The sequence below is a fragment of the Carassius carassius genome, chromosome 34, assembly GCF_963082965.1.
Source record: "Carassius carassius chromosome 34, fCarCar2.1, whole genome shotgun sequence".
NCBI lineage: Eukaryota > Metazoa > Chordata > Actinopteri > Cypriniformes > Cyprinidae > Carassius > Carassius carassius.
Window position 1 is genome coordinate 15,175,628 of NC_081788.1, and position 144,179 is coordinate 15,319,806.

General features: G+C 38.3%; 8 protein-coding genes, 1 long non-coding RNA gene and 1 pseudogene across 15 annotated transcripts in view; 5 read left to right on the forward strand and 5 right to left on the reverse strand.

Moving 5' to 3' along the window:
• Positions 1–3,303: 3,303 nt before the first annotated feature.
• Positions 3,304–18,859, reverse strand: LOC132114481 (mitogen-activated protein kinase 4-like). The gene is made up of 6 exons (XM_059522622.1): positions 18,639–18,859; positions 8,765–9,863; positions 7,064–7,208; positions 6,535–6,696; positions 6,249–6,450; positions 3,304–4,417 (listed from the first exon to the last, which is right to left on the reverse strand). The coding sequence occupies exons 2-6, from the start codon at positions 9,305–9,307 to the stop codon at positions 3,448–3,450; spliced, it is 2,022 nt and encodes a 673-aa protein (XP_059378605.1). The 5' UTR covers positions 9,308–9,863; positions 18,639–18,859; the 3' UTR covers positions 3,304–3,447.
• Positions 18,860–20,632: 1,773 nt separating this feature from the next.
• LOC132114482 (tetraspanin-36) lies at positions 20,633–24,655 on the reverse strand. Of its 2 annotated transcripts, XR_009425328.1 has the most exons (8): positions 24,501–24,655; positions 22,527–22,718; positions 22,270–22,344; positions 22,086–22,181; positions 21,807–21,956; positions 21,291–21,374; positions 21,074–21,201; positions 20,633–21,014 (listed from the first exon to the last, which is right to left on the reverse strand). XR_009425328.1 is itself a non-coding variant. In XM_059522623.1 (7 exons), the coding sequence occupies exons 1-7, from the start codon at positions 24,558–24,560 to the stop codon at positions 21,127–21,129; spliced, it is 732 nt and encodes a 243-aa protein (XP_059378606.1). In that variant the 5' UTR covers positions 24,561–24,655; the 3' UTR covers positions 20,633–21,126. The 2 variants fall into 2 exon arrangements, 1 of the variants encoding a protein (XP_059378606.1); XM_059522623.1 differs by having other exon boundaries at positions 20,633–21,201.
• An 11,673-nt stretch (positions 24,656–36,328) lies between these two features.
• On the forward strand, positions 36,329–39,200 carry LOC132114483 (macrophage-expressed gene 1 protein-like). The gene is made up of 2 exons (XM_059522624.1): positions 36,329–36,839; positions 37,275–39,200. Exons 1-2 carry the CDS (start codon positions 36,390–36,392, stop codon positions 38,991–38,993), a joined length of 2,169 nt encoding a protein of 722 aa, XP_059378607.1. The 5' UTR covers positions 36,329–36,389; the 3' UTR covers positions 38,994–39,200.
• A 15-nt stretch (positions 39,201–39,215) lies between these two features.
• On the forward strand, positions 39,216–39,606 carry LOC132114485 (uncharacterized). The gene is made up of 2 exons (XR_009425329.1): positions 39,216–39,410; positions 39,449–39,606. It is a non-coding gene; the product is annotated as an uncharacterized LOC132114485 (long non-coding RNA).
• Positions 39,607–40,882: 1,276 nt separating this feature from the next.
• On the forward strand, positions 40,883–43,884 carry LOC132114486 (perforin-1-like). The gene is made up of 3 exons (XM_059522625.1): positions 40,883–41,146; positions 41,348–41,885; positions 42,773–43,884. Exons 1-3 carry the CDS (start codon positions 41,131–41,133, stop codon positions 43,794–43,796), a joined length of 1,578 nt encoding a protein of 525 aa, XP_059378608.1. The 5' UTR covers positions 40,883–41,130; the 3' UTR covers positions 43,797–43,884.
• A 1,450-nt stretch (positions 43,885–45,334) lies between these two features.
• Positions 45,335–47,691, forward strand: LOC132115165 (macrophage-expressed gene 1 protein-like). The gene is made up of 2 exons (XM_059523562.1): positions 45,335–45,788; positions 46,113–47,691. Exons 1-2 carry the CDS (start codon positions 45,339–45,341, stop codon positions 47,652–47,654), a joined length of 1,992 nt encoding a protein of 663 aa, XP_059379545.1. The 5' UTR covers positions 45,335–45,338; the 3' UTR covers positions 47,655–47,691.
• Positions 47,692–50,328: 2,637 nt separating this feature from the next.
• LOC132114487 (perforin-1-like) lies at positions 50,329–53,243 on the forward strand (annotated as a pseudogene).
• A 655-nt stretch (positions 53,244–53,898) lies between these two features.
• On the reverse strand, positions 53,899–69,470 carry LOC132114488 (SWI/SNF-related matrix-associated actin-dependent regulator of chromatin subfamily A containing DEAD/H box 1A-like). 3 transcript variants are annotated; one of them, XR_009425330.1, is made up of 23 exons: positions 69,417–69,461; positions 69,100–69,186; positions 68,587–68,686; positions 68,286–68,391; positions 67,984–68,050; positions 67,827–67,906; positions 62,820–62,948; positions 62,662–62,740; positions 62,077–62,552; positions 61,420–61,616; positions 61,236–61,326; positions 61,020–61,119; positions 59,346–59,405; positions 59,164–59,239; positions 58,904–59,039; positions 58,608–58,739; positions 56,668–56,763; positions 56,372–56,489; positions 56,037–56,152; positions 55,529–55,717; positions 55,320–55,438; positions 54,791–55,157; positions 53,899–54,446 (listed from the first exon to the last, which is right to left on the reverse strand). XR_009425330.1 is itself a non-coding variant. In XM_059522627.1 (23 exons), exons 1-23 carry the CDS (start codon positions 69,203–69,205, stop codon positions 54,385–54,387), a joined length of 2,931 nt encoding a protein of 976 aa, XP_059378610.1. In that variant the 5' UTR covers positions 69,206–69,470; the 3' UTR covers positions 53,899–54,384. The 3 variants fall into 3 exon arrangements, 2 of the variants coding, with proteins under 2 accessions (XP_059378610.1, XP_059378611.1); XM_059522627.1 differs by having other exon boundaries at positions 54,785–54,897; positions 54,975–55,157; positions 69,100–69,470; XM_059522628.1 differs by having other exon boundaries at positions 54,791–54,897; positions 54,975–55,157; positions 69,100–69,469.
• A 20,373-nt stretch (positions 69,471–89,843) lies between these two features.
• On the reverse strand, positions 89,844–91,576 carry LOC132115166 (transcription factor ATOH1-like). Its single transcript, XM_059523563.1, has one exon. It carries the CDS (start codon positions 91,365–91,367, stop codon positions 90,474–90,476), a length of 894 nt encoding a protein of 297 aa, XP_059379546.1. The 5' UTR covers positions 91,368–91,576; the 3' UTR covers positions 89,844–90,473.
• A 2,798-nt stretch (positions 91,577–94,374) lies between these two features.
• LOC132114489 (glutamate receptor ionotropic, delta-2-like) overlaps positions 94,375–144,179 on the reverse strand; it is a 398,065-nt gene continuing 348,260 nt past the window's right edge. The window contains exons 14-17 of one of the 4 annotated variants that reach the window (XR_009425331.1): positions 122,825–122,991; positions 103,229–103,469; positions 99,320–99,399; positions 96,588–96,725 (exon numbers count right to left, since the gene is read on the reverse strand). Coding sequence is in view for 2 of the 4 variants with exons in the window: in XM_059522629.1 (XP_059378612.1) it covers positions 96,297–96,725; positions 103,229–103,469; positions 122,825–122,991 (837 nt within the window). In the remaining 2 variants the exon portion in view is untranslated. Of the gene's footprint in view, positions 96,726–98,904; positions 99,127–99,319; positions 99,400–103,228; positions 103,470–122,824; positions 122,992–144,179 lie in introns of those variants that run through there. The other 3 variants (XM_059522630.1, XR_009425332.1, XM_059522629.1) reach the window with 3 other exon arrangements.

Genomic DNA, 144,179 nt, shown 5'->3' on the forward strand with positions numbered 1-144,179 from the left:
TTCACGTGAACCCATAAAACCAGCACAAACATATGAAAGTGAAAGTGAAAAGTGAAGTGAAAGTGAAGTGACATTCAGCCAAGTATGGTGACCCATACTCAGAATTTGTGCTCTGCATTTAACCCATCCGAAATGCACACACACACACTGTGAGCACACACCCGGAGCAGTGGGCAGCCATTTATGCTGCGGCGCCCGGGGAGCAGTTGGGGGTTCGATGCCTTGCTCAAGGGCACCTAAGTCGTGGTATTGAAGGTGGAGAGAGAACTGTACATGCACTCCCCCCACCCACAATTCCTGCCAGCCCGGGACTCGAACTCACAACCTTTCGATTGGGAGTCCGACTCTCTAACCATTAGGCCACGACTTCCCAATATCCACTGGTTGTGGATATGAATCTGTATGTGAAGTGGGTAAATCTATATGATGTATTGAGAGGCAGTGTTAGACACCGGGTCTTTCTATGGGTCAGTGTCATATCAGCATTCATATACTTGATTCAGTCTCACTGATAAAGCCTTCAGTACTGACATCACATTGAGGTTTATCAGGTCAGGATGAGATTCAGTGGCACAAATGTGTCATTTAAAGGAAGGTCAATATGTAACAAACTTTTTGTGGCCCTGAACCCACAAGAAACCAAAAAGTCTCGTGATTTAAGCCCAAAAATGTCCATGTGATATCATTTGAACTGGTCTTAGATGTTTGTCGTAATCTGCCTCGGGATAGTCACCAGATTTGGAAACTGTACAAATGTGTGGCTTTGAACCAATGCAAAGTGTTGCTCTTTCTTTCTTTCTTTCTTTCTTTCTTTTTCTGTGTATTACATTTCTTTTTATTTTTCATCAAGAACAAAGCTATGCTTATATGGCCATTTGCCTTGTAATGTTGTGCTTTACTGTTTGTTGGATACAGTAACTTCAGTACTGTGGTGTTTACATTGTAATCATATTGTAGAATAACTCATTGCAGTTGCCTAAAAATGCCAATCAACTAACTATAAATCACAAAATAAATATGAAATAACCAGGCATTGCGCAAAGGTGTTTCATGTCATTTTGTGTTTTAGCAGTGTGAATCATAATGATCCTGTGTTACATCACACTGCTATATGTAGTTCTTTACATGGTGGATATGATTAAAAAAAATAATAATGAAAGAAATGAATAGATATAAATTTAATTAAACTATATTTTTCTACATATATAAGTTGTACCTTATGGTGGTGACTTTTCACATGGAGAGTAAACTGGACTCCTGAGCAGCGATTATGTTGAAGTGCCAGTAAATATAATAAGATATTTCAGTGCTGAATACCACTGAACAATTTCTTAAAGATGGTTATATTGCAAAAAGAGTGTAAGAAGTTCAGGCAGGTGATCGTAATGTGGATTGGTTCCATATATCCATTGTTTTTTTTCTCGTCCAGGGACGTCTCTCCCTAGTGTGAGAGCGAGTGGTTGTGAGTTAAATTTTTTACAGTTTTTCATGATTACTGTAGCTTTTGAAAAGTAAGGCTGAGTGACTTTGTAATTTTGTTTCCCTGAAATGCAATATTAAGCTACCAGAATGTGGTCAATCGGACCTCCACCAGCAGTGGCGACACACCATTTAGAGTTTATGGCACGGCAAGATCCAGTACAACTTTTGTTTTACAACGGCACGCCAGCGAAATCTTCCACTTGCGCAGTTAAAAAAAAAGACAAATGCCAAAACATATTCTTTACACAAGTATGTGAACGCAGATGTTGGCGCTCAACCAACGCGCATAAGCTCTTAAATTTGATTTCACGCTAACAAACCTCACTACTTGAATTGAATTTTTAAATGTATCTGACATTAAACTTAAAGGGATTAAAAGCCAAAAACACTATGCAAGTCAATTGGGACCAGCAACTGAAGGTGAACTTTCCTTTTAATGTGTTAATATTCAGGAAAGTTGCAATTAACGTTAGAACGAGATTCTCTTTTAATTGTTGCTGCATCATGCCAGTAGTTGATCTGTAAGAAATGTACACTATTTTATAGCTGTTTCTGAGAGTTGTGTTGAAATTCGGAATCGTGTCTGCGTTCAGGTATTTGCGTAACCGAACATGAGGCTGCAGTTTGGCCACAGAGTTAGTCCTGAGTTACATATTGAAAAAAATCCAATGTTAACCACTATTGCGCTAAATAAATGTCAAAAAATCAAAGCCATTCTGTGTTTTTAGATGGATATGTTATGATTGGACAAATCCAAACAGATCACTATAGACTTACTGAAACAAAATCATTCATATCCACAACCAGTGTGTTGATAAAAGGTTTTATAACTGTTCTTGGCAGCCTAGCGACATTCTCCCGTAGTGTACTAATATCATTTTATTAAGTTTCCATGTTCTTATCTGCACTTGAAAATAGAATGTAGCCCAATCCTCTGCTGGCCTGCTGATTGCCCGCTGTGTGTCGTCTCTATTGCCATGATGTGAATGCTATGCTGTTAACTGTCTGGGACCATCTTAAGACAGGGCTTGAATTATAACGAAACCCCTTATCTGCATATGTACTGTATTGCTGTTTTCTTTCTTTTTGGAACGTTTTTGTGAAAGTTGTATGCATTTTAACTAATTAAATTATGGGAATTAAAATTACAGAGAATAACAATCTGCCGATCTCCTGTTTTAATTTGGTGATTTCGGTTTTAAAGTTGAAGGTGTTGGTTTTCCTTTGGAATGTCTTTATTTTATTTTTTACTTTTCTATAACACAGCAACCAATGGTGTGAGTTTTTGTGTTGGGGCTGTTTGGCCAACTATTGTAAGATAGAAAATCCATTTGGAAAAAAAAACTGTAGAAAAGCCCAATGCACAGATAATATGTTTTGTTTGCCAAAAATCACTTCCGTTACACTCTTCTTTTATTTAAAAAAGTTCTGACAATAAACTAAAGATCTGTTCCAGACTAAAGTTATTAAACAACAATTAAAAGACAGCCTTCTCTCTTACTCAATGCTTTGAGTAACATTAAATAAAACATTTGTTTCATATTTCCAGAGCGCCTGCAGAAATAGTTTTGGGAAAAATTAGTTTGGAGGGAAAAAATACTTGCACATTTTTATAATTTAGCTTTAAATGTATTCACCAAAAAGATTAAGAGATTTGAAATGGAATATGGAATACTTAACCAAAAAGCCGGAAATCAAATGAGAACACACAGATGTCTTGCAAAAACAACCCCCCCCCCCCCCCCCATCACCATGTGCCCTCAAGGCTCCAATCAAATCCCATCTTGAGATCTCAGATGTTTTCCTGCCAAGCAATCCACATTCTAGAGGTAAATACTTGAGATTTCTGGTGGAATACAGAATCATAGCTTCGGGTAATAAAACAACATTCTCACATTCTCAGTTTTCACATTCATTATTGCCAAACATCTTCAGTATCATTAAATAAAAAGTCAAAGATATCCTCTACCAGTGCTCTTTATGATATCCATGAGCCTTGACCATCTCCGGCGTTAGAGTTTGTGTTCTGGAGGGTCTGTGATCTGCGACGTTACGAACATGACTAATGCTTCCCGATTCAGGAGCATCTGAGTTCTCCACCAGAACCTCGCTCTGACCACAGAGCCTCAGAGCCTGAGAGATAAACACATCCAGATCAAAATGTTCTTCTCTGGAAGGATCTATCTGCGATGGCTCTGCATCGTTCTTGCAACGAATGGAGAAAGAAAGGTAATCGGATGAACTGTGATGAGGAGAGGAAGGTGAAGTGGGCAGCAGAGAAGGAGGTGCAGAGAAGAATGGGTTAGGACTCCTCCTGCTGTCGTGAGGGCTGGTCAGTTGCAAAGCCCCCGCGGTTTGCATTTGAGAATGAGGCAGCATTGTAGGAGATAGAGGTTGAGGAGGGGAACACGGGGAGGTGAGTGGTTTTTGAGGAGAACCAGGTGAGTGGAGACCAGACTGTGTGCTCTCCACCCAGTGCGAGATCTCCTGGAACAGATCTCCAGGTTCGAAGAGAGGCTTCTCCACGCTGCCCCCTCTCGGAGCAGACATGGTGTTATGCCTCCAGTGAGACAGGTCCAGTATTAGCTTGGGTTCAGAGTAGTGCTGCGGCTTACCTTCCCGCCACGCAATCTTGTCCAGGTAGGACGGAGAGCCCACTTTGTAATCGCAGGAGCGGCCACAGTCCAGCTCCGTGAACTGACCACAGATGCGCTCCAGAGACGAGTGCGACTGCTCCAGGAAGCGCTCTGCGGAGCTGCTGTGGGAGTGTTTGCGAGGGTCTACCTGAACCTCCTCGATGTGGGCCGTTGAACTCGCTCGTGGATCTCTTTGAACTTCTTCATCTTCCGCCTCTCCCAGTTCAGAGACGCTCTGCATGCAGCCACACTGCTCCTGCTGCGGCCAATAAACGTCTGACGACAAACTCCCATCAAACCTGAGAGAGAAACATGTATACGCAGTTTAACATATGAACATTTGTTTGGCATACAGAGTATAAAGTGATGCATAATGGCAGTTAGTCACTGCATTATTTAAAACGTTTTAGGTTAAAAACAATCTCTTTTTTCATTTTTTTTTTATAAATTACATGAACTTTTAAGTCAAGGTAAAACATTGCAACACCGGCATAAACAATAAAACAAAAGTAAATAATTCACACTGTTGTATTAGTTTGTCATTTTATATTAAAACATGCATTATTAAATAAGATGTGTAAACAGGTCAAAAGTTTGGGGTCATTAAGAATAAAATGAATAATTTTATGTAGCAAGGACATTTAATTAGGGGTGGGCGATATGGAAAAAATATCATATCACACTTGTTTTTTTTTTTCAGGAAATTTACGATTCTTTGCCATGGTGGTTTTACTATTTTGCACTTGTATGAACAGTACAGCCCAACTAATTTCCCTATTTTAAAAAACAAGGCCTTTCAAGCTAACAATATATTAAATAAAAAAGAATGCCATATATTTAGGCCAAACTGGGTGAAGATAAAAATCTCATTATTTTATCATTATTATTAAAAAATAAGAACAAAGATACACAATACAAAAATACATACAATTAAAACAAACTGTTTATTTGTCAGGTCGATAAGGTGTATTTAACAGTAACATTCAAGAAACTGAATGAACAAATATAAAAATAAAAATATAAAAAAAATAATATAAATATTAACATTAAAGCAATAGTTCACCCAGAAATTATAATTTTAAAATTTACTCACTTAACTCGCAAATTGTTATAAACATGAATGAGTTTCTTTCTTCTGTTGAACAAAAGTTATATTGAAAAGTTATATTCCATAGTATTATTCCCTACTATTAAAGTATAGTTTTGGCTGAACTATCCCTTTAATGACAGCATGTTTAGTACTATTTTCTGCTGTGACTTTAAGACCTGCACACATCTATTATACAGGCACGCACCTGTTTTTCTTAGTCTGTGCTATCAAATATTTCATCTTCAATCCAGACCAATGTAAGTGCATTACTTTAAGCACAAATGTTATATTTGCAAGCAAAGAAAAGAGTCAAACTAGGAAAGAAGACCATCTGTGGCATAGACATGAACTTCTCTCCGACAGCAGCATTTACACAGTTCGTCAAAATGTTTCAAAAGTTCGATTCTGTTCTTGATCTGTGGTCTCAGCTAACAAGTTTGTTCACTTCCCACTGCTGGCTCTGATCACTAATGCAAGAGCTTCTGTCAGATGTGTCTGTATGGAGTCTTCTAGGAGTACTAATTATGCAGGGGTTTAATAAGTTTCTATATTTAAACAGGATTCTACGTCACCGATAGGTCCTCTGGGTGTTTCTGTACCCATCTGTGTAAATTGCCCGTTTTTCCAGCTTTCATGTACCCACAAACGTTTAACAATCAAACTTTCATCATTAAAGAAGTATCAAAGAACGAATGCAGACTTAAATTCGCTCTCCAAAACTGAAATCCTTTTTTTCTTGGTTTCATTATACTCTACTACTCAAGTACTGCATTTTTTTGGGTTCACAAATCCCGGCTAAAAACCATGTTTGTTTTATTATTTATTAAGTTTTATTATTATTATTATTGTTATTAAATGTTCCTTTCTGGCATTTGACTCACAGAGTAACAAACCAGTTTCTTTCTTAATGTCCTGATATACATTTTAACATTTTTGAGATAACCATTTTTTTTTGCCATGGAGAGCCTCAGAAAGAAATAATACTTGAACTCTTGGTGTTGGGAAGTCGGAGTGCCTCGTGTGACATGCGAGCGCTGTACCTGTCCCAGTGGGAGCTGAGCGCATGGCCGTGCTCGGTGACCAGACTGTCCTCTAGCTCGTCCTCTATGCGAAAAGGCTGCAGGGAGACAGGCTCGTCCTGAGGACACGAGTATCTCTGCAGGTGTGGGTGAGACAAAGCCTCTTCTGCTGTCAGTCGGTCCATGGGATTAAAGGTGAGGATGCACTCCAGAAAATCAATGGCTGAAATGTGGAGACAGTGAATAATGCTGTTGAGGTATCAGAATATCAAATTTTTTAAAAATACAAAATAAATGCTCAGCTTACCTTTGTCCTCCACCTCTGGCAATAGTTTTCTGAGTGACTTCTTGACCTCCCACCCTTGACCTACAAACGAGGGCATGACCTTCAGAAGTTCCTGTCTGTCCTCCTCTCTAATAACAGGCACGGTGTCCAAAATCAGCTGCATCTGCTCCAGTTCATGAGCACCTTAGAGAAGAGAATCAAACAGACAGGTGTCGTAACTTTGTCTGGCTCCAGATTGAGACAAGTCAAGGATCTTACAAGTTTACAATGTAGAAAGACGAGAAAAATGTCTGAACCGTTTTAAAAAAGTTAAAGTAAAAAAAAGAAAAGTTAGGATTTAAAACTTTTAAATACTAAACTCGATTGATATGTCTGCCCTAGACACTTTGCCACCACTATCCACTAGAGGACGCTCTGAAATTGAGCCTGCATAATGAAGATTGACATTTTTGTTTCTCAAGTGGACCGCAAGATCTATACAAAACCAATAGAGCAACAGAAGCACTAATGATGAGCCTTTGCTCATTACTGAGCGCTGTTCTAGTCTTACCTGCAAACAGCATGCGGCCTGTGAGCATCTCAGCCAGAATGCAGCCTGCGGCCCACATATCAATTGCTTTAGTGTAGTTATTTGGAGACAGCAGCAGTCTCGGTGAACGGTACCATTTAGTGACCATTCCCTCTGACAGATATCCCTGCAGAGAAAAGTAAAGTGTCTTAAAATACAACATACACAACTATTAAATGGTGTACTTAACATACATATATATATATATATATATATATATTAAAAAAAAAACTAAAATTTCTTGCCAAAATGTTTGTGCAATAAGTGTGGCTAAAGTGTACGAACACTTTTTGAAGTCACTGCAGAGAGAGCAGCTTTGACATTTTGATAATATATGCATATTTTGATTGACGAGAGCTGCTCTCATGGAGTCTGCAATCTCAGCTATCTTACTATCTATCTTACATAGTATTTTAAACAGGGCTCCCAAAAGAGTAATCCTACTATAATTTACTGTGCTGTTTTTATTCTAGCGGTCCCTTTCATCCCAAACTGTGACTATCCCCCTTCCCTGATCATTCACCCCACCTTTCTCACACAAAGCTCTCCATTCATGTTATCCTCCCGGACTGCTAGTGTTACACAGCGAGCTCTGCTAAATAATACAGAAGCACAATGATAAAGAGCCACATTAATCTTTCAGCTCCCATAACATCAAGATAACTATCCATAATTATTGTGTAACAGAATAGTATAATGTTCGAAAACATCTATGTGCAATGCAGTATGAAGTAACTATATGACTGCAGTTGTTATTATAATAACATAAGGTCACCAGGATCAAGAAGGCGATAATGTCTGCATAAAATTATCTGCACTGTGCCCAAAAGATGTTTCTATACATTCCAATGAATCATTACTAATCAACAGGTTGAAGTTTCATTATTTGATGTACAAAACAGAAGCAAGCAAGTAATACAGCTTTGCAATGACAACATTATTTGGTTGACTACAGAGTAAATAATAACTAGCTCGATAAATAATAATAATAATAAACATCTCGATCACTTTGATAGGATCAATACTTTTTTTGACCAACGCCAGTACAAATAATTTTCATGTTTACGTGACAAATAACCAATGCAGAACTGATTTGTAATAATTGTTACATGTAAAAATTTTTATTAAATAATGTATAACTCAATTATCTTCAAACCACAATAATAAAAACATTCTATAAACTGATAAGTATTATTTTTTGGTCTTTTTTTTTTTGCAAAGTTGCTGTCTTGATCTGAAGATCTTAATTTAACTTTTTTTGGCAATGTCTAATTGTTCAACCGTTATCATGTGAATATTGTTCAAATAATTTAATAATAATGATAATTAACCCTCAAAAATAAATATTTTCTTGCAAAGTTGCTATTTCTGTCTAAGCTAATTTATATTAGTTTTGGGGAAATGTCTAATAGCTAATTATTATTTGAGAATTGGTATAAATAATATATAAATATAAGCATTTATATAATATAATAAAGTATATAAATAATGTACAACTGAATGAGCATATACATTAAAAATACACACACATACACACAAGCACACACACACATATATATACATATACAGTATATATATATATATATATATATATATGCCATATGTGTGTGTGTGTGTGTGTGTGTGTGCACGCATATATAATATATATATATATTTTTTTTTTTTGACTCTTTTGACTCTTACCTTGTGTGAGTAATGTGGGTCCACAATGCGAGCCAGACCGAAGTCTCCGATCTTCAGCAGCATTTGCTCTGTGTTGATAAAGATGTTCGCTGGCTTGAGGTCACGGTGCAGTACGTTTGCCGAGTGGATGAACTTGAGCCCACGAAGCAGCTGATAAAAGAGCAGGGTGGCGTGTTCTGCTGGCAGCGGCCCTCGCTCCAGTAATCGTGCCAGGTCAGTTTCCATACACTCTTGCACTATGTATATTGCTGACAGATGGGTAAGGTCGAGAGGTAAAGGGTGACCGGACGGGCCCATCACGTCATACACCCTGACAATGTTCTCGTGCTGCAGGTGGCGGGTGATCTTCACCTCTCTCAGAGCGTGTTTTACACTGACGGCATCTCGCATGACCAGCTTCTTAACCGCCACACACAGACCGCTGTGCCTGTCCACCGCAGACAGGACGAGGCCGGACGCTCCCGTGCCAAGAGGACGCAGATCCTGGTAATGTCCCCCCAGGTCAAAGCCATATCGAAATTGGGATGTATTCTGCCAGGCCATGGCTTAGAGAGGAGCATTTGGGCATTGCCTGTGAGAGGCTGCAGGGAGTGAGGAGAATGATAAAAGACCAAACAATGCAATATTCTATAACAAAGCTATAAAAAAAATCACCAGATTATTTTTATTACAATCTACAATTCAAACTACAGCTGCACGAAGCAAAAATGAACCCTTCTTCTTGAAGAGAGAGATCTTAAATCACATTTGCACAGTAATGGGGGCACAGTACTGGGTGGAATACAACTCAACACCCTAGAACAGGGCAAGTGTTTCCATAGCAACATCCCACAGTCAGCCAGTGCCTGCTGCATACAGCAAACACTCACAAAAACGCAGTGTCCCAGGATCCTCTACCCTAAAAACACTCCATGATACATTCAAACTCAATTACACTGCTGCACTGGAGTTGGAGGTTCTCTAATGTATGACTTTAACGTTAGCAGCAGGTGAGTTTCATTTGGATTCTAAAAGCTTTCACTTGCCGTCTCTGGCTCCAGGCTGTCCTGTACCCTCCATGCTCCTCACGCAGCTATGTGTCATGCTTCTCATGCATTCCCTTCAGTGGAGGAAAAGAAAGAGAGAGACAGAAATCAGATATACGGTTACATACTGATTACAATGAAAGCATGAATAGTTTAGAAATACCATCAAATGCACATTTTTACAGTTCATAGTTTTTCAAATGTTTCATCTTGGTGATTTTCTACATTATTAAATAAATATGCATCTAGTGTTACTCCACTAAACTTAATAGTCTCACATCACTTAAAAAGTATTTCTTGTTTACCGACTCAGTTAAAGGTCCCGTTCTTCGTGATCCCATCTTTTAAACTTTAGTTAGTGTGTAATGTTGTTGTTAGAGTATAAATAATATCTGTAAAATTCTAAAGCTCAAAGTTCAATGCCAAGCGAGATATTTTATTAAACAGAATTCGCCTACAAAAAAAGCGCTCCGACGGAGAAGAGGTTGAGCTGCGTTTGTGTTTGTCGCAATGTCGTCGAAACGCTGTTATTCTCATCTCGGGGTCCAATCACCTTTGTTTGGGCTTCCCAGGGACGCTGTACTTGGAGATTAATGGTTACAATTTATGTTTAACTCGGTTCCCGAAAATTAACACAACACAACTTGCTTGTATCAGTTTCTGACTGGTGGAGATTACTTTGCAGAATCATGGGTAATTCATGGGCAAAATAAATTAGTCTTCAATATTGCAACCACTGGAGTCACTTTATAAACAAGCATTAAAGACATTGGACCGTAAGGGTAATAGCTACCATCATTGTCACATAATCAAAAAACACAATATGTTTAGCTTTGAAAACTACAGACACTTTGCTGATGCATTTCGCTGTCTTGTCTTTAAGGTTCTTCGTGGGCTTGCTCCCCCACCACTGTGCCAGTTTATAAAACAGAAAGACAAGGTCACTAGAGTAACCAGAGCAACCACCAAAGGGGACTGCATAGTTCAATATAGACAAAGTAGGTTTGGAAACACAGCCTGTTCGGTCAGAGCTACGATTTTTTGGAATAGTCTCCTCTTTTAAAAAACAGCTTAAAGTTTGGCTTAGGGACAATTATAATTGTAACCATACACCAAATATTTAAGTCCATGAACAAACTTTTTCCTTCTCTGTTCATTCCCTTTTTTATTTATATTGTATTGACTTATACTGTAATTAAGTTGAGGGCTAGGTGAGGTGAGCAATATATTGTCTGTTTGAGGGTATGTTTATATTGTTTTAAAATTCCTGCTGTATTTATAACATTGCTATTGTATTTATTACATTTATAGTGCATTGTTATTGACTTGTATTCTTAGGGTGACAGTTAAGATCTGGCTAGGGACAACAGATGGAAACTAGCACTTGTAGCTAACTCTGGCTTGTTTACAGCAAGTAATTTGTCTGTTGATAAATGAGCATTGTCCTTATCAAATAAATAACAATAATAATAATACAACCCGAATTCCGGAAAAGTTGGGACGTTTTTTAAATTTTAATAAAATGAAAACTAAAAGACTTTCAAATCATATGAGCCAATATTTTATTCACAATAGAACATAGATAACATAGCAAATGTTTAAACTGAGAAAGTTTACAATTTTATGCACAAAATGAGCTCATTTCAATTTTGATTTCTGCTACAGGTCTCAAAATAGTTGGGACGGGGCATGTTTACCATGGTGTAGCATCTCCTTTTCTTTTCAAAACAGTTTGAAGACGTCTGGGCATTGAGGCTATGAGTTGCTGGAGTTTTGCTGTTGGAATTTGGTCCCATTCTTGCCTTATATAGATTTCCAGCTGCTGAAGAGTTCGTGGTCGTCTTTGACGTATTTTTCGTTTAATGATGCGCCAAATGTTCTCTATAGGTGAAAGATCTGGACTGCAGGCAGGCCAGGTTAGCACCCGGACTCTTCTACGACAAAGCCATGCTGTTGTTATAGCTGCAGTATGTGGTTTTGCATTGTCCTGCTGAAATAAACAAGGCCTTCCCTGAAATAGACGTTGTTTGGAGAGAAGCATATGTTGCTCTAAAACCTTTATATACCTTTCAGCATTCACAGAGCCTTCCAAAACATGCAAGCTGCCCATAGCGTATGCACTTATGCACCCCCATACCATCAGAGATGCTGGCTTTTGAACTGAACGCTGATAACATGCTGGAAGGTCTCCCTCCTCTTTAGCCCGGAGGACACGGCGTCCGTGATTTCCAACAAGAATGTCAAATTTGGACTCGTCTGACCATAAAACACTATTCCACTTTGAAATAGTCCATTTTAAATGAGCCTTGGCCCACAGGACACGACGGCGCTTCTGGACCATGTTCACATATGGCTTCCTTTTTGCATGATAGAGCTTTAGTTGGCATCTGCTGATGGCACGGCGGATTGTGTTTACCGACAGTGGTTTCTGAAAGTATTCCTGGGCCCATTTAGTAATGTCATTGACACAATCATGCCGATGAGTGATGCAGTGTCGTCTGAGAGCCCGAAGACCACGGGCATCCAATAAAGGTCTCCGGCCTTGTCCCTTACGCACAGAGATTTCTCCAGTTTCTCTGAATCGTTTGATGATGTTATGCACTGTAGATGATGAGATTTGCAAAGCCTTTGCAATTTGACGTTGAGGAACATTGTTTTTAAAGTTTTCCACAATTTTTTTACGCAGTCTTTCACAGATTGGAGAGCCTCTGCCCATCTTTACTTCTGAGAGACTCTGCTTCTCTAAGACAAAGCTTTTATAGCTAATCATGTTACAGACCTGATATCAATTAACTTAATTAATCACTAGATGTTCTCCCAGCTGAATCTTTTCAAAACTGCTTGCTTTTTTAGCCATTTGTTGCCCCCGTGCCAACTTTTTTGAGACCTGTAGCAGGCATTAAATTTTAAATGAGCTAATTAAGTGGATAAAAGTGTAACATTTCTCAGTTTAAACATTTGCTACGTTATCTATGTTCTATTGTGAATAAAATATTGGCTCATGTGATTTGAAATTCCTTTAGTTTTCATTTTATTAAAATTTAAAAAACGTCCCAACTTTTCCGGAATTCGGGTTGTAATAATAATAGTATTTTTTTTTTCATTCCGCTGTTGAACACCATTATTTAAGAAAATAAGTTACAAACAATTAAACAACTTTAAACAATAGGACTGTGTTTAAAGTTTAATAAGTTACCATTCAAATCGATTCCACTGTGGAGAAAATGAATGGAATTTTTTACTTCCGGTATTTTCTTTTTTTTTTCTTATTCTAAATTAAATTAAATTTTAAAATTAAATGTAAAAAAATTTAAATTAAATTTATGCATTTAGCAGACGCTTTTATCCAAAGCGATTTACAGTGCATTCAGGCTATCAATTTTTACCTATCATATGTGCCCGGGGAATCGAACCACCAAGCTTGCGCTTGATAGCGCAATGCTCTACCAATTATAAATGTGATATAAAGTTAACATTATTAGTATTATTATATAGTCTATAGTAACACTTTGCATATCACAACAGGTCATGTGATGTCATGTCACATGGCAGCACCCATCAGGGGATGAACTCGTTCCTGTGTAAAATAATAATAAAAAAGCTTTCCTTGCACACTTATATATATATATATATATCAGCAGCGGCTCGCCCATAGAGAGCGCTGGGGCGCCGACCTCCCTGTCAGTTTTTATTTTTATTTAATTTTTTATTTAATAATAATAAGCTTTTAATAATCTCTCGTTTTGAAAAATAATATGTGTTAATGACATGCTATTAATGGTTTTACTTTAGAATGTGTTTAGAACTCTCCAGAATGATATTTGTATTCGCTTCATGTTGGTGTAGTAGTAGCCAATAGGCTGTCTTCCCTGGGCTCCAGTTCGCTCAGCCCTACAGTGCTGGAATTTAAGCCAATGGTTCCCCTGTTGCTATGCAAAAAAGTTTATATTTTGCCAATCATCGTCGTCGAATTTTATGGTTTGGGGGCTCTGAAAATATCGCCCGTGGTACAGATTAGAGCAGTGCACCTGCTGCAGCACGGGATATTTACCTCAGAGGAGTGCGAGTGCAGTATGGAGGCGCCGATGACGTCGAGTAGCATTAATTTAGTCGTGGGAGTTGAGCTAGCCCCAAATTCAGTTAAATCTCTACACCTGTATCCCTTTGAAAGAAGAACATTAGCGGAAAAACTAATTGTAAAAGAACTCGGACCAGACAAGCCAGAAGTGAAAATAACCCAACAGGCGCGAGAAAAGGAGAAAACCTACAAGAGATCCTTTTCCCGAGGTTGGTTCAATCGAAAGCTTTGGCTTACTAGCTGTGGTTACGCCAATGCAATCTTTTGCTTCCCTTGCTTACTGTTTAAAACAAGTGCTTGTGATAGCAGACAGACAGGGGTAACAGACCTGAAACATATGTCAGAATGCATTAAGAAACATGAACGGGCAAGAGTGCATATGGACAACTCTGTGAAGCTAGCCATGCTAGGCCGAATTAGCATAGCCACACAGCTAGATGAGGGACACCGCATTGCCATAAGAAGGCACAACGAGGAGGTGGACAGGAATCGGCATATTTTGTCAAAGATCATTGATGCCGTGAAATTTTGTGGTGCCTTTGAACTTGCTTTGCGTGGTCACGATGAGAGTGACGCATCAGAAAACCCTGGCATTTTCCTGGGTCTAATTGATCTCATGGCCTCAATCGACCGTGAGTTGGAGGTGCACCTGGAGAACGCCACTGTTTTTAAAGGCACTTCGAAGACCGTGCAAAATGAACTGTTAGACTGCATGTTGTCAGTTCTCAGAGACCGCATTCTGGAAGAGGTGAAACAGTCGGACTACATTGCCATTCAGGCAGACGAGACAACCGACATCTGCACTCATTGTCAGCTTGTGCTTGTGCTACGGTACATAGATGGCCACAACAACATTCAAGAACGCTTTTTTGAGTTTATCGCGCTTCCAAATGCGAACGCTGATATGATTGCCACTGCATTATTGGAAAGGCTGAGCACCATCCTTCCAGCGGGACAAGAGGGAAAATTAATTGCCCAGGCCTATGATGGTGCCGCAGTGATGAGGGGTGCTACTGGTGGAGTGCAGCGTAAAGTGCAAGACGTCTACGGGAGTGCATACTACGTTCACTGTTATGCGCATCAGTTGAATCTCATTATGCAGCAGGCAACATCCCACATCGCAAAGATCGGCCAGTTTTTTTCAGACGTAGGGGGGTTTTCGACATTTTTTTCCAAGTCATTCAAACGAACGGCAGTGCTGGATGAAGTGGTGGCACACAGACTTCCAGGTGCTTCAACAACGCGATGGAACTTCCACAGTCGAGCTGTTAACACAAAGACGAACTGGTTAAGTGCTTCCAAACCATTCGAGACAGAGGAGACTTTGATGCCATATCGAAGAGAGAGGCCGGGGGTTGTATGAGAATGTTGGAAGATGAGGTTTTCTGTTTCATCCTGGCTTTATTCCACAAAATCATGCCACATGTAGACATGCTGTTTAACCATCTGCAGAAGAGGAACATAGACTCTGTCTTCATCGCAGGGATCACCCAGAGGTTCACTCACAGCATACAGGCCATCAGGTAGGCTATGATTTTGCATATTGGCTGAAAACATGCTTATGTAGCCTAAACAATAAAAACATAAATCCACATGGCTGTACAATAGAGTACAATAGAACCTATCATAAATATCACAATTTCGCCAACATGTTAGACTAGTGAATTTATTTGTGATGAATCTAGATAACATTGACTAGGCCCAACACAATAGCACATATTTTAATACAGTTTTATTAAAATTATTTTTATATCTCCAGCAAGTTGGTTTCTAATACAGTAATTTCAGGGTGGACAGTGACTTGTGAAACTTATTTTGGATCAGGGACTCCATTCCTTCTCTAGTTGAGGATGAGGAGTATAGGGGACCTGTACAGGAACCACCCCTGAAGAAACGGAGGGCAATGGGAGAAGAAACACAATATTTCTGTATTCTATTAGCGTATATGTATTCATGTTCGTTTGCACATTGTTGTATTTTGAATTGTCATTATTAGACATCTCTATCTACTGGAGAATGCAGAAATTATGATTTTTTTTCACATTTGTGCTTTTATTAATTATTGTGTATATGGTGTGTATGTGTGAGAGTGACACAGACAGCCAATAAAGCTTAGAGAGAGAGAGAGAGAGAGAGTGTGTGTGTGTGTGTGTGAGAGAGAGAGAGAGAGTGTGTGTGTGTGTGTGAGAGAGAGAGAGAGAGAGAGAGAGACTGAGTGGATAAGAGAATTAGGGATGGGACGATAACCGGTTTTATCGATAACCGTGATAAAATGTGCTGAAGGTTAGTAATATCGTTTAAAAATGAATTATCATTAAAACCGTGTTTGATTATCGCGGTTTTAATAACTCGCTATTAAATCATGTCCAGCCAGCAACAGTCTGACGCAAGCGCAGCGCACAATGTTTTTTTGTTTTTTTTCGAGAAGGAATGGCGAAAGTCAGTGACTTTTCTATGCTTTTCTATGCTTCTACACTTTTTATTGTAAGGAAGGAAATGCCACAGAATTTAATCTTTCTTTAAATTAAGTGCATAGAGTTGCTTGTTTTATTAGTTGTTTGTTGATTATTAAATATAAAACTTGCTGAAATGTTTTCAGTGTGAGCATCAACTATTTTTGAACACTTTCATCTTGTTTCAACAAAACCGTGATAATATTGATAATCGTGATAATTTTAGTCACTATAATCGTGATATTAAATTTTCATACCATCCCATCCCTAAAGAGAATGACAGCTAGTGTGTGTATTATAATTATAATTAATAAAACTTACTTGTTCATAACAAAATTGTAACTGCTGTGAATATGCTGATTTTATTGTATTGTTGAACTGAGAAATGTGAAAACTTAATGTTTTGTGCTTACTTTTCTACAATTATGTATCGTTGCATAGGTATGTGATACCATTATGAGCCATGCCAAGGAGAGGTTTTCTTTCACCAATCATCTCATCAGTGCCACTCTGTTGCAAGGAGACTTGTTTCCACAACACAGCAGAAAGTTCCCGGATTCAGCACTAGGAACCACGGTGGATGCCTATCCCATGTTGGACAAAGCCAGACTTAAAACAGAACTGTCCCTGATTTATGAAAATGAGGACTTCCAGGGTTGCAGTGGTGCACTGGCTCTCTTTCAGGTTGTAATGGAAAATAACCTTCAAGACACATTCACTGAAACTGTAAGTCTTCTCAAGATCCTCATCACCACACCAATGACAACAGCAGAATCGGAGAGGTGCTTCTCTACTTTAAAGAGGATAAAAACTTTCCTTAGGAACACAATGGCACAAGATCGCCTCAACGCTCTGGCTATGCTCTCTATAGAGAAAAAACTCACACGGGACATTCCAGATTTCAACACAAGGGTCATTGAGAGATTTGCCACTCAGAAAGATAGACGAGCAAAGTTCCTGTACAAATAAGAGAGTCCAATTTCTGAGTTAGTTTAACTGTAGTAATTATAGCAGTACTGGCCTTGTACGGCATAATATTTGTAACTTTCACAATGTAATCCATTTTATGATGTTATAAAGCATGTTGCAGTGCATTCTGGGCACAGAATGCACTGCAACATGCTTTATAATTGTCACCATTGTTGAGATTCACAGGCTGATTCTTGATGTCTGTGTCTCTCTTTTTTGTATAAGAGAAACTTTTTAGAAATTATTTGGATTACATTGTAAATATAGCGTATTCATTTTTATGCTGTCATTCTCTTACTCATTCAGTCTCTCTCTCACTCACAGTCACACACATCATATTTCACACACATTTGCCATTAAAATAGTGATCTCAATAGGAATGTAACAGTATGTTTGCTTTGCTTTTTTTGTTTTGAAGTTCTAGGCTGGATTACTGTGTTTCCATACTAGTTAAAATGTTAAAATCAAACAGCCCCACCTAAAATATTTTTCACCAGCCGCCACTGATATATATATATATATATATATATATATATATATATATATATATATATATATATATATATATATATATATATATTAGTGTAAGGACAAAAATTAGCGGAAAGTGGCCCAGACTGGGTGAGCCAAACTTTATTAATAATGCATAGCCTATGATTGTGGCGCTAACCGATGCAATTTATTGCTGAACGTTAAAACAAGATGTATACATTTATTACGCTGAATTAAATATTGTTCATATTTATGGACAACGTTTGGTAAGGTTAAATAAAAACGGTGAACTTGTTAGCCTGTGAATGAAGGCAATATAGCATAAAAGAAGCAGTGAGTCCAGCTGAACACACAACAGCAGCGCTGCATTCATTCGCTTTGTGTGACTACAGTATAACGCCTGTACTCCGATCTGAGATGGACAGGATACACACAGAAACCCGTGCGCATTATACAGAATAACAGCAGTTTCACTCGCAAGTCTATTCAGAAGTGACAAAAGAGCCTATACACGTATGACACATAGTATAAAATCAGATTTTGACAACACTATGTTCTTATCTTTCGGCCCATCCGCGGAGAAAACTACAAAGGCAGCGATGCTCCAGGATCTCTTTCCGTCGCCTGCCTTTGTCAGCTGCTCCACGGGTTTGCTCTATTTGTGTCGGAAAAAAAGAAAGACGAACATAGTTTTCCATTGGGAAAGTGGTGTTTTCGCAGTTAAGAGTTTGTTATTGAATCTTAGCACTGGTGCAGTCCGGTAGATGGAGATTTTAGTCTGTCTGTTTAGGTTTGCTGCTGATGCTGCCGTGAGCAATTTTCCGTGTGTGTTATCGGAGAGTAATATTAGATCTTACCCGCGATAGCGTCACCGGGAGAAACCGCGGAGAGAGCGTTCATTTGAGACACACAGCATGTGTTCGTTTCCCAGCGCCCCTCTTCCACTGTGAATCTACAAGCTTTCCTTTGGCAAAACTCGTTGGTGCCCCCTCGATGACGTAACTCTCTCCCCGTCCGTCACACGGTGATCCTGACATCTGCGCGCTCGTGCACACATCCAGAGCTCAGTTGGGCCGTGGCATCTGGTCCGCAGGTGCTCGCGACTGCTCAGGACAGCTGTTTTTGACATGTAAAGTGCTTTACTCCACTGACTTGTCTTTAAAGGTTAATATTTACTGACAAAAATAGGTAGCCTGGTATCAGGTGCGGACAAGTCATTTTTGTAGTAGCGTTTTGTAGTATATATATATACCCACACACACACACAATTGCATTACTATATGAGAAAAATATACAATTTGAATTATTTTATAACCAGTACAATTATAATTTAAAAAAGAAATGTTATACAGTGAAACTTAATTGGTTAACTTTGTTCCTTTTCTACATAGTGAATACGACATGTCAATGTATGTGTACATGTGTGCATAGCTCATACTGAAATACTGTGATCAAAAAGACTTTGATGTAACTTCCTCAAATAATGTTAAACGTTTTAACTGTTTATTTAATATTTCCTTATAAATAACTATCAACAAATATGGTAATAATTCATGCCACCATTACCTGAGAACAATCCATCTATTTATTTTCTAACTCTCCAATAAAGTAGCATGTGCTGCTTCCATTTTATACCAGAATAGCTTTCTGATCACCTAGCATCTTTTTTTTTCAAGATAAAATGAACCAAGGTGTCAGTCTGTGATCAGGTCTCCCAGAGCTCTGCTGCTTTGATTTGTGCTTGCACAGAATGCACACTGACACTCCTCTTGTCCTCATTCTGTTTATGTGCCTTCAACTCCTTAAAAATATGCCTAAAGACCTTCCACTACTAACAAAGACTACAGCGGTTCCTGGAAATAAAATGAGCACCTTGGTTCTGGCAGTGCAGAGATGAAGTATCTTTGGATTCCTCAGCAGGAGAGACAGTGTGTTTGGCTGCCCTCCAGATGCTTCATCCTGACTGAGGTCAGGTTACTGCACTGAGGAGTCAGTGGTGAGAGGAGGAACTTGCATAAATGAAGATGGAAATGTATACATTTCCTGTCCAAAAACCTGAGTTAGCACTGAGAGTGTGTGAGGGCAAAAAAAAAACAAAAAGTATACAGATACACACGAAGCAGTATGTACAATTCCAAATAAATAAAATAACAAAATCAATGTGTTCTGTTTAGTTACTTACACAGTCAACTTAAATGTTGCATAAGCTCATTACTGATCATCTATATTGTTCAATTATAATGGTGTTTTTTTTCTTAAGCTTGCAGCGACCTCTAATGGCTACAAATACAAATGACTTCGAATCAAACGCTCACAGTAGATCAAATTGTTTTACTAACTTGTATCATATCTTAAATTATATTTATAAACCAATAAACTCGGTAGGTATCAATCTTGTACGGTTTTCTCTGGTAACAAACTAACAACAAAGCAGAATCTGACTACGTTCAAATTATTGTTGAACTTATATGGTGTTAACAGATTTTTCTCTCTCTACATATTCACCAAGATCATTTTATAGTATTGTAAACACTGAATTGTTCATTGACTACATTCAATTGAATGTCTTAAAACTGCTTAACACTAAAAAGTAAGGGGCAGTTTGTTCATTTTTAAGGGTGTTGAGATGGTTTCTACAATTCAGGGATTCAGTACATTTTGTGTCTGCATTAAAAATGTGGGCCAACAGAGCATTTCTGATGATTGGAGATCAGGGCTTACTTCATATCGTCATAAATGTGTCAGCATGAGACAAATAAGAACTGAAGTCTACACCCAAGATTTATCTAAATCCAAATGTGTATTTCCTCCGAAATGGTGTTGATAAGAAAAATGTAGAAATATACTCAGACCAGTTTATTTCCATAGTTTAATATCCTTCTGTTGAGCTAAATTCTATTAATGAACATAATAAACATAAATGAGTATTAGAAAGGTATAATTTGGACAGTAGCAAAAAAAGACACTATTGTCGAAAATAAAGCCCACAGAAACATAAAATCCTTAAAAATTAAGTGCATCTATCAACTCTAAAGTTTGATCAACATTTTAAACACATTTGGTGAAGTGTTCCTATATAACATTTCCTAAAACTTTTGTGGAGTTGGAGACGCAGACATACAGTATTTGTCAAGGGCTAGCATAAACATTTGTCAGCAAAACTACTTAGTCACATGGTTTTCAGACACCTCTTTGATCATTTGATAACGTTCAGTGTTTTTCTGACCACACACCTGTCACACCTTTAAACTTCTGTTATTTATGGTGCCAGTGAGGCTGTGTTTAGCTGCACAGTATTGAGAGTGTAGAGATTGTCCCAAGAGAGTGATTCAGGAGATTTTACGATCACGCATACAGAGGCTGATAGTCATTCTTCTTGCTTCTGCAGGCAATGACACAGATGCTGAGCATCCCAAACAACTGAAAAAGAGAGAGAGAGAGAGAGAGTTGCTGAAAATTCACTGTCTGATAAACAAGGATAAAGATGAGGCTAAAATGAGCTGATGTACCTTAATGATGGCAAATGCCAGGATTACCAACATTGCATAACTAAGCACATCCTGAAGCATCTGCTCCAGTTTAGCTTCACATCCCTGTAGGAACAACAGAAATGTTTTTCCCCCTCACAAAAATGCTTTAAAAACAAATTACATAATTTTAATATGCTTTGGATTACGCTGATCTGAATAAGCATGCAACAAAAAGAAAAAAACACTGACCCTATTAAATATGTATTTTGTTATTTATTTTAGAGCTAAAAAAATACTTAGATGAAAAAATAATGAAAATAATAACTACTAAAATTCTGAAAAGTGAAAGAAAAAATAGAAATTAGTTTTAGTTAATAATTAATAGCTTTATACTTTATTTAGAAATAAACAGCAAACAAAAAATAAAAATTAAAAATTGAAAATAATGAAATACTATAATAGCATATATATATATATATATATATATATATAAAACTGTTGACTGAATAAAATAATGCACAATATCAGATGATATTGATATATCAGAAGACAAACCTGTGTGTTCAGAAGATCTAGTTGGCTGAGTTGTCCAGTGCATTGTGTAGCATTTGCTTTGCAGCAGGAATGTGGCACAGAGTTGTTATGTTGGACAAACCATGATATTGCAGTCCAGTCTGTGATGTTATTCACCCCACAGCACTCCATCTGGAAATGTAAAAGTGAAAAGTAATGCAAAAAGGATGAAGGGGGCTATAAAGAGAATGAGAATCCCTCATGCATCATTTCCTGTGCAACCAAAAAAGATTGCAATTTGAAAGAATCTTTGAGCCTTACTTGGAATTGCAAGTAATCCACTGCATGGGTTTCACTGTTCACACCGTCATACTTTTGAAAGACGCTGTTCATTGACTTTTCTAGGTCACCTTTAATCTGTATACATAATAAAAAAAAAATTTCCGATGATTCATATTTCTACATATCATACATATTGCTCATAAGTTATATGAGAATTGCTTACTCTTCCCCTGTAGATGAAGCCAAACACAAAAGCGGTCACCTCGGCTGCGAAGATTATCATGATGATGAGAAGAAACTAAATGCAAATTCAGATAAAAGTATAAAATATTAAAACCCTTATCTACACAATGATAAAACCAGTACTAGCCCAGAGGCTTTAAAGCAGAAATATAAATTACCAACATGAACCCTACATTCTATTTTCAATAAAATAAACTGAAAAAAGGCTTTGGGATTAAAAGGTACACAGACACTTACAAAGCCTAATCCGACTTTGGACTCCCTCAGAGTTGCACAGCAGCCAACGATCCCGATGACAAACATGACCACAGCCACACAGATTATAATGGCTGCCGGGATGACGGAGTACTTATTAGACACAAAGTCTTCAAAGCTGTTGTAGCTCTTTATCACATAAGAGCCAACATACGCGAGGGCCGCTCCAGCAGCCTGAAGAAAAACAGAACAAAAAACAAAGACATGATACTCAGATCTATTTATTTTTTCAAAATGTATTAAAAATAACTTTATTTAAAAGGTAAGATTAGTTCTATGAGAAGTCATGTGGGGCAACTCCCCTCAAAACTTTTTCAATTTTTATAATCTTGTAATATTTGTAAGAAAAAAAACCTGATTATGACCTGTACACTAACATCCATTTAATATAAGAACAATGTTTGTTATTACTTTTTACTTTTTTAAAGCAGTGGTGCTCAACCAGCAAACTAACTAAACACTCACTTATGTTACATTCACTCTGACTGAACATTCACTCGTGTTAAAAAAAATTAAATAAAACCCAACAACAAGGTTGAAAAGCACTGTTTTACAGTTATTAAATGTATATAATTTTCAAGAAAAGTTTGCTTTTTTGACATTCTTTTTTAAAAACCATAAACTATTCTGCAAAATAAAAATTTTAAACTTTTTTATTTTAAAGATTGGTGAAAAGAGAAAACATCACAAAGTAACATGCTGTAACATTCATCATCTCTCACATGTCATTTCATAACAAGTACACTTTGTAATTCTGACTTATGTATGACTTGCTAGTGCATGATCAGTTTCTTCAGTGATCAGTCATAACGCAGTCACGAGAGACCATGAGTAACCATCTCTTGCCCTCTAAATCTTTCCTGGAATGCTAGTCTTGTGCCTCGGCTTGAGCAGAAGCAGCACAGTAAAACTGAAACCCTTGAGGCATGAAGGTACACCTCACAATGGCAATACATCTGTTTTACCAGACAAAGATGAAACAGTAAGAACTTTCAGTTCCAGGTTTTGTTACTTACTGCACTGTTGTTACCAGAAGAAATAAAAACACACAACACAGTAAGTACATGATGTGCAGAAAGGGCCAAAACAATGGGGCACCTAAGGGCCTTAAACTTTGAAAAAGTTTATCTTGATTTTTTAATTTTAGCAACAGCTATATACATAGGAAAATATTAAATTGACTGTGCAGAAGTCATGGTTTTCTACAGAACTCCTTCTTCTGTTCAGTGAAGCATAAAATGAGTGTGCGGGACATAAGCCAAATCAGATGACTAGGCCTACATCAGAGAATCTCTACCTGGACCCCAGTCCAATTTTAAACCATCCCCTGGGACCCCCAGAACAAAATTGACTTATTTAGTATCATTCATGTCTTTGTGAGGACCTCATTGTTCTTTCATGGGAACATGTCAAAATATTCGAATATACAAAGATTCATACTTTATATGGACCCCCTGGCATTAGGTCAAGGACCACTAGGGGTCCACAGACTCCTGATTGAGAAACACTGGCCTAACGTTTCATAATGGCCATAAACAATTTTATTTTTTTCCACTGAAATCAAGAAGCTCTGACAGTTACATCAACTCTGATGTAAACAAGTGTGAATACCTTTAAAGGCTGCATTGCAAACGACAATGAAGCTCTTTCATTTGGTTTTCTTGAGTGTTAACAAAGAGCAAACAGATGGCTCACCCTAAATTAAATTACATTCATCGTGTTACTCTGACTGAACAACCATTTAGTGTCTTGAGGAGGAGAAACAACATCTGGATGAATACAAACAATTGTGGTTCCTAGGACCCTTCTTCCTACAGATACAGTAATCATCAAACAACAGCAAAACCAACATATAAGGACAGCATGGGTAAATGCATATCTTTACATCTTTCTATATTTATGAAACAAAAAAGACAACAAAAAATATGTTAAAAGAAAAGAACAACACAAACTTACCCAAAATATTAGACTGAGAAGTAAAAGAATGGATTTAGATGTTAGAATACCGCAATCCATGTCTGCCGCAGTGATGTGAGCCCAAGCTGCGAATGTTTCGGACAGTTTTGAGATGTTTTCTTTCCTCGTGTTCTTATAGTTCAGTTTGTCACTCGGTCACATGCTCCCTCGCGGTTCTGAAGCGGAAACTCCCGGGTCCTAAATACCGTAGAGCTCTGTGGTGTACAGGGTCCAACCCAGGGTCACTCACAGCCGAGTGGCGAGTGTTATGAGTGGCGCGTTCCCCAGGGAAAGTGGGACAGTATTTGTGAAAAAGCAATGAATAAAACTGTTTACTTCCTGCCTTAAGTTCGTTTTGTTTTGCTAATATTTAAAGTAGGCTAGTATTACTTTTGACACTGCATATGATTTATTTTTTTAGTTGAACTGGGACAGATATTCAGCAAAAGTGGGGACAGGTCAGCTTGAGATGGTCATGGTGGTTTTTATAACATGGTAACTGGTTTGTTCGTGGTACAAGCTGGCCTAGTTTTAATTTGTTTACACAACTGTTTTGAGGACAGAATCCCTAAATTATCACTGGGTGGGCTAGGAATTTGAAACTATAAAGATAATCAGTCTATGCTATTGAACTTTGCCAAACATGTTGTGTATGGCACTGGCTTAATGAAGAGGTGTTTTTTTTAAGACAACAAATAACATCACAGAGTTTTAATTTAAGTTGGTTACAAAACCTCTCAGAAGTTGGAGAAGCATGTTTAATTAAAAAGTATAAAATCATTTACACTTATGTAACCCTCAGACACATCTGACCAAGCAAAACAACCAAAAGGGGCTTTTTAGGTCCTTTATCATTCAGCTGACATGGCAACAAAGATAAGGTTTCAGCAGTCTTGGAGACACCTATCTGGTGCAATAACTGTAGAACAACAAACTGTAATGACGTAAAATTAAGAATTATATGAAGATGATTTCAGCACTATTTGAATTTTTTGGTCAACCACATAAATACAATGGATGTAATGAGTGACAGCTAGTATCGCCTCAGATCTCAGAGAATCCCACCTGACAGTTCTGCATCTAAGAAAAAAAAGATAATGTATTAAAAATATGTATCAGTGTTATTGCAGTTCTAATTACATTTGTTCAATGTGTCAATGTTTTTGTAAGGCCATAATTTGCTGAAAGTGGGGGGGGGGAGGGTATGTTTTAGTCAGCTAAAAATGCATTATTTGTTGAAAGATTCAGCAAAATATATTCTTAAATACATGATAGTACATACTGTACATGGCACTGTTTCATGGAACAATTGCACATAATAATAAATAAAGTTTTTAAAACCATGCAATTATACAAAGTTTCACACAGCATGGCGTGAACAGCATGGCACATTGATTCTTCACATTTGCAAATAGAAAACAGATTTTAACTGTATTAATAGAATGTTACGTACAAGTGAAATACATTAGCCAACATTTATTAAGTTTGAACACATTTTATTTACAACAGACCATTGTTCATATTGACCTAAATCCCATATAAAGCTAATGAACAATTAATAATTCTATAATATTTATTATTTTTAACATACGCAAAAAATCTAAAAAAAATAATAATAATACCAACAGATGTGTATTTAGCCTGATGCCCAGTCTCCTTAATATCTAACATAAATGTTAAGATTGGCTGGGGAGATTTTGGAGTGAAAATGGCCTGTGTAATTACACACAAGCTTTATTATTCCACTAGATGGTGTTATCGTGGTCTGCTAAGTGCTTTAGCTGCAAAATGAGTTTTTGAAGTTCAAGCAATTGTTCAAGCAAGAACATTTGAAATGTACTTACAACTTGATAAACTGAAAAAAGACATAAAAAGCTAAAATAATTTAACTGGAAACATAATTAGAAAATTATTAAAGCAGAAAAACTTAGAAAACATTTCATTTCCATGCATATTAAACTATTACAATATAAAGCACTCTTGATAACAATGAATTATGATGAAATTAAATCAATGTCTTGTCTAATGGCAGAAAACAGTTTTACTTCTCACATACAATTGTAACTGAAATTATTAAATCCCCCGGAGACTGTAATAATTTACAAATGTAAGCTTTTCTAAAGATCCAAATCTAAGATCCAGATCTAAAGATTTATTTTTTTTAAATGCATCTATTAGCTATACTGATTAATGACAAATTCAAATAAAATATGTCAATATGTAATGTAATTACATGTACATCACATATTGACATTAAAAGTTATAGGAATATAGGATGTAATGTAAAAGTTAGCTTGAGCTGTTACTCATACACAAATGTAGCCCATGCTAAAGTTAAGTAGCAAATATGGCCAAGTCAAAGGAGCTCTCACAAAAGCTGTGAGCACAAAATTGTTTTATTACAGTCTACGGCTATAACAAGAAAAGTTCCTACAGACACAACATGCAGCCTTTATAATACGTTTAAAATGTGTTGTACAAGAAAACCTTTGAGGATGTTGAAAAAGCACAATATCATAATGGAGAATAAAATGTTTCATTAGAACAACTGAGAAAAACTTGTTATTTACTGCCAAAGACTTGCAAGATGACATGATGAAAGAAGGAAAACCTTTCAATGCAGAGCATAAGAAGAAAACCAGAGAGAAAGAATGGCCTTTATGTTAGGACATCTTGCAGAATCCAATGTTTGATCTAGAAGATCAAAAAAAGCCAAGTGATAATGCTAAAATTCATTTAGGGAGACCTGTGGAGCTCTGAAAGAATGTTTTTTGGCATGATGTGACCCAACTGGGACTTTTTGGACCCACGGATCAGTGATATGTCTGCTGAAAAAAAAGGCAAAGCTATAAGCAAAAGAACACCTTCTTGATGGTCAAAAATGTAGGTTGACCTGTCTTGTTACAGGGGTGCTTTGGTTTGCAGGAAGACTTGACTGATTTTTTGAAGCATCAGGCCATTTTGGCAAAGATTGTGATGACTTCGGTGCAGAGACTGAAACTTGATGATCATTGGACTTTTCTACAATCAATCAATCAATCAATCAATCAATCAATCAATCAATCAATCAATCAATCAAGCACCATAAAAACCATGACAGTATACCAAAGTGCTATACAAGAAAATCTAAAATAATAATAACAATTAATTAAAATACATAAATAAATACCTGTAAAACTACAAATCAAACACAAATGGGTTTTAAGACGTTATTTGAACATCTGCAGAGAGGTCGAGAAATGCACAAAGAAAAGAAGATCATTCCATAGTCTAGGGGCCACAACTGAAAATGCTCGATCGCCTCATGGAACCTTGAGCATAGTCTGCAAGACACCCATCCCAAAGTATTCATCCACATATATTTTAGCTTAGTTCAGGCATGGTCATAGAATGTTATTGAGTAGCCTAGTTTTAATTTTGTAAAACAAAATTGGTGGAATTTGATGAAAGCAGTGGCACCATGAAAACCAAAGATTATCAGTGACCTGGAAGCTTTTTTCAAGAGAGGAATTGGCCATGATTGCAGTAGAGAGGTGACAGAAGCTCCTAAGCACTTACAGGCAGAATTTATTTATCATAAAAAAAGAAATAATTAAAAAAATTACATTTTCTTTCTTTCTTTCTTTCTTTACATCCTCAAAATTACTCAAATGTGCATTAATAAATTATCTAGAATAGGTTACTGATGCCTTTGTTGAATTATTTTCATAAAATTTTATTCTTGGCATCAAAATGCATCTCTCATTTAACTCAAGCCTTTTAATAAACACTGTTGTGTGGATCTTTCCTGTGTGTCTCCTGTGTGCTGACAGTAAGGTCAGTAGTAGTTATGTTTAGATTAGATTGGATAGGGTAAAGGGATCTAGAATATGGCAATGCGTAAATTCTTTATAACTACTGAACAGCCAATGTGCTAATAATATGCATGCTTTTAAGCAACTAGTTGAATAATAAATATAGTGAATAGTGTTCCAAATCTAAAGTGTTACCAAAAGTGTTCGCCAAATTGATACATATAAATTCCTAACCAAGTTAAAAATGACTTAAATAATACTTTTGAGTACCATACCTGCAGTAAGATTCAGTCCCATCTGCTTATACAATACTAATAACTGACAGTGAAAATATAAACGCAAATATGACAGTATTAAAAGCAGTAAAACAGCAGTAAAATAAGTTTTACATTAAAGGTACTATATATAGTTCAACCAAAAAAATGAAAATTTGATGTTTATCTGCTTACCCCAGGGCATCCAAGATGTAGGTGACTTTGTTTCTTCAGTAGGTCACAAAGAAAGATTTTTAACGCAAACCGTTGCAGTCTGTCAGTCATATAATGGAAATGAATGAGAATCACGGCTATGAGGGTAAAAAAAACATACACAAACAAAACCAAATTAAACCCTGAGTCTCGTGACAATATTGATGTGTAAAGACATGAAAAGATCAATAATATGTTTTGTGTCGGGCCAGATGGCCTGCCCATGGAACTGTATGTGCCAGATGTAACACCAGGGGGCGACAAGACAGAGGAACAATTAAACGTAAAACATCACCCGTTTGCACATGCAACAAATCATTTTGCAAAACATACTGCTCATCAGGCACGTGCAGAAGGGGGGGGGGGGCGTTGGGTGCTTGAGCACCTGGCCCTTTACCCCTTGGTGCCCAAAGTGCCCTTTTGTCAAAACAAATTTTCTTCAATTTTTTGTAATAACATGCCCTTTTGTGAATGCCTGCCCATGCCCAATCAAAATATTAGTAACATTTATTAATAATAATTTAGCCGTAAATAAAATGACCTTTCACCTGACAACGACGACCTCCTCCTAGCAGGACGATTCCTCTCAAGCTGCACGCGCATTTTTTAATTGCTAGAGGATATTATTAACACCGCGGCAGCTGGTAAGTGGTGTTTCATTCTCAGCGAAGTGATTTTTATTTTTATTTACTTATTATTATTTTACAACAATGATGTGATGTGAGAACATGCAGATATATTGTTTATATTGCTGTGTGTAGTCTGTAGTATAGAGTAATGCTAGCGTGCTGTTTGAGGGAGAAAAGTTTCACAGGCATCGAGGGGTATGGTCTTTTTTTATGTTATTTGACTAAACTAGTATCATATTACAGTATTTTTTTTTTTTTTAAACATAGAGTGCCTTAAAAATAATTATCACAACACTGGTAAGGCTTATTCAGATTTTCTCATTCTCTGAATTATCATTATAAAAATAAAAACAATTAAGAATTGAATTAAAATATAATTATATTTAAATGTGACACAAATATATATATATATATATATATATATATATATATATATATATATATATATATATATATATATATATATATATATATATATATATATATATATGTGTGTGTGTGTGTGTATTGACATCTGACACCTGACATCAAAGTGCAGTGTAAAGGAGACTTGTTAACACTTGTAACCTGTCATTTGTTTACATTGCAAAGGTGTACAATTTTAGACAATGACAACTGCAACAGTAATAATAATATTAATCACTATATTCCAGTGTATCAGTTGTTTAATGTTTTGTATCAATATTTAAGGTGGACTTATTGATTAGGTGCAAGAGTAGACAGTAGTGATGGTTAAAATAATAGATTAATGCTGAAATAGCAAATTATGCCTTGTTTCTAAATGGACAGAGAGTTGAAAGTAATAGAGCTGGGCTTAGCCCGTTTCACTAAGGAGGTTCAACCAACTCTGAGTTTAAACTTGAACTCTGAGTTGACTTACCCTGAGATGGGAAACTGAGTTTTCGGTTACAGAACAGCTGAATTAACATAATTTCTTAGCGATAGATCCTATTTACAGTAGGCTAAGTGCAAGTAGCTCTAGATGCTATTTACAGAAAAAAATGTACAGTGAAAATCGTGATATATTCTATTTACCATGTAAAAGTAGCAGTTCTTTGCAACAGACTAAGTGTAAATAATAATTAGATGCTAGTTATACTTTATACTGGCAGATACATTTGCACCTCAGTATTGTGATAGGCCTACATTAACAGGATGCAATAATAACATTGTAAATCATTATATTTATTACAATTATAAATAGTTGTAACATTATTAAACACCCGTTAGACACTTTACTTCCACTTTTAGAACATTTTGTTCATTTTTATTGAAAATAAATTCTAATGTGACATGTGATGGGAAAAGTGAGAAGAATGAGCTCGGCAAAAGCCTGACTCTAACCCAATCAATAGTGTTATAAGCTAGTTTCCGTGCCAAAAACATTACTGCCTAGTGCCTACACCACTGATGCCGTTATTCACATGTGTCATATATTTAACCTTATGTGTCGATGGAGGGCGGAGCTACAGTAGATTTGCACTTAGTAATAGACACTCAGAATAAGGTTTACCATTTGCATTATGATTATTTTTATTACCACACTGGCATATAATTTAGACCCCAACCTACCCCCCCCCCCACCCCAGGAAACAAGACAAAATTTCTTATATCATTTTCTTATATAGAAAATCAATCTTTATTTTATAATTTTTTTTATATTTGTATTTGGGCAAAAAAAGAAGAATAAAAAAAACACTTAGTAAGAAGAGCATTTTTCCAGCGTGCATTAATGAAGTGTTTAAAAAGGGGGAGGAGACCGAAATAAACTCTGGGTTTATCGAAGAAAACCTGCTCCCAACCAGGTTAGGTTCATAGTGTAAGTTACCATGGTAACTGACTCTGAGTGTAAGTTACCTCTCTTTCAGAAACGGGCTTGACTTACCCTGCTTTCTCAGGTTTGACAAACCTCCCATTCTGAAACAAAAAACCTAGAGTTTCCCTCATTTCAGGGTAAACATACTCAGAGTTTTTACTTAACCTCGTTTGTGAAACGGGCCCCAGATGAGGAGATGGAGACAGAGGAAGAAAAAGAGGTAAATGTAGAGGCACAAGTGACAGAAAGGGAGCAGGGAACAGCAAGCCAGGAGACAGAGGCTGGTGAGAAAGAGGAAAATGTAGAGGCACAAGCATTTTCTATAGTTTTTACTATAACAGCTGTTCTTAATTATTCTGTAGAAACAGAGGAGAAAAAGCCATCAGGTTGGGACAACTTAAGACATTTCAGTTTCTGATCCCAGAGCTATTATTAGGTGGAAAGAAAATATTTTTTTAACTTTTAAACTTAAAATTGTCTTTTCTATTTTTTCTTTTTCAAAACTGCATCAGAGCATTTGCTGCCGTATCAATACATAATCATCCATATCGATACGCGAATCAGCAAGGAATGCATCACAATATATTGCTGTATTGATATTTTGAACAGTGCCATTTAAAGCCTTGTTCCATGTGCCCCTTTTATACTTTGAGCACCTGCCCCTCCAAAGGTCTCTGCACGGCCCTGCCGTGAAAGCTTTCAGAAAATGTCCATTAACAGAAATGTCCACAACCATTTGACTAGTTTGTCCCTCCCCACCAAAGTCAGTGAGATTGTATTCCTCTCTAGGGGCATAACAAAATCCAGTCAATTTAGGCTTCCTTACCGGGCACACTGAAGCCTTGTGCCCTGGCTGCTGACATGAAAAACAAATGAGTCACTGACCAGTTGTAATTTTAAGCCCTTGTGTACCTGCTGTAATCTCTTGGGGTTGGTGGCTCAGTTCAGACCCATGACCACTAGCGTGTTGGGTGTAACGTGCTTTACCTTTAGGGAGCTGAGAACTTGAATATATAATATTGGCTCGTGCTCCTTAACCCAGGTTCGGCTGTCGAAAGGAAGAACTCGAAGTAACTGTTCCAAGATCACAAGTTCTCCAAGCTCCTCTTTGGTATGCTGATCTGGTCTTACCCGACACTTACCCTGGCCAGCCGCTCAAACCGCTGAACTGTCTCATGAGAGACAGTACATACATTTTTACAGTGTTCGAATTGAGGGGGGGCTGGGGGGGTCCGGGACCCCCCATAAGCATCAAGGGACCCCCCATAAGGCCCAAAAAAATGACCTTGGGGGGTCCCCTGGTTTTTCATTAAAACTAAAATAGAAACAATATTTGACATAGCCCTATCTATCTATTTTTTACCAAAGTATTGCGCTGCCGCTCCATAGACTGTAAAAAGTGCCGCTCCCATAAAAAGCTACTTCAAATTAGATGTGCATCTGAAAATACGCTCAAGTGCGCCACACGCTGTTTTCTGAAGGAATTTACAGACTGCGGGCGCGACGTCGCTGTGTGATTGGCTGACAGAGTGATCCTTCGTCATTATTTTACCTCACGATAACGGTAAGATAATATTTCTTTGTTTTATGATTGTTTGGTACACCTAATTTATTGCTACTGAATAAGTGTTTATCTTAGAATCAGAGAGTCACTTATAATCTTGGTCTGTCAATAGTTGTTTTTTTTTATCTTATGATGCTAGCTCACTATCGGCTTGTTAGTTGTAATTAGCCATCTAACGTAATTCTGAGAAAAATAGAATCTTGTTTGGAGCTAGCATTGCACCCATTCTGAATTAAACAAATCATTTTAAATCTAGTAACCTTAACTGCTCAAAAACAGTGTTAATTTAATTAAGGACATTATTACTGATGAAAATGTTCATCAGGTGAAGGCTTTTTTTGTGTCAACGATGATAAAGCAGGGTTGCTAACTCTCACGAATTGTGCGTGAGACACACATGCATTGATTATTACGCCGAAGACAAACATGCAGATCAACCGTTTTTGTTATGAATTGTATCCTATTTTCCATTATTATGTATAGCCTAATACAATTAGTGTAGTATTTAAGGTTAAGTGGAGAAAAGGATTTTAAATTCAATGCAAAGAGGCAAATTAAAGTCATTTTGTGGCCAGAAAAATAATAATTTCCATTTGCAATGCCATTGTTTACCCACTCTAATAAATATACATACTCTAGTTGCTCAAAAGAGTATTGCAGGTCATAACTGCTTACTTATTTTTAGGTTTTGCATTTAAATAAATATTTAGACATGATCAAACACTAGATTATACATTTTAAAAAGATACTCGTATAAGCACACACAAGTGAATATTAATTAATGCAAGAAAATACTGAGTTTAACCCAAGAAAAGTAAGTACAGTAGGCCTATTCATGTGAATTGATAGTGAATCAAGAGATCAAAATTGATTAATGGTCATCAGCATCGTAATCGTATCAAATTATTTCTATTTTTCCCTCTTGTAGAAACACTATTGTGACAAAACATATATTTAAACATATACTCTCATTCACCACTATAGAAGTTTACCCAACTATGACAACTTCTGCTTGAAAATATGAAAGGGTTATGTAACTACATTCAAGATAAATTAGTTTTTTTAATGAAATAAAATGCCTACATGTGCACTGTTCAAAGTATATCACCATTAATAACCTTAATAAGTAGCATGAATAACATGGAGTGCTTTCTTAAATATATTCACAGTAATGACAACAAATATAATATTACAACTTACATCTTACATTATTTTCTCAGATATGGACAAGGGAAAGAAGAGAAGAGCCATCTTGTTATTTCAAAGATTTTTATTTAATTTTACATAGTAAATGCTCAGCTGCAAAAACATGTTATGAAACACACAAAGTAAATTAAATTCACAAGTAAAGTAAAGTAAATTATATGAAATAAATAAATACAAATATGTATATTATTAGTTGTTTTTTTTTGGGGGGGGGGGGGGGTTGGGGGACCCCCCAAGTGCTTTGACTCAATTCGAACACTGCATTTTTACCTTTTAACATTGTGAAGTGCTCACATACTACTTTTGTCTTTCATAAACAACGGTTTTCACATAAATAACTAAAAGGAAACACATATCTAAACTCAATTGTGCATTTCAGATGCTGTCACATCCTACAACCTTATCATCTGCAGAGAGACACTGCCATTCAAACACAACAAAATACAGATAATGATTAACTTGAAAGCATCATAGAGGATTATGAAGATATTTCACTGGAGCTTGGTCTTTAATTCACTATTTTATGTTATATTTTACTTCAAGCATTTATTTATGTTCTCTGTCCATTGTCATTCATTAATGTATTCTGCTAAGAACACTGTCATTTTTGCTACAATTTCAGGTCATTCAATAAAATAAAAGTACCTAATTGACATGTTGTTGTTGTCGTTGATTTTATGTAAAACCCTAAAAGACACTTCATGATATTATAAGACAAGGCAGATAGAGAGGTAAACAAGAAGAAAATAACATATTAATAAATAATATATACAAATAATACTTAATATTAATCATATTACTATGCTAATATTAATGAAAAACTATCAATAACACCATTAATGTACTATATAGTTACAAGCCGGAGAACCCTTTTCTGGTACTGTTTAGAACCATTTTTCTTAAGTCTGATAGGACTAAAACATTCTGAAATTATAGCTTGGTTTTAATGTCACCATTAATGAATTAATTAAAAAGGATAACATTGATAGTAACATTTAATTAATATTAAAGTCTGGTTGAAGTTAGGTAGGCTACCAACTAAACAAACAATGAGGAATGACAGAATTATCACAACGTAAACTTTATTATACCAGCAAAGATGCATTTATGCCAATTATCAACAGATTTACAAACTCTCAAAGTAAAACGTTACACACAAAAAATATACAATTAAAATACTTAATGGCTGTTGGCTCTTTATGCTCCTCACGACACCCCAGGCAAATCAATTGCTGTAATAATTATACCAAACATAAAGACACAATGTACAAATGAACAACCTAAATGAACAGGTAAAAAAAAAAAAAAAATTATTGAAGCTAAAATGAAATTATAACCGAAAAAAAATTATGTGATCCGAAGAGCATTAATAATTTTGGTGGCACTTTAACCCCGAACAGGAACTTCATGAATATAAGCATATATAAATATATGCATATAAGCTCCGCACAGTGTCACAGAAAATCTCAGACATCTCAAATATTTCAGAACACCGGTGTTGTGCCCCTCGTTTAAATCGGCTCGTTACCTGATTGGGGTCCTGGGGGTCAAAAATTGGGCACAACACCGGTACTGCCATACCCAGCGGTAAAGATCAAGTCTTCACAGAAGTACTTTGGACCCCTCGACCCATAACTTAATAGTTTAGTAAAGTATGGCCTTCAATTTATATTAATTTATGGTTTGCAATGCTGTGGAAAATGATATATTGTAAATGTATATTGTATATTGTCACATTGTGAATTTAATATGATTTGTTAATTAAAATGTATTATTTGTTTTTAAAAAGAAGGCCTTAAGCATGACATCATATCCTGATATCTAGCTCATTGTATATGCATTGCTGTGTCTGCTTACTTAGGCATAAAACTGTGCCACCAAGTGATAAAAAGTGATGATGGGAAAGAAACCTGTTTTTCATCTTTTCATATACACCCACAGCAATTTTTTTCAAATGTTTCTCATGCTAAAGAGGAAAAAGAAAGTCCATACTGGTCTAAATCAAGAAGCAGCATTGAATCTCATTTCCTCTTCTTTAGAAAAATAATTCAACCCCTTTTATATCATCGGAAAAAAAAGAATATATCATGAAGACCCAGAAAATAAGAGGAAATACATAGATACATTTACCAAAGAATAGGCCATAAAGCACAACAAAAACATTTGTTTCATTCATTCCATAAAACTGTCCTTCATGTAAATGTTTATACACAGGTTGAAGGTACTTTTGTCTGTTCATGTCTCCAAGGTAGCCAATGCATGAAGAGGAAGTTTATAGTCTCATGACTTTATTTTCTGATGGATGTGAAAAACAGAAGTGGCTTTATTGAGGAACTTACCAAATTCTAAAATCTTCCAGATATAATTTAGATCACATTACTGCAAGGTAGTGTGAAACAAGCACCTGCGGATCATGGAGTCTAGAGCATATTGTCTGCTGATGCTCTGCTGTTTTATCAATGTCTGCAAGCTTCATCCTCTCATTCGTCCCAGTAATGGACTTCGTTTGTGCCGCAAAAACTCAAGTTTACCAGCGCTGGAGGTTCTGCCAGGAGGAGGCTGGGATAACCTGCGCAACATAGACATGGGCCGGGTGATGAATCTGAGCTATTCCCAGTGTCAGACCACAGAAGATGGAGTCTATCTCATTCCAGATGAAGTCTTCGTCATTCCACAGAAAGTGAGCGGAGTGGAAACAAACTCTGAGATCATCATGTCATGGCTGGAACACAAAAGCTCAACTTCAAGCTCCATCAATGCAGATGCTTCCTTTTATTCGGTGGTCAATGCGAAATTCTCCACAGAAAACCAGCGTATGAAAACCCACCAAGTGAAGGAGAGTTCTGTAACAGCACGAGTTCAAGTAAGTTCTTATTTTTAGTAGGTACTTTTACTTCCTTTTATGTAAAGCCCTTTTTTCCATTGTGTATGAAATTTGCTATATAAATAAACTTGCCTTGCCTTGCCTAAGTACAAAAGTAAAAATATAAAATGTCATAATGAGAGTTATATGTACTATATGGACAAGCAGACTGAATATATAATTTTCAAGTTTTTCTGTGTAAATAAGGAAAAATTTAATTTTGAATTACCTACACTATAGAATTATAAAAATCTAATTATCAATTCAAAAAAGAATAATAATAAATAAATAATTATGAACATCTACAAAACTACTTCTAATAATAAAAAAAACAAACAATTATAATTTAAAGCCAATGATTGAATATTGTCAGTTGCTGTAATGACTGTCAATCTTTGCTTCATTTTCTCATATTATCAAAAAATTGTTTCTCAGGTCCGTAACCATCTGTACACAGTAAAAGCGTATCCTGACTTCACTCTGGACTCCCGCTTTGCTCAACAGGCCGAGGAAATCGCAGATGCTATTGAAAACAATCAAACTCGTCAAGCAACTTACCTGTCAGAGAAACTCATACTCGATTATGGCACCCATGTCATCACAAGTGTTGATGCTGGTGCCACTTTGGTGCAAGAGGACTATTTAAAAATGTCTTATATCTCTGACAGTCAGTCAGATGCATCTTCTATAACTGCATCAGCAGGATTTAACTTTTTTGACAAGGTTAAATTTGATATTGGTGCAAGTACGTCCCAAAAAACCTCTCAAACTAGTGGTTATCAGGGTAACATCACATATTCATTAATTCAGAGCCATGGAGGGGCTTTATTCTACCCAGGCATCACTCTGCAGAAATGGCAAGAGAGTACACTCAATAATCTGGTGGCTATCGACCGCTCCGGTCTGCCGATTCACTATTTTCTGAATCCATCGACATTCCCAGACCTCCCAGTACCAACAGTAAATAAAATGGCTTCATCAGTTCGTAAGGCTGCAGCGCAATACTATAAAGTAAATACAATTCCAGGTTGTGTAAATCCAAATTCCAAAAACTTCAACTTTCAGGCAAATGTAGATGATGCATCTTGTGAGGGTCCAGTCACCAATCTTAGCTTTGGTGGCATTTACCAACGATGCACTCCACTGACATCAGATGGAAATGCTATCTGTGATGAGACAGCACAGAGAAACCCAGCTACAGGTGATTATTCTTGCCCTTTAAAGTACAATTCCACCCTATTACGCTCTGAGACAGTAGAACGAGGTTATAATCATTATGAATGCCACAGCCACTGTCATTCATGTGGTTTCTTATGGTTGTCTACTTGTTGTGACCAAACATGTGGTGATGCTTACCGAGTCCGTCGTGCAAAAGTTGAAACTTACTGGTGTTCAACAACACAGAAGACCCCTGAGTACTCTGGATACCTTTTTGGAGGACTATTTAGACCAGGCATGCAAAACCCACTGACCAAATCTAATAGTTGTCCTCCAAACTACTTTACCCAACACTTTTTGTCAAATGGCATGATGGTTTGTCTGAGCAATGATTATGAGGCCGGAACAAGATTCTCTGTGCCTTTTGCTGGTTTCTTCAGCTGTCAGTCTGGCAACCCTCTTGCAAATGGTCAGAATCGCTGTCCGCCTCAGTTCAGCCAACATCTTGCTTCCATTAGTGATGGCTGTCAGATATTGTACTGTGTCCAGTCCGGTGTTTTCACTGGTGGTCAGTTAATGCCTATCCGGCTCCCACCATTCACAAGACCACCCATGGTCAGCATGATTGCAACAAACACAGTAGCTGTAATGACAGAAGGTGATCGTTCTTGGGTGAGAGTTGGACAAACTAAGATGTGGAGACTGGCAAAGCCTGGTGAAATTAATCAAATGGCATCAATGTTTGACACATCATCTTCTAAGATGTCTGGAGGAGAAAAAGCTGGTGTGACCATTGGTGTAATGGTTCTGGTTGCTCTTGTGGTTGCAGGAATGGTATTTATAATGAAAAGGAGAAAGAGGTTTTCTGCCACCAGCTTGAGCAGAGGGTATGAAGAGATTCATGGTGAGGGTGAAAACGAGAGCAGTATAGAGATTCAGAGAGAACAACCAAATGAAAATGTTAATGAAAACCCCACTCAACCCCTACTATCATAATCTTTTTAAGATAACTGTTCAGAGATTTACAGTGAAGCGTTACCATTTTAGAATAACTATGAAATAGTTGGCAGCATCAGTAACATTCTTTAAAGGCAACTTTTTACATTTGTTTTACAGCTAACAAAAGTCTGATGAAGAGTCTGCATGCTCGAAACTTCATACGCTATGCAAAAGATTTTTAAATACATGTTTGATACTTTTGGAGCTTTTGCCAACTTTATATTTAATTTTTCTAGTTGTTTTTCAGTCGAACACCCTTTTGAGATTGATGTTTGCATTTTTTACAACTAACAATCCAAGCATCGGAATAAACCAAAAAAAATAAAATAAATATTTTTGTTAACTGAATGTCATAAAATATTAAGCAAAAGAAAAATGTATATAAAAAAAGTGTGAGGAAAGATTACCGTAAATGTTTCAGAAGTCTATTTTACAAATTGTTGTGAAATAAGAATACTCTGAAATGAAATACTTTTAGAGTTGCTGAGGAAAAATACAGGGTTGAGGGTTTTGTATTCAACATGATTTTCTACTCTTTTATTATTTTTACTGATATATGTGTATGTCTCTCTTTGTATGCTTTTGTGACTAATAAAAACTTCTTGAGAAAGACTGAGCAAATGTAATTAACTTAAGCATGCAATATGATAGCGAACCAGACTTAGATTGTGAATAAATATAAGGAAATTCTTTTATACTCGAGATGGCGCCAACTATCAGCTCTAACTTGCTTTTGCATGGCATGAATCACAATGATAGCCCTTCTATGTAAAATAAGGTTTCAGTTAAACAATGTTGCTCTGGACAACAGTCATTATTCAAGTCTTATTTCATCTCACCCCCACACAAAAAAGTAATAACAGGAATTAGGAAAGTCAATCACCTGGTCATCTAGGCTTGTCTAATATAGACCAACAGTATAGCTAAATATAACTACTTCTATTTTACAAGACACTGTACTGACTTCTAGTTTCATCTCAACTTACTTCTTGTAAGTCAAAATACAGTGAACAACAAAACCAGCAGGTAGAAATGAATGACCTATAATAGGCTACATATGACCCCAGAAAAAAAAAATTATAAAAGTTTATAAATATTATTAAAAATCAAATTATTATTATTATTATTGTTATAATAGAGTCATATATAACCCTTTATGCTTTATGTGATGTCTCTGACTTTGCTCAACACTCCAATCCCTTCCTCAATGAACCTTTTTTTGTGTGATCGACTTTTTATTTCTTTAGATTAACAAAATAACATCCATTCAAACAAACAGGGAAGGGGAGCAAAAGACATATTATCAATAATTTATAATCTGAAAGAGAAAAAGAAAGAGGCAAAAAAGAATCAGTGTTTTTGAACAAACTGATTCGTTGACTCACTCATAATAAACAAACAAACAAACAAAAAAATCACTCGATGACAACTACTGGCGTAATGATGTCACCACTGATTGAAAAATCCCTCCCAACACCTTTCTGTTTGACATGAAATTTATTTAATTAATCATTATATATATATATATATATATATATATATATATATATATATATATATATATATATATATATATGTATATTTCTATACTATAATAATAATAATAATTTTATAGAAAAATACATATATGTTGGATATATGTTTCTATATATCCGAAGTCTTCTGACCAATACTTTCATATGCAATGTGCTAATGAGTATGATTTTCATTTCATGATATCCATTGTCTCACATGCAACTGCAAGTGAACAGAAAATGTGCTACATTTTGTCATCCACATGTCCTGTTTGATTAATCTTGACCTTGCACTTCAGCCGCAATTCCCTCATACCAAGTCTCACGAGAACTCTCCCCCACTGCACAGCTGGTATTCACAAAAAAAAAAAAATATTCCTAAATCAAAACAAACCCAGTCAGCGGATGAAATCTGTCCAGCACAGATGAAAAGGCCTGAAAGGAAGACACTCCCTTTCACAAATGCCATAGACTCACACAGAGCTCCTTTTCAGCAGTAGCATTCCAGAAAGTGACTACAGCTAAAACCTTTCATGAAGAAACTGTAATTTGGAAAGAAGTACAGAGAAAAGGATTTTAGGTCGATATGGTGGTGTAACACAGCTGGAAGAGACTGTTGCATGAAAGCTACTCTCGGTGGGTAAACTGATATATTTTTAACAGAATCGATCTTTTAGCAGATTTCAGTGCCATAATTAATACACTGCACTCTGGAGTCTGGACTTTCATTATGTAATTTTACAATAATATTTTTTGCATGTATATTGCCTCATGAATGTTTTTCCATCTGAGAAATAATAAAATATTACATGTGAACCCTCTGCATTTTCCCTTTAGAAATCATCATGGAGACAAATCACTGTGTTTTCCCTGTGTTTCTCTGCATATCTCTGATCTTGACACACTGGCACAGTAGTTCAGCTTGCCACACAGCCTCTCAGGAAGAATGTGAAAAAGCCCCATTTGTGCCTGGTTACAACCTGGCGGGCGAAGGATTTGACATTGTCAGGATGCGCCGTAAAGGTGCCTTTTTGATCAATGTCAAGTCACACATGGTCAACGGCACTTGTACGGTCTGCAAGAACCGCTTTCAGGGAGGGCAGATGCAGAAACTTCCCTCAGCTGTGCGGGACTGGCGTCCATTCAGTCGCTGCAGCAAACAGCTTTCTAGTGCTCTTCATCATTCTGTTGACTCCCTAATGAAGAGTTCAACATCACTCATCAATAACAACTGGGAAATGGACCTACGCATGGATGACATAGGAAAGGCATTTATTGGAGGGAGCCATTCAGATATTGCCAAATTTGCCCAATCTCAGAATGCAATGGATAAGGCAACATTTGCCCTCCATGAAATCAGCTGCACATATTACAGGTAACTCCATGTGAGTCTATCACTCATTTTGCATTGTATTTATAATGATTTTTTTGGTTTGTTGTAACCTTTCCAAAGAATGATGACAATCTGACCCTCTCTCAGTATCTCTGAACATGCATTCATTGTTAGATGATTTAATAACTGAGAAAGCACATACAATTAAAACATAAAACATAACAAAATGCACTCTGAAACTATAATATTTTATATTTTAGAACTGGTGGGGTGGATTTTGACATACAAGCAGAACAAAAACAAAGTTATTCCACAAGATGCATGCAGTTTTCTTTTTTAGGGCTAGTGGGCCCAAAGTTAGGCCTACGTTGTGTAGCTCTATGAATGTTATTGCTTTGATAACAAAATATCAGAGTAGGTGGCAACTAAAAAGCAATTGATGTTAAACTTTTCAAAAGAATCCATTCCTTTGGGTACATTTTACATGTATTTCAAGTTCATTCTTATAGGCTCTTCAGTCACAATTTTTAAGGCTCATAAGATCCTATTGTAGTTAGGACCTCCTAATGTAAATTATCTTTAAAAGGAAGCTTCAGTGCATGTAGACAATTTAAAATCAGTGCATCTTTTCCATGTGAGACTTGAGGTTGTGTATTATGAGGAAGAGACATCATCTCAAAGATGCTTAGATTAGCATGTAATCCTCATCTGACCAAACAATTTAGTCATAAAACACTTGAAAAGTCAGCCAAATCACGATTTTATCTGAAAAACAAACCCAGAATTGGCTTTAATAAGTACTTTCTTATCACCTCCTTAAATTTACTGTCAAAAACACTGAAAAATAAAACACAAGGCAAATTACAGTTTCTATATAGAAACCACAGCCAGATTCTGCTGACAGATGACGTTTTGTTGTTCATTTGCAGTTTCAGAGTTACAGACCACCCAGAACTCAGCACTGAATTCTCAAAACATCTCCAGCGACTTCCGAAACAATATGATGAGGAATCAAAAGCCCTGTACCGAAGGACTATAGATACTTACGGCACTCACTACATACGTCAAGTTCATCTGGGAGGGCGAGTGAGGCGAGTCACAGCTTTTCGAACTTGTCTTGCAACCCTGAAGGGCTTCTCAGAGACTGATATCAAGAACTGCCTAAACATTGAGTTAAAGATGAATCTGGGGTTCCTGCCAGCTAATATCTCGCTTTCCAACAAATGCTCTCAAATCCTTAAAGATAACATGAACATGGGATTCCACCAGGGCTTCATGACACACAAGACAGAGGTGCTGGGAGGTGAGAAATACTTTCCAGACCTTGTTTTAAACCAAAGCCCAGCTGAAGCATACTCGAACTGGATGAGGAGCTTGCATGACAATCCTGAAGTCATATCATATGCAATTCTCCCTCTCCATCATCTGGTGGCTGATCCTGAGGTTAGTGACAATCTAAAAAGAGCAGTAACAGAGTATATTGAAGAGAACATGGTTTCTGTAGATCCCAAGGAGAATCAAGGATGCTCACAAACACCAAATCTGGACCACAACTGCTGTCCTATGCAAGCTGGCCGTGGCAAGTTAGCAGTGATGGTGCAGAGAGCCACAGGCCTGAAAGCAGATCTCTTCACACGTACTGACGGTTATGTGAAAGTCTGGTACAACCTCATGTATGAGGAGACTGAGGTGATTATGGACAATAATGATCCTGAATGGAACATCAGTTATGATTTTAGATCAATTGAGTTTGGTCATGACCTCATATTTGAGGTTTGGGACAGTGATGTCATTTATAATGACTTTGTGGGGCAATGTGTGGTCCGACCTGAACGTGGATCTCATTCACACAGCTGTAAATTAAAGAGAGGCATCCTGTATTTCACCTACAACGCTTCTTGTGATGCTTATCTGACTGGACCCAGGTGTAGCAGATATTCCCCAAAAGCATAAGACCTTGTATTTGTAGAGAACAATAAATACAAAAAGAATATAAAGAATATGTATAATAAAGAATATTTCTGCATATTGCTTTTTAGACAGGTATAGGGGATACATCATATCGTAAACAGAGATGTATAGAAAAAATAATCGTAAATAAAAAAAGAATTACATTAATTTGTAAAATATTTCTTGTAATGATAGTGTTCGAATGTAACTTCACATTTTGAAAATTCTTCTTTATTATTCGTAGCCTATTATTTGTATTATTTCTGTTTAGATTTTAAGACTTGATTTTAAGATTTGATACCTGCTTTTGTTCCGCTACTGCAGAAAATAGTTTTGCTTTCGGTGGTCTTATTCCTGTGCGTGATTGTGGTTATGTATTGCAAAGTGAAAAGATCTTTTCATGTTCTGCAACAGATGATTCATTAAAACAAAAACTGTCTACTGGTTCAATGAAGACCGTGCACAATGACTTTTCATTACAGAGAACATGGAATTCTGTGCTGTGTTTATCATGCCAAGGTCACTAGTTTATTTCCCAGGGAGCACACATAGTTAACACAAGATGTCTTAGGCTATAAATTGTATGCACAGAATGTTACTTTGGTGGGGGAGACAAACATATAATCTTATCTTTCTGTAAGATAGAAACTAAAAAAAATGAAACCTTTAGCATTCTACCATAAATGTTAAGGTATGACATTATTAACAGAACTGAAAAAGATGATGAATGGTTTTCATTTTATCCAGGTGAACAAACAACACACAAAAGGAGAAGACTACAAATGAATTTGGCATGATGAATAGGATGAATAGGATTAACATTATCATATAACACTGATCTCTGGTCTGACCTCAATGCTATAATGTGAGTTTGAAGGTCATTTTGAAGGATTGTCAACATTATTGTGAACTATGAAAAGCACTTTTGTTTTTTTTTTCTTTGGTAGACCTTTAAATCAATTAGAGAATTAAAGTTTTTAAAGCCCCCTGTAGTTTAACAAATATGTGAGAACAGCCATTTTTCAGCAAGAGAGCTGAATATCGACACTAATGAACAAATCAAAAACCTGCATCTTTCTCCTGCATGGAACATACAAGATGAACATTTTGAAATATATATTTTTTGCTCTAAAAAAGCTTATAGTTGCCTTTAAAATCATATCTGATTGTGGTGTGTTGTGTTTTATTTATTTATTTTGTTAAAATGGTTCCAATGTGTACAATTGAATTTCTTTTTATTTTTAATAATAAAAATAATAATTGAAGCAAATATGGATATGACATAAAAGTTATATATTTGGGTGTGTTAAAGAACAAAAGATTAGAAAATAGTTTTGCTTTCCGTAGCCTGTTTGCTATGTGTTTTTGTGGTTATATAATTACAAGTAATACAATAAGATCTTTTGTTGTTTCATATTCTAATACAGATCATTCAATAAAACACAACTGCCTATTGGTTCAGTGAAACCACAAATCCTTGCTCGACAGTATATAAAACACAATTCTGATAGAGCAATGCATTTTTACTCAGCACACCAAACCATCATGGGGTCAAAAACATTTTGTCTGCTGATGCTCTACTGCTGTATTCACATCTGTGACCTTTATCCGCTCATTCGTCCCAGTAATGGACTCAACAAGTGTCACAAAAACTCAAGTTTACCAGCGCTGGAGGTTCTGCCAGGAGGAGGCTGGGATAACCTGCGCAACATAGACATGGGCCGGGTGATGAATCTGAGCTATTCCCAGTGTCAGACCACAGAAGATGGAGTCTATCTCATTCCAGATGAAGTCTTCGTCATTCCACAGAAAGTGAGCGGAGTGGAAACAAACTCTGAGATCATCATGTCATGGCTGGAACAGACAAGTTACAGTTCAAGCTCCATCAATGCAGATGCTTCCTTTTATTCGGTGCTCAATGGAAAATTCTCGAAAGAAAACCAGCGTATGAAAACCCACCAAGTGAAGGAGAGTTCTGTAACAGCACGAGTTCAAGTCAGTCAAACAATCATCTAACAAAATTAGAAAAAGCTTGAAAAAGCATTCTGGAATTGTAAATAGTTTAAATATTGCTGCAGATTTTGATGACTCTGTAATGTGTATTTACTAATATAATAATGATGATAATATTCAATATTACATAATATTAACTTGTTTCTCACTCTTATTGTTATGAATGTACAGAAAAGATAAATTCAGAAGACCTACACTTTTTTCATTATGATTTAACTTAACACAGACCTTTGAAATAAATGTTTTTTAATTGAGTCTATCTGTCTTTCTTTTTTCTTTTACATTTCATTTATTTATTTTTTCTAGGTCCGTAACCATCTGTACACAGTAAAAGCGTATCCTGACTTCCCTTTTGACATCCGCTTTGCTCAACAGGCCGAGGAAATCGCAGATGCTATTGAAAACAATCAAACTCGTCTAGCAACTTACCTGTCAGAGAAACTCATACTCGATTATGGCACCCATGTCATCACAAGTGTTGATGCTGGTGCCACTTTGGTGCAGGAGGACTATTTAAAAATGTCTTATGTCACAAAGAATCAGTTACAAATGTCTTCTCTTTCTGCATCAGCAGGTCTTTCCTTCTTTGAAAAACTTAAATTTGATTTTGACATCAATGGATTCCAAAAAAACCCTCAAACCAGTGGTTATCAGGATAACATCACATATTCATTAATTCAGAGCCATGGAGGGGCTTTATTCTACCCAGGCATCACTCTGCAGAAATGGCAAGAGAGTACACTCAATAATCTGGTGGCTATCGACCGCTCCGGTCTGCCGATTCACTATTTTCTGAATCCATCAGCATTCCCAGACCTCCCAGTACCAACAGTAAATAAATTAGCTTTGTTAGTTTCTCAGGCTGCAGAGCAATACTATAAAATAAATACCATTCCAGGGTGTATAAGTCCAGATTCCAAAAACTTCAACTTTCAGGCAAATGTAGATGATGCATCTTGTGAGGGTCCAGTCACCGATCTTAGCTTTGGTGGTATTTACCAACAATGCACTGCACTGACCTCAGATGGAAGTACAATCTGTGATGAGACAGCACAGAGAAACCCAGCTACAGGTGATTATTCTTGCCCTTTACAGTACAGTTCCACCCTATTACGCTCTGAGACAGTAGAACGAGGTTATACTCGTTACGAATGCCAAAAGAAATGTCGTTCATGTGGTTTCTTATGGATGTCTACTTGTTGTGACCAAACATGTAATGATGTTTACTATGTCTGTCGTGCAAAGGTAGACACCTACTGGTGTTCCACCAGTCAGAAAACCCAGTTGAACTCTGGATACCTCTTTGGAGGTCTACATGGACCATCTTTGCAAAATCCATTTACCAAATCTTATAGCTGTCCTCCAAATTTCTTTATGCAAAAGTTTTTGTCTAGTGGTATGGTGGTTTGTCTGAGCAATGATTATGTCACAGCAACCAAATTCTCTGTGACATTTGGTGGCTTCTTCAGCTGCCAGTCTGGTAACCCTCTCTCAAATGGTCAATCTCACTGTCCACCTCAGTTCAGCCAAAATCTTGCTGCCATTAGTGATGGCTGTGAGATATTGTACTGTGTCCAGTCCGGTGTATTTAGTGGTGGTCAGTTAAAACCTGTCCGTCTCCCACCATTCACAAGCCCACCGCTGGTTGGCATGACGGCCACAAACTCTGTAGCTGTAATGACAGAAGGTAATGTTTTCTGGGTAAGAGTTGGACAAGCAAGAACATGGTATCCGGCAGATCCTATTGAAATAAATCAGATGTTTGGGAGGTCTGGAGGAGAAAAGGTTGGTGTAACCTATGGTCTGATAGCTTTAATTGCTCTTGTGATATCAGGATTAGTTGTTTAATGATATTAAAGGTTTTCTTACCTTGAGATTCAAAGTGTGAACAAACACAGGGGCGCTGCACAAGATCCCGGGCCCTATGCATAGGCAGTCCTAGTGCCCCCCACCCAACCCCCCCGAAAATATATATTCCAGACTTTTCAAGGGCCCTCTCTTCCTTTGGGGCCCTGGTAATCAGTACTGGTTTTACCATGAGCAAACATGACAGTGACTTAAACAGCCATGAGGAACAAAAGAAAGAAAATGCTAATTATAATACCTGTCAGAACTGTAATCAAATTACACAGTGATTGAGAAATGGTGATGGGTATAAAGGATGTTTTAGCTTAAAAAGAAAAACAAAACAGCTCCCTGATGTTTTGCACTTTTTTTCTTTTGTAATTATTATGATTATGATAAAACAAGATATAGTAGTTGTGGTGGCAGTATTAGTAGTAGTAAATAAAATAAATACCTTTTTTTCTTGTGCATTTTCTAAAGGTATCATTATTCAGATTTTTGTACTCAAGGGCTGATACAATCGCTTTAGAAATGTAAATAATAATACTAGTTATTATTGCTGTTGTAAATTATATAATGCAAGTTAGTATTTCTGTTATAAGATATGACATCTGTGCAAAATACATCTGCCTGTCAGAGTTTATTTTGTACGGAGCCCCGTACATGGCATGCAGGAAAAAATAGTAGGCTAAATCGTGTGCACAATTTGAAATCAAGTGAACGTAATAGTAAATCGAGGGAATACAATAGTAATCATGTGTACGTTTTAGTAAATTGAGGGAACGAATTAGGAAATCGTGCGCACATTAATTTATTTTTCTTGCATGTCCGTAATTTTGTTATTCTCTGGAGCGATAGAAAAATTACCCATATAACAGGTTAGCCATTTGCTGATTCAAGATATGAACAGACTCAAGATAATACATCAACTTTAGCCAATCAGTGTCCTCAAATCTAATCTGAAAGGGGCGATAGAATAATCGAAACATCTAAAGAGCCACTGCTAAAGTCAGGATTACTCTTAGGGGTTTGATAAAGCAAACCAGTGTCTCACTAGTAATGTTTTGATGGATGACCACTGCAATCAAGGTAATGATAATTACAGTGACTCAAAAGCTGTACATTAGGCATGCATGAGTCCATTATTATTGATGCCCAAACATGTATTTGCACTCTCAGTGCACTGAGCGGCAATATTGTATTTTTACATGAGCGCATTTCAGTTTTACATTTACATTTATTCATTTAGCAGACACTTTTATCCAAAGCGACTTACAAATGAGGACAGTGGAAGCAATCAAAAACAACAAAAAAAGCAATGATATATAAGTGGTAACAAGTCTCAGTTAGTTTAAAGTACACGTAGCAAGGGCTTTTAAATAATATAATAAATAAAAAGAAAACAGATAGAATACAAAAAGAATAGAGCAAGCTACTAGAGGTCTATTTATATATATATATATATATATATATATATATATATAATAAAAGAAAATAGAATACAAAAATATTAGAAAGATTTTTTTAAAGAATAGAATTAGAATAGTGAATAGTAAACTTAGAGGGTCAAATAATGGGGCAATAATCAGTTTTACAATGCTACTCACCAATGAAGCATGTATTGGAGGAGTTTGCGAGAGTGAGGGGTGTTTATGTACATACGGGCATCAGATGCTTCAAGCACAGACACAAACACTCCTTTGTTCACTGATGATGTCATCCCGTTTCTACAGTGTTTTTATTCCTATCATTTGTATTTTTCATTTTATTAAGTATTAAACAAATGCAATTTGTTCCTCAAAGTTTCATTGTGAATTATGAAAATTAAAAAGTATTTTAATTTTTAAAGACCAAAAAGAAAAGAATTAATAAATCAAAAAAGCAGTTTTGTTGGAATCATCCAACATCCAACTGCCAAAACAGTTATTTATTTAAAAAAGGTTTCAAGTCTCTCAAATCCTACTTTTTTCCTTTCTGTTAACTTTTTTCTTCTTTAATACTGTTCTGTGATGCAAAAACATTATCATGAACCAGACGTCCTTCTTTAAAGTGAACTCAATTTCCTTTTGGTTAAACTAGCCTGGTTTGCCCCATTCGATGACAGCGATCTTCTGCTTGTTTATCATTGAATGGATTGCAATCAATGTCATGCAGTATCACTGTGTTTGCAGAGGCGAGGTTGATCCCCTGCCCCACAGCCCGGGTCGACAGGAGGAACACAAAAATGTCAGGGTTTGTATTGTATTTGTCAATGAGACCTGTCTTAGAAAAGCCAAGTGGGTTGAACTAGATGCAAGATTTGTTCAGATAGGCAGCAAAACTGGCAAAAATTTCATGCCTCATCCTACTCAAATCCTTTCATAACATCACATAGCACAGTAGTGTGTACAGCAGTGTATGAATTCATACGTTTATGGTCACATACGTCTTTCACCATGAACTGAATGGTGAGGGAGTCAACATTTTTTATGCATTTGACCTACTGAAAAAAAAGAAGGCATATAATTATAAAGTCTCATGAGAAACCTCCCCCACTGCACAGCTTAAAAAAAAAAATCCAAATCCAACTAGTCATTAGATGAAAAATAGAAAGAAGAGGCCTAAAAGGAAGGCATTCCTTGCCAAATGCCACGTTTCACAAGGCGTGTCTTCTCAGCATTAGCAGAATTCCCGGAAACACAACAGCAATAAAATCTAATGAAGAAAAAGTATTATCGAGAGAAACACAGAGAAAAGGACTTCTCTGAAGTTAATCAGTATTGTGGTGTAACAGCTTTAACAGGCTCTTGCATGAAATCTACTCGGTGGGTACTAAGGTTGATGAGCTTTTTTAAACAGATTTCATATTTTAGCAGATTTCAATGCTTCCATAAATAAAAACAATTAAGTGAAGCCTTTCTTTTACAGTAATATTAAAAAAATTGTATTATGAATAAATTATTAATTATTAATCATTAATATATTTATGATTACAAAACCAAAGCTATTTGAATTCTGCATGCATATTGCTTCATTCATATTTTTCCATAGAAGAAATGAAATACTACATGTAAATGGAATTTTCCATTTAGAAATCATCATGGAGACAAATCACTGTGTTTTCCCTGTGTTTCTCTGCATATCTCTGATCTTGACACAATGGGACACAAGTTCAGCTTGCCACACAGGCTCTCAGGAAGAATGTGAGAAAGCCCCGTTTGTGCCTGGTTACAACCTGGCGGGCGAAGGATTTGACATTGTCAGGATGCGCCGTAAAGGTGCCTTTTTGATCAATGTCAAGTCACACACGGTCAACGGCACTTGTACGGTCTGCAAGAACCGCTTTCAGGGAGGGCAGATGCAGAAACTTCCCTCAGCTGTGCGGGACTGGCGTCCATTCAGTCGCTGCAGCAAACAGCTTTCTAGTGCTCTTCATCATTCTGTTGACTCCCTAATGAAGAGTTCAACATCACTCATCAATAACAACTGGGAAATGGACCTTAGCCTGGATGACATAGGAAAAGTGATTTTGGGAGGGAGTCGTTCAGAAATTGCTCAATTTGCCCAATTTCAGAATGCAGTGGATAAATCAACATTTGCCCTCCATGATATCAGCTGCACATATTACAGGTAGGTTATGAGTTCATGACTTTGATATTTGGGCTCTTTGATTTTTTGTGTTGCAGTGGGTGCATTCTTGGTATGACACCAAAAAACCTCTGGGAAATCTTTAGCAAGCTCTGTATGTGTGAGGTGCAAAACTTTAAGTGTATTTGGACACTTAAAGTTACACTTAGGAAGGTTTACATGACAACAGTGTGCTAAAAATGGAAACGTTTTTCCTTTGAGTTTTCAGTGGTCAAAGCAATCCTCGTTTACACGAATCGGCAAAAACAACTCAAAATGCTATATTATGCATACCAGGCCAGCAGTTGGCAATTATACTTTTAAAGAAACACCATGTGAATATGTAATACACATGCACATGATGAAATACCATGCACAGACCAACAAAATGCTGTTGTCTTCTAAATAAATGGCCAAAATGCTTAACACGTTTTCTGTTTTTAGTTGAAAATAGTGACGTAAATGCCCCCTCAGACATATCTAATTCAGGGGTGTCAATAAGGCAGACAGAAAACTGCTTTTTCCCTTTTGCAGCTACAGAGTTACAGACCACCCAGAACTCAGCACTGAATTCTCAAAACATCTCCAGCAGCTTCCGACAATATATGATGTCAATACAAAAGCCGTGTACCGAAGGACTATAGGTACATATGGCACTCACTACATACGTCAAGTTCATCTGGGAGGGCGAGTGAGGCGAGTCACAGCTTTTCGAACTTGTCTTGCAACCCTGAAGGGCTTCTCAGAGACTGATATCAAGAACTGCCTAAACATTGAGTTAAAGATGAATCTGGGGTTCCTGCCCAGCTAATATCTCGCTTTCCAACAAATGCTCTCAAATCCTTAAAGATAACATGAACATGGGATTCCACCAGGGCTTCATGACACACAAGACAGAGGTGCTGGGAGGTGAGAAATACTTTCCAGACCTTGTTTTAAACCAAAGCCCAGCTGAAGCATACTCGAACTGGATGAGGAGCTTGCATGACAATCCTGAAGTCATATCATATGCAATTCTCCCTCTCCATCATCTGGTGGCTGATCCTGAGGTTAGTGGCAATCTCAAAAGAGCAGTAACAGAGTATATTGAAGAGAACATGGTTTCTGTAGATCCCAAGGAGAATCAAGGATGCTCACAAACACCAAATCTGGACCACAACTGCTGTCCTATGCAAGCCGGCCGTGGCAATTTAGTAGCATATGTGCGAAGAGCCACAGGCATGAATGAAGATTATTTCTCAGCTACCGATGGTTTTGTGAAAATCTGGTACAATGGTGTGTATGAGGAAACTGAGGTTATTTTGGACAATAATAATCCAGTATGGAACACCATCTTTGATTTTGGATCAATTGAGTTTGGTCATAGACTAAAATTTGAGGTTTGGGACAGTGATGTAAATTTTAATGACTTTGTGGGGGGATGTGAGTTCAGACTTGAACATGGGATTCACTCCCATAGCTGTCAGTTACAGAGAGGCATCTTTTATTTCACCTACATGGCTTCCTGTGATGCTTACCTGACAGGACCCAGGTGTAGCAGATATTTGCCACAAACTTAAGGCCTACATTGTAAGAAATTTTTCAGCATAATGTCTGTGTGTGTAGGTTATGTTAACCTACAGTATTTACAGAATTACTACTAGCCATTTTATTATGTCATGTATTACAATGTGTAGCTGTAGAAGCTAATAAAACAATTGCAACGCGAACGTTCATGTAGGCCTATTTTTTATTTCTTTTTTTGACAAGTACCCTTGTATTGTAGTGCGAGCAGTGACAACACATCAAAAGCAAAAATATACAACTCCTTTAGAAGTTATCTTGTAATAATACATCTGTTCTTCAGGTGACTCTGCAAAATGTAATCTGTCACCAGTTTCCCACTGGAGATGTATGAGGGTTAAATTATTTATATTAACATATGTACTCTAGAGATTCTTCTTCAAATCCTACTTCTTTGACCATAATCAATTTGTAGCAGTAAATGAAACTATCATATTGATCACAAGGTCAGTACATCTCAGTACTGAGACTTTACTTTTCATCCTGTACATGCTATTAGGAGATATCATTATTACGGACTTGTGACATACACTGGAATTAAATCACACCATGTTTGTCTGTCTGGTCCCCAACTGAACCTGGTTTCTCTCAAGGTTTTTTTCTTGATTTCTGTGACCGATGGACTGTGGGTTCTTTGCCACGGATGCCGTTTTGGCTTGCTCAGATGGGGAAACTTAATAATATTAACTTGACTGCACAGTCACTGTTGGGTGAGAACTAATCTGAGCTGGATGACATGACTCCAAAGTTGCTTTATAGAGGAATTAAACATTTCATATTTGAATTTTAAAATTACTGAACAGAATCGCATCAATGATCTGATTTCTACTGAATAATAACGGTTTACTATTGTCTTTTTAGAGCTGCTTTGCAGCAGAATTGAATTCGGTTTGCATCACTGAATTATTTGTTTATGGCTGTAAAGCTGCTTTGAAACAATCTCTATTGTATAAAGTGCTATATAAATAAACGTGACTATGCTAAACCAAGGTTGATGAGTTTGAATTTAATTGGTGTGTAAATATTTTAATGGCAGTAATACTAATTAACTTAGCAATAATCAATCAAAAAATCTTAATTTTACAGAAATGACAATTATCTTTATTTAGAAAACACAATACAAAGGGATACACATTAAGCAACAAAATGATTACAGTAAAAGTCTAACAAGTTATTTGCAGCAGTGCCTTTAGTTGATAAGGTCACAAATCTGGAACCAACTCACCAGTCCTGTGTGGGCTAAACTGAGCTAGGTAGGTGAGGTAAAGTCTTTCAGATGGCACATATGACATAGATCTCCAGTGTGGAATATTAACAGGTACTTCAGGTGATCCCTGAGTAACACAACCTCCTCTACAGCCAGTACACTGGTGCAAGATTTTTGTGCAATTACTGACTTTTAATATTTGGACATTGAAAGAAAAAAAACAAAAACAAAAAAGAAACAAGTGCTAGTCTTAACCAAAACCATATCGAATCAGTTTCAAGTCGCTGTGTTTGTTCTTGGATCAGTGGAGGGAAATGCACAAGAAACTACCTCTCTGACTTTCACATTCTTCAGGTTTCAAAGGCCCAGTGAGACTTTGAGCAGATCTGCCATTTGTTCAGTTATAGCACCGTCCACATCTGAACAGAGCAAAAAAGAATTAAAGAGCATTTAATCTATAGTGAAAAAACAGATACATAAGTGATAATATAGGAAAAACCACTACAATTAATGTTTCAAACATTAATTTCACTGGATTATCCAAAATTGGAATTAAACAATTTAATATATTAATTTAATATTTAATTGGAATTTAATATATACACATTTTTCAATGATATTCTGGCACAATTAACTATTCAGTACTGTGATAAGATTTTGGTTATACCACCCGCTACTACTACTATAATGTAATGGAATATTTTGAGGTTCTTCTTGTAAATTGTGACCCTGGGTTTGACAGAGGATGTGTGCGGACACTCACCTCCATCAGTGGTCATGTCCTGTTCCAGTTTCAGCTTCTCCTGTCCCACACGGAGCATGCAGGCCTCAATTGAATCTCTGCTGACGAGCTTAATCACCTGCACTGTTCTGTGACACAAAAACATTATCATGAACCAGACGTCCTTCTTTAAAGTGAACTCAATTTCCTTTTTGATTATACTAGCCTGGTTTGCCCCATTCGATGACAGCGATCTTCTGCTTGTTTATCATTGAATGGATTGCAATCAATGTCATGCAGTATCACTGTGTTTGCAGAGGCGAGGTTGATCCCCTGCCCCCCAGCCCGGGTCGACAGGAGGAACACAAAAATGTCAGGGTTTGTATTGTATTTGTCAATGAGACCAATCCTAGAGAAGCCACAAGGGTTGAATTAGATTTGTTTAAACAGGCAGCGTCCTACTTGAATATATTTAGTGGTTCCAGATCAAATCCAAAAAACAACAATCTGAATTTAGGGCGGTTAAAAAAAACATTTCCCATGAGGAACTGAAGACCGTAATAATGCTCACCTCTCTGCCATGGGAGTAGAACCATCCAGTCGAACAAACTGATGGTCAAGGTGTTTGAGCAGAACCTCCACAATGTCCAGCATCATGGTGAACTGACTGAAAAGGACAACCTTATCACCCTTGAAGAAAAAGAAAGTTGTTTTAAACAAATCAGCAACAATAAAACAAACTAAATTCAAATGAGACTTTTAAACAGCATCCAGACAAACCTTTTCTTTGAGCCTGGAGAGTATTTTGGTTAGAAGTGCAAACTTCCCAGAGTCTAAGAGGAGCTCTTTCTTCAGCTGAAAACTGCTGATGGAGCTGTACTGCTTACATAAACTATGCAGCTCAAAATCAGACATCACCTCCATGTCCTCCTGGATCAGCGCAGGGTCAGCATCAAAATGTGTCGGCTCCTAACAAAAGCAGAACCATGTCAGCTCAACAACAGTATGAAGTAGTATAGGGGGAAGGATGGGGATCATACTAGTGAAGTCAGTGTGGACCAGAAGCTGTTTGGTTACTTGCATTCTTCATAAACTATTCTTGTGTGTTCAGCAGAGAAAAAGAAACGCATACAGGTTTGGAACAACTTAAGGATGAATACATTTCACTTTCATTTTTGGAACAAATAAATTCCCAGGACTAGATTCATTTTAAACAATTTAGTTCTTAAATGCACAATTCAGTCTTTATTATTCAGCCTCCTTTACACATTACTCTCCCAGTCCTCACCTTAAGCATGGCTTTACTCATGGCAGCCAATTTGTCACTGGTGTAGTACTGGCGGTGCAGCAATGGATGATTAGCCATCTTTCTCAACTGCATCATCACATTGCAAAGCTCCCGCTCTGAGGACAAAGAGAAGATAGGAATTGTGGGACACACGATCAGAGTAGGGAAAATGGTTTTCAACATTCCCACTTTGTTTTTCAGATCCTCCAGCTTAGAAGGAACATTTTTTTGACAGTCCCTGTATAATTTGTCAAGTCCAAATACAATATAGGCAAACAAAAAGAGTGCAATACTCCTAGACAGCACATTAGCATATAAAAATGAACAGCACATACTGTCTCCATTCGGAGTCTTCTTTAGTCTTTTGAAAAGTTTGTCATACAGCTTCTGCTGGGCGTCACTCATGGGACACATTTCAATATTCTCCACTTTTGGTGGAAGCTGTTTCAACACCTAGAATGACATTTGCAAAGGCACAATCAGGGTGGGGAAATATATACTGGACATATAGGAATTTTCAGTACAAAGGAATGAATGTAGATAAATTTACTTCGATGGATCACTATTTCTGTGAGGTTTTCTCAATAATGAATCTGATCAGATCATAATCACAGTGACAAAAAGTGTCTACCTCACTCTTGACCCGTCTCAGAATGAATGGCTTCATGATAAGTTTGGCCTGTGCAACTCTTTTCTTATGAAAACTGCTTTCTTCCTCTGATGACTTCTGAAAACAAGCATATGTACAGAAAATGAGATGGCATTTTGTCTATAATGATTCCTTGGTCCTTAAATTGAATAACATTTAGACAGATTTCTGAAAGATGCCACATGGAGTATTATAATTAGATTTAATCTGCACACTGTCTGTACAAGGGATGTCAACGGTTAATTGACGATCAATTACTTGTCGATAAAAGGTGTAAACCATTAAAGCTATTGATGGTCGATTAAGCAATTTAGTTTTGGGGGGGGGGGGGGGGGGGGGGTGCGGCTCATGCGCAAAACAAGTGCAGCAGTCGTCAAGAAGCGTCTGTGAGTGATGGTGACGGAGCTGGCTGTTTTGCGCAAATAATTCACTAATGTACAAATTACACTTTAATGCAATTCAAACTTTAACAGTTCATTAAAATAGAAACAACATGTAGTCCCTTTAACATGGAAAGGAACAGATTTAGTATCCAAGTCATGTTTCATTATAATTTCCCCCGGTTGTTGTTTCATAAGAGAGCCCATCTCTTCTCATATCTTCATGTTTTCGCCCAATATTCCAAAGCAAATAACACTGTTTGTAAATGGTCAGAAAAGCTAATTAAATATAAATATAAAATTAATTCCTACAACTTGTTTATTAGTTCCAACAACTTAATTTGTGGCCATGGCCAATATTTAATAAATTTGTTTTCTAGATACCCCTTGACCCCTTGCTTGTTGACCAATTATTTCTCTTATAAACTAAGTTTTGTACCTCTCGTGTCATAATACTCACATAAAAATGTTTCACATGTCGCAGCAGTGGGTTTTGCCGTAGCACTGCCGGTGAAAGAGGTTCACTGACTGCATGGCACAGCCCAATGCGCCGTAGTTACGTTTGGGATCATTTTATTTTAAATGGTGATAATGTCAATTGCAAACAATGCGATTGTGTTTTAAAATACAATGAGCAACATTAAACCATTCTGTGACAGGATGTATGGGGCAGTCATGGCCTCATGGTTAGAGAGTCTGACTTGTAACCTGAAGGCCGCGGGTTCGAGTCTCAAGTCTGGCAGGAATTTTTGGTAAGGGGAGTAAATAACCAGCACTCTCTTCCACCTTCAATACCACGATTGAGGTGAAACCCTTAAGCAAGTCACTGAACCCTCAAAATGCTCCTCGGGCGCTGCAGCAATATGGCTGCCCACTGCGCCGGGTGTGTGTTCACGAAGTGTGTGCACACACTTGGATGGGTTAAATGCAGAGCATACTGTATACTTAAATGCATACTTGGCCACATGTCACTTCAGTCACTCGCACAGCCAACAATAGCCTGCATTTAAAGTAAAATGATCCCAAATGTAGTTATGGCCTTTTATTTAGACTAAAAAACCCTTTCATTTGGGTGAGGAAGCTGGCTTGAGTAGCATTTGCACACCCCGTCATGCCGATGACTATATGCCACTACAATAGAGGCATTTTGCAGTATTAAAGTTAAAAATGAAAGTGACGTGACATACACCCAAGTATGGTGACCCATACACAGAATTCGTGCTCTGCATTTAACCCATACAAAGTGCACACACACAGCAGTAAACACACACCCGGAGCAGTGGGCAGCCATTTATGCTGCGGTGCCCGGGGAGCACTTGGGGGTTCGGTGCCTTGCTCCCTAGTCTGTACCGTAGAGAACATTTGGGAGATGAAGTCAAGGGCACCTAAGTCGTAGTATTGCTGGCCCGAGACTCGAACCCAAAACCTTAGGGTTAGGAGTCAAACTCTCTAACCACTAGGCCACGACTTCCCCACAAGTTAAAGATTAATTGATCACTAATTTATTTGGAATGATCGAAACAGGTCATCCCTAGTCTGTACCGTAGAGAACATTTTGGAGATCTGTGAGGTGCTGCTGGAGAACATGGAGGGCATGATGAAGTTCAGGAGGGACATGAGCTCCAGCAGGTTGTTCTGTAGAGGTGTTCCTGTCAGCAGCAATCGTTGCTCAGCCTGAAGATGACAGACACAAACGTACCACCAAGTATAAATAAGTACAACTTTACTACCCTTCCTTTCATTAAGCACTTCCCAAACTAGCCCAAAAGAGAAAAATGGCAGTGAACAGCATTTCTTTAAATCATCTTTACAATAATGTTTGACACATGTTTACTGACATTGATGGCCATGAGGTGGCGGTAGCGTAGAGAGTTCATATTTTTCAGCATGTGGCCCTCATCAAACACTGCATACTTCAGCCTCAGCTTGCGGAACAGACTGCGGTCATAGTCATTCCCTATAGTGAGATTGTATCTAATACAAAGTATGAACAGGCAAGTGTTAACACCACTGAATGAGAGTAACTTTCATTAATTCATAATCAGGGCAACAATATTAAAGTAATGTAAAACAATATGGTGAGCCATCTTATACTTACGTGGATACTATGATGTTGAAATCAACTAAGCCACTGAGGATGTCTTGTCGCAAGTATCTGCGGTCTTCCACAGACCCTACAGGTATAAATACAAAACAACTTTTAGATTCATCTTTAAAAATAACAAAATATTTATACAAATTTTAAAGCATAATGTGCTTGCCTGAACTGAACTAACTTACCATAGTAAATAAGAACTTTAAGACTGGGACACCATAGACCCAGCTCACGAACCCAGTTATCTGCAAAGACAGAAATGCATCATTTCAAGGAACTAGTGTTGTCACGGTACCAAAATTTCAGTATTCGGTACTGATACCAGTGAAAATCCACGGTTCTCGGTACCAATTTCGGTACCAAAACACAAAAATATGCTAATTAAATTTTTTAAATTAAAATTAAAAAACTTTTTAATCACTAAAAATAAAACCAATGGCATTTTTTATACTTATTTACAATTGTGTTTAAAGTTTTTCTACTAGTTATATAATTATGAAAAACAGTAAACAAGTTTCACCCAAATTTAATTTGTCTTTTAATTTATGAAATTTAAACGTTTTATTTTTGGTAAATAAATGGGATTTGCTATTAAAATTAAAACATGGAAGAAATATTTTGTGATTTATTTCTTTAAAAAATAAAGTTTTATTAATTTTTTCAACAGTAGTAGCAGTATCACATACATTTTACTAAATAATAGTAATATTTAGTAGCACAATGCCTTTATGTAAAAATGAACTTTTAATGAATGCATATTTGTCATTTTAACTGAACTTAAGACTGGTGGTGATGCTTAAGATATTTTTGGTAATTGAGGGTTTCTGTAAAAAAAAACAAAAAAAAAAAAACAAAAAAAATAGTAATAGATCATATGAATTATTATTAAAAGATAATACTGCTACTAATTCTACTACCATACTAACAATATACAATGCACTATGGATTGATGAGCTGCTGTGGTCATGAATATTAATCACGTTGTATGCGTTCGGTCAAACTGATTTGCTGAAATCAAAACAGGGACGGTACTAGATCAGCGCCAGCCAATGAAATTGCCATTTGCGCATTAGCTCCGCCCACTACTGGAAAAACCGGCATATCTTCTTCTTGTTCGAAAAATATGAATAATTCTAAATGAACTCCATTATTTTGACAGGAGAAGACAAAGAATATAGTTTACATGTAGCGTGTCGATTCAGCGTGGTAAGACTCGCGCTCTCTCTCTCTTTGCATGTGTGAGAAATAGCGCTATCAGTAAAGCGACGGTGAGTCGTGCGCCTTCACACAGAGTTTACAGAGCGTCAAATACAGGTGCGCTTGTGCGTACATTGACATGAATCGAAAAGTTCAGATCGCTTGATGGAGAGAGAACTCTGAAGCTCAGATGCTGAAATTAATGCAAGCATCACGCGCTTCAGTCTATGTAGTAAACAAACCCGCACGTCTCTGCCATTCGATCATTCACACAGAGACGCACAGAACATGCAGGATTCATATTTCAAACAACTTTTGCGGCTTAACATTTACTGATATTGGTCCATATGGAGATATGATTTGATTAATTTATGCTAACTTTGACAAATTCCGTGACTGTCCATATTTTCATAGTTTCATTTTCATGACTGGATTTTGAGATTCCGTCCTCGTTTTCTGCTTTGCGGAAGTCATACACTGTATGCGTCAAGAACCGGGTTTGAACGGGACCTCGGTACTTAAAGAAACCTGGTACCGTCACATTTACCTTTTTTTTTAGTACCGACTTGGTACCGAAGTACCGGGTCTTTTGACAACACTACAAGGAACTATATAGGGACAAGTTTATATGCTAAACTCCCACTGAAATGTGTGTCTCTTACCCAGTGTGGACGAGGGTACGGTAATAAGATGAGGGCCCTTGACTCCTTTTTCATACAAATGAGCCAGAAATGAGATGGCCTGAATAGTTTTACCCAGCCCCTGTGGAAAGACCAAATCACTAATAACCAATATCCACGATAATAGTCCTTTGCTTAAAAGGAATCAGAAACCTTCTTGGATTTCATGCCTTTGAAATCAATATGATAGTGACTCACCATTTCATCTGCCAGGATGCCACTCAGCTCGTGCTGGTGCAGAAGAATCAGCCATTTCAAGCCAATCAGCTGATATGGCTGGAGTTTAAAACTAAAAGAAGTCAAAAACAAGAAAGTTTATAAATTAAATAAAATTGCATAACCGGATATCCCAGGTGTGTATAATGAGAATAGATAAACTCACTTGCTGTTCAGGATTTTGGGTTGCTTGATGGAGCCCATGCCTGCTTCTATGACCTGAGTAACATCTTTAGTCATTTTCTGTGAAATCTTCTCACATCTTCCCATAAGGTCTTTAACCACCTGCCTCTCCTTAAGGACAACCTTGCAGCCATGTACCAGGTCTATAGACAGGCCATTATCCTTATAGAACTGCTCTTTCTGAAAGCAACAGAACAAAATTAGTGCATTTTTCACAGTGGGCCAAATGGTTAATGTAGCTAAATGTACACTTCTGTATCAATTAGGGCTTGCTAACACACTTTTTGTTTGTTTTTCCCAATTGGGAGTTGTCACGTCAGACAAAGCCTTTTCACCAGCATGGTTCACCAGTCTTTTCTACCGATAGCTAATGGCACAGAATTCAGTGCATAGAATGGTTTGGAATTTCCCCATTTTGTTACCAAAACATTTTAAAATAGTGTGACAGATTTAACCACCATTTAAACAATTAGATAAATCCTGTCAGTGGGCATGAATACAACCCTGACAAATAAGAATCTGCCTTCACAGCCAAAAGAACTAATCCTCTTTGAGCACTTCAAGTGTCATTCAACCACAATAACATAATTCATAGTGACAATTAACATTGCAGTGCAGACTGCACCCATTACTTTCTTACCACATCTTTCCAGGTGTTGAAAGGCCTCAGGGAAATGATCTTCTGGGCTTTTTTGATTGAGCAGCCAGATATTAGAGACAGCTCATCTAGGGAAGCCTCTTGGAGAAACTGAATGATCTTTTCTTGGAGATTGCCAGAGACGCTGTCCTCATCCTCTGAGTCCAGATCATCAGAGATACTCTCAACATCACTGTCAATCTCCTCTTCATCCTCAGAGGCACTGACATCATTTAACAGCCATTCATCATGCCTCTTTTGTTTAAAGGATGTGTTCTTGGTCATGCTTTTGCTGACTGATGATTTTTGTGTTTTTTGAGTAGACACACTAGAAACTTTTGGCACAGGAGACGGTACCGCTGTCAGCCATCTTGACAGACTAGATGAGCTGTCAGGCTTTTGTGAGCTCTTGTCCTTTTTTTCCTTGGAGTGAGATGATTCCGACTTTTGTTTTCTCTGATCCTCTGGTGAACTTGAATCTGAATTCAAAGTGGTAAGGCATAGATGGCTTTAAATCAGATAATTCTCATATTAAAATATATATTTGAACTAAATCTCCCATTGTAGTTGAAATGCAGTAATAATCACCTGTTGATGAAAACACAAGCAGTGAGCCCAAGGCATTCTCATAGTCCCAGTCATGCTCTCTCAGGACATCCCTCAAGACCTGTGAGTGAAATTGAAAACACAGACTCCAGAATATTTCAGTACTCTTGCATCAATATAGATTTCAAACTCTAGCCTACCTCTTTTTCAATATCAGGCAGTTTCTTTTTCAGCTTCTTCAACAGCGCCTCCTGCCTCTCTCTGCTTGGCTCTTGACTCTCCTCATCATCACAATCTTCCTCCTGCTCCCCAGATTCTGAATCTGAACGCTAATTCACAATCAACAGCAATTTAAAAAGGAGTTCACCACATTAAAGGCAGGGTAAGCGATTTAAAAAAAATGCTTAGTATGTGAGTAAAACCGTGTCTACACCAGATGCATCTGGACGTGACAAACTGATTGTTGAAAATCATTTGAAATTTGTGTCAATACATCAAAGATAGAATGCAGCAGAGTTTTCTGTCAGGGATTTGTTGTGTCATGCCGTGTGTAGACATTATTTATATATATATATATACAGTACAGACCAAAAGTTTGGACACACCTTCTCATTCAAAGTTTTTTCTTTATTTTCATGACTATGAAAATTGTAGATTCACACTGAAGGCATCAAAACTATGAATTAACACATGTGGAATTATATATGGAATTATATACATAACAAAAAAGTGTGAAACAACTAAAAATGTCATATTCTAGGTTCTTCAAAGTAGCCACCTTTTGCTTTGATTACTGCTTTGCACACTCTTGGCATTCTCTTGATGAGCTTCAAGAGGTAGTCACCTGAAATGGTCTTCCAACAGTCTTGAAGGAGTTCCCTGAGAGATGCTTAGCACTTGTTGGCCCTTTTGCCTTCTGTCTGCGGTCCAGCTCACCCCTAAACCATCTCGATTGGGTTCAGATCTGGTGACTGTGGAGGCCTTTATTTTCATGATCCTATAAATTGTTGATTTAGGTGCAATCTTAGTAGCCACAATATCCTTGCCTGTGAAGCCATTTTTATGCAATGCAATGATGGCTGCACGTGTTTCTTTGCAGGTCACTATGGTTAACAATGGAAGAACAATGATTTCAAGCATCACCCTCCTTTTAACATGTCAAGTCTGCCATTCTAACCCAATCATCCTGACATAATGATCTCCAGCCTTGTGCTCGTCAACATTCTCACCTGAGTTAACAAGACGATTACTGAAATGATCTCAGCAGGTCCTTTAATGACAGCAATGAAATGCAGTGGAAAGGTTTTTTTGGGATTAAGTTAATTTTCATGGCAAAGAAGGACTATGCATATCATCTGATCACTCTTCATAACATTCTGGAGTATATGCAAATTGCCATTATAAAAACTTAAGCAGCAACTTTTCCAATTTCCAATATTTATGTAATTCTCAAAACTTTTGGCCACGACTGTATATACAGTGGGGATCAAAAGTTTGGGCACCCCAGGTAAAAATTTTTTTATTAATGTGCATAAAGACGCCAAGAAAAGATGGAAAAATCTCCAAAACGCATCAAATGACATATTGGAGATCCTTATAATAAGTCAAAAAAAGTTAGATTTTATTGCCATCATTTACAATTTCAAAATAACAGAAAACAAAAAAATGGTGTCTGCAAAAGTTTGGGCACCCTGCAGAGTTAATACCTTGTACTGCCCCCTTTGGCAAGTATCACAGCTTGTAAACGCTTTTTGTAACTAGCCAACAGTCTTTCAATTCTTGTTTGAGGTATCTTTGCCCATTCTTCCTTACAAAAGTCTTCCAGTTCTTTGAGATTTCTCGGCTGTCTGTCACGCACTGCTCTTTTAAGGTCTATCCATAGATTTTCAATTATGTTGAGGTCAGGAGATTGTGAAGGCCATGGCAAAACCTTTAGTTTATGCCTCTTGATGTAATCCACCGTGGATTTTGAGGTGTGTTTAGGATCATTATCCATTTGTAGAAGCCATCCTCTCTTTAACTTCAGCTTTTTCACAGATGGCATCAAGTTAGCATCCAAAATTTGCTGAAATTTTATTGAATCCATTTTTCCTTCTACTCGTGAAATGTTCCCTGTGCCACTGGCTGCAATACAACCCCAAAACATGATCGATCCACCCCCATACTTAACAGCTGGACAGAGGTTCTTTTCATTAAATTCTGTGCCCTTTCTTCTCCAAACATACCTTTGCTCATTCCGGCCAAAAAGTTCTATTTTAACCTCATTGGTCCACATAACTTGTTTTCAAAATGCATCAGGCTTGTCTATATGTTCATTTGCAAACTTCAAACGCTGATTTTTGTGTTGAGGACGTAGAAGAGGTTTTCTTCTGATGTCCATATTTGTACAAGTATCTCTTTATGGGTGGAATAGTGTACCACAACTCCAGTGTCTGCCAGATCTTTCTGGAGGGATCGTGCAGTCAAACGTGGGTTTTGACTTACTTTTCTCACAATCCTGCGAGCCGTTCTGTCTGATATTTTTCTTGGTCTTCCAGATCTTGCTTTAACTTTCACTGTTCCTGATGACTGCCATTTCTTAATTACATTCCGAACAGAGGATATTGGCATCTGAAAACGCTTTGCTATCTTTTTATAGCCTTCTCCTGCTTTGTGAGTGTCAACTATTTTCAGTTTTCTAGACAACTGCTTAGAAGAACCCATGGTGCTGATTGTTGGGGCAAGGTCAGATGAGTCTGGGCATTTAAAACCTTTGAGATTGACATCACCTGGTCTATCCAGACGATGATTGAGAACAATCCATGTCATTTGATGCCTTTTGGAGATTTTTCCATCTTTTCTTGGCGTCTTTATGCACATTAATAAAAATTTTTACCTGGGTTTTGCTTGGTTTCACAGAACTAATCGTTGCCTGGGTTGTGTATGTGTGGAGCAGAGCTTTCAAAATATGCCGAGTTTCCACCGAAATTACCCGGAACATTTGTACCAGGAACTTTTTCCCCCCGAGATCTGTTGTATTCCTGCGTTTCCACCACGGTGTAAAGTACCGGGAAGATTAGGCAAATAGACTGGTGACGTAGGTCTGCGCGCGTTTCTCAATATAAAGTAGGGCTGTCACTTTTGTGAAAAAAATTATTTTCGATTTTTAAGACATAAGTGTTCATTGAATCGATTGTAAAATCGATTTTCCATGTCTAAAAAAAGACGTTTCCTTTTTCAACGTCAAATAACGGACGAACGTAAAGAGAGCGCTGGAAACGCACAAGTCAGCAATATTTCTTATTTATTTGCATGAAGTTTCTGGCAGAATAACAAACAGCAACAGGAGTGCAACATTCTCGAAAAAATACATATGCAGAGGGGACGGCTGCCATAACAAAAGAAAAACATCACTGCAGGCTTCAACCCGGCTGCATTTATGATTTAGGCATTTCAAAAATCTCCAAGATTATTTTAAATAATGATTCAATCCATTTCAAACAACTGTTCAAGGACTGTTCAAGGACTTGAGAACAGGCCGTGTGTGTTTTTTTTTTTATTGAACATAACCGACACTTAGGCTAGGCGGCACTAGGCAGGCATGAAATGCGCCAAAAGGCTAGGGCCATTACAAATTTATTGGACAGGAAAACAAGTCGATCAACATTTTCGGGGTCCAGAGCAGAGTGTTTTTTATTCACTATATGTCCAGCTGTTGAGAAGACGCGCTCCGACTGCACTGATGTCCCAGGGACACTCGGGTACAGCTGCGCAAGGTGGGGGTAATTACTGCCAATTTTTCCACCACAAAAGCCGGTCGCTCTCAGCTTGCAATGGTCCTTTTCATAACTCAGAATCTCCTGTAACTAGATGCGCGAATGAGGCGAATTCGCATCTACCGCGCCGTGACACCTCCAGACGTGCGTAAATGCGCCTTTACATTGACTTATCATTGAAATTATTCGCGCCAGACGCTCTATTCACGTTTGGTGTGAACGCAGCATAAGAGGACGCTTTCGACGTCCTGGGTCTTATAGGCGCGTAAAATTGCTGGTATTTTCTGTCTAGATTTCGCAACGCATACTGCACTTTCGGAATTCTTTATTTTCTTTTTCTGCTTGGTTGTGAGTTTTGTTACATCTATATTTTTTAATTGTTTAATTATTAAAAAATTAATAGTGTACATATTTGGTTAAAATCGATTCCCTATTTTCATTTTCGAAACTTTTTTTGGTTAGTCTGATCGATTGTGCAATCGATTTTCGAACTAAAAGTGACAGCCCTAATATAAAGTACGCCTATTTTAAACGTGCATCCTCGGTAGTTCAGACTTTGCGCATTTGACTCGGGAGTGTGATGTCCGCGACGATGCAAGTCCGGTAATTCTGCAAACAGCAGCGTACTTGATAACATCAGTCAGCTGACCATGGCTACTGCAATTTTCCTCTCTGTATATTTACAATAAAATGAAATAGGATATCAAATACCACTGCCTCCTTTCGTTTTCATTTAAACATAATAACAGCTGCAGAAATGTACTTAGTTCAGGGATGTGTGTATATATACAGCCATTACAATAAAACAAAATATTATATAAATTTGCCTTTTTTATTTTCATTTTAAACATATAGATAAATTGAATACAGACCAGAGATAACCTGTCAGATTTACCCAAAATAAATTATATGTTATGTTTAACCACTAAAGAAACATCAGAGCCAGCGGCACATATCAGAAGGTCTAGCTGAGGTGAGGCTGCTCTCGGCGCATACATGATAACTGAGCTCCCCACTGATCGCGTGGAGCTCACATCTCCGAAATCGGCGAAACACATTTTTAAATAGGCATTGTCTTTATAAATAAACCACAGATTTGAGTTTTAAACAACTACATTCTCGCCTGAAATACTTTTAAAATGACATTTCATGACAATAACAGTAATATTTTGAAAATGATCCGAATAAATGGTGGTTGAACTCATTTTTTTACCCGGAACTTTATTTAGTTCCTGGTTCCTGCGGTGGAAACACACCGAGTACCAGGCCAAAGTCCCTAGTTCCTGGGTAAAGTTCCTGCGGTGGAAACACGGCAATAGAGGCGAGGGGTGTGTTTGTTTTGGCGATTTCAGATGTCAACATTGGCTACCAGAAATCGCTTACCTTGCCTTTAAGTCCATTGGGAAAGATGTAGGGTTTAAAAAAAAAACTTTGATTCAAGGGATCACTCACCACAATTTTTCTTCTCTTCGTTGGCTGATCGTTATCAGAATCTTCACAATGTCTTGCTTTGCCTTTCTGTCTGCCTGAATCTGCATATATAAAAAGGTTGTGATTGACCTATGAGAATTGCAAATAATAGTCCATGCAAATAATAAAAACAGCTTACCGTCATCTCCATAAACCATCAAACAATGTGCTATAGCACCATCCAGCGTGCTGGTGCTTTCAAATACCTGTCACAAAGTAACACAAAAGCATGACATCTACAATGTTCACCTTAGGGGTGGGTGATATTACAAATGTATCACATCACAATCTTTTTTTCTTTTTCCTGAAAAATCACGATTCTATCAAAAGCAGACCGTGGAGATAGTTTAATCATCCATGATCAAAAATAGTTATAATCGCACACCTCTAGTTCACCTGCTTTTTTAAGTATTGAAGTTACATCCATGAGAAACTCATTACCTCCAATAGATCTTTCTTGCTCTTCTGAGGGAACATCTCCATTAGTTTGATGATTTTGTCCTCCATTTCCTTGCTTACCTGGTGCTTGGTCACTGATGTTGTATCCCTGTGAAATAAATGTATGCTTTCACTAGATACAGACTAGAGAGTGTGTCTAAAGGTGAACATTCAAAATTTGCGATGAACTCTCATTATGTTATCAGTAAGCTTTAAATCTATAGAAAATGTGTGGAGTAGCTAATGTGTCCAAAGGAAGATGTGCTGCAGATTCACTTCTGATAAAAAATAAAATCTTGCTTACTTGCCCGTCCTGACAACTTTGTCATCAGCAGAAACATTCTCTAAAGCATGTCTTGATGCCTTGCCTGAAGCACATCGACCATCTGCCTTTCTTTGGTGGGCTAAAATTCAATACTGAATCAAGACATTTTGGCACACAATATCTTGTGACTGCATCTTTGACATGACAAATACTACTAGTATGTTGTAAATAAGGTCTGATATACTGGTAAACAAAAACAGAGTAGGTTATTTCGAGAATCAGTGTCAACCCCAAAACACAGAAAAGAAGAGAAACATCTTCCCACTGGCCACACACATTTAGAACCTGCTAATGGGGTTAACATTACTGACACAGTACAATACAAACTCGCATTCCAGCTCTTATCAACACAATCACAGAGAAATACAAAAAAATGCGTTAACGGCCCCCGGCTCGCCGTGTAACGTTAGGAAGAAAGCTCACTGGGTTTGAGAATCATCCATCATGAACGCTGAACAAAGCCCCTGTTGGAAAATGGCAGTTTTTTCTTACCACGTTGATTTTCCTTATCCGAGTTTGATCCGTCCGGCGATTTACAGTGACTGTCGGCTGCGTTGTCCTTTTGGAAGCGGAACCGGTCTAGGTTGAAAAAGCTCATTTTAATAACAATATTTTCCGTTATGAGAATCCTCCGTCTCGCGAGGTCTTACATCGGCCGGCTTCTACTTCAGGACAGCCTCATAACCCTATCGATATATGATATAAATACAACACTGAACTGCGTAAGTGACTCGACTATTAATTCAATTAAATATCTTAGGTTTAAATTCTTTAGCTTTGAAGACTGCGGTCATTTCTGAATACAGCACCTAACACGTTCCCGCCACCTACTGGCAATGCGTCATTTCCGCTTTTGAGCCAGTAACAACACAGCGGCTTTTTGCCATTTAAATTGTCAGTCAGGATTTTAGAAATAATAACTTCATCATTTTACATGTACAACTATTTAAAATAGAAAGGACGAAGTATATAAAATATACTAATATACACTGTATAAAAGTTTATAAATAAGGAAAGCTAAATGCTAAATACATTTTAAAGTGTATTCTAGACAGATAGGTAGATAGAGTTTGTAAATTTGTCTTTAACAAAATTGAACTGATTCTGACTCGCCCATCGGATTACCTTGAAACAATGGCGTTAAGCGCCCTCTACAGGCTTCAAGCATAACAGCAACAAAGCATTCTTTTCCACACATAATGAACTGACAAATGAAATTGATGATGAATTTACACCAATTTATATTAGAAAATTTGTTTTAAGGCAAAAATACCATACCAAATTTTATGGGGTGTTTTTTTCCTACACATGTATACCTATTTTAAGCACATCCCTTTTTTTCAACCCACTACAAAAGCTGGGGACCTCCACAGTTTAGGTCAAACGGTGACACGAGTCCCCATGAATTGGTGTGTATTCAGGTTTAATTGTCCTCACACACACACACACACACACACACACACACGCACACACAAACACACACACTCACACACACACACACACACACACACACACACACACACACACACACACACACACACACACACACACACACACTCAGCAGTGGGTTGCAAGTTCGACTCTAGGCCACAACTGCCCCTAGATGGTGACATTTTGGCATTGCACATGGAATTCATTTTTAACGAACATAATAATCACTCACCCATCCACTAGGGGACACACTTGTATTATAAAGCTGCAGTTAAATCTCTTGCCTGTCTGTAAAGGGGCGACACTGAGTCTGTTTCTGTCCTTGAACACACTGACAACAGGTTCTCAAAACCCGTGTCACTGAGACACTTACAAAGCTTTTGTCAGATTGTTGTTCTTGTTCTTGTTCTTCTTCTTTTATTTGCTGATTTCAAATGTAGATCATATTTCATATCATGTCAGATCATATTTCATTCTGCATTTCCACAATGTAATTGGTTACTTTAACATTGGGATTTGGGTTATTGGAAACACCTGGAGAAATGTTTAGAACAGAAGTGCAGGAACAGACTATCTGTTCATTGTTAATATTTAAGATTATTAGCAAGAACTCACAGAGGGAATTATTATTTACCTTGATAAACATTGGTATTTTACAGGAAGAGTTGGCACCTATCCACACAATTCTGTAGAATCAATGTTAAAAGTACATGTAAGCAGTATGCAGTCCTGAATTGTGCTGAGTATGCCGCCACTCTGTCTCCCTTTTCCGTGTCACTATGGAGATTCCTATAACTTACACTAGTGCCATGTACACAATGGGCACACTGACATTGAGTTTGATCAGACTCCTGACCCTAAACAGCGGGGAACAGAATCAGGGACCCCAGTTAGTTTACTGCAGTCTCATGGCATAAACTACAAAGTGTGTTAAAATGTTGTGATGGTGATAATGTGCCAGTGACGTTTATGCAAACGTCCACTTTCAAAAGCTGTACAGAATGTAAGTGGTGACCAGACACCATTCGTGCTAACATGACATTAAGTGCCTGACATCCCTATGGAAGTTGAAGGAATTGAGCTCAAGGTTGACCTACCATCCTTGTGGACTTGTCACTTTGTCTGTCACTATCCACCAGTCGCCATGGCTCCCTGCTAGTACGAGACCCGACGGCGGCAGGGAGTACCTTATCACCGTGGCAACATGTCTGCGATTTGGCTCCTTCCCACCCTCTAAAACAAAATACCCGCCCTTTCCAAATGGCAAGATCATCACAAAATTAATTGCCATTGTCTCATTCCATATTCATTAGACATTATCCAAGAACTGTCAAACAAGGCTTACAATTCTAGGATGGACGAAAAGTGATGATTAATTATGTTGATTTAAGTTTGGATAACTCTCACATACAGTTGACATGATGCTGCTTGCCTTAGACATAATGTGTACGGTAGCCACCAAATTAAATGGGCAGAAAAAGGAAAAAAATTATATTACATTGCACTGATTAAGAAAGAAAATTAATTGTCTATGGAGAAGAGTTTGTGGCCAAAAGAAAAATTATAATATTTTTTTTGTTTACGCCATGAGACTGCAGTAAACTAACTGGGGTCCCTGATTCAGTTCCCTGCTGTTTAGGGTCAGGAGTCTGATCAAACTCAATGTCAGTGTGCCCATTGTGTACATGGCACTAGTGTAAATTTATAAAAAAAATTCTTCATTTTTTTGTTTAAATACTGCATGCATTTTTGGCTCATTAAATAGTTATTCTGAAAAGCTTTGATTGCACTATATATAATAGGGTCCACTAAACATCACAGTGCTTTTTGATTTTTGATAGAGTAGCAAAGTATGAAATGCCATCCTGTCAGGTCAATGCTTCATGTTTGTCAGGAATGGATTAACTTCTACTATGGGAAAGCTTGAACATGTGTGTGTGTCTACATGCAGTAAATGACAATGTCTCCCTGTGCCACAGCTAGAAGTCCCACCCTGGCGGGTGAGGTCCAGGGTGGTGCTGCTGGGTATTTTTAATTAAATAAGCCTATATTGAGGAAGATGGAAGTGGAGGGAAGTCAGAGAGGAGGGGGAGCTGGGGTTAGTGAGGGGGATCTGACCATCTCCAGGGTAAAGGCAGTGTGGGAAGAGAATGTGCTCCTCCTTGCTGTGTCTTCTCTTTGTGTCCTGCTACGTCTTATATACTGTGGGAATTCTCAAGGAATGAGAGGTGAGAGACACACACTTGATTTTATTCAAGTCATATCATATTGTTCTTTTGATGCATATAACCATATATATATATATATATATATATATATATATATATATATATATATATATATATATATATATATATATATATATATATATATATATATATATATATATTCAGTTAATAATTTTGATATTCAGATCAGCTACAGAACTATATTTGAATAACTAGACTGACCATAAACATAATTCATATGCTTCATCTTGCATACTTGTTGAAATTTGTGACAGACAGCTAGAATGCTTTCTGTTTTGACCAGAATTCAGGCAGTTTTCAATCAATATTTTGAATAATAATAATAAAATAATAATAATAATAATAATAATAAGTCATATATTATTCCATATATGCATTAGGAATTTATTTAATAAGTGTAAAGTATAAAAATATGCTTATACATGTTACATATTATTTTATTATCATTTTTTTATTCAATAAAATCACTGGTTTTGCAAAAAGGTCCTATTGTTAACATTAGTAAATGCATTACCTACCGTGAATTATTAACAATGAGCAATATATGTTTTTAACAATGAGCAATTTAAGTTTATTAATCTTTTTTTTTCGTAGTGCATTAATATGTTAACAAAAACAACTTTTGATTAAACAAATGTATTAATAAATTATTCAACAATACTTCAACAGTATTTCTTAATGTGTTAGTTTCAAAAACACATTAATAATTGATGTTGAAGTATTGTTCATTGTTTGTTCGTTAACTAATGTAATTAACTAATGTTAACAAATGCAACCTTACTGTAAAGTGTTATCAAATTTTCGCAGTATTAATTAAAATAAGCATTGCATGCTGCCTGATTGCCACAGTGTCATAGATGAAAAAAAAGAAGAAAAAAAAAAGGTAATTTAAAAAAACACCACTATATTCTTGAATTTTAATCGCACATCTTAAAACCAGGTACAGGACCCAAAAGCTCTTGGACAAGTAATGATAACATACAAAGCTTCAAGGCCTTCACTCTCATTATTTCCCACTGGAGGGGTGCTGTGATGGCTCGACTGGGACGGTGATGCAGGGAACACCCCCCTGCTGGTTCGGACTGGTGGGGTCAGTCTGAGCTGGGACGGGCCCAGTGGGGAGGTGGTGACAGTCACAGTGGAGGAGGAGTAAGGAAGAAGGGCTCCACCATGGGAGTCGATGTCTGACATGACCCTTCCCAGCATGGCCCCTGCAAGGTCCCCAGAGTCCATCATCAGGCTCTGGACCGGTCGTAATGATTCTCAGTCTTTTTGCCATGAATTCTCTCTTTGTTCATCCACTTTGCTAGTGGACTTTATTGCAGTAGTGCTATGTTTTCTGATGTTGTCTTGATTTTAATGGGCACCAAGCCCATTTGATCAGTATCCAAGCACTGGACCAAGATCATTCCACTTTTTATAATTTTTTTCCAGCTAACAAAAATATGTTATAAGAACATTTTGCTAATGTTCTCAGTGAGTTATGAAAATGTTATTTCAGAATGTTCTCTAACATTCAATGGAAATACTTTTGAATTTTTCTGACGTTCTGTAATGAGTAGCAATATTTAAAAAGCACTAGATGAACATCCAGATAAACATTTCAGAAAAAAAATACAACACTCCATGAATGATGCACAAATATAGTTTTGTGCTAAGGTTTTATAACATTATTAAAGACCTGACAACATTGAACAAACCTTCTATTAACATCACTGGAAGAATGTTTATATATATATATATATATATATATATATATATATATATATATATATATATATATATATATATATATATATATATATATATATATATATATATATATATATATAAATATAACTTTGAGAAAAAGTTGCCAGATAATTCAGAAAATGTTCTGTTAGCTGGGTTAACACATTTTACAATGCTTAAATACATTCTGCAGATTTTCCCTGCATATCAGTGTAACAATGTCATTATGTGAATTATTAATGCTGATGCCAATCATTTCACATTTAAAATCAACAATAGAACTACATTTGACTGAGCAAATAAGAGCTGACACTCAACTAACATCTTTCATAAACAAAATTTTGCATACTTACGGAATACTTGTTGATATCAGTTGGTGCAGCTGTATAAATAGATAAAATTATATTTTCTTTAAGTTTTCAATATCTGGACCATAAACGCTTTTCAAGAACTCATACTTTTTGATAGTTAGGAGAAAAACAGGTTTTCTACTAGATTTAGTTTGTTCTGCTAAGAATTACCTCAACATAATTTAAAATCTAGCTGCAATTAATCATTTGATCAGGTAGTTTAACTTTAACGATTTACACACTTAAAAAAAAAAAAAAAAAGTTCCAAAATGAGATTTTAGAAGAAGAACCTTCCCCAAAGAACCTTTCAGTGTGAAGAATATTTTAAAAATCAAAAGAACTTTTTGTGGAAGGGAAAGGTTCCATGGATGTAAAAGGTTCTTTGTGGAACCATGCATGCCAATAAAGAACCTTATTTTGAAGAGTATACAAAAATCTGCCAAGTACCAGTATGCATATTCTGAATGGTCCTCAGTGCGTCCTGAACATGTGTATTGTGTTGTAGCTCTGTGATGTTTCTCTGGTTTTAAGGTGTGATGTTCAGTCCTGCCCACAAACCTGGAAGAGGAAGCAGGCCAGACCCATTCTTTCTTTTAGCTCTCATTGACACTGAGCGGAAAAAAGATATTGATGGACATGACAGGCGTGCTCTTGTGTAACCTAAGCTTAAACCCCACCTCCTTTACCTTCGACCCATTAACCCCCCTCCCTGTCAGTGATCTGGTCAATCTCAAGGTGTGCTATGATTCTCCATGAACACATCCACCTCGGATTCCCTTCGTCCTCCTCATCTTCCTCTTGACCTTTCTTAGTGACTCTGCTTTTCTCTCCTGCTCTTTCCATACCTTTCTCTTTCTCACTCTGTTTTTTAAAGCAGGGGCCGTCTGGGCTGCTCCCACAAAGCCTCCACTGTGTCACCAGCAGCCTCTCTGCCTGTGTCCCCATCCACTACTGTGGGAGTAGCAGAGCGTGAATCAGAAAGGAGGAGCCACTTATCTCCAGCCTGATAACCCCCCCCCCCCCCAAACCCCGCCCCCCCGCCCCACCTCCCGCTCCCCCCTGCCTCTCAGGCACAAAGGCTGTGCCTCTTACCAGTGCACAATGATGCTGATCTAAAAGGTTACTTTGCTCTGCTCCCCCTCCCCAGCACCATCATCCTCCCCTCCGGTTGCCGACCCCTTCCACCAGCATGCATGAAAAGAAAGTCTAATGGCTGCTTGTTAGCCACTCCAGTGGCTGTACTGATCCGGCTTATCTGCCCCATCGGTTGTACCCGAGATGTCTGCATGAATGTCGGCGAGATTCAGGCCAGGGTCATGTTTTCATTCGCCCAATCGGCCTCAGGGCTGATAAGACAATTTGTCAGAAAGTAATCAGAGAAGGGGGCTTCGGCCATTAAAGTTCACCGTGAGACGGAGACCTCGGAGAGGAGAAATACCACACCTCGTATTTCTCCTCTTGCATTTTGAGTAGGTTACATTGGGTCATGGAGTTCATTTTGGTCATTTAGACAATAAGGTAAAATACCGTATGAAGGTAAAATAGCACATTATTCAAAATGTTTTCTTTACAGTTGTAATGTTCTTTCTAAAGCTTGCTGGATGTGTTCTCTATGCCTCTCCCTCTCACCTCCTTTCTGATCAGTATGCCTCCCCTGTGGTCACTTTCCTTCTCTGGCCGTTAATCCAATCCTGCCAAGTCCCCATAGTCACAGTGGACTTTTGAATTTTCTCTTTAAACCCATGGAGTGTGCTCTTAATCGTTGGTTATTGCTCGCGATCAAATTTGTGGAGAGAGGGCAAGTCTTTAGTGATGTGATTTCGGGCACCCTAACCCAATCTGCTCCCAGAGCCTTTCTTTTACACTCTCCCTTTCATCTTGCCACAAAGCGATGGCATTTTAATTTTGTTTCTCGTGTTACACTTTATTCATTTAGCGGGCTGTTTTTTTCTCGCCTTCCACACAGATCCAGGTTGGTATTGATCACTGGAAATTACATTATTTTCCTCAAAGGAATTGTGGAGAGTATGTTTTTCTTTGAGATTCTTTTAAGGCAGACACGTCTCTGGTTAATCTGGGTTGTGGTGAAGAAAAGACAAGCTGGTAATAACTGTTTATGGATGTGTGAATGCTTCAATATGTGATATTGACTGTGTGCAATGTTGTTTCATGAGCGGTTGTGGTGTACAATAATTTTCAAAAGCAGATTTTCTGGGTGAAAATATTTTATCAGTTGGTTATTATTTAATAGATGCAAACCTTTTTTTTTACACACAGGGGAAGAAAGATCAGGTTTTGCTTGATTATTTGTGCATTTGTTTTTTTTTATTGACAAGTTTGTTTAACAAAAGTCTGTCAAATCCCATTGTTTCATTCAGTAAAATTATTAAAAAGAAGCTTTTTATAAATCGCACGTTTACTATTAAATAATACATGATTACTGACTTTAAAAAAGCTCATAAACATTACTACCAGCTTAGTCATTATTCCCATGCCAGTCAGTCTAATAATTCAATCGTAGGTAAACAGTGATTGATCAGATCTTCCTTCAGCCACATTCCCAAACATGGATGTCTGGCGTATAGCCTGTGGGATCGGGGAGGAGAGACGGGGGCAGAGACGGCATTAACAAGCTTAATGAAACATGTCAGTGTGTTATTTTCCGCCTCCTGCCTTAGTCACAGCGAGTCAAAGCCCTCCCGCCAGGAAAGCCCATTGTCAGGATGCTGGATTAGCTTTAAGTCCCAGGAGTCCTGCTCCTCTTCATCTTCATCCGTCACTGTCAACATCCAAAGAGTTTTCACACACACATGCACAATCATACATTTATTTTTTGACCTTGCTGACATGCATTGCCTCTGCTCTTGCATAACATATTCTCATATACACACGTAGGTGGACATTTTTCCCATTAAGGCCACCAGTGCGTTCTGTCAGGTGGTCAGTGGGTATGCCCTCTGTGGTAGCACCTCTCCGTCCGTAGACATGAATGGAGGGGGCTACAGCCCATGAGGTCAAAGTTCTTGACATAAGTTTTCACACAGTGGGCGCAGGCAGTAATTAACTAGCTGACTGACAGGAGAAGGACGGCAACAGTGAAAGGAGAATGAGCCATCGCATCGCTGCCACTATACAGATAGACAGTTGGAAGGCCTCAGTTCATTTCGCTGTGGACAAGAGGGACCCTCTGGATTTTGACCCTCTGTCATGAATCCGCATCAGTTCAATTTAAAGCATGGCGTGGGTCTCTAGCTCTGTTTGATAAGGAGTTTGGATATAATAACACATTCTCAAGGATGTAAAAAAAAGGATAACACAGACACATGACTAAAATAATTCTTGACTTCATAAACTATGCCCATTTCTTCCGTCTCTATATCAAATTACAACTGAAATTAAGTTTCAGTTCTATATAAAAAAAAATATTAAATGCATAAACATATGAATAGATAAATACATTATGGTGCCAATAAATAAATAAGCTTAACTTTTATGTTCTCTTGGACAATTTAAAACAGTTTTTTTTTTAATGAAAAATTGTAATTAAGAAAAGAAAGTTAATGCACTTGCTGTCTGGTTTTAAGTGTGACACTAGAGTGCAGCCTGTCTATCATCTCTACATCTAACAACCACAGGAGGGGTTGCCTCTTCCTGAGAGGTAACGTAGCACTTTTATAGTTAACATGTTCACCTTTGAAGAATACACTTAAAAGGGGAAAATCAGAGGAATTAAATTGTGCGTCTCCCCCTTGCTTCTGAGGGGGCATTTTCTACTGCGGCACAAAGGGACAGGGATCACCTTGCAGCGCTGCATTCAGTGGGCCACTTTGTTTTCAAATGGTTTTGTTAGTTGTGACACTGCAGACATCCAACACCTTCCAAGAATCTGAACCGCATAAAGCTCTTGTTCTCTGGCGGGTAACCCAGAAACAGACCCGGGGGGCCAAAGGCTGTGCTGTGTCACAGTAAAAAGCTTCCCTCAGGTGATCTTCCTTCCCCTGTTCCTGCCTCCAGGGCTTCGGGAGTGTTTAAGAAGCTTAACACAGCTGCTTAACATTTCCATCTGAAGAAAAAAGTATCTTAAATCCTCTATGTAAGGAGAAGAGTGCCTTACCACCTCATCTCATGAGAAGAATATCTTAGTACCTTCATCTGATGTGAAGATGTGCTTGCTGTTCACATTGTCCTACTCAAGCCGCCTTCTTGACCACTTGACATCTTTGAAGACTTGAATGCAAGTGGCGATAAACCAACCTAAAGGGACTGGACAGTGGACACCCAAAAATTAATAATTTGATAGCCCTTATGTTGTTCCAAACCTGTAAGACTTTCTTTCTTCTGTGGAATGTGGATTTTTCTAATTTAAGACATTTTCCATGACAATTTATATTATGGACAAGCTCAAATAAAATACGATCATAAATTTGAGATCCTCCTTTTATTAGGTTTATCCAGCCTTTTGCTTTAATGGCAGAAACTCTTGAGCTGCATGAACTATGAAAGTTTGTGTAAAAACTGATGATCATCTACTTCAGCATGATTTCATTGCATGATTAATCTTGTGCTCCATGAGTGAACATGACTGTTTGTAAAGAGTCTCACAATCAATGCCACAAATCTTTTAAATGGTTCAATATCCCAAAACTTTGTTTATTTCCTGAGGTCCAGAAACAAATTTATCAATGATAAGTTAAACTGCATTTTGTTGCATAATTGAGTTACAGGAGGTCAAAAACCTCCACAGAGCCAGAAGGTTTCCAATCACAGCTTATACACTGGACAGTGAAAGTATCTTTTCAGACAGACACACAAACACACACAGACAGACAGAGAGTTTAGTGTGGGCCATGGATGCAAGCAGCAGAAAGAGTATCCACTGCATTAACCTTCTCTGGTCCTGCCAGAACTCTTTCTGCACTCTTCTTTCAGCAAGACCCAAGGGAGGGTAACTCTGAGCCCGGCCCATTCTCCGTGAGAACTTTGATTTCCTATTAGGTTCCTGCAGCGGAGGGGGGACCCGCTCGTCTCACGTTCGACGGAAGGCTCTGCACAGGACAATGGCTAGCCTCGGCCTGGATACAGGCCCTTTTGTTAGCCGTTCCATTTTGTTTTCACCCGTCTCCCTGGCAGGCCAGAGCCTTTACATCTCATGCTCTTCCCCAAAGTACACACTTTTGGATGGGGGGCGCTGGGAGGGGTAAGCGTTAGACTGGTTGTCTGTACATCAAGACAGAAGAGCAATGCCGCTGGTAATGGTTTTTATGTGCTGCTCATCATCACCTCATGAAGGAAGCTACAATGGTCAGTTTATCCAACATCAAAATGATTTAAATCTTAGTTACTACGTGTAAATGTCATATATAAAAATAATCTCATAATGATCAAGAGATTGTGCCAGTTTATGTGCTGTTTCCCTGAGATTGTTCCAGTCTAATACATTTTGAACAAGATTTTTCCTGCTTGTAAATTGCTGAACAATGTTTTTGGGCCTGTTTGCACTGGCTTTTCACTGTGTCGTGATAAAAAATTAGGAAATTTGTAGCTAACTGAACTTCAGAGTGTCACGTATCTCATACAGAAAGATGAAGAAGGGTGGGAAGGGGAAGAAAGGGAGAGAGAGGAAAAGAGACACTGATTGACAGGTGCAGTGAGGCAGCACTGATCTGTAGAGGGGGAAGCACCCCTCGGGAGAACAGCAACTGGATGTGGATTGAGTCTGATGATGTGAAAACGAGGGATGTAGGGATAATCTGCAGGAGGGAAGATGAGCTCAAGTATGAGAGACACCAGAAGATTTTCCCATGGTTATCTGAACAAACAGCTTCACAACAATCAACACAGATCCACACGATACTGTATCCACCACCCATCATCTTCACTTTTTCAGGACTGCAAAAAAATACAAATAAAATAAAATAAAAGTAGAAAAAAGGGACAAAAAATATATTATTAATATTAAATAATAAATTAATTAATAGATAATAATTACTAAAATAAAATATGAATATGTTAATAATAATAGGTTGATAAACAGAATATTTATAGATATAGATAGATATAGAATATAGGTAGAAACATAATTTTCATGCAGCACTTATACATATAATGAAAACAAAAAGAAAAAAAGAACACCAGTAAAGCTCTGAAATGGAGATTATTTATTTATTTATTTGAAGAATTTGATTTTTTTTTTATCAAACATTAGAATTTTTATCTGTAGTGCATTTCACAATAAATTTGTTTCAATTTCCAGAAAATAGTGTCACACAATCAGAGCAATATGTGATGAATCTCCTTTAGAAAGACAATATCTTTGAATGTAAGTTGTGATGACACTTAAAAATAAAAAAGCTATAGGCCTACTATGCAGATTTTTAATTTTCTGATTTGTTCGTTTACTACTGATGAACATTTTATAAAATCTTCTTATTTTCTTTCAGACTTTTCACATATTCCATAGCACCCACTTGCTGTTTTAAAATCTGTGCTATGTATTGCAAATACAGATTTGGATTTTCTTGATAAAAAAAAATAAAAATAAATAACAGCAAACCTAATTGGAATGATGGTAATGAGTAAATAATGACGAGCCTCAAAACAACATGAAACAGCTTCAAACTTTGCCATATGGTGGCTAAAAATAACACTAAGTTTTGCTGAGTAATGTTTTGGAGGAGGAGGAGAATGGTGTATGATGGTGCTGAGAGGCTTGAGTTGCTAAGAAGACTGCTGGCTGGTTAACAAATTACTCAGCTTCTTTTGTACATTGAGTGAATCTGAGATGTATTCATGCAATAAGGAAGTTGCTCTATAAGTTTTGGGTGCAAACTACTTAGAAAGGGGTCACATTTTCTAACTACACCCTTCAGGCACCAACTCCCTCCCCTCCACTCTTATGCCTCACACTCATATTGCAGGGATTATATGCTCACAAACTACACTGTAAAATCCAATAGTTTACCTTACTTAGATTTAATTAGTTATTTTTACTTAGTCGTTATACTTACTAGGTTTTATTAAGTTTCAGCTACTTTCAAGGCAAATAAAACAATTTACTTACTGTTTTGAGTGACACTTACTTAAAATATTCAAGTAGCCACAAAGGAACCAATGACATTAATAAACCAGTGAGAGGCAGCAGTGCACTAATATGTTGCTAATTGCCGTTTTTTTTTTTTTAGCTCACCATTATAGTGATTAGCATTCCCTTTGGTTGGGCACTTGAAACTTCATTTATGTTACTATAATTTTCTCTCTTTTAATGGAGAAATGCATTATGAAATCAGACTTAATTGATTTCAAAGAAAAGTAATAAATAGGTTGCTTTTATAAAATGACCTAATTTTTAATTAAAGCATATTTTTGTGTGTGTTTAATAATGACCTTTTTGAGATTTTATTTTTCATAAATACCTTGATATGCTTTTTATATAATTCTTAAATAGTGAGTGGTAATATGCTGAAGTCACACACAGACTTAAACATTCATCAGGTGAATCACAACAATGGTAACAATTACATTTTATTTATTTTCATTATTTGTAACAATAGCCATTTTATTTGTTCTTTTTGTTGTGCTACTGCTGACACAAGACAGCAAATAAAATTGGCAAATAAAAACAACAACTTTAAAACAAAGCAACTGCATAATTTATTCTGCACAATGCATTCTGGGAGTCAGTGAGTAGCTATACTAAGTCATGAGTAAACCTAAATGAAAGGATCAAGTACCCCCTACAGTTCTTTTTTAGTTACTAGATCTCTTGTGTAAGTTAACTATACTAACTAAGCATTTGTCAGTACAACATACTATTCCTATTTCACTTTACTTAGTTTTTTCAAGGCAATCAGTTTGCATGCTTTTTTTAAGTAAGCCCAACTTATTAGATTTTACAGTGTACTAGCAAGTATGCTTACTGCTGTATTAGGGAACTCAACGTGACTGTATATCATATAATTTAGAATTTAGCAGGTTGATCTGAGACTCATTGGTTATTCAAACATATAATTTTTCTCTATCTTAATTATTTCTCTATCTATCTATCTATCTATCTATCTATCTATCTATCTATCTATCTATCTATCTATCTATCTATCTATCTATCTGTCTATCTGTCTGTCTGTCTGTCTGTCTGTCTGTCTGTTGTCAGTCAAATACACAACCCTGCTACCTTTTCCACCTCTCTGCCCTGCTTGACACTGTTCGATTTGCAAAGTTGCTTTCCACAACTCTCCATTGTCAGAGGCTCCTCTCTGAGTGCTGAATAGATGAATGGGAATGGGGAGGAAAAAAAGAAAAGGGGTCGGACATGTATCCCTAATTGGGAGTGGGAGGGAGAAAAGGTGGGCGGGGGGCACGGTTGTCTCTGCGTACAGCTGAAAGCGATATCCTTGTCTCCCCCAGCTTCCCCCACTCCCCTCTACTCCACCCACAGGATACCTGAGAGTGAGGGTCTCTGGGGAACTGGGCTAGGGGAGGCTTTCACCAGCCATGAAAGGAGAGTGGAATAAAACACAAGAAAACTCCTGACAATATACAGTATCCCTCCCTAGAGCATGGCTCACAGCTGAAACACTATCTGTGCAGCCACTGTACAATGGGGGCAAGAGTCCCTTAATAGATGCGTGGCCTTCACAGGAGAGTGGTTGGGACATCCAGTGCTCTCCAGGCCTGGCAGAGTTAAATGAGTTCAAGGCATTGAGAGAGATGAGAGGGGCATGAGAGGTCCTGGTGCAGGACTTTAGTTTATATGCTTTCCTTTAGGAAGAATTACAGATGTCATGGAAATCCCATTTTTCTACCCCTCATCTTCTTTTAAACATCATACTAATTTTTTTACTTAATTTTTAAAATTATTTTTGTTGCTATTTTTGACTGGTTCTTACAATGAAAATAATCGTAGATGCTGAATAAATAAATATGTGAAAATCTGGCAATAATTGCAATAATTGGGACCTTCGGAATTTTAGTGGATAACAAAGAACGACTGATCACAAGTACAAAAAAAAGAAAAAAAAGAAGAGAGAACAGCAAATAATTATAAAAAATAGCATAGGATTTACTACACCAGTTTCCCAGTAATAAATTTGTAAATTTCACAAGTAATTACAAGAAACAGCAAAAAAACATTGCATTAAAGGAACACTCCACTTTTAAAAAAAATAGGCTCATTTTCCAACTCCCCTAGAGTTGAACAGTTGAGTTTTACCGTTTTTTAATCCATTCAGCCGATCTCTGGGTCTGTGGGAAGCACTTTTATCTTAGCTTAGCATAGATCATTGAATCTGATTAGACCGTTAGTATCTAGCTCAGAAATTACCAAAGATTTTTCCTGTATAAAACTTGACTCTTCTGTAGTTACATTGTGTTCTACGACCGCAGAAAATGAAAAGTTGCGATTTTCTAGGCTGAACCATACTCTCATTCTGGCATAATAATCAAGGAACTTGGGTACCATGGGTGCAGCAGGTGCAGTGATATTACGCAGAGCCTGAAAATAGTACCTAGCAACTCTGCAACTACACAAACTAGCTGGGGACTATTAATTACCTCAACCATTCACTACCACAGCCTCTTGTTCATCTGAAGGGGAATGGCATGCCTGACGTGACCAAACCCATTAGGAAGTCGACAAAAAGGATAAACTCCCCTACAGTTTAGGTGTTTCCTATAAATATGCACACACATCCATATCCCCACAATGAATGTAACTGATGCTCAAAGAACACTGAACGTCCATATAATTGGCCTCACCATTGTGCACTTTTGAATGAGATGGTTACCCAAGAAGCCTCATGTTGGTGTAGGTACGTCCACTTTGAACATTTTGCAGACACAAAAGGGCAGCCACAGGAGGAACAAAGATGTGAAGAATCACCACTGCCCTTTCAGTTTCTTTTTACTCTGTGCTGAAAGATATTGAGATGAGATGGACAAGGTTAGCTAACAAATGGCTAATCCTTTCAGCTTTTCTGCAGATTACTTTAATAAGTCATGTGATATATGATATAACATCACATATTTGTTTAAAAAAGGCTCAAAAAGCATATTCCAGTTTCAATACATAAGTTCAATCAACAGCATTTGCAACAAATGTTGATTACCACAAATATTAATTTCAAGCAAAGAAACTGGATTAAAGTGAAGCACTTACAATAGAAGTGAATGGGGCCAGTCTGTAAACAGTTTTAAACTCACTGTTTCTATAACATTCATCTTATTTTTTTTCATTCATTTTCCTACACAGAAGCTATTTTTTGAATGTGTGAGACCTGCAATTCATTAGCAGCATTGGTAATAACTAGAAAGAATAACAGTGTGCAGTAAATGGGAAAACTATCTGCACTACAAAGTCTTTAATATCAAGCAGCATGGCAGATTGTTTTTGTACAGCTAAAATAACTGGAAGTGAATGACACATCTTCAAATCATAAATTGCCACACCTGCTCCTATGTTAAAAATATGATGGATAGACACAAGACATAAACATCAAGCATTTTTTTATCCAACTATGCAATTTTGTTGCCATGACAACATAATGCCTAAAACCTTAAAATGGCAACAGCTCAAATAATTAAGAAAAAAATTTAATAAAAAAAAGAGAATGAATGAAATAACAGATGTTCTGGTAATCAACTTTATGCAACACATGTTCTTGTTGAGTCTAACTTGCAACAAACTATAAAGAAAATTCTAGTTCTATTTCTTTTATTTCTTTTATTTATAAAGCACAAAATTCCTTTAAGTTCATCAATATCTGTTGCATTGTGTTCAACAAATAGTTCTACCAGTCTTCTCAAAAACAGTTTACACATATTTTTCCCTTGTTTTGCAAGTAAAGAGCATTCATGGATAACATTATCTATGATTTCACAAGAATAATCCCGGCTAGGGTTACACTGATACGCAGCATCAGAGATGGCAGACTGGTGTTCATAGGAAGCCTATGCATTATTCATACCTCTTATTCAAAGGCTCATGTGACGTTTTCTATTATTTTCCTCCCTTGCTTAGATAACAATCTTTTTTTAAATGCCACAAAGCTTTTTTTTTTAAACCATGTAGTTGTGCTAAATTCACAAGTGTATGCCAACAAAGGCCTTTAATACATTACTTGACATAAATATTTCACTGCATTGTCTCCATAAGCTGATATCCAAATGCTCTTTTAACAGTACTGTAGATGGATGGGTAACAGTTACCTGACATAAGTCTCTCAGATCAGTGCTACATAGATGTAAATGATTCTCTTTCTGCACTGTATAATGCACTATAACATTGAACCTATTCTTCAGTTATTATCCATTTCTGCACTTGCATCGAAATTTGTCTTTTTTATCTCTTTTGAATACCTTGTGCGCCTCACCCCCACATGCCCTCTCTGTCTTTTTCTGTCTTGCTCAATGGTTGTTGCCACAGTCTCGAAGCAGATGGAGAGTACGGCCCAGTTTTAGTTTTTGTTCCAACGTCCCCAGAGAGTCCGAACCCTTTCCTTGGCTCCTCCCACTCCCCTTATCTTCAATGAAGTTTAAGAACCTAACTTTTTAACTAAGCATAGGAATGAGCATGTGTTCTGCCGGCAGTTAACATTGTTTTACTCGCTTATAACACTTGTTCGGTAGTCTATGCATGATGTTTTGAAATATTTAAGTTTGTCCAGTACTGAATGAGGGGGAGGCTGGGTTGGTCTCCATGGTGGTGGTTTTTCATGACCTATCCATCATATTGAAAAATGGTTGAGGAACTAGGACAGTAAAAGCAAACAATCCCAACTACCTCACTCACAAACACACTCTGGAAAAATAGAGAGAGAGAGAGAGAGAGAGAGAGAGAGAGAGAGAGAGAGAGAGAGAGAGAGAGAGAGAGAGAGAGAATTTCACAGCACTGGAGTGCATAACTGAAAAAAACATTTTATTATGTTCCATTTTGTCACTGTCTAAACAGCAGATTTGAGTCTATAGTGTAAAGTTGGGAAAGACCCAACCTTTTCTGCGTAAACATAACCTATTAATAAATATATATTATGTTAACATAGTTACCGGTTTTGGAATCTTCAGTGAACACATATGTTGGATTTGTAAGTTACTATAAAGGTTAGCATGAAGTTGAAAAGCAACAGGATAGCACCATTGGATTCTACGAGCCCGCGCGCATTGCGTAAGGGAGGGGGTTGTTTATGTTTTTCCTTCAACGCTCTTCCTCAATATTTAATGAGATGTGAAACTGCAACTCAGGCAGTCTCCCAGCTGTTGTCAGGAATGAGTAAAACGACCACAGGTTGATATCAGTCGCCCATGATGCGGTGGGCATGCATGAGTCAAATGACAAATATATATATTATAGCCTATATTTATACTCTCTTGTCTCTGTAGCCTAGTACAGTTTTTTCTTTTTTTCTTTTATTAAATCAAGCAACATGTTTTAGACCATGGGCACCATAAAGTCACTGCATAATAATAATAATATTTCTCTTTTAAAACACCATATAGGTAGGCTATTGTTGATGTAAAACATTAAACGTCTGTTCCATGTTTTTAGCTTTAAAAGAAATACCACAGAATTACACAATAAATAAATAAATAAATAAAAATGGAATAAAAAGTTTTATAGGTTTTAATGATGAGATTAGATTATTATATGGAAGGGTTTTCCGCATAACGCGTGTCGCACGTACGTTTTATTTATTCATTTATTTATTTATTTTCCCACAAAAGCAAAAACAAAGAAACGATCTAAGATTAATGATGAATGAGAACACTTGGACCATAAAGTTTGTCAGAAAAAAAAAATAGTCATATGTTGAATATTTTTTTAAATGTTGAATGAAATTTTATTTGAGGAATCAAACTGGACATATCGTTCAAAGCACTGGCGTTAGTTCAGCACGACTGAACCTAAATACCGTAAGAGGTTATGCAAGGCGAGAAATGCAAACATTTAGGGAAACACAACTTAAAAATAATAATCATATTAAATGCGACTACTAAATGCAGGTGATAAACTTTTCACCTAGTTTACACAGTTTGGTATGCGTCGCGACTAACCATTCACACGCGCGCGTGGTCACGAAATTTGAGCGCGCTTGTCGTTTGAGGGTCGCATGTAACAGGACGGCACAGATGGTCGCGCGGTTCACTGGAAGATAAAGGTATTATGGATAAGGCTGTGAATAATTTAGCGTGCTTAGCGCGTGCATGATATTGCCTATTATTCTCGATGTTAATCTGGATAGGGATCGCAGACACACGGCTCAAGTGATTGGTAAAGCGCAGGGGCGGAGACACAGAAAAGCAGGTACACAGTGCCCACTTTCATTAATAATTCCTGAGCAATTCCAGTGAAGTCTTTGAAGGGAGCGGACAAAAAAAGTTTTGGAAAATTACTTATCCCCTCTATTCCTAAAGAGAACTCTCCCTGTAGCCTTTAGAATTAATAAGCAGCTACTATCTATATTAAAATGAACACATTTTATAATTATTATTATTATTATTATTATTTGTATTTACATATGCATAATAATTTACAGTGGTAAATGGGTTTCTGAACAAGAAAAGGTTCTAAAAGAAAAAAAAAATAACAAAAGGTGTTCCATAAAGTTTTTTTTTTTTTTTTGATAAACGTTATTTACATGTCTGTAGGTATTTCAGTTTTATTTGAATACAACAAAAACAACAACAAAGGAAGGCTATTTATAAGTCTCCATTTAGTCTAAGACAAACAAGTGCGCGTGTTAGTGTGTGTAGCTTACGTCAGCGTGTACTATGCGGGCGGGCGTGTGCGCGCGTGTGTGGCAGACTCACGGAGCGAGTGTATAGTCTCTTGAGTCAGGTCCTGTGGGACTCCACTCGTTGCGCTCACCAGCTGACAGCGCGTGCTTCCAGGAGGACACCCAACACCCCTTGCCACGGGTCGGCCAACAATTTTGTAAAAGTTAATAAATGCTTAAATTACAGTTAAAACAATTCCTTCAATAAACATTAGGCTATAGATAAGAAGACTATTAAAACCCATTCATACGCAAAATTAAATAATTAATGATGTTTGTCATGGCTCGGGGGTAGAGAAGCTGACAGTTGGCACGGGGCAGTTGGCAGCATACCAGCAATGCATATGCACCGCATGAAGAACGCTTTAAAGTAGTCTATTCGCTAAACATCTCGCTAAAACTCTGACCAAAAGAAAAGATCAACATTGAGACTAAGACCTTAGAACTTAAAGTTCAAATTTTAAGACAATTGTAGAACAAAAAGCTAAATAAAAAATCGGGTTATTTATGCCTGCGTCTAAAACTAAAATTGTAGAATAACGTAAAATTGTATATTTTCGTAGGCCTAGGCCTATATTCGAATCAAATTAATGTAAATAATGCGTTTACACTTCATTTGACAACTGCAAGCCAATCTTCAAAAGAGAGAGAGAAATACGTTTTTAAAACAGCCTCAGAATGAACAGGCTAAATAAAGAAAAAATGTTCTGAGCTGACATTATTGTACACTGGGTGATGGGCGAGTTGAATCCAGTTATTTTTATTTATTTATTTTGTGTTAATTAAATGTCACTGTGTGACTGTGTTCTTAGTGCATTGATTAGTGCATTGAGTACATCTGATGGTCATGATTTAAATAATATTTACAAGTGAAATGTGTTTTGCAGCCTGCTGCCATAGAATATTTAAGATCCAAAAAATGTATTTACTAATTAGATAAACAACAACAACAACAACAACAAAACCGTCGTTGCGCTTAAAATAACCCAGAAACCAATAGACTGAACCGAGGAACCTGTAATGTTAAATTAAGAACTTTCGGAACCAAATAACCAACTTAAGAAACTTTCAAGAAGATGGTTCACTCTTAAAATGGTTCTTTATTGGCATTCATGAATAAACTTTAACATCCACGGAGACTTTTAATTCCACAAAATGTTTATAGGGAAAAAAGGTTTTTAAATTATAAAATTATTCTTCATGGGTTTTTCTAGGAACTGTTCATTGAAAGGTCATTTGTGGAACAACAACAACATCATCAACAACAACAAAAGTTGTTCAAGACAATCGCAATGAATACACCCAAGGGAGCTTTTTTTTATTTTTTTATTTTTTATAAAAAAGTATTGTTTCATGAACTGTACTCCAAAGAACCACTCTACTCAAATAAAGTACACACTTAAAAATAAAGGTTTGTTTTGTTAATATCATTGGCAAGTCCATCCTATGTTTTGATACAAAATTACAGTAAAATTGTAATTATTAATTGATCGATCACATCACATCACATCCAACCAAGTGTCCCACACCTCAGTGGCCATTAAGGGCTAAACCTAATTAAAATTAATAACATTAGATAAAGCTGGTGCCCATTTGTTGTAATAATAACATATTAGTCTAGTATTTTCTTTATTTAAAAAATATCATCTATATTGTAGAAAAGTTATGAGATATAAACAGATAACGGCAATCAAAGAGACGAGACATAATCATGTTATTTTTCCCTTTTTATTTATACAATAAAACAAAACATACGAGTAGCAAAACTGCTCATTTTCAATAACGCAAAAATAAAGGCAAACAGAAATAAATAGCTTACTTTAGCTACAGAAGCAGAACACAACTTCTTTGCATCGAAATCAAATATTAAAAATGAACGGATGTACAAAATCTAATGGCTATATTAAATATATTCATCAAATTGGCATTACTTCTACATAAACACAAAATTTCTTGTTCCATGACAAAAGAATGTTTCTCAAGCCTATGGCCCGTTTTTAAAGTGCACGTAAACTTTAGAAGTTGCAAATTCTTACAGGGTTCAAAATCAATCGTATATGAAAATAGGCCCATGACATGTCTGAATAAACAGTGTCAAAACAGTTTACGGAAGACAGTTTTATGCATGACATTCGAGCCCATGGCACTGCTGCACGCGGCAGTTCACATGGCGTAGGGGTCTGGTCAATGTCACGAGAAGGCAACTAAATCTATTGGCGTCAGACACAACAACATCATTGTCAGAAGATCATAATAACAAATGGATAAATAAAGCAACCCATTACAAAGCCCAAATATGCGATTGACACGATTGATGGACAGTCCAGTTGGTGCGTTATCTAAAAAGCGTGGTGCTTGGGCTGTTTCAGTTCCGAGAGCTCGTCTTCGCTCTGCATCTCCAAGTGCGTTTCGTCCGAGTCACTGAAGTGCGAGTGAGGGGAAAACTCTCCGTCGCTCCGGTTCGACCGAGGTGAGTCCTTACTAGCCTCCGATCCTGACTTGCTTGTTCCAGAGGGTGACTGGAGGTCTTGCTCCATGAAAGAGGAGAAAGTTCCGTCCTCGTACTGGTACGGGAAACCCGCGCCCGTGCCTCTCCGACAGACGCTCGCCGATCCTCTGGGAGAGCGGTCCTCCTCGAACACGTTGGCAGGCAGCAAGTCGCAGTTTGGCGGGTCGGCTTTAGCACCGGGACCCTGAAGCAAGTCGGACAGAGCGTTGATGTAGATCTGGGCCATCTGTAGGGTTTCGTATTTGGAGAGCTTCTTGTCATTGTCTAAGGCTGGGATGACACTGCGCAGCTCGTCGAACGCGTGGTTCAATCCGTGCATCCTTCGCCTTTCCCGGGCATTGGCAGCCATTCGCCTCTGTTTCTGCACGACGTTTGTCGCTTTGCCGGATGGGGCCCGCTGTCTGCCCTCATCGGCACCCACAGATCCTCTAAGCCGGCAGAGCTCGCGTACTTTGACAGGATTCTTGCTGCTCTTCCTGAAGTTGGAGGGAGAGGACACGCCTTCTGCGCTCGAGCCGGGCGAGTGCAGCAGGTATTCGGCGTGTGCCGCGCAGGTGCCAGCCTGCACGGGAGCCAGCCAGGCGCGTGGGTCACTGCTGGCCATGAGTGCCAAAGCTGGTGGGTACTCGCGCTGCTCCCCCCGCCCCAAGCTCGGATGCTGGACGTCGAGTTCAACCACATCCCTTGTATCCGTGCTTACGCCGTCCACGTTCATTCCATCCATTTTGTTGTTTTGTGCTTTTTGGAGGAAAGTGGGGGGCTATGGATATGGGAACGGGATTTTTTGCCGTGGAGGATTTATCTTCTTACACCTGTTGTGAAGGGGATTTCTTTACTGACGTCTCAGGGCGACAGGTCGGTTTTAAAAGCGGCACGCGCCGGGGAGCCCCCCTTCTCAAGCTGGTCGCGTGGCGCTTTGACCAATAAGAGCACGCGGGGCAGGCGCGTGTAGGCGACCAATGAGAAGTCGTAGTAAACCCGAGAGAGGTTATTATGCTCAAACAATTTTTTTTGTAATTTAGCGCTTCAGACCTGTTTAACTATTATCACAATGGTTCATCCCACAGGACTAAGCCTACTCAGAAACTTCCGAGACGGAGCAAAGTTGCGAGCCTCCTCATACGCGGTTGAGGAAATTAGGAAAAAATGATCTTTCTCGTATTAAGTTAAGTGAAAGGGGTTATCAAAACTCTTTGAGAACACCTTGCATTGAACCTTATTTTGTCCATACTGAATTTAGCATAATTTTCAAGTAAACATTTTGTTCAAAAGGAGAAAGAAAGAAAACAATTAGGCCTAGCTAGGCTACATTGATTTGACATAGTCTAGGCATGGTGTCTTTATGTCGCGTCTTCATGTCGACCAAATTTAATAAGTTAGTTTTTCGAGAAATTTGTTTACAAAAATGTTTTATTAATTTAGGCATTTATAATTTATTTATTAGATAATGTAATCGTGCTTTTATAATGTAATCGCACTTTTATAATATAATCGTAGCCTACATATAGTCTAATATAATAAAATAAAAACTTTAATTAATAATATACAAGAAAAATCGAAAAAAAAAATCTTTTGTGCATGAACATTAAACAAATTGCAATAATTCGCTCTTCTATTGGTGCACAGTTAAACACGTTCAAAATGAGTGTTAATACCAGATTGAGTTTCTTTTTCTTTTTGAACAAGTTCAAAACCTTTTGATCCGATTTAAGGAACGCCCTTTCAGCAAAAGAGCTCCCCAAAGATCAGAAACTTGATCTGGAGGCGCGACAATCCCTTGGTGTCACGAGCTTTAGAAAGAGAGCAAGTGCAAAAAGGGCAGTAAGATAATAATACAAATTGAATAATAATAATAATAATAATAATGTTGAAGATGACGCCCTCTTGTAGGATTACTGATGACAGACACTTCAAATTATTGTACTGTAAATATATCATAAAAATACCAATAAAAGGCATGCATATTAGGAGTTAAACAGTTATAACTTAGACAATGTGCAGACAGCAAATTGTGCATATACCTTTTTGACAATCCCAAAAAATGTTTATTAAAATCACTGGACTATATGAATTATGACTATACATGTATATATAGTCCAGTGATTTTAATAAACGTTTTTTTTTCTATTACCTCGATGATTTAGTTATGAATTTACACAGACATAACTTTTTGTCACGGGCTACAGCTGCGTTTCCTGGTTAGTCACTGAAACAAGTATTATTTAAAGTAAGGCAGTGATGCACAGGACCTTAATTCCTGCTTTCTGGCATTAAAAACTTCACATTAATCTTTTTACATTTATTCATGAATTCACAGCGCGCAGAGGCTCGCGGACTGGCGCCTGAGCTCACCCCAACTGGAGCCTCACCCAGGCGGCTTGTGTGTCTTGGAATAGGTCCTAAAGCAAACAACAGGTTGGGATTGCAGCCGTCGATTATTAAAGTGTCCCAGGGACAATAGAGACTCAATGTTCCATTCGACACGCATGAAGAACTCTTTGGAAAAAGGGCACAAAATGTGTCTCGATGGGGGCTTCCACCGCGATCGAGTCTGCGTGCTGCTTTCTTCATTCCTGTCTCCCGGGAAACCCAGAGATATCGCGTGCTTGATAAAAGTCGTCACAATGCTCCTCCAACACACATATTCATATTATTAATAGTAATTATGTTAATATTAATAGTAATAATGAATTCACCTGTCACAGCAACTCCATTAGCTAACTGTTTAAACATATAATAAATAAAATGTTTTTTTTTTTCAAATCTATGTAACAAACAGTTACATAAGTAATAATTTATATTAAATGTAATGATTTAGATTTAAATTAAGGTTTTCCATTATCCAATAAATAATCCTCCTGTTGTTACATTTTAAAATGAGACCGTGTATTCACAAGCATTTCATCTGATGTAATGTTTTCCATAATACATGAAACCTTAGATAAGATCTCTTATTTTCTAAATAGCAGAACAGGTGCACACTTGTAAGAAACTGAAAATGCACAAAAGGCGACATCTAGTGGACTTACAATGCACTTGACGTAGATCAAGTGCTTTTTCTTCAGAACTTTAATTTCAACCTGATTATCAAAATACGAACAGCCTTTTCCCTACAGTTCGTCGTACAATAATAAAAAAAATCCCCATCTTTAATGGAAGACAAAGACTAACGTTTTTCTCATTTTTAACTTAAGTTATCATCTGTTTTCATGCAGAAAATGTCTCCTATTGAACATGGAACTCTCTGTATGTCAGCTTTCATGGGTGCTACGTGCTATAAGTGAATGCTTTTTATCATTTAAGATTAAAAAAATAATTGTGTGCATCAGGGTTTGGTAAAAGGTGTAGCAGGCAACATATGACTACACATTACATATAATAAATAATATAAACGGACTCAAATACAAGAACTTGACCAAATACATCTTAACCATGACTGGTTCAGGGTTAGACTGGAAACAAACTCTTCAGTCACTAGAGCTGGACTTGAAGTGCTGTGGTGCCTTTCACTTTGACCTGTAGAGCATGAATCTGGTTCACAAAGTCAAAAGCCAACAGTGGCTAACCTTTGACCACAACCTTCCCTGTGTTCAAAGAACTTCACTTCATGTTCATGAGCTCATCCTGAGGTGGAAGGGACAAAAGAGAACAGCGTTACTGTTCACGTGTACAACTGTACTGTTCGGACATCATGACATTTTTGATGATACAGAAAACCCAACCAAATCCACTGTAGAAAACATGTTTATTAGACAAATTATACACAGAAAGCTTTGCCACTTGTAACAGAGGCCTCAGTTTGTTTCATCTGAATAATATGCAACACATACAACAAAATAGGCCTATATTAAATACTGTACATTATAATCAGTTGAAAATGATTTAATCCTGTACAATTCTATGTACGAAATTAAAAATGTTACAGGCATAGCAGGTTTTGCATGCTTCTTTTACGAAAAAACAAAAAAACTAAAACCTTGCCTCCTTCTTGACAGATTTGGACATTAAAACGAAATGAAGTCGAATGAGAATGTCTTACCGTCAGAAACCGTGGAGAACTTCTTGTAATGTGATAGCGGCTAACTGAGCTTTATAGACTCAGATATTATAATCTATATCTTCTTTAAACCCAACAAAAAATATCTGCATGTAAAATATACAGTTTAATGTCTCTTCATTTACTCTAAATAAAAAATCTGATACTAAATAAAATTGCTCCTATAGTCTTTCAGTAATCATATCTTAAGAAAAGTACATCTAGAATGCTTGCGTCAAAACACTGTTGCTGTTCTCTATACACACAACATTTGCGAATTAGAGTATAACAAACTGAAAGCTCATTCTAAATGACTAACATTAGTAAATATTAATACAGTTTATGTTAGTGAAAAGGATTGGTTTGTTTTCTGTCCTCAAAATGTGTATTTTTTTTTTTACTCTCACCACACCTTTATGGCCTTGTTTAAACAATTAGCACTTTTAAAAAAGTTAGATAAATATTAACCCTTAACATTTATGAAATTAAATAGAAAGATATTTCAAATAGCCCCTCAAAAGTCACCACCATATCAGCATTTTTTAGATAGTAACAGGTTGAGGACCGACACTTGAAAAAAGCAAATAAAAAAAAGCCCTGTCTCCTAAGGTTTGTGTTAAGAATTTGTTCAAAAACCTTCTCACTCTTCGTTTTCCAAAATCTATGACATACGTCCACGAGATTGTGGCATATACAATGAAGCTATTCTACAGAATGTTTTTGTCAAATCCTGCTGTAAGGCTACAGAAGTGAATACAAACTCTTGATGGTTTAATGGTGTAAATTAATGTAAGATGATGGCACTGAAGCAATTTCAAACCTAATCATTAAAAAAGAGAAAACTAAAACTACAGACAGCTCTGAAAATGTTGTTGTTGTTGTTAAAACTCTCTGACCAGACACATTCCACGCATTAAAGATTTGTTATACTTAAAGTCAGTAAGAGACATTTAGTAGCATTTGTCCCCCCCAGTATAATAATTTGATTATTTTTTTATTTTAAAGTTCATTTGAGTCTTTTCCACTGAATGTCCATTTAAAGACTCTAAAGTAGATTTCAACTTCAGGGAGATGGCAGAGAAGATGAGAGGTCTTTAGAAACACAGTCAATCACTGTGAAGCTTTAGAGAAAAGCAGGTTGTTTTCTCAGAGTTTTGCAGAGCAATGTTGAATGTGCAGCTAGAGCACTTAATGTTAACCGAGCGCTGAGATCAACCAGATTGACAAGATTCTTCCAAACTGAGTTATTGCAGGTCTGTATAACAATTGGACAGGTCCTTTTTGTTTTGTTTTGCCCCCCCCCCCCAAAAAAAACAAAAACAATTCCAAAAAAGGTAAACATACGGCAACATTTCAGTATTTTTTTTTCCCCAGGTGATCGACTGTGGCAAACAAAAGGCAAATTCATTTAGTTCACAGAGAAAATCTCCCAAAAACCACAATGACAATAATGATCATTTTATTCCATCCTCGTCCTGTCAGCGAGATCAGTTGAGATGAACGAGCTCCATCGAACAGAGCAAAAGCCAAGGGAAAACGACAACCCGAAAAGGAACATTTGTATTTACATATATCACTTTTTTGTTTCCAACTCACAGGCCCAGGAACCCCTGCAGTCTATATGGAGGTGCCCCTGTCTGGGTCATTGCCGTAGCTGAAGTGGGGGGCCGGGGTGGGCTGATATGGTATGCTGGACATTGTCTTGATGGGGCTGCGAAAGAAGCCGCCGTTGGGGGCCCGCTGCCTGAAGGGCCCCCCAGTCCGGTGGTCCTGAACGGCCCCGAAGGCGAAACCGGCTGCTGCTTTGGCCGACAGGTTGCGGCTGAGAGTCTGGATCTGCTCGGGGATGAAGGTGGTGGTGGTGATGTGCGTGTTGCGGAAGTCGCTGATCTGCTCCAGGGCCTGCCGGGCAACTGGGAGGGAGTCCATGTCCAGGGGCGTCAGGTCGATGGAGGAGGTGGAGAACTGTTTGTGGGGGCTCTCATCCTCTGTGCACAAGCTGTTAACCCGGTGATGAAGGTGCTCCAGGTCGATCTCCTTATCGTCCTAGAGGAGGGGAGAACAGGAGGAGGAAGGTGGAGTGGGGAGTGGGGTGCGGGAAGAAAAAAAGGAAGGAGAGAAGAACAGGAGGAGGAGCGAAGGTTGTTATAGGATTAGAGGAGAAAAGTGGTGTAAAGTGAAGAGAAGGGGTGTGTAATCGTAAGAGCAAATACAGCAGGATGGATTAGTGAAGCGGGATGGCGTGAAGTGGTTAATAGGGAAATGGAAGGGTGGTGGAGGAGGAAGAGGAAACACAGGCATAGAAAGTTGAGAAAAGGAGGGAGGTGGTGAGCCAGTGAGATGGGAAGGAAGTGTTTGGATACAGTTGGGAAGGGATGGAAACATCAAGAACATTTGGAAGAAGGTTGAGGGTGGGTGTTGATGGAGAATTAGCAGGCCCAATGAGGTTTCAGCATTTGCATGGTTAGCAAGACAGAGAAAGAAGGGGTGGGGAAGGTACAAAAAGGGAAACATACTGAGCTACGGTTATGAAAACACATCAGTCTTAACTAGTACTGTCCTTAGACTTATCGAGAACAATCAACAACCTTAATGTAATTGCGTGACACATGGATCTTTGGATATGTAGATACAGTCTACAAAACCTTTCCACTTCCAAGCCATCTGAAACCACGGTTGTGACAGCACTGTAGCTTATCTACTGTATAATATCAACAATATAGCTTAGCTACTATATAACTCTATTAACCACTAAAATATGTTAATTGCTTAAAACAAAAAACAAACTCACGGGTGACGTGGGCTGACATTGGCTGTAGTGAGATAAATTGACCTCTGGTTTGGACCAGCATAAAGCACTTTGTTGATTGCAGCCACCAGCGGCAGGCAGCTTGGCCCTGAGTAAGAGGGGCGGGGGGGAAACCTGGTCGGGCCGAAGTGGGTGCAGTCAGGGGGGCAGCTTGTAGGTACCTGTCCTACCACCACGGTGGAGGAAGGCAGTATAAAAGGGGTGTAGGAGTGAAGAGGACAGGGATTGTGGGAAGGCTGTTACATGACAGGACATATTTTAGGTGGTTTTTTGAGCTAACAAAGGACTGAATAATAATGAAAACTTTCAGAATACTTTGTTGTGTTTAAATTCATCACTTTTTTTCCTTTTTTTTGTGGAGCAGGGTGAGATTGCTCAAAATTTGACTCTAAACCACAAAATTTTATTTTAAGATTTATACATATGATGTGACACTAGGGTGAAATCTTTAAACCAGTGGTTCTCAACCTTAACAGCACAGTTATAATAGAGCTACTTTCTGCATCTGTCCAATTATGTGACCCGTGTAATTGAATATCTGAAGAGTCAAGTACAATCATATCATCTTTGTCTTCTGAAGCATGCATACAATGAAAAGGTCAATTGTTGTCTAAAACTACAATCATATTTAGATCTATTAGTCTGACTTCAAAAAAGCTTGAGTGGTATGATTTTAGTCAGATTAAAATGTTTACACAACATAAAAAAATATCTTGAGTGTGACTAAAGGTGCATGTAAACACTTATTGCTTTTTTCAAACTTTTTATTAACAGAAACTATGTCTGTCAATACATTAGTTATTAATGATAAGGCCTTGTATTAATTGTTAATGTGGACTTGTGTATATATATATATATATATATATATATATATATATATATATTTCTGTATGCAGAAAAATGTCTTAGAAATTATATCACTAATATATAAATGCTTCATTTGAAGTTTGTTGAGGCCCCCTAGTGGCCCCCCTGATTAAGAACCACTGCTTTAAACAGCATCTTACTTGTAGCATTGACTATATTGGGATTGTGGGATTGAATACTGAATTAGGCACTTAGTCTAGCTATGTAGCATCAATCTAAATATTGAACAAGTTTTGCAAACGCCAGCTTGCTGGGCAAAAGCTATCATTTCTGTATCCTTATAACCAATTTTGTCTTGTCTCGAGATTAAACAAATGGGTTGATCTCTGTGGGCTTTAGATAAAAAATGGAGATGGGTATTGAAAATAGCCTGCATTATTGCATTCCTGAGCAAATGTAAATCTCAAGTTTTCTGGAAATAATGGCAATGACCTTCCTTGTAGCACCCTGTCCAATTGTCACTCAGCAGCAAATGTGCGAATGGTTACGTCCATACAAAATATATTGTATTGCATTGCATTTGGTGCTGGGGGCGATTTCATAACCTACGTGGGCTCAAGGCTTGGAGAAGTGTGGAAAGAGCGTAGCTCAGTGCTGGCAGAAGACAGTTCGTGGCGGGATGGCGAACGTATGCCTCAGCCTGGAGTCGAGGGGTGTGGCGCAGCATGCAGGTGTCAGGTGATTGGAGGAAGGCCTGAGCGTGAGCATGATGTCAGTCTGCGGCTCATGACACGGCTCGTCTTGCCTCACAGACGGTCCTTCTGCTTGTGTCTATGTGTGTGCGTAAGTGAGCGCATGTGAAAGGACAGAGGAATGACCGAACAGATGAGGCAGGCAGATGAGAAGATGGGGAAGAGGTTGTTTTCAGAGAGGTGGGGGAATGAGTAGAAAAAGACAACAAACAAACAGTCAGCACACAGACGTGTTTTTTTTTTCCTTTTTTTATGTCCAAGGAGCCAGATACCTGGAAGTGTGAGATGGTAAAAATGGCATTTTGCATTTCTCTCCCACGCCCGCTTTAACCCCTCAACACAGAGTACTTATCTATAAAACAAAATCAACAAAATGAAAGTTGTTTCAGGCTTTGACAGCAGAATAACATGATTTTTTTTTTTGTCTTTTCTGAAAAATAATCAAACATTTTCAGAGTAATGACTGACACAGATTGCTGTTTGGCGTTCAGCGGCCTTGGTGAATTATGTGGCTACATGAGGTCTGACTTTCACATACTCACTATTAAAGCCACTATGAATATAATTTCAATACAGTTTCTCTTTTGTATAGGATTAAAAGATATAATATATTTTCTCCCCTTTTTTCTTGCTTTTAAGAATGAAAAACATTTGGGTATTTGAATGCAGACCTCATACTGTGGCCTTAAAATGTAGAAGCACCGCAGGACTCCAGACAACCACAATATCAATGACACAGCAGACATCTGAGGTGAAGAACTTGTCATCATTTAGTTTTTCAGGAATGATTAGGACACAAAGCTTGGCATGTGAAATGGCTTATTCACACAGCAAAACCTCTGGTTCTCTGGACCACCTGTTGATCCGCTCTTGATTGGCAGTTGGTGCGCAAAAAAAACTTGAATTTGGGTGACAAAGTGTTATTCATCACTACTCTGAACTCGTTTTGACGACTTGTCATATTTAATTATTTTAGGTCAATAACGACACCACAGAAGAAGCCATGACGGAGAGATCACAGAGAAACAGAGAGGAAACAGGGACAAACTAACACCATGGCATATGTAACGTGTGTATTGGTGTTTGTATGCATGCGTGTGTGTGTGTGTGTGTTTGTGTGCGCATCAGACACAAAGACACAAGCACAAAGTCATTCTATTGTTCTGATGTGCAATGAACTCAGTGTTAGCCAGGTGTCAAGAAATATTCTAAAGAAAAGAGGAAGCAGTCAGGAAGAATTAAGGATGTATCAAGACACTAAGACACACTAAACAAAGTTGCATCATGCTGAAAGATGAAAGAATGGTTTTTAAGGATGTGGCAAAATGACAATTAGAAAAGACAGAATGACAACAAATGCAGGAAAATTATTCTTAATCAGTATTTTTGCTTTGTTTCCCAGTAAAATTATCCAAATATCCTTAAATAAGATTTTTTTTACTAACATATAACTTATTAATTTATTATTTTCTGAATACATAGATAATTTTACTGGAAAAAAATGTAAAAATGTAAAATAAATGAAATCACTGTCTTAAACTTTTATTTTATTTTATTATTTATTTTTTTGCAGTAAAGGAAGGTAAATAAAACTCTGCTACAAACTCAAGAGATTTAACTGAAGTCCCGAAAACATCTGTGACATGAGTGTGATATGTGCTAATTTTTAATGTTTGTCTTATCTTGGTCTCTTTTGGCATTAACAGTTGTCGCTCACTGAACCATCTATGTTAAAATGTGTGCTTATCAGCATGTCAGTGTGAATATTTGAGCAAAGCTCTGCCAAGATTCTACTCTGATGGAACCGTCTGGAAGAGTGCTCAGAGGAATGGGCCCAACTCAGCATGATCCAGCCACTGGGGAAGAAAGGAGCGGGTTCAAGTGTGACCGAAGCCAAAGAGCTCCAACCTACTTGAAAAATTCTTAGAGAGAATCATCCCTGTGCTCAGTGTTATATCTTCAACTACACCACTATGTTATCTGTAATTAATGACTAAACATGCTTACTGTATATAGTACAAGATTCTATGATAACTTTCTGGAACACAGGCCAATGGCAGGTAAATTAATGTCAGTGTTAAATGCATCAATTTTGAGCATAAGATACTTTTTTCAGCAACATTAAAAAATCTTACAGACCACAAAGTGTTGAATGGTAGTGTATTATTTAATGACACACAAAAAAAGTTATATCTTTTTTTTTTATCTAAGATATATTAGATAAAGCCCTGATAGCAAATTATTCACTTAAAAATAATATGTCAGACTGTCATTATTACAATTGGATTTAAACCATGGAACATCAAAGTTCTCCAAGAAGTTCCCAACTGTTTTAATTCAGAGTTAATTTGGACCTTTTTATATTCAAGTAATTATGAGTCATTCAAATTTATATAAGACTTAAATCTGCTATTTGTTGCATGCCGTTGTAAAAAACGAACACTATATTGAATCCTGTTAAACCAACAGGATTAAAAATGCTCATCTGCCATTACTAGAAAAAAGAGATGAGTTACACTAATGTCGGAACATTATGATGAGCAGCGGAGTGGACGACGGCCTTCAGAGGCACAGGGATGAAGGAGAGGCGCTCTCTCTGTGGGGTCATGAGCGGCCTGTTGCTGCCCCTGACAGATAAAAGCTTCATGGCGGGAGGATGGAAGACAAGAAACCCCCCTGATCACTGATCAAAAGTACTATGGACATTGTTTCTCAGGTGGAATGCTGGAGATGAAATGCTGACAGTCTGATAACATGGCCTGGAGGGGTGTGAGGAGGAAAGGTCAGGTGTGTAATTTTGGATGGGGTGGGTGTTGTGATGGGACTCAGTTGGAGTAATAAGGGAGATGGGGATGTCATATCAGGAAAGGAAACACCCACAATATGACAGCTGCAGTAGATAACAAGGAGCTATAAATCCATCAAGTCAAAGAAATGCGTCAAGAGCAACATAACATCACAAAGGTTAATTCACAGCCATATCAATGTGCTGTCGCAAAGTGTTGTCATGTGAAATGCAAGCATTTAACTAAGTGTGGGCTCATTTGGTAATTAACGTTAACTGGATACCAAAGAACCGTAGGCAAACAGTTGTAAGAACGAGAAAAACAAAAAGCAAACAGATTAACTTAAACTGATCTTCATGAAATGAAGCATGAGATTTTAAAGAAAAGAGCCTTGTCTTAAAGTAATTATCCAGATATATGCAGCATTTATCAGCACGTATATTTTCTACCACCTGTTTATTTATTTATTATTTTCTCAAAAGGGCTCTATTACAGTTAATGTACTTGGCAGGCAAATGAACAATATTGGGTTCCTTTTGGAGAGGTTCATTTGTTTAAGTGCGCTATCAAATAAATAATTTATTGAAAATGTGCTTTATCTGCTGTTTGTAATGCTGACTAATTCTCATTTTAAACTCTTGTCTTTTTGTTGTTGTTACTAATATCTTCTTAAGGCTGGGTGGTATGATGGTATATGACCTGTAGAGATTCTGCTTAACCGTTACATCTGTGCGGCTATCAGGATTTGTTATTTACAGTTAAAAGTGATGAAGAATCTTAAGTTGTGTCTTTTATATTGGTTACTCTTGCCAAGCAACTTTGCAACTCAACATTATAGAATGATTTGAGGTCACAGGTGCGTATAACTAATTGACATTTTTCTTATTATTATTATTATCCTTTAATTTTCAACCATTAAGTTCCATATAAAAGACAAAATTAGCAAATAAGATTAAGAACCTTTCATTTGTTAAGTATCAAATCCATTGCATTATCCAAAAATTAGTATAGCCACATGGTTATTTAACAATTGTAATGAATATTTATATTATTAATTTTTAATATGATATATATATATATATATATATATATATATATATATATAATTTTTTTCTTCTTTCCATTATTTCAATTGCATATCAAGCAAAAGGAAAAGTTAACTTGATATAAACTTATATTGTCATAAGAATTTGGTCACACCGCTGATTTTTAAGCCTTTTGTTTTTTCATTGTGCTCTATTAAGTGGAAATTAAGAGTGAAATTGTTGAACTTGTAATTCAATGACAACGGTATCCCATCTGTTCTTGGGCAGTTCAAGCCTGTGGCACACTCTTACGTTAATGATACAGGTTTATGATCAACCACATCCCTACATCAACTATCAAGACTCTTACCTCCTTCGATGGCACTCTGGAGCCCTTTCTTCGCGTCCACCAGGTCTCCACAGTGGCAATAAGACAGGAGAGCACCACACCGGCTGCTAGTACAAAGAAGACCCCAGCAAAGCTGTGTATGTCCAAGGCACTTCCAGTCTTTCGAGTGCCCACAGGAGAGTACAGGTCACACGGACTGTCCCGCGGCCACCACTTCAGCTTCAAGATGTCCATGTCTCCATTCTGCTGAAGCTCCAAGATCCTGGACACGGACAAACATATAGATGATTCTGTAGTTAATGGCACTTCTCAGACTACTTCAAACTACATCTGTTTTCAACATTTATCCTGGAATACAGATAATGAAGAATCCATACCATCGTATATCAGGCCAAAATTCTTTCAAGAAGAATTTGATTGGAAGTGGGATTTTATGGAGTTCCGATATTGTGATGGTAATGACAATTGACAGTTTGGAAGCCTTGGACTTCCTAACAAAACAAGTTAGCTAGCAGTTGATTGACTTTTCAATATTCTGTATTAGAAAAATAATTATACAAATAAATGATTTATTGCAAATTCTATCATGTATTACTGTGGCTCTCAACCACGGGGCCGAAGCCCACTAGGGGGACTCAAAGCTTCAAGGGGGGTCTCACAATGAATTAAAAGTATTAAATGAATAAATTATTAGTAATATATTAAAATGACCTAACTTAAAAAAAAAAAAGAAAAAAAAAAAGATAATCAACAATCATATTCCCCCCACCCCACCCCCACCCACAACTAACTTAAATATTTTTATTGAGGATTATTTGGTTCTTGAATTCCCTAAAATTACTAAATTAATCACAAATAATTAATTTAATATATCAATACTCCAAGTTCCCTTTCAGTCGGTCACTCTTGACGCCACGTTGGCCAATGCACATTGGCATGCAATTATTGCATCCAGCTGCCGCTGATCACTGCGTGAGTATAAGAAGGCAGCAGGTGCAATGCATTCCAGCTTTTCGCTTCTGCTCAACTGTGTCTGCTGTGAATTACGAGTTCAGCACGCTCTCGGAAGCTTCTTGTGTTGGCAAAACGGCGCTTCAGCGGCGGTCATTCCTGTGTCGAGTGGATTGCACACTTCAGGCTGCACTACCCCTGTCGTGTTGCAAGCGGCCAATTCCCCTGTGCGCCTCAGCACTAAAAGAGCATTTCCTAAAGAGCAAATTTCTCTAAAAGAGCTTCACGGGTGCATCTTTGTAAAGACGACGGATCGTCCTTATAAGGATGCCATTTCACCCGTGAGTTTCTGGGTGCGGTTGTTACCTGGCAACGGGTGATGGTCACGATCGCTGCCTCACGTGTCTGGGCGTCGAGCACGCTGAGGTGGCTTTCGTGGATGAGTCATGTTCTCACTGCGGGAATATGACCATCTCGGAGCTGCAAACCAGGCTCCGCTACCTTCAGGGGGGCGGAGTCCTGTTGCCGGGGCCGCGATCTGGGGCTCGTTCTGGCGGCCGACAAACGAGAACCACTTCCGGCAGTAGCGCGGGTGGTTTGAGGGTCACAGTGGTGGCAAACCCCGCAGGGAACCACCCCTCTGATGACCACCACTTCTCTTGCACCTGCGATCCAGTGGAGCAACCCACGGAATGCGCTGGGCCCTCTTCAAGGAGTGTACCAGCGGTATTCAGTGGGACTCCCCCCGACCAGATGTCGATCTCAGCATCGGAGGGAGAGCTGTCGGATGACGATTCGGCTGCGCTACCGCCCTCTGGGACGGTGGTAAAGCCTGAGTTGGATATGCTTTCCTGGGCTGCCGAGAGGGTAGGGCTCGAGTGGAATCCCCCACCGCGTCCCGAACCCTCGCGGCTGGATGATTGGTTTCTCGGAGTGGCACGCGCTGTGCCCACCCCAGTGCTTTTCTATCCGGAAGTGCATGGCAGCAGCGGGTGGTTCGAGAGCGTCAACAAAGGCCCTACTCACACACCCTCTGCCAACCCGTGGAACTAGGTGAGCCCTGCACCCCACACTCGCACCGAACTCCGGCCTGCTCACAAGCTGCACGAGTTGGGTCCCTGTGTTCCACCTCCCTGCCCCACTGCGGGTACGGCTGTGGTTCCGCTCGTCCCGCTTGTACGGTTTTTAAGCGCCTGGTCAGCGCTACCCAGCCCGTCTCGCTGGCTTCTGTGAACCATCAGCCTCGGCTATGCGATTCAGATCGCCTGGCATCCCCCCAAGCTCTGCGGTGTCCGCTTCTCTACAGTGAAATCGTCCGATGCCCCTGTCTTGCGGGAAGAGATCGCAGTCCTACTGGCGAAGGACGTGATAGAGCCGGTCCCTCCAGCCGATATGAGGATGGGGTTTTACAGCCCATACTTCATTGTACCCAAGAAAGGCGGTGGGTTACGACCGATCTTGGATCTGCGAGTTTTGAATCGGGCCCTACATCGACTACTGTTCAAAATGTTGACACAGAAACGCATTTTCAGGTGTGCCCGTCCCCAAGATTGGTTTGCAGCAATCGACCTTAAGGACGTGTACTTTCATGTGTTCATCGTTCCGCGCCACAGACCTTTTCTGTGTTTGCGTTCGAAGGACTGGCATATCAGTACAAGGTCCTGCCCTTCAGGCTGTCCCGGTCTCCCTGTGTCTTCACGAAAGTCACGGAGGCAGCTCTCGTTCCTCTCAGAGAGCAGGGTGTTCGCATTCTCAACTACTTAAACAATTGGCTGATACTAGCACAGTCTCGAGATCAGTTGTGCGAGCACAGGTATGTGGTGCTCCAGCACCTGAGCCTGTTGGGCCTTCAGGTCAGCTGGGAAAAGAGCAAATTCTCGCCGTGGCAGAGGATCTCTTTTCTCGGTATTGAGTTGGATTCGCAGCTGTAGTGGCACATCAATTGCCTAGAGTTGTTAGCAGCGCACCTTGCCTTGAACTGTCTTAAAGGTCTCTTACTAGGCAAGTATGTGCTGGTCCGAATGAACAACACTGCGACTGTTGCTTACATCAACCGACAAGGTGGTCTGCGCTCTCGTCTCATGTCGCAGAGTGACCGACTGAAAGGGAACGTCTCGGTTACGTATGGTAACCCTCGTTCCCTGAAGGAGGGAACGGAGATGCCACGTCCCGTCGCCATGGTTGCTGTACCGCCGCTGAGCTGCCGGGTCCCCGGCTCGGCTCCTCAGCGAAAAACTGGAATGCATTGCACCTGCTGCCTTCTTATACTCACGCAGTGATCAGCGGCAGCTGGATGCAATAATTGCATGCCAATGTGCATTGGCTCGTTTAATTTACACTCGAAGTAGATTGGTCTATTGAAGCGATATCCCATATTCGTCGGTCACCGACATGGCGTCTCCATAGGGTTACCATACGTAACTGAGACGTTTCTCTTAATAAAAGTAAACAGCTTTGTCATAATTGCAGCATAAATACTAAAAATGCTTCATATATCCTTTACAGTAATGGAATGAATATTGAACATTGTCTTGGAAAACGAAGGTTGAGAAGCACTGATATAAAAATATGAATCTATATTTAACCTCAGTGACATTTCAATTACAAATGCTTGATGACAGCAATTCATTAAATACTTGAGGTCAGTAATTCATTAAAAACAAAACCCCTTGAAAATAAACTTATCGAAAATAGGATTTCCATGAACATACACAAAGCTGAATTTTACTGATCTTTAAACATTTTATACAGTATGGAGTTAAAAACTCTGCAGAGGGGGAAAAAAAATGCTGGCTATTCCTGCACTTTTAAAAAGGACTTTCCTTCAAAATTACAGGAGACAGAAATGTTCCCCTAACTGAGGAAAGATTCCATTTGCTCAGAAATAACGTTGCTGTCAGTTAAAATAAGACAAATACGAAGATTCATTAGATAACTGAAGAGCTGCACTCCACTTCTGGACATTTACAACTGGCCTAAATATATACACAATAATGCACAATTTTATTGTGTGTCACATTACAGAGATGGACTGTGTTATGGATTGAAATTTTATGTCAGATTGCTTCGTTTTTACACATTAATTGAGCCACTGAGATCCTTGTACCACATATAAATAACTTGCAACAGTCCCAGTCTGTTCAGTGGCATCTGTTGCTGCAGTGATTGACTTTTTTACCAACAGCAGGGGGCAGTGTCTTCCCAGCAATAATGCTAGGCTACACAACCACCTCGCCATAAAGAACCAGCGTGTTCTGATGTAGTGATGGTAGTTTGTACTAATGCCAGTCCAGCAGCTGCAAATGAATGATAATGAATACAGGACACAAAGGTTTAGGAGAATTTGTCTCATTGATTGGCTGATCTGTATTGCATGGTGGTCTCTCTCTAGCCTGATTGTCTGCAGTCAGGAGTTACTGCACAGTTTCATCCCCGAGGAGAAGACTAGCGAGCTTCCAAGAGCCTATATTTCACATCCACACTGCAGCTGCTACAAACTCTTTCCCAAACATCCACGCACGCAATGCAAATTTTCAGTATTCACTGTAACACACAGGACAAAAACCCTATTCAACATTTATTCTTCTTCATTTTTATATTCTCATTAATGTCTAATAACTTAAAAAATATCCTATTGCATTCAGCAGATGGAGAATGTCCCATCCACATTCTGCCATGGACACAGCTCAAAGGATTCACAATAAGGTGGATCAATGTTAAGAGATTTGCTATACAGACCATTTTTAAATATGCCAACAACATTTATGTATGCAACACTGCCCACATATGTTGCTTCAGAGGTTTCAGAGAGTGAGAGCAGAGACCTGAAAACACAGTGAGGACTATTCAAGATAACAGCACAAAACATACCAAGGGAACCGTGATCCAGCGCCATTAAAATGCCAAGTACTGTGACTGAGTAAGCAAAGATGCAATCAAGGTCCCAATAATCTTTACAGAGTATTGTTGAAAATTAAAGAATTTGTTGACAAAAAAATTGACATTCTGTCATTATTTATTTGCCCTGATGGCAGAGTACTATAAAAAGCAGCGTGCCAAATGCAGAATATTCCAGGTCTTAAGAAGCAATACATTATTTTTGTGTTGTTAATATTCACAAAATAATCGTGGTTTGCAAATACATTTTGTGAAAATTTACTAATGTTATAAGTGAACGTTGACATTATAAAAAGTTTACCATGACTGTTAGATGATAACTCGGCATGAGATTGGTTTATTGAACAGAAGCAAGCCAAAAAATAAATAAATAAATAAATAAAAAAATTATATTTTGATAGTATTTTCAAATTAATTACAAAGAATCTGCAAATAACATGTTGATTTAAACTTATTTCAGTATTATTTTAATACTATTTTACAATTTTAATGTTTTGAATTATCTACTCTTTTTATATTTCTGTTTTAATTAAAATTTTAGTTTCATAAATGGTTATGTGCTAGTTTAGTTTTAGTAATATAAGCACTTAAACTTATTTTAAGATAGTCGCCAAGGTGACATTTCTGATTTTCTAATATCTAATATAATTTATTACTTCTATTTTATTTTATATCCACATTATTTAAATTACCATACATGTTTTTAATAGTTAACAATAACAACATAAACATCGTTTTTAAGTGAGGTTAGATAAATGTTCCCCCATTCTGGAGACAGATACTGTTTGTACATTTAACTATTTTAACATACTCCAATTGATGTTTTTATTTTCCATGGTATTAAACTACTGTGAGGAGTTCTGAGATGAGATGTCTTGGTCTTCAGTAACAGCCATTCCTTTAAGACCTCATTTCCACTGGAGGTCACCGCAGAACAACTCCTATCACAGGCATATGGAATGGCCTACCCTTAAAAAATTTGTCTGTGGCACTTATGAGTGTTGTCATGATGGATGTGTCAACACTTGGTGGGTCAACATGCTGCATTCTGCTTCAGGTCTCAGATAATAGGTTACTGTACATCTGACCACACTGATGGGATGACAAGGAAGAATCAAGCATGAATTTAAAAGAATGCCATGTGAAATCATTCTTAGGGATGATTTTATTTTATTCTATTCTTTCTGTGACATCTTTCAACCCAAGTCTAAAATAAGGCTCAGCCTTCAAGGACTTCAAGGATTAGAAAGCCTGTTTCTGACCTTGTGGTTTTCCGGCAGCTGGTCCTGGGCAAATTAACAGTCTCAGTGCTTAATGAATTAACACCCTGTTGTTTCTAACAAATGAGTAGCACTGTGATCCACAGAAACTAACACCAGGCTTTTCCCGTGAGAATCAACTGTCCAGTTTTGCCACATGTTTGTCTTCAGAGTCTAAGGAGAGACATGACAGTAAACATCTCAGAGGGGACCAGATTTTCCCTTGTTTGTTGAGAAAATAAGCCCACTGATGGCCATATGCTGAAAGAAAGTCCTGTTTTTTATTTTTATTTTTTTTAGCATGCTCACTAAACTTCTCTAGATAAGTTTTTGTAACTTGCCAATTTTACATAGAACACTTTAAATGTTTTTTTTTTTTTCAAAAACCCCATGAAAACAAATCACCTGATGAGCACGGTCTTCTTTGTTGCGTTAATATATTTGAACAAATATGTGACCCTGGACCACAAAACCAGAAGTCGCTGGGGTATATTTTTAGCAATAGCCAAAAAAATTAAATGAATAAATAAATAAATAAATAAATAACATTGTATGGGTCAAAATTATCCATTTTTATTTTATGCCAAAAATCATTAGAATATTCAGTAAAGATCATGTTCCATGAAGATATTTTGTAAATTTACTACTATAAATATATCAAAACGTAATTTTTGATTAGTAAAATACATTGCTAAGAATTCATTTGGAAAATTTCAAAGGTGATTTTCTCAGTATTTAGATTTCAGTATTTAGATTAGATTTCAGATTTTTTGCACCCTCAGATTTTTTCAGATAGTTGTATCTCGGCCAAATATTGTCGTCTTCATAATAAAACATACATCAATGGAAAGCTTATTTATTCAGCTTTCAGATGATGTATAAATAACAATAATAATAAAAAAAAAGTACTCTTAAGACAGGTTTTGTGGTCCAGTTTAACATATTTACTTTGAAAAGCACTCATTATAACTAAACGGAATTACTAAAAAATAATTTTAAATTAAATAAATAAATATAAATTAATTTACAGATCATATATATATATATATATGTCTAATTACAACAACAAATGCAATTTTTCTGATAGTGTTATCATATTTACACAGGGATCCTTGGCATTAAAAAAAGTGAAAATCTCTGCACTAGCATAAAGATTAGCCTAACAGAGAAATACATTTAAAATTTAGATTTCTTGGGGTCTTCAAAAATTAGCTCTTTTAGAACATAAAAACAATTTCTTTCACTTCAGGCTCATACGGAGAAAACAGCTTAACAAAAGCTTTGTTCAACTAAAAAAAATGTATTTGTTCTTTAGTTCCTTTGCTCACAAAATAGAGTGGTGAATGGAGGGAAAGGTGAGTGAGGATGAGGAGAGGGAGATAAGCGTTGTGTGTGCCAAACAAGTTGTGTTTGACTGACAGGCCAGGGCAAAACGCAAACAGAAATTTAACCTGCTCTGCTCAGTGTTTCTGTCTTTGAACTGCCATAGCGCTGACCAGCCATGGCCCAGTGTGGTCCATGTTCAAGATCGGGGGCTAAACACAAACACTTGGTCATGTTAAAAGCCCAAGTCCAGATCAACCTGATTCTCCATGACAACTGGGGGATCTGGTAACTGCAACGAGCTTTTATTTAAGACCTCAGTATGACACTGAGCTTGATTCTCTGTCTCTCGGTGTGCCAGGTTGCAGTAGCGCTTCAAACTCATTTTTCTGTACTTCTGGCATAATGCGGGTGGGGATTTGTGGCTCTCTCCTCAGGTCTGTCTGTCATGTAGTCTCCTCGCTCACCTCTCAGGCCCTGCGTGCTGATTCGAGTGTGGACTGCTGGAGCTGTTGCTATGGCAACCAGCTGCAGCAGAAATGATCAGGTTATTACATGTCTCTGACTGCGGGGAGACACACTACTCGATAAGAGCTGAGAAAACACGATGAGAAAAGGAATCGAAAAGACAAAAGCAAGCAGTTTTTCTGTTTTGTTTTGGAAACAGAGGGAATTTCTTCTCGGCTTATCAATATGAATCAGAACATCTGAAGGCTGTAGACATCTCAAAAGACTGAGAACGACAAGTTTAAATATACAATTTGAATCTCTATATGCATTTTTTTATGCTCTCTATATATTTAGCCTATTAGGGGCATGACAATACACAATAATGATGACTCTGTACGTACTTCGGTTTTGAAGTCACTGTTCGGTACAGCTGGGGAAGAAAATTAAATATATTATTATTATATTATCTAATAAATATATTATTAGATATTAGGGGTGTAATGGTACACGTATTCGGACCAAACCGTTTCGGAAGGCTATGGGTCTTTCTACACGCATGTGTACCGAACGAATAGGCCTACAGTTTTTATTTTTTATTTTATTTAACTATTTTTTTTCTCAGGAAATGTAAATAATAAATGGCGTTTTGACAGTCTTTAATGTGGCATGATATATCGTTGTATAAACGACTTGGAGAGCTGCTCCTGGGACGGTTCAGAAATGTGCTGGTATAATCCCTGAGCGGTCGCGATCAGCTCTGGTTCCTGTGTCTGAGCCGTGACGTGCCGCAGACTTGTGCAGAGCACGAGTGAATGCGATCATTCTTTCCTCTGTACTACTAGTTTTAACACGAATAAACATGACTGATCATCTCATGCCTCATGCAATTGCTTAATCAGTGTTTCAACTGAGGAAAGACATCAACTATACAGCGTCATAATAATTGTCAAATTTCTCATGAATATTACTAGCATATTGGCTGTTTTAGTAATTAAAAACCATACATCAATGTATTCTGCATGACTATATTTTAGATCCCTTAACTCTATGCCCCATACCTAAACTTAAAAACTACCTTACTATTAATAAGCAGCAAATTAAGAGTTTACTGAGGGAAAACTCATAGTTAATAGTGAATATGTGTTCTCTATTCTAAAGTGTTAAGTGTTTGTAAATATAACCATTTACACAGAGGCTGCCATAACTTTTTCTGATGACAGATTTATTTAAACATACATTAAATAATCAAGACATCACCAACAGGTTAAGTAAAATATAATGAAATATAAGCTAACATAGTACATATATTTAATAAAATGCTCCTCTATATAGTTAATTTCTCTAGGGAATTAAGAAGCTGTGGATACTGAATGACTTGCCTCAGGTAAACGAAATGCTACAGTACGACATTGTTTGCAAACATGAGATCTTTCAACATTTATGCTTATTTTGGGCTGTAACTAGTAGTAAAGCAGAATAGGTAATCGTGTTACCCCAGGCACTGCACTGCCACTTGAACTGAAGCACTACAGCAATCAGTCACGCCACATAAAATAGCATCAAATTTCCTGATAAAATGGACAGATTTGAAAGATGAGACTTTGTTTCTTATTGAAAGTAACAAAACACAGTGCTTATCGCGATTATTGTTGATTAAAATTGGTTAATAGGCTACAATATTCGTTGTGTAAACACGCGTACCAAAACGAAAGACACATATTGAAAACTTTTCGGTACGAATATGTGTACTGTTACACCCCTAAAAATCATTTGTGTTTTAATGCCAATTACCACAACAGGTAGTTTCCACTTGTCCCATATTTTCTGTAAAAAAAAACAAACAAAAAAAAACTATATTATAGTAATGTGTCGGGTCTCGGGGCTAATCACCTGTCTTTTTGGTGTGGGTGTGTGTGTTGGGATGGTGACAGCTCACCACGTCTGCCTGTTTGGGTTTTCCCCGCCTCCCTTGTTCCCCGTTGTTAACCATAATTGCTCGCCACCTGTTCTCTATGTCCTTCTAATTTTTTCCCCTTTATTATTCCCTGTGTTTCTCTGTCTATTGTCAGACTGTTGTTATTCGTTCCAATAGCTCCGATCATCTAGCAGTTCTTTGTACTCACCCTGTCGTGTCTTGTCCTCAGGCTCCAGTGTGTTTGGCTTATTTCTCTGCTCTAGTTCTTACAAGGCCAGAGCTCCTAGTAGCTTCAGCTGTTCATCCCGTCACTACGAGTGAATCCTGTGAAACGTGACTCATCTGCTGTTCATCCTGTCACTACGAGTGAATCCTGTGAAACGTGACTCATCTGCTGTTCATCCTGTCACAGCGAGTGAAACCTGTGGAGCGTGACTCTTTCTTCTCTGTCTCCGCTTTGTGAATAAAGCCTTGAGTTTACCCGCACCTGAATCCAGCCTGCTTTCTCCTGACAGAACAGTCTGACCATATTATGGATTCAGCGGGATCTGGTCCGCTTCGCGCGGCTCTCGCTCAACAGGGAGTGTTGATCGGGCAGCATGCCACTCAGCTCAACACCACCGCGCTGGATGTGGAAGTTCTCAGTGCCCGAGTCTCCGAACTTCTCACACGGGTGGACGATCTTCAGCAAGAGGCAACGAGCCGGGGTCCCGTTCCTCACACCGGTATGTCACACGAGTCTGAACCCCATGCCAACAATCCGCCGGTCTACGATGGCGATCCTAACGCCTGTCAAGCGTTTCTCTCCCAATGCTCGCTGGTGTTTTCTCTGCAGCCCCGGCGTTACGCTAATGAAGAGACCAAGGTGGCTTACGTCCTTACACTCCTCTCGGGCCGTGCCCGCGAATGGGGTATCGCCGTTTGGAGATCGCGGGCTCCCTGTTGTGCCACTTTCGCGGTTTTCAGTCAAGAGATGGCCAAATTGTTTGATCGCTCTGCTCAGGGTGACGAGGCGGCGGCCCAGTTTTCATGACTGTCTCAGGGGAGGAGCTCCGTGACTGACTATGCTATCCAGTTCCAGACTTTAGCTGCGGCATGCGGCTGGAATGAGAGCGCGCTGCGCGCTCGTTTTCTTGAGGGGTTGGATTTCGCCATTTCGGATGAGCTCGCGGCCATAGAGCTCCCGCGGGAATTGGATAGGCTCATTAGTCTCGCGCTCCGCATTGAGGGTCGTCTCAGCCGGCGCCGCAAACAACGGCAAACACCCGCCCCGTGGCGCCACCTAGAGTTCTCTTCAGCCAGTTTAGTCAGCCGACAGCCCTCGGAGGAGGAGCCCATGCAGTTGGGTCGTCTACGGCTTACACCACGGCAGAAGCAGGAGCGTCTGTTGTCGGGGGCGTGTCTATACTGCGGCAAGGGAGGCCACTTCGCCCTTCAGTGCCCATTAAAGGGCCAGGGTCCACCAGTGAGGCGGAGCGTCCTGGTGGGCACGGTTCTCAGCTCAAGCTCTCCTGCAACACGCACTCAGCTGCCGTTCCAACTCTCCTTCCAGAGTCATTCACACACTGGACTCGCCCTTGTGGACTCAGGGGCTGAGGGGAACTTCCTTGATGCTGCCTCTGCTCAACGTTGGAAGATCCCGCTTGTTCCTTTGGCTAGCCCCGTTTCAGCATGGTCATTAGCTGGCCGTCCCCTTACCACCATCACCCACGTCACTCCCAAGATAGACCTCCATATTGCTGGCAGTCATCATGAGCGGATTGAACTGTTTATTATTGATTCCCCTAAGGCTCCTTTAGTTCTGGGACACCCATGGTTGCACAAGCACAATCCCCACATTGATTGGGTCTATAATTCTGTTTTAGCCTGGAGTCAGTCTTGTCACGTGTCATGTTTGGGTGCTGCTTTTTGTCCTGTCTCTGTGTCTTGTGTTCCTCAGGAGGATCCCTCTGACCTGACTGGTGTTCCGGCGGAGTACCATGATCTTCGGGCGGTCTTCAGTAGGGCCCGGGCCACCTCGCTACCTCCGCATCGCCCCTACGACTGTGCCATTGATCTCCTCCCGGGCTCTTCTCCGCCTAAGGGTCGTTTATATTCCCTTTCAGGTCCAGAGAGAGAGGCCATGGACAAGTACATACGTGAGTCACTTCAGGCTGGGCTCATCCGCCATTCCTCCTCTCCCGCTGGTGCAGGGTTTTTCTTTGTTCAGAAGAAGGACGGCTCCCTGCGCCCTTGTATTGATTACAGAGGTTTGAATGACATTACTATCAAGAACAGGTACCCCCTACCTTTAATGTCTTCTGCTTTTGAATTGTTACAGGGAGCTCGGGTCTTCACCAAGTTAGACCTGCGCAACGCCTACCACTTGGTGCGCATTCGGGAGGGGGATGAGTGGAAGACGGCATTTAACACCCCTTCGGGACACTACGAGTACTTGGTTCTTCCGTTTGGTCTGACCAATGCTCCAGCCGTTTTCCAGGGACTCGTCAACAGCGTGTTGGGTGACTTGATTAATCAATTTGTCTTTGTGTATTTGGATGATATTTTGATTTTTTCTTCTTCTCTCCAATTACACACCCAGCATGTCAGACGGGTTCTCCAGCGGTTACTAGAGAACCAGTTGTTTGTCAAGGCGGAGAAGTGCGAATTCCACGCTGAGTCTGTTACGTTCCTTGGCCATATTATTTCTACGGAGGGGATCAAGCCTGATCCCGCTAAGATTGAAGCTGTTGCCCAGTGGCCGGTCCCTGACTCCCGGAAGGCTCTGCAGCGTTTCCTGGGTTTTGCCAACTTCTACCGGCGTTACATCCGGAATTTTGGTCAGATCGCTGCACCGCTGACAGCCTTAACCTCCACTAAGGTGTCTTTCAGGTGGAACCGGGAAGCGCAGGTAGCCTTTGACATTTTAAAGTCCCGTTTGGTCTCTGCACCTATTCTGATGGTTCCAGATCCGGAGGCCCAGTTCATTGTCGAGGTTGATGCTTCTGACGTTGGGGTTGGCGCAGTTCTATCTCAGCGTTCCCTCCATGATGGGAAGGTTCATCCTTGTGCATTCTTCTCTCGTCGTCTCAGCCCTGCAGAACGTAACTATGACATCGGCAACAGAGAGCTGCTGGCGGTACGATTGGCCTTGGGTGAGTGGCGTCATTGGTTGGAGGGGTCAGCGCAGCCCTTCTTGGTCTGGACGGATCACAAGAACCTTGAATACATCCGTTCGGCCAAGAGGCTGAGCTCGCGTCAGGCCCGCTGGGCGCTCTTCTTTGCCAGATTCAATTTCACCCTCTCGTACCGGCCGGGATCAAAGAACACCAAGCCTGATGCCCTCTCTCGCCTGTTCGGTGCTCCGGGGGGGGAGTTTGCGGCCGAGGCCATCCTTCCTGAGGGGGTGGTGGTCGGGGCTCTTTCGTGGGGTATCGAGCAGCGAGTTGAGGAGGCCGGTCGAGGGGTGCAGGTGCCGGGAGAGTGTCCGGCGGGCAGGTTGCTGGTGCCGGCTGCGCTGCGCTCTGAGGTCCTTGAGTGGGGTCACTCATCCAGGTTAGTCTGCCATCCAGGTATTCGGAGAACGTTGTCTGCCATCCGACAGCGTTTTTGGTGGCCTACTATGGCCGCAGATGTTAGACAGTTTGTGTTGGCCTGCCCCACATGTGCCCAAAGTAAGCCTGTCAATCGCCCTCCTGATGGTCTACTGCATCCTCTCCCTATCCCTTCCCGTCCTTGGTCACACATTGCCCTTGATTTCGTCTCTGGGCTTCCTCCGTCGAAGGGAAACACTGTAATTCTCACGGTGGTGGATCGCTTTTCCAAAGCGGTTCATTTTATTCCCCTGCCCAAGCTACCCTCCGCCCGGGAGACCGCCCAACTGGTGGTGGATCACGTCTTCCGTCTCCACGGGTTACCGGTGGATGTGGTTTCTGATAGGGGTCCCCAGTTCGTCTCCCGGTTCTGGAGGGAATTTTGTAGACAGATTGGGGCCTCTGCTAGTCTGTCATCTGGTTTTCATCCTCAGACCAATGGGCAGTGTGAGCGGGCCAACCAGGATCTAGGAAGAATGCTCCGCTGTCTAGCATCCAACAATCCGAGTTCCTGGTGTCAGCAGCTCTCCTGGGCAGAATACGCCCACAACACCCTTCCTGTGGCCGCGTCAGGTATGTCCCCTTTTGAGTGTGCTCTTGGTTATAATCCACCTCTGTTCCCATCACAGGAACCCGATGCAGCGGTTCCATCCGCCCTGGCTTTCGTCCAGCGCTGCCGTCGCACCTGGGAGAGAGTCAGGAGGATTTTGGTCCAAGCCTCTGACAGAACCAAGGCTGCAGCTGATCGTCGCCGGTCCTCTCCTCCTACCTATGTGTGTGGTCAACGGGTTTGGCTCTCTACCAAGGATCTGCCTCTCCGGGCGCCTTCTCGTAAGCTGGCACCCAGATTCATTGGGCCTTTCCGCATCACCAAGGTGGTTAGTCCGGTGGCGATCAGGCTCAAGCTCCCTCCTACTCTTGGTCGGGTTCACCCGGTGTTTCATGTTTCCAGGGTCAAGCCTGTGTTCTCTTCCCCCCTTAATCCTGCTTGCAATTGCCCCACCCCCCCACCCCCTCGTCTTGTGGATGGATCTCCTACCTATACGGTTAAGAGATTACTCGATGAGCGGCGCCGCGGCAGGGGGTTTCAGTATCTTGTGGACTGGGAGGGGTATGGTCCAGAGGAGAGGTGTTGGGTGCCGTCCCGGGACATTCTGGACCGTTCGTTGATTGAGGACTTCCGGCGGCATCGAGGTAGGCCCCTTCCTAGAGCGCCAGGTGACGCTCCTGGGAGGGGGGGTACTGTCGGGTCTCGGGGCTAATCACCTGTCTTTTTGGTGTGGGTGTGTGTGTTGGGATGGTGACAGCTCACCACGTCTGCCTGTTTGGGTTTTCCCCGCCTCCCTTGTTCCCCGTTGTTAACCATAATTGCTCGCCACCTGTTCTCTATGTCCTTCTAATTTTTTCCCCTTTATTATTCCCTGTGTTTCTCTGTCTATTGTCAGACTGTTGTTATTCGTTCCAATAGCTCCGATCATCTAGCAGTTCTTTGTACTCACCCTGTCGTGTCTTGTCCTCAGGCTCCAGTGTGTTTGGCTTATTTCTCTGCTCTAGTTCTTACAAGGCCAGAGCTCCTAGTAGCTTCAGCTGTTCATCCCGTCACTACGAGTGAATCCTGTGAAACGTGACTCATCTGCTGTTCATCCTGTCACTACGAGTGAATCCTGTGAAACGTGACTCATCTGCTGTTCATCCTGTCACTGCGAGTGAAACCTGTGGAGCGTGACTCTTTCTTCTCTGTCTCCGCTTTGTGAATAAAGCCTTGAGTTTACCCGCACCTGAATCCAGCCTGCTTTCTCCTGACAGTAATGCACTTATATTGGAAGTGAATGGGCCAATATGTAAATCTGTAAATGTCAAAATATTTAATGTTTCAACAGTATAGCCACAAGACAAAAACAATACAATATTTTAGTGTGAAACAAATCCCTTGCTAACCTTTCTGTGTAAAGTTATGTCCAATTTAGTTCCCATGACAACATAACATTACATTCATGGCCAAAGGTTTTGAGAATTACATAAATATTGGAAATTGGAAAAGTTGCTGCTTAAGTTTTTATAATAGCAATTTGCATATACTCCAGAATGTTATGAAGAGTGATCAGATGAATTGCATAGTCCTTCTTTGCCATGAAAATTAACTTAATCCCAAAAAACCTTTCCACTGCATGTCATTGCTGTCATTAAAGGACCTGCTGAGATCATTTCAGTAATCGTCTTGTTAACTCAGGTGACAATGTTGATGAGCACAAGGCTGGAGATCGTTATGTCAGGATGATTGGGTTAGAATGGCAGACTTGACATGTTAAAAGGAGGGTGATGCTTGAAATCATTGTTCTTCCATTGTTAACCATGGTGACCTGCAAAGAAACGCGTGCAGCCATCATTGCGTTGCATAAAAATGGCTTCACAGGCAAAGATATTGTGGCTACTAAGATTGCACCTAAATCAACAATTTATAGGATCATCAAGAACTTCAAGGAAAAAGGTTCAATTCTTGTAAAGAAGGCTTCAGGGCGTCCAAGAAAGTCCAGCAAGCTCCAGGATGGTCTCCTAAAGAGGATTCAGCTGCGGGATCGGAGTGCCACCAGTGCAGAGCTTGCTCAGGAATGGCAGCAGGCAGGTGTGAGCGCATCTGCACGCACAGTGAGGCCAAGACTTTTGGAAGATGGCCTGGTGTCAAGAAGGGCTGCAAAGAAGCCACTTCTCTCCAAAAAAAAACATCAGGGACAGATTGATCTTCTGCAGAAAGTATAGTGAATGGACTGCTGAGGACTGGGGCAAAGTCATATTCTCCGATGAAGCCCCTTTCCGATTGTTTGGGGCATCTGGAAAAAGGCTTGTCTGGAGAAGAAAAGGTGAGCGCTACCATCAGTCCTGTGTCATGCCAACAGTAAAGCATCCTGACACCATTCATGTGTGGGGTTGCTTCTCATCCAAGGGAGTGGGCTCACTCACAATTCTGCCCAAAAACACAGCCATGAATAAAGAATGGTACCAAAACACCCTCCAACAACAACTTCTTCCATCAATCCAACAACAGTTTGGTGAAGAACAATGCATTTTCCAGCACGATGGAGCACCGTGCCATAAGGCAAAAGTGATAACTAAGTGGCTCGGGGACCAGAATGTTGAAATTTTGGGTCCATGGCCTGGAAACTCCCCAGATCTTAATCCCATTGAGAACTTGTGGTCAATCCTCAAGAGGCGGGTGGACAAACAAAAACCCACTAATTCTGACAAACTCCAAGAAGTGATTATGAAAGAATGGGTTGCTATCAGTTAGGATTTGGCCCAGAAGTTGATTGAGAGCATGCCCAGTCGAATTGCAGAGGTCCTGAAAAAGAAGGGCCAACACTGCAAATACTGACTCTTTGCATAAATGTCATATAATTGTCGATAAAAGCCTTTGAAACGTATGAAGTGCTTGTAATTATATTTCAGTACATCACAGAAACAACTGAAACAAAGATCTAAAAGCAGTTTAGCAGCAAACTTTTTAAAAACTAATATTTATGTAATTCTCAAAACTTTTGGCCACGACTGTATAATGCCTAAATTCTTAACAACTGTAAAAATTATGATTTGCCGAAAGTGATAGAAATTTATTTCAACTCGCCCTTCATTTTTAAACAGCTCAAATAATACACAACTTGCAACAACAAAAAAATGATGTAAGTGCTTTTATATACTCCATATTTCTTCTTTTAAATCTTTCAAACATTGGCTTCATTTACTTCTATTGCAAGTACTTTGCTGTAACCTTTCTTATTTATTTATTTTTTTTAAACGAGGGGAGTTGAAATTATTTTTGTGGGAATCAACATTATGCTACAAAAGTTGTCAATTAAGCTTAACTGGTACTGAACAAAGAATATTCCTTGAAGCGTAGAGAAAATTCCCTTCAATTAGTCGATAATTACGATAATTAAATGTGTAATAGTATGGGATATGGGATATGTTCAATTCTCCTTGCTCTCTTCATTTTGAACGGCTTAGGTGGTAGAAATCTACAGTGTTAATATTGTATTTATTTACTGAGCTCAGCACTTTCAATGGCAGAAGTGTAATGCAGCTCTGTTCTAATGATTTCTATCAGCTTGACAATGAATCCAAAATGTCATGTGTTCCCAGCACCATTTGCCATGGGACTGACTTTGTGTAAACAGGCGACATGTGGCCATAACCAGGCTGACATGGGTATCTGCCCAGAGGAGTATGAGCAAGCTCACATCTGTCCTGGAAACTGACTGGCACTGTGGGCTGCAAATGTCAGGTATAAGTGGTGATCGTTCTAGAGTGTGCCATTTTTAATAGGGTAATTGGTCTTCACTCCTCTAATAACCCTGCTGATCAAAACAACAAGATGCAACTAGATTTTTTTTACACCTTATGAAGGACATATGAGTGGTAGTTGCCTGCACAAAATGCACTGCATCGGTTGGTTGCTAGGAAGTTACTAGGTGGTTGTGAATGGGTCCAAAACAAAAAAGTCTAAATCAAAATCTTAAATATGCATATCAAATACAACCTGCAAAAGAGCACTCTCCTTACTCAAAACCCTAAGCCTACATTCAAAACACCCCAAATATCCCCTTCTTTTCCCCAAAATACCACTTTATTTCACATCCGTTATCTCTCTTTCTCTCGCAATCAATAATGTGTAATTTAAAACTCAACCTAAGAAATAATGATTTTGCAATTACCTATACATGCCAGATTATAAACCACTTGTCCTCAATAAACAATAAACCCCCTGATATTTTTGGATTGGTAGCAGACTACATCAATACATTTAAACACAAAAACACATTTGAGAACATGTATGCACAGTTGCACACAGACCAGTTGTGGCTGGCAATTTTCAAGAAGGGGAAAACACAGACATCATTTATCAAATGGCAAACATTACTCTCAAAAGCTTCTTCTCAAAATAACAGTAAATAAAAAACTTAAAAATATTTGAACAAGGTCAGAAATGTGTTTCAACAATATTTACAAATAGAAATATGCAAGAAGAAACAATAAACAAAACATAAATGCTAAACTAAAAGTGTTACTACTTCTAGCACACTTCTCCCTCTCCTCCCTTCTCCTATACATATACATATATAAATGTAAAAACGTGATTCAGGGGGATTTTAATGCAGATCGCATCAAATATACTAGTTTTTTTTCGTAACTAAAATTTAAATGTTTAGAGTATTATATGTAATTTATACACAGATTACTCACATACAGATAATTTGACAGGTTGTCATAGTTGTTATGAGATTTCAGATGCTTCTGTGCAGTATCCTGAATAAAACGCATGCATTTAGTCCCATGCAAACAACTTATGAAGATTGTGATCGGTGGTTTGGAATGTTAAAAGCTCTTCAAAATGGACAGAATTTTACAGAGAACAATTTTACCTAAAGGACAATGTAAGTGATTATGGTGCACTTTCACTACAGTATGGTTTCTAGTCATGTTCCTTTTGGTACCTTATTATAATTCAAGTGTTTAGTCAAGTTTTCCTCTCTTTCTCTTCACTTCATGGGCTATTTTACTCATGCACTATGGCAGCTGTGTTAAGCTTTTGCACGTTCTTTCTTTAGACTCCTGGTGACGAGTAAATGCAGAGCATGTATTGACTCTTAAACCAACAATGGGACCATCACTACATGCTATCATATTTTTCTCATTTTGTCATTATACTGGTATTTCAATGAAGCGATTTCACTTAGAGTGAGCCATTTAACATGGCGAACACTTAAAGAATTGAGCTCAACTGACAAGTTGAATAATATTAATGAACAAATATAAAACATGTTGGCGTACATTTTATTATTATTTTTTTTTGTCTTTGTAGGTCCAAAAGAAGAAAAAAAAGAAAGAAAGAAAAATAAATACAACAAACTAATGTCTGCTCAGACATGATATTTCTAGTTTTGTCATTACATTACATACATTTTACATTTTTTTAAGTGTTTTATTTCAAATCACTTTTTTTTTGTTTTTGTAATGTACTTTGTTTGAACTTACAACTTCTAAGGGTATCACTCATGTATAATAGTGATTTTGCACTTATTTTCTAAGCACTCAAAATGATTGTTACAATTCAGCCCGTGTTACATCCATTCCCATTTTAAATCACAAACTCAGACTTTAAATGGAAAATTCCTTTGAAAAATCACTTCTTGTTTAACAGCAGGGCCCCAGAGATGACTGGCTATATGTGTATAATAAAAGTCTCATCATACAGTACCTCTGAGAGAAGATGTCCCTGTAGGGACTGCCATGCTGCATCGCGATGCCGTAGCCCCTGTCAGCCACATTGTTGCTCACGGTGTAGAGCGAGCAGTCCTCGTCATTAATGGCCACATACTCCAGCACAGCTGCATCCCACACAAATGCAAAACGGCCGTACTTCACCTAAGAGGGTGATAAAAAAAGACACAAAAGCACAGGAGAGTTATGAGAGAAGCGATTGAAATCATGCTCAAAGTAAAACAGAGAGGCACCTGAGGACGAATTCAAAACCAAATCAGGTGGGAACAAACTGTCCATAAATAATGCGACCAGGTGCTGGACGTATTAGCAAAAGTTGCAAGTCCACATAAAGCTGCACTGCTGAAAAACAATCACGCTTGAATTAAATGACATCCCAGAAGGCTCTTGCTATTCTTCTACCATTAATCGTTTCTTAATTATGGATGAGAAGTGATGCACAAGGACGTTTTACGTCTTCAGACTTTGTCTGTTTCTCAATCTGACTTCTACCAAAACAAGGTTAGCAGAAAAGACCCTTGCTATAATATAGATCACTAAATACTTGCAATATTTCCTCTTTGAGTAAAAAATGAACATTTCAACAGCTAGAGACTTTCATCTTAAGCCCTATGAAATAATTTAATTCTACAAAAGACCTATGTTTATTCACAAAGATATCCTTGAACAAGTCAAGTGAAAGATGGCCTCTTTCCTCTGAGAGAACATTTCAAGGTTACAAAAGCCTTGCATAAAGAAATCAATGTGCTTTTAATGAAAACCAGAGAGCTTTCTTTTTTTCAGCACAAGTCAATCTGCAGTTCAACATCCAAGGATATGTTTCATAGCGACCTCATTCTCAGATGAGGTAAACTGTTCATGTAAAATATACACGTGGTTATTTTGGTGGTAGACACGTCTGACTTTTTAGGCAGAAGCATTTTAATAGCCTGCTCATGAAATTTTCAGGCATTTCAAAACAGTCTGCAACAGGACAGAGCTAGATCAGAGAGACTGTCTTCAGGGAAAATCACTATTAAATGAGTAAACATCTTATTTACTCCGAACGCCTTAGTAGACATAGCGTGCAACCACAGGTCAGTCTGCCAAAGCACTAAAATGGGCTTTGAGTGGCTCCTGGCTTCAGAAAACACTGAGAGCTTATTTTGATAAGAGCAGCAGTCATTTCACTGCAACAAATGCAGATGCAGCTTCACTGCTTACAGATATGAAGCTGCACTGCAGGCTTCAACCAATAACTTTCCCCCTCATTCGGAATCCCTTCTGAAATATTCAATTTGCTTGGGTGCCTATTACAAATTTTCTGTAATATTCATATTAATAATAATGTGAACATATTAAGAATGTATGTTGCTTGCCAAAAAAAAACATTTACTAATATGGCTAGCACCCATTTACCAGCTTTTTAGGAAATCAGAACTGGCTGTATGACACATCACCTACTTAATATTCATGAGCCATGTTGATATCTTTTTAATGATGCATGATATATCAGTACTTTATCACCTATTGGCCAATATTAGAGATAAACATATATTATTTTTGGTTTCGGTTGATATTGGATATTTAACTGTAAAATAATTTCCCCAATTTGCCACCATCTAACATTTATTTTTTTTTAAACACTTATAATGTGATGCATAAATTCACCTGAAGAAAATACAATTGAATTTAAAACCCTAAAAATAATCATTAAAAAATAATTCAAATATCTTACAGAATAAACATAGATTTTAACAGATGATTATGTCAATACTGGCTGGATGTTAAATTACATAGTTAATATTCATGACCCATCTTTTTTTTATATATTTTTTTTATGATGCATGATATATCAGCACTATATGAACTATTGGCTAGAATTAGAGATCATTTTTAATAATTAATTAATAATAATTAATAATAATAAATATGTTTTTATTTATTTATTGGTATTGGTTGATATTGGATATTTAATTAAATGAAAATAATGATTAAAAAAATCGATGTTGATAGATGCTTATGTCAATAAAAAATAAATAAAAATAATAATAATAATTATTAAAAATTTGTGTACTCTGTATGCTACATCTCTGTAGGAGTGTGTATTTATCTTTTATGCTTTTTCACAGACACAAACAGACAATGTCAGAACATTACATTTAGAAGCTGAATGAAGATTGTTCTGTTATACCGGAGGCCTTTTCTATTGATTCTAATTCAATTGAACAGAGGCAGCAGAGGAAAAATTGCCTGTGGTATAATTGCAGTTGGTAAAATTGCCACAACTGCATTATAATGGGCACGTGTCACAAAAGGTGAGAGAAAGAAAAAAAACTTCTTGACACAAATCACATTAAAGACAGGAAAGTAAAGCATGTCTAGGAGTCCTGCAACACTGCAGCCGTGGCACTTAAAGGGGTTGTGCTTTTAATTGTGCCAAGCTAATTATTTTAGGCCATTTTCTCTAAAACAAACAATGCTCAGTGCATCCTAATCAGTACATTGCTTTTAAAGGAGGCATCAAGCACATGCCCTCATTACATATTTCATATTCACCCATACATATTCAACGTTTCCTCCAAACAACAGGGCACTGAGTTAAAGTTAAAGGAAAACACATTGGATGCGACTGTATTGGAAATGTGGTTCTCACAATGCTCTCATGGTATCAATGGCTTGGGAAAATGACAACACTCTATAAAAACAGCAGGACTCCTCTGATGTTTGGTGAGATGTAAACCCTATAGTATGAAATGAATCAAAGCTTTTATGAAATCAATAATTTCCAAAAGCAAACATATTTAATGTAAAAAGAACAGCTCAGAGAAATATTATATCTTCCCCAGAACAGCAGTAAAAGTGAATGATAAAAGGATATATAGATATTGCTCCACCATTATCTAAGGCAGTGGTTCCCAAACTTTTTCTGCAGGGCCCCCCTTTCTGAAGATAAGAATATTTTCGAGCCCCCCCACACTGACACAAACATACAAATCCTTTGTTTCTAAACTCCACTGGACTTTACTTAACATTGTAAGTCATACAAAATGGCAACTTCTTCCTGAACAAAACTAAAAAAAAAAAAAGACAAATCACCTTCACAATTATTAAAAGTGACACTGCATCATGTATCATAAAATTTTACCATGTAATGGTGTTCATGGCTTTCAACACATCTTCTTATAAACTCCATTCCTGCATGAAAGTGGCCTTTTACACTTTACCAGCTCTCTGAAGAAAATAACAAAATCCTGAACATTTAACTCTGCAAAAACTGCACCTTAATGTCCACATCTTTTCAGTGACTGGTGTGGGCTTGCTTCATGCTGCAGATCTTCTCAAATCGGGGTTTCAGCTGTGAGACTGCTACTCTTAGTTCATTTTCAATGTCCAGCTTTGATCTGTATTTAGTCTTGATGGAGGCCACAGCAGAAAAACCTATCTCACATAGGTAAGACGTGGCAAATGGAAGGAGTGTGGCCAGAGCTCTTTTACCTAGCAGTGGGAAATCTTTCTCCACTCCAATCCAAAATGCAGCTAATGTCTTAGACTTAAACTCAAGCCTCATTGTTGAATCAGAGGTGACATCAATGAACTGTTCATTCTCTGTAGTGCTGAATTCGGCAGGTGGTGTTGCACTGAAGGGGTCTCGGATCCAGTCATATTGTGTAGGATCCTGCACTGGGAAGTACCTCTGGAAATGCTTTTGGAGGGCAGAGATGTGAGCTTTCATGCATGGGATCACTGTGTTCTGCAGCTTGTTGACCTCAATGAATGACTTCAGGTTCTCAAACGAGTCTATATTTCCCTCTGTAACTCGCTGCTCCCACATCTCAAGCTTTCTTGTGAATGATGTGATTTTATCTGCCAGATGTGGAAGGTGTGTGTTGCTGCCCTGCATCTGCAGATTTAGCTCATTGAGTTTTTGAAACATGTCACTGAGGTATGCAAGTTTCATGAGGAACTTGTTGTTGTTAAACTTGTGGGCAAGTTCATTTTCCTCCTCCTCCAAAAAGATGCGGATCTCATCCCACAGTTCAAAGACCCTGGATAAAACCTTCCCACGTGACAGCCATCGGGACTCGCTGTGAAACAGAACAGCTGTGTGGTCGGAGCCCATTTCCTCACACAGTGCAGAGAAAATACGTGCTTTGACAGGTCGTGTTTTAATGTAGTTCACTGTAGTGATGACATCCGTCATAACATCGTGCAGGTCGGGACTCAGCTGTTTAGACGCCAGCGCCTCTTGGTGTATCATACAGTGTGTCCACTGCACGTTAGGGGAGATGCGCTTGATGAGCGCTTGCAAGCCCCCCTCTTCTCCCAGCCATGGCCTGAGCCCCGTCTGTGCAGATCCCCACACAGTCCTCCCATTTCAGATCGGCCTCTCTCAAGTAAGTGTCAATTATTTTAAACAGTTCGTCTGCAGTGGCTCTGCTCGTCATTTGTTTGCAGAAAAGCAAATCCTCCCTCAAATCATCGGCATCAATGAATCTGACGTATGTTATCAATAAGCAGTCTTTATTACTGTCAGTCGCCTCCTCCATCTGCAGAGCAAAGCGTCGGTCCCGTATCTTGTCATTTAGCTGCTCTTCTATGTCTTTTGACATATCATAAATACGCCTTGAGATAGTATTGTTTGAGAGAGGAATGGCCTTTAGCTTGCTGGCAGTGGCTTCGTCGATCATAGTTGAGACCATGTCGATCGCAGAGGGAAGTATTAATTCCTCGGCTATAGTGTGTGGCTTTTTACACTGAGCAACTCTGTAGGCAACTTTGTAGGATGCGAGTTGAGCATTTGCAGGCAGGGATGCTGCTTTAGTAAAGCGACTCTGCTGTGCATGACACTGTGTGAGTTTTTTTCTGAAGAACTCCACCGGCTTGTCTTTGTGCTCGGGATGTGTTGTCTCCAAGTGGCGTTTTAATTTGTTCGGCTTCAGACTGTCGCAAGCTAGTATTTTTAGACACACAACACACTGTGGTCTTTCCTCCTTACCCACTGTTGTGCTGGTGAAGCCGAGTGCGAGATATGCCTCGTCATATTTTCTTGTCTTTGCTTTTGAAGTTGCTACATTTGGTGAAGATTCATCATCTGGTTTGCGTTTAGCTGGGAGCGCTGTCACAAACTTGTCCATGCTGTTATGCTAGCATTGTAACTAACCCGGGAAGCCGTAGCCGTGCCGCGCCCCCCCCCTGCAATACCTCCGCGCCCCCCAGTTTGGGAACCACTGATCTAAGGCATGACACATATTTCCCAAAATGCAGCATAGTTTTATTTCTTTTGCTCACATTTGTTAATTAAGGTGCAAGTGCAGTAGGCATAATTTCAGTTATTTTCCAAGTGAGTTTCCAGCCACAAACCTGTATTTTTAATATGAACAGATCACATTAAAATACTAGTTATAAACACCAAGATGTGTATACAATATGAGCATAAAAACGTTTCTATTCAGTAAGACTACATGTGCATAAACAGCGATGGAAAGTTCATGGATTTACTGAAATACCTAGATGCAATTCCTAAATTCAAAAAAAGTCATGTGACTGAATAAACCATCATACGATCAGCTGACTTGTTGCTCAAACATAAAACATCTGTGATGTCTAAAACATTTTATTTATTTATGTCCTTTTTTTTTAAACAAATTTCCCTGGAATCTTGCTTTCCTGAGCATATGGCAAGGAAATGCTGACTTATTCACATTTTTGTTGTTGTTGTAATATTCATAATTAAATACACAACATGGATGAAAACATACTCTTTATCGCTGCTGAACAATTCTCGACACAGTATGAAGCCGACCTTAATGGAGGTCAGACTGTTCTGTATAAAGTCTTGCGGCTGGCAAGATGGCCTCTGGGACCTTGAGCCCTGGCCTTTTGAAGAAGTCTCAGCAGGAAAGCCGAGGACAAAGCTGATTGGCTCTCAGTAATGTTGTCCTGGGAGATGATCACTCAGCAGGAATGTCCTCCTTCATCAAATGAAGCGGGCCTCTCTCCACACTTCCTCAGGTTCTCTAGAGCATGGTTTCTGAAGCTTCTTATGCTTTTGAGCTTTCTGAGTTAGAACCTGAGAAAGGGGTTTTAAACTAAGAACTAAGATGGAGAATAAAGATGTTTTTTCTTCTTCTTCTTTTAGTTCTCTTAATGTTTTGAATAGGAACATGACCAGATATATTTATATCTTGAGCACATAAATCCAACATATTCTGCCCTGCAACTCAAAACCAGTTAGATGAATGCTACAAATGAAAGTGGGCTGTCTTGCTTTTCTATCCAAAGCACTTTTTCATTACATCAATTTATGTTCAAAAGATCCACATTCTTTCAGATTATTTTTAACCCATGATTACTGCCTTTACCAAAACAGGCATGCATTTTCAAACAGATGTTTGTTTAATTGCTACTTGCCTTAACTGATATTGCTCATGAAAAAAAAGCAGGCAAAATTCATAAATTCAGACTTGAACTGAGCTGAGCCCCTATCACAAGAAAAAATCATGAGGATAAAAAGAAAAAAACAGAATTTTTTTTTTATTTTAATTTATACTTTAAATTATACTTTGCCTTCCTTTAGAGATGCAAAGTGGTTTGCAGTCATTTTGCAGGTCTGCTTCAACCAATCTGCTGCTTAAAAAGACAGTTCACAAAAAAAAGAAAACTTTGTTATCATTTAAAGAAGAATGTTGAATCTGTTTTTGCATATTGAATACATAATATTCATATAATTATTTAGGGATGCACCAATCCAATGCTCAGTATCGGTATTGGCTCCGATTTTGCCATTTTCTGCCGTATCGGGTATCAGTCAGACAAGACCGATCCAAATCTAATATTGTGCAAATACTATTCTGTGTTATAGTTATTTAATGTACATGTAAATGTTAATCCCCATGAAAGGCATTATAAAGCCCCATAAAGTTTCTGTGCACTATATTCCAAATGTTCTGAACCAGTTCCATAGTTTCATTTGAGCTAGAGATGAATATTTAAGTCAACTTCATAGACTCTTCTCTCCGTTGCGGCTGTCTGTCATCCTCCATCGCACCTTGTCGCGTTCGGTTACGACAATCAATACGATAAAAGTCTCTCCAAGAGGATTTAATTTTCCTATTATTATAATTGATCTGTAGATAAATATCAGTGGTTTTGCATGAAATTAGTTTTTCTTGCTGGAGTTTAGTGTTGTTTCTGAATCATTTTACTTCCTACCGGGTGTTTGTTAGATCTTTATTTTACTGGTGAATTATCTGCTAACCTAATAGGATTTCTGTCATAGATAATGATTATATATTTTTTTAATTTGTTACTTTTCTTTACAATGAAGATAACACACACAAATCACGATCAGGCCAACACACAGAAGTATAGAAATGCTATACTGATTAAAAAAAACAACAACAACAAAACAACAAAAACAAAAACTGTGCTAGTATCGGATCGGTATCGACCGATACTCAGAATTTTTGGTATTGGATTGGTTCTGAAAAGTAGTATCGGTGCATCCCTATAATTAATATATACAATCTATCATTTTATCTCTCTCTTCTATATATTTATATGTATCATGAAGTGATACAAAACAAAACAAATTTTTTTCAAAAGGGAACTGTGCCACTAAGACAAAATAAATGTCCAAATCTGAATGCAGTAGAGAACCTAATTAATTTTATATACAGAGAGAATTGATGAGTTTCATTAATTAGCAGTTTTTAGAGAGGGACAGCTGACCAACGCTCTTCACAGGCTCTTAAAAAGGGTACACTGAAAGCTTGCACCCATGTGGACTGTGTGCGAATGTGCACTCGATGGAGACAACATGGAGAGACATCAATATGTAACAACTTCCTCTCCCACTTTTCCTCTCCTCTCTAATTGGCTTTGAGCTGTCATTAGTACTCTCTATCCTACAGAAAATGAAGGAAAAGCAATTAATAGTCCATCACAGACCATATGCAAAAGGACGTACCTTCCCAAAGACAGGATCTATAAGGGAGAGAGGAATAATTAGGCACAGATGTTTGAGAAACAGTCCAGGACAGCTCACTGAGCTAGAACTGAAATACTGTTGCTAATGGGATATGGCATGAATCTTTATTTTTTCACTCATCCTTTTCAATCTGTTGTTTTGCAGTATTACAAATATAATTTGAAGAATAATGGGGATATTTTAAAATATTCTGGCTTTAAAGACAGTCTCTGTAGGTTGAAGTGATCTTGCTTTGCAAACCAAACCGAGCTTGTAAGATCACCTGATACCCCTTATTATTTCTAAAAGAGATAGTTCACTCAAAACTAAACTTCCAGCATCATTTAGTCACCTTCATGCAATTTCAAATCTGTATTAGTTTATTTTATATTTGTAGAACACAAAAGAAGATATTCTGAAGAACTTTTTTGTTGACAAAAACGCTCAGGCATTCTTTATAATTCTTCATTTCTGTGTTCTCCAGAAGAAAGAAAATAACACAAGGATAAATGACAGTTTTTATTTTTTAATAAACTATCCCTTTACAATTAAAATTATTACATATTTGATCATTCCAGAAAGTAGGAAGCACCATTCAGTGTAACAGCTTCCCATATTTTTCCTTAACGTAAAAAAACTCATAATGTCAAAGTCACAGCTGTAACATTTTGCAGTCATATACTTGTCAATTTTCCATAATGTTCAAACATGAAAATGGCAAACAGCAGTGCGCTCAGCAGGGAGTGAACATTTGAGAGAGAATATGACGAGTAGGCTATTGATTGCTAAAATAGATGAATTAGGCCTCTGACATTTAGTGGGAGTGGTGAACCAAAGAAATTTTCATTTCTTAAAAGAAAAGCATTGACTCTCATAGAAAACTGCTCTCCTTTGGAAAAAATGATGATAATAATAATAATAAAAAGATGTATGAAGGCCTATTTTTAGCCAGGGCTGGTAGGAGTGCTGGTTCCTTGACAGGAGTCACCCACGCTGAATCCGACCAGTATTGTGTGCCAAATCTCATCAATGTCACCCAACTCCCTTTCCATTTAACACTGGTTTCACTCTGCCTTCCTTTCCTGACTGTATTGACTAATCAATCAGTTTTGACACTAGTCTGTCTGTTCGGTTAGTGTTGACTAGCTGTGGATCAAATGACTTAATTTGAGCTTGTTTGATACATGGTGACAATAAGAGGAAACCAGTTCATACTGTAATGGCAATTGTGGCGAGTGGGGCGGGGCCGAGGGACATGGGAACAAGGAGTGAGGCCGGCAATGATTGGGCAAATCAGTGTCACCTGCGACCCACCGCTGGTCTCGAGTCCCACGTAGGAGATGGAAGGATATAAAACTGGAGCGACGACAGTGAAGGACGAGAGAGGACCAGGCCTGGTTTTTTAGTTGTGTTTTGGTTTTATTTTGTGCGCATCAGTCGTCCGTGAGGGGCTGGTGCGCTGTTTTGTGTTTATTTTGTATTATTAAAATGTTATTTGATTGTCCGCCGGTTCCCGCCTCCTTCTTCCCGATGATTATGGAGTTTTTATCATTACAGTGGTGCCAAAGCCCGGGAGAAGGAGGGACGCGCTGCTGAAGATCCTTCGCCGCTGTGGTGAATCCGCGGTGCCACGGAGCTGGCGAGGAGAATGCCGCCATGGACGCTCGAGGCGGTGGACTGGAGCGAGTTGCCGGGGACGGGCGAGCTCGCTGCCGACCGCCCGCGATGTGGAGGGACGGCTACCGTCCGTGAGGGAGCGGAGGAGTCGGCGCCGTTCGCCAGGGGGCCGGAGCCTGCTGCCTCCGTGAAGGTATCCGGAGGAGCAGGGAACGGGGGACTCCTGCCGTCCGCCGAGGGCCGTCCAGTGCCACCGCCAGGCACCGTGGAGGAGATCGCCCAGCCGGTGGAGGGCCGAGCAGCAGTGCGTCTGTGAACTGGAATTTTTTTTTTTCTCTCTCCCCTCTCTCGTCTCTGTCGCTCCTCCTTCCATCTCCTTTTCTCTCGCCTCGTCTGTCTTACCCCCAGGTTCCCGCAGGTTCCCGTGAGCGGTCCCCCCCGGAGGGGGGTGGGGGGAGTAAAGCGCAGTCTCGAGGGTACCCCCCGGACTGCGAGGGGCGATGGGGGTATGTGGCGAGTGGGGTGGGGCCGAGGGACGTGGGTACAAGGAGTGAGGCCTGCAATGCGACCCACCGCCGGTCTCGAGTCCCACGTAGGAGATGGAAGGATATAAAACTGGAGCGACGACAGTGAAGGACGAGAGAGGGCCAGGCCTGGGCTTTTAGTTGTGTTTTGGTTTTATTTTGTGCGCATCAGTCTTCCGTGAGGGGCTGGTGCGCTGTTTTGTGTTTATTTTGTATTATTAAAATGTTATTTGATTGTCCGCCGGTTCCCGCCTCCTTCTTCCCGATGATTATGGAGTTTTTATCATTACAGCAATATATCTCTGGAAATGCAAACTAAAGACATCTGAGATAAAGTACAAACCTAAATTCTTTCCATCAACTTCAAATTACTCAAACATTGCTCAGTGGCTGACAGGAAGTGTATAAGGGAGACTGTTTTACACGGTTAATGACAATGGAAGCAATAAAAATCTTGCAATATACACTTTCATTTCTCATCAACATAATTTCAGATCTCTTTACTCACATTTGTGTCAACAGAGTGCTGAAAAGAAGGTCGTTTACATAAAGCTGTTTACATTCTGGGATGGTTGGGTAAAATGGCTAGTCTATATTGAGCAATTTACATTTTAGGTAAAATACTGCCAAATACTGCTCTGCCAACAAAAGTAATTCCAAACAAAGACACACTTAAATGAACCATCGGCTGAATGAATCAGTGTGCTTTGAACAAATTATATGAGTGTATGATTCAATGACTCCCTCATTAAGACAGTCAATTGTCATCACCTGCAGGGGCAACAATGTAACTGTAGAAAAAAAGCACTAAAAAGTAGACAGACTGATAGTTTGTGAAAGTCCCACGGCTTTTAATTTTCTGCACTCTTTAAACACTGCTTGACAGATCAGATTCAAAGACTCCAAGTGCTCTGAATGTTTTCATACAGAACTAAAATATACGGCAATGGTTAATTTAACATTGAATTCGAGGCTATGTATAAACTGAACTGTGCTTTTGATCATTTACTCAAATACTAGTCAGACATAGCATTCAAAAGAAAAGAAAAGAAGGTCTGTGCATCCTTTTGAGCTTCCCACGCAAAGGGCAAAATATAAAGTAACTAAGACAGCCATGAGACTGCAAGCTTAGCCTCAGAAAATGTAGAGATGGATTTTAAAGAAAGTCATCTAACCTCTCTGCAACCACTATTCTCTTCTCCTCATAAAACAAATCTTTTTGGAACAACATGAACTACATGAGGGTAAGTACATGACATAATTTAAATTTTTTGGTCATATTATTGCTTTAACTGCTTGCAAAAACCAGTCAAAGACAAGAGGGAGCAGGAAGGGCGTGAGATCAAGCTAGGTTCTAAGTCGGGTCACCCTCCACCATGCCACACACCTGAGCTTTACTTGCCACAGGTCATTTTTTGTTGCTGAAAGGTTACCATCCTAATCAAGAAAGTAACGGTCCTCCTACTCTTCTTAAAATTCTCTTAGTCTATTTGTGATGACATGGATCAGTGGATGCATCTTGTCCACAGAGCAGGAAAATACACGCTTCACTAAACCACTGCAAAGATGTGCGAAAAAGCTGTCAAAAGACCCTAGGACAGACATTCTTACATATTATAGCACTCACAGATATGAGTGCACACATGCACGTCTTTGCAAGCATCCATGATCACAAACCCTGCTGTATATTCAGAGTGCTCCCCATCGCTCATGTGGCTGTCATCCGCGGCGTGCCATCTCTGGTCCTCCTCACAGTTGCGACATACACACTTCATGAAGCCTCTGTCCTCTACATCAGGAGCACCTGTGATGTGACATTTTGTGCTTTCTACTCATGCTGAGATGACAAACATATAGAGCTCCAGCAAGCCTGTCCTCTCGCAACTGACAGCACACTTTCTTCTGACTTCAGAATAATTTAAGGTCACACACTCTGGCTCTGTTCCAAAACACAGGGAACTTCCTCCATAGGCAGTGTTTTAAAGCATTACAGACACACTCCAAATGCGAAGGCTGTTAGCATGTCATTAAGTTTAAGGTGTGATCACATTAGCCAAATGTCACAATTTGTGCAAAAAAAGCTCCATTGTATTTTGACATTAGTGTGTACAGTGATGCATAAAGCACAGCTCACACAGAAGTCACTTTCAAACTAGGGGTGTGCACAAATAGTCAAATATTTGAATATTCAATCTGTAATTATTATTTGAAAAAATAAAAAAACATGATTCAAATTTTACTACGTTTTGCTTTGCTGGCTCTAAATGGATTGGAATCCATGATAAATCCTAAGCACGCAAACTAAAAGTCAGTTTCTAAATGAACTGGATGGCTCTGTGGAGCGTGTTAACAAGTTGATTGTATTTGATCACAGAATGTCGTCGTCTGCCTCGCAAAGTTTGGAATTACTTTGATCAAAACAATCTTATTAAAGGATCTTACAAAATGGAATAACTTTTGATAATATCACCACCACAATGAGAAATCACATGAATCCAAACAGCAGTCTACTGAGGAAAGACAGCTGTCCATCACTGGATTCACCACTGCAGGTATGCACATCTGCAGCCCGAGTGAGCCGAGAAGAGAGCTTATCTTATAGCCAAATGATCTTGAGACGTGTGCTTCCTTTAAATTTCCTTTAGGGTGAGTGCTTTAAAAACAGAAAACACAAAGCGCTGTAAGAAACTTTGCTTTGCACACCATTATCATTGTATCTAGAACATCTGTGTCAAAGCATTCTTATTGAGGAGCCAACTTTCACCTGAGCATGTGGATATTATTGTTTTTTCTCAACATTAACATTATAAACAGGCCTATTCAAGTGTATGTAGGTTCTATACTGTAATTGACACTGTCTGCTTTATTTTTCCTGTTGCTCTGCAGCTTAACATTTGTATTTATTTATTTTTTTACACATTTTCAACTAAAAGAAAACCTTCAGATATAATGTAACGTTGTTGTAGAACTGTTATGTATAATGCCTTAACATAAGCTTGTTCTCATTTAGGTAAACAAATAATATTTTAATACTATATATATATATATTTAAATAAGCTTAATTTTTATTAACATTCCTATTAATTTCTATCATTTTAAGCCAAATTACATAAAGCACTGCACATCCTCCATGTAATGCATTACAAGAAGTTATATGTGCAATAATTTCATTCTTACTAGGCTGGATTTTTAGCTTAGCAGCATGCCATCAAACATTACTGGAACAGAGCTCTGGAGATTGTGAAGGAATAACTCCTGTTTGAGGTATCTGATCTCATAAAAACTGAATTAAACAACTCTAAATCATGAAGTGCATAATCGTGTTGCGCAGGCAACTCAAGTCATAGATTTGAAAAAATGAGATCCGACCGGTACTTACAATGACAGAAAAAAGCAATAAGGTGCATAACACACCAACATTCACAATATGATACAGGGGGAAAAGGTTTCACAGAGTCATTTGCGATTCAAGCCATGACATTACTGTCATTTTTTTCATAACCACTGATACAAGAATACTCATGTTTTCTAGGTAATGACAAATGCCATATGGGTTTTTATGTGCATGTGAGTCTGGAAGAGTCTCAAGTAGTATTTCTATGAATAGCTGAGGTCATTTTCTATGTGCTGGCAAGAAAGAAATATTTAGGACCACTACCCCTTTTCTGCCTCTCCTTTCTCGACCTGTGATGTATTATTTTCTTTGCTTTCCAAAAGTCCATTAAGGCCTGGCGGTGGGCCATCTTGTCTCCCGCTGACAAAGATAAAGATGTGGTGGAGGGGTGCAGGGACGAACAGAATGAGAATAAGCGGGGCATCGCTAGAGTTTACCTCAAAAAATACACACACATTCTCACCACTTGCTCTGCAAACACAGTCACAACAGCATGTTTGCCGCTTCTGACACTTAGATAATGTCTCGCCTTTCATTTAATTCATCTACAATTCAATCATTTAATTTTGTCTCCTAAAAATAAAACCGAATAGATGGAGGGGCCATTCTCCTTCTCAAGTCTCTGCAGGAATACAGAAGTGAAATTTAATGATCCAATTTGGGTCATCTTGCTGGCAGACCGGAGGGTTGTTGAGTTTGAGATTAAACTCATTCTTTAGAGGCTGTTTGTCTTTTGCCTTTTCTCACACTGATGTTTCTACCTGCAGATTTATGCCCTCTGCATTAGTAACGTTTCCACCATTTTTTTTTCTGTGTGGAAGTGCTGCTGTGTGGGCTTCTAACCAGCTTTCCATTTCCCTAGTAATAAAGCACATTTGTCATTAAGATTCACCGGAGCGACTCGTTAAGAGTCTGATTGAGAATGTTTATCTTCGTGAAGGAGAAACATCACTCTGAGAAATGGCAATGTGAGCTCCAGAATTTACTTTTAAGTCAGTACTTTCTACTTTAAAAAGGGAATTTCAGCCTTTGCAACAAATCAACCCTGTCATAATCCTTTTTTTTTTTTTTTTTTTGGAGTGTCACCAGGAATAAGAGAGCTCAGATGTAGCACTGCCTACAGAGTCCTCCTGGGAAGTTGCTACTTACAGGTTTGTAATTCAGATTTTATGTGCATAGAGAGGATTTTGGATGTAATAAAATGTTTGGCAATGTGTCTCTCTCTCTTTTGCTTTCTGACAAAAAGTAGCTTTAATGCCAGTACAACAAATTGACAAGGAAAATATGCATAATCGATCAATTAATTATATCATTCTTGCCCCCCCCCCAAAGAAAAGGCAAATACAGTTTGAAATGTAGAGTATTACCTAAAGAAAATGCATTTTCATCAATAGTACAGAAGATGTGTACAAATTAAATTGCATAGTCAACATTCCCAAATACTAATTATGATAAAAAAAAAATCGGCTTCAGTCTCAGATTCTTTACTTCTCACGCCCCTCTCTCTGCAGGTCAGGGCTCAAAAAGTCTTACTACCTCAGGCACCAATTAATTTCCAAGACTATTCAAGTTGTTCCTGATTATGCCATAAATATTTTAAAACCAATTTATAGACACCGCCATTTGTATGTCAGACACAAATCTCTGGATTTGACCAATTTAAATTATAACTGCACTACAAGTCTCCAAAAAGATGAAAAAAATGAGAAGTCCTGAATTTTGCAGCACACTTAAGGATCTTCCTTCATTAAAGGAATCTACATAAATCGCCCTGACTTTTAACATTAAGAAACCTTAACATTGGAAGGTTTATAGACCTTAGAGAAAGATAGATAGAACTTGTATTTAGTTAATGTATTTCATCATATCAACATAAAACTTTTTTTGTAGACCACTTCCCAGAAAGAGTTGAATTTCTTTGCATTGCAGTTCAGTGAATTCCTGCGTATATGCACACTTGGCCAGTATACATCTGCATTCTGACATGACTGTCATTCAATCTGCAGCATTCTGTGAGTGCCATATGGAACATGTAAGGACATGCTCAGAAAAATCTCCTGACTGCATGACATCAGCACTGTATACCCCTGAGGTTCCTCAGCGAATCTGGGTTTGAGTCTGTTTTGTTGTCGCTAACAGCATTTAGCAAGTTACCACACAGAATGACAGACGCACAGGGAGTGAAGAGAGACTGAAATATGACGTGAGGAGTAAAAAGTATTTTGTAAAAGATCTTCTCGATGCAGACAGATGTCCTGCCAACTGGATTTAACTCTCAAGAGTTTAGTTCCTTTCTCCAAGTTGAGACAGATAACTGGGCCTTATTTCCTTTTAGATCAAGCCTCCTCAATTTGCTATTATTTTAATTTCAGTTTCGCTCATCAAATTGCTGTACATGGATACGGGTGCACAGTGAGTCATGTTCATATCAGACCCCTTAAATACAGCTTCACAATTAGCGCCACCTCTTCTCTAAATTTTTTTGCAGCCCTCTTATCTTTTCTGAACACTTATCCTCTCTCTTTTGGTTCTTCTGTGTCTCTCCCCGGTCCGCCCCTTCTCTTGAAGCTATAACACCAGCTCATTCCGTCAGATGCCTAGCAACAATGCTGCTAAATCTATCAGGAGAAAGAAGATAAGTCTCAGCTAATTCCTGTTAAAGCAGCACTTTCATTCTCACTTTCCTCCTCCTCTATTTGTATCTTACCTGTGATGTCCAGTCTCAATTATCCTCCCGTCCACATTTCCTACACTATCTCCTCTCTCACTTCCTATTTAGGTTTTTTCTGATCTCTCTCTCTCTCTCTCAAGCCCCTTTCACACTGCACGTCGGACCCGGCATATTGCCGGAACATTGCCGGGTCGCCTTCTGTGTGAAAGCAACTACGTCCCGGGATTGATTCCGGCATTGAACCCGGATCGGGGACCTAGTAACATTGCCGGGTTCGACCCGGGACGAGCGCTGTGTGAACAAAAGCCAGATCTAATGCCATGTCGAATTGATGACGCACGTTATCGCGCGACTCTTTTACCGGCTGTTTTGAAGAAAGATCAATGTTCGCGCTAAAAAAAATATGTGCAAACTGTAATGAAGCAGAGATCAGTTAGTTCCTCACTTTCCGTGCTGACACCGAGATCGTTTGCTTGCTTCGGTGAAAGTATAACGTGCATAGCATTTTCGACTCGTACATTACACGTCACACCCTGATGTCACGTGTCGTTACGGGATCTTCACGGGTTGTGTGTGAAAGCACGCACATATCCCGGGTAATCACTGGCAGTGTGAAAGTGCTAAATCTAGCGACCCGGGAACAATTGCCGGAACACTTTACCCGTGTATTTGCCGGAATGGCAGTGTGAAAGGGGCTTCAGTGTTGCTGTAGTATAAGGACTAATACTTGTTTTATTACACAAAACATACATATTAGAGTTTGTATGTTAAGCTTAATTTGTTCAGGGTCAGTAAGATTTTTTGTTTGTTTTAAATTGCTACTTTTATTCAGCAAGGACACATCAAATTGATCAAAAGTAGCAGCAACTTTATAATGTTACAAAAGATATTTCAAATAAATGATTTTCTTATCTTTTGAACGTCTTATTCATCCTAAAAAAAGGCTTTAATATAATATACAAATATAACATAAAACAATTTAAGCAGCACCATTGTTTTGACATTGATAATAAGAAGAAGTGTTTCTTGAGCACCAGATTAGCAGATCAGAATGATTTATGAAGGATCATGTGACAAAACATTTAAGTTTTGGCTGATAAAAAAAAAGAAAAAAAAAAGAAAAAAAAAAAGAAAAACATTTTGTAAAGACTGTTTTAGTCCAACTAAATTCAAACTTTTTCAAACACATTTAGAGATCTGACACCTGACATGTTACCAACAGCAGAGTTTCGGTGACCTTTTTAATCACTTTCAACTAATATGCACCAATTTAATCACTGCCAGTTTGAGAGCCCCTTTAACAGATGACCACTAATCATTCTCTTACCACACAGTACTGTCTTTTGGATCTAAATTAGAGTTTAATGCAGCTAATAAAACACTCAGTTTTTCATAAAAATGAGATTTACACAAACACCTTCACACTGTTATTACCCAAAGGTTTAAATATCTGCAAATCAACAAAAGCAATTTCTTGTGATAAGTGGTGAGCAGATGCACATGATGAGTGGCATGACTCTAAACACAGTTCTGCAAAAACACCGCAGCTCTTTTTTGATCTTTGTGGAAATTTCTCAAACGCGCCAAGCAGGTGTTAAAAGAGTTTTAATCTTTCCCATAGAGCAGGCCTCCTCATGCGTTCACGTTGCCTCATCTGTTGATGACTCAAATCTCATCATTACACTTTCTAAACAATCACCGCCCGACTTCCCACATGCACTGCACTGTTTTGTGCTGTTCAATGTGACAACATGCTAATGAACAAGCTGAGAATTAAATGATAAAGTGTTTGCGTAATGAGAGGAGAGTGGCTCTTTGCAGTGTGTTTGTGTGAATCTGGGGAGGGAAGAATGAAGAATGGAAAGATCATTAGATGCTCTTCATAACAAGAATTAATATATAATTATATATATATTAAAATAAATTAAATTAAATTTATGCATTTAGCAGATGCTTTTATCCAAAGCGACTTACAGTGGATTCAGGCTATCAATTTTTACATATATATATATATATATGTGTGTGTGTGTATTTTACAGAAATATGAATATTTAGTCATCACTGACCCACAATCTGATCATTTCAAATCCATATGACTGACTTTCTTAGTGAAAAAAAAAAAAGTGTTCGATGTTATTTTCCATTTAATAACTGTATAATGAAAAAAGACTGAAGCTTTTAAGCTTTCGCAAAAAAACACATGCAAAATATTTAAAATCATCTGAAGCCATTATGGTTGACAAAACTGGTCTGAATATATATGAAGCCATATGAGGAAAAGAAAATACTGCAATAATGCATTAAATTGATTGAAAATAAAAAAAAATACGTTAAATATAAATATTTTTCAAATAAATGTTTTATTCATGAAATAATTATGAAAAAAAAGATCTATCACAGTTTCTACAAAAACGACATGACGGTGAAGAGATAATGACAGAACTTTGATTTCTCCACCAACTCCTTGTTTAAACTGTATTCACATCTACCTCCTTTTTTCCTCTACCTTCTTCTGTTCCTGAGTTTTCTTCACTCTCTCTGCTGCGTTTTGCCTTCAGTTGCATCTTCCTGTCTCTTTTGGGCGATGGACATGCTGGCCAAATAAGGCTGGGATAATGAAGTCTGTGAATGCTGAAATATGACTGAAATCCTTTTAGTGCTGGCTTATATCGAATCCCTTGTTTGCAGTCAAAGGCACCTCTCTCTTTTCTTCTCCACACCCTTCCTGCTCCCCTTTTTCCATCATGTTTTGATGTCAACTAATGGTCTATACAAAATTCTCCTCCGGTGGGGACTGAGCTAGACATAATGGGGATATCTTATCTCATGACCTGAAAAATGTCTTCCTAGGACGCAGACCATCTCATGTCCTTCTGCGAGTTCTACAGTTTCCAGACGAAAGCCTCCTTCATACATCCACGTTTGCTGGAGATGATTTACTAGTCGTGGACAGGTAAACACACTGCTGTTGTAAATGACCTTTACTTGTGATCAGATCATTTCAGGAAAAAGATGCAATGTCTTGGGAAAATATATTCAGAAAGGTTATAGTATAATGAAAAAATGAAAACACAACAATGTGCAGTACTTGATTACAGTCTTGTGTAGATTCTTTAATACTGAACAAATTAAAACAATAATAATAATAATAAAAAAATCCTTTTTAAATGAATTTAGTGACTTGATAATCACCCCCTCCCATATAGTTACTCAAATATATATATATATATATATATAATTGTCACCATGATGATAGTCATTGCAACTTTTTTTTTTTTTTTTTTAAGATTTTCTACATTTAGTCAAGCCATTTACTTAAAATAATTATTAAGGACATCAATTCAACCCAAAGAAAAAAAAAATCAATGCAAAATGTTGCTTTCTAGAACTTCAGTTCTAGGGACACCTAATTTTTTATATTTTATAAGACCTATGAAAATGAATAAAACAATTCATCTTGAGTGAACTTATAATTTTTTTGCAATGTAGGTGAAAATGTGCCACAAAATGAATTAAGAAAGCATCACCCCTATCAGTGAAATGAAATTCCCAGTCTGCTCCTATTATTGAAAAATGAGACAAACAGGGGCTCTCAGCATTAGCACATGACTAGCTCAGAGAAGAGATGAATACAATTGAGAATAAACATCACAGATATTTGCTAGGGAAATCAGAGCAGATGTTTGTCCAGTGTACCAGATACTCCTTTATTATGGATTAGCACAAGCTGCGACAAGCCCTGCTGTTACACAATGAATTCTGCGGCTGTTCTTTGATTCTTTAAAGGGATAGTTCATCCATAAATTAAATTCATCATCATTTACTTATTTTCATGTTGTTCCAAACCTTTATTACTTTTATTTAATCCACAGAACACATCTATTTATCTACAGAAGAATATCCAAGCTGCTATGTTCTATATAATGTAAGTGAAGAGTTCATAGTATTTTATTTTTAATAAAAATTCAATCTTTTCAATACCAGGTGTTCAGTTGACCAAAACAAAAAGCTATTGCATGGTTTCAGAGGACTTCAAATCTCATAAAAAGTTATATGGGCTACTTTGTTAATTTTTAAGCTTGACAGCAGCTGTTGCTCATTTCGTTGCCCATTCACTTTCACTGTATGCAATATATAAGTTAAGGCATTCTGCTAAATATATCCTTTGTTGTTCCATGGAAGAAAGTCAAGTAAATGGTGACAGAACTTACTATTGTCTGATAATTCTAAGAAGAACATTTGTCTGTGCTTGTGAAGAGTCTGCAAGGCTATTTATGTAGTAAATGAGAAGAGAAAATGTAAGAGAGGCAGAAAGGTTTCTGTTACTAAGAATCTGCTACTATTCTCCACTTGTTATTTGTTTTGTGTCTTCTGAAACACTTTATTTTTGTAGAGTACAATATGTGCATCTTTTTGCCAAAAGTCAGTTCATGATTTATTTTAAGATTGTTGTTTTTATTCTGTTTTCTGCACATAACAACAAAAGTCAACATTGTCTCTGTTGGGAATATCATTTATTTAACTCAGTATTGCATTTAACAGCACACATAACTGCACACAAAACTGTTTCACCTCTACAGAGTTATACAATATTTTAAATGTTGTTGGATCATTAAAGTGATAGTTCACCCAAAAATGAAAATTACCCCATGATTTACTCACTCTCTAGCCATCCTGGGTGTGCAGGTGCATCTCAAAAAATTTGATTATCATGGAAAAGGTCTTCATTTTTGGGAATTTAATTAAAAAAGCAAACTTTCTTATATTCTAGATTCATTGCACACAAACTGAAATATTTCAAGAGTTGTTTTTTTTTTTAATTCTGAAGGTTACGACTAATTGCTTAGGAAAAAAAATCAGTATCTCAAAAAATTAGAATATTCTATTTTGACAAAACTATATCAGCTATTAAACAGCACAACTGGTTTTAACATTGACAAAAAATACTATTTAAAATAAATAAATAAACTACTTAGAAAAAAATTATATAATGTTGGCTTGTTTATTAGGTTCAAGATTTTCATGGCTACAGTCTGCTGTCAATAATCTATCCAGCACCATATGCAAAGCTGAAGTATTTTATAAATTGCTTTTAGGTAAAAGCATCTGTTAAATGGCTGAAATGTAAATTATGTTGTGGTCATAAATACTTAGAGAAACTCCAGGAGTCAGTCA

Excerpts from the sequence above, each read along its gene's own strand:
- LOC132114481 (XM_059522622.1), bottom strand. The coding sequence starts at position 9,307 with ATGGCCTGGCAGAATACATCCCAATTTCGATATGGCTTTGACCTGGGG. Across the intron at positions 6,697-7,063 it reads AGGCCGCATGCTGTTTGCAG|GTGCTCATGAACTGGAGCAG; the intron begins GTAAGACTAGAA and ends CTCTTCTCTAAG. Across the intron at positions 4,418-6,248 it reads CTCAGCTCCCACTGGGACAG|GTTTGATGGGAGTTTGTCGT; the intron begins GTACAGCGCTCG and ends TTTCTCTCTCAG.
- LOC132114482 (XM_059522623.1), bottom strand. The coding sequence starts at position 24,560 with ATGGATTGCGGTATTCTAACATCTAAATCCATTCTTTTACTTCTCAGT. Across the intron at positions 22,719-24,500 it reads TTCTCAGTCTAATATTTTGG|GCTGCTGGAGCGGCCCTCGC; the intron begins GTAAGTTTGTGT and ends GTTTTTCTTCAG. Across the intron at positions 21,202-21,290 it reads TGGCATTTGCCATCATTAAG|TTGTTTGGGATGCTCAGCAT; the intron begins GTACATCAGCTC and ends TCTCTTTTTCAG.
- LOC132114483 (XM_059522624.1), top strand. The coding sequence starts at position 36,390 with ATGGAGTCTAGAGCATATTGTCTGCTGATGCTCTGCTGTTTTATCAAT. Across the intron at positions 36,840-37,274 it reads CTGTAACAGCACGAGTTCAA|GTCCGTAACCATCTGTACAC; the intron begins GTAAGTTCTTAT and ends ATTGTTTCTCAG.
- LOC132114486 (XM_059522625.1), top strand. Across the intron at positions 41,886-42,772 it reads ATCAGCTGCACATATTACAG|TTTCAGAGTTACAGACCACC; the intron begins GTAACTCCATGT and ends GTTCATTTGCAG.
- LOC132115165 (XM_059523562.1), top strand. The coding sequence starts at position 45,339 with ATGGGGTCAAAAACATTTTGTCTGCTGATGCTCTACTGCTGTATTCAC. Across the intron at positions 45,789-46,112 it reads CTGTAACAGCACGAGTTCAA|GTCCGTAACCATCTGTACAC; the intron begins GTCAGTCAAACA and ends TATTTTTTCTAG.
- LOC132114488 (XM_059522627.1), bottom strand. The coding sequence starts at position 69,205 with ATGAGCTTTTTCAACCTAGACCGGTTCCGCTTCCAAAAGGACAACGCA. Across the intron at positions 61,120-61,235 it reads GCATCCTGGCAGATGAAATG|GGGCTGGGTAAAACTATTCA; the intron begins GTGAGTCACTAT and ends GTCTTTCCACAG. Across the intron at positions 59,040-59,163 it reads TTCAACATCATAGTATCCAC|ATACAATCTCACTATAGGGA; the intron begins GTAAGTATAAGA and ends ACTTTGTATTAG.
- LOC132115166 (XM_059523563.1), bottom strand. The coding sequence starts at position 91,367 with ATGGATGGAATGAACGTGGACGGCGTAAGCACGGATACAAGGGATGTG.